Raw genomic sequence first — 144,179 nt, forward strand, 5'->3', positions numbered from 1 at the left:
GAGAAAACAGTATCAGAGAAATGTGACTTTACCAAGAGCACCCAGCTTCTGAGTGGGTTCAGCCTGGGGGTGTCTGGCTCTTCCTACATCTGGAATCTTCAGATTGAGAAGGTTCGTTGTCATTTACTCAGCCAATATTTGAGCACCTGCCCCTTGTCTTCTGTCTTGCAGTATGCCGAATTCTGGACTACGTGCTGGAGATGGAACAGGGAGCAAAACAGCGTCCTTTGTCCCCTGTCCCAGTTGGGAAGAAAGACCAAAGAAAAGACAAACAAAACAAGACGAAAACAGCACTTCACAGTATATATGATGTTAGAGAGGGACGGGGCAGCTAAGATTCTCAACAGTTCATTTCAGTACTAAACTGTTTTAGTTCTATTCTGTTTCTTTTCTTTTTTCTTTTTCTTTTTTTAATTTTTTTTTTGAGATGGAGTCTCGCTCTGTTGCTCAGGCTGGAGTGCAGTGTCACAATCTCAGCTCACTGCAACCTCCACCTCCCGGGTTCAGGCGATTTTCCCGCCTCAGCCTCCTGAGTAGCTGGGGTTAGAGGTGCCCGCCACCACACCTGGCTAATTTTTGTATTTTTAGTAAAGACGGGATTTCACCATGTTGGCCAGGCTGGTCTTGAACTCCCAACCTCAGGTGATCCTCCTGCCTCAGTCTCCCAAAGTGCTGGGATTACATGCATGACCCTCTGCACCCAGACTCTATTCCATTTCTGTCATCAGGCGGATTGACAGACACGAAAATGTAGTGTCTCTATTGCCCTAGATCTCTTTAGCCATGTCCCAGGACCAAGGGATGTAAAATTTGTCTGTTTGTTTGTTTTTGAGACAGGGTGTCACTCTGTTGCCTAGGCTAGACTGCAGTGGTACAATCATAGCTCACGGCAGCCTCAACCTCCCAGGCTCAAGGGATCCTCCCACCTCAGCCTCCCGAACAGTTGGAAGTACAAACGTAACACCATCATGCCCAGCTAATTTTATATATATTTTTTTTTTGTAGAGACAGGGCCTTGCCATGTTGCCCAGGTTGGTCTTGAACTCCTGGCTTCAAGCGATCCTCCCACCTCGGACTCTCAAAGTGCTGGGATTACAGGCGTGAGCCACCGCGCCGCCCAGCCCAGGGTTCTGTTGTACTGAGCACATCCTTCTTGTGGTGTGTCCTTTCTTCACTTGCACTCTTCACTCACAGCCCTGCCATTTCTTGTTCCTGTGTAATCTGTCACTTTGTGGCGCTTCCTTTTCCTCTGTGTTGACAGAGCCTGGCTTGTTTAGTCACTCTTGTGTCCTCGGGGGTTTTGATTTCCTTCCATGTTATTGCTATTATGTGTTACATAGCGATGAACTAGCCAGGACACATTGTTATTTTTCCCCTGGTTTGCCTCCCTGTTCGTAATCCTCCGTCACTGTTCACATTTCTATTGATTTTCAGCCAAACTCGGTGGTTGGCAAATTACGGCCACCTGCCTGTTTTTGTAAATAAAGTTTTATTGGAACGCAGTCAAGCCTGTTTGTTTATATATTGTCTGGGGCTGCTTGAGCTATGAGGGCAGAATTGAGAAGTTGAATAGCTGAGTGACAGAGACGGCATATGGCCCCTGTGAGGGTGGAAAAAACAACTGTTTTTCCTCTGCTCTCACACTACAGCAATCAACACTAAAGACTTTTTTTTTTTGAGACATAGTCTCACTCTGTCACCCAGGCTGGAGTGCAGTGGCACAATCTCAGCTCACTGCAACCTCCGCCTCCCGGGTTCAAGTGATTCTCCCACCTCAGCCACCAGAGTAGCTGCGATTACACGCATCCACCACCACGCCCGGCTAATTTTTGTATTTTCAGTCAATATGGGTTTTCACCATGTTGGCCAGGCTGGTCTCAAACTCCTGATCTCAGGTGATCTGCCCACCTCAGCTCCCAAAGTGCTGGGATTATAGGTGTGAGCCAATGCACCTGGCCACAGAACATCTCCATGACCAAATGTGTGTCTGTTTTTCCCCAAGCACCAAGCAGTGGACACCAGCGGGGCATCCCCCAATTCCATTCCGATGCTGTCTACCTAAAGATAGCCTCAGGTCACACAGGTTGAGGGCTCAGTCCCCAAGACTGTCCCCTCCTTCCCACCAGTCACAAGTCCAGGCTTCCAGAACTTCTGACCAATCAGCTCCAAACCCGCTCTTTGGGTTTAATTTATTTGCTAAAGCAGCTCACAGAACTCAGGCAAACTTACTTTCACGTCTACCGGTTTATGACAAAGGTTCTTTTAAAGGATGCAGATAAACAGCCAGATAAGACACACACAGTGAGGCCTGGAAGGGTCCTGAGCCTGTCCCCATAGGGTTGGAGCATGCCACCTTCCCAGCATGTGGATGACGAGTTCTTGTTCACCTTCTTACAAACCTCCGTGTGTTCAGCTATCTGGAAGCTCTCTGAGCCTCGTCCTCTTGGCCTTTTTTTTTTGAGACACGGTCTTGCTCTGTCACCCAGGCTGGAGTGCAGTGGTGCGATCTCAGCTCACTGCAACCTCTGCCTCAAGGGTTCAAGCGATTCTCCTGCCTCAGCCTCCTGAGTGAGCTGAGATTACAGGCGTGTGCCACCACGTACAGCTAATGTTTGTGTTTTTAGTAGAGAAGGGGTTTCCCCATGTTGGTCAGGCTGGTCTCGAACTCCTGACCTCAAATGATCCACCTGCTTCAGCCTCCCAAAGTGCTGTCTCTCCATCTGACTGCAAGGAAATGAAGTTGCAGGGAAGTGAAGTGACTTCCCCAGGCCATGGAGTTGTTGGCTGTAGAAGTGCAACCAGCAGAGCATCTCTCCTGGGCCCTGCTCTTCCTAGAATTCACAGTGGAAGATGTATACCCTACTCCCACCTATTCCTTACCTCCAAGCCTCCCTACATAGCAGAGACCTCTCTCGTACATGACTGCCACCCACCATTGTCCTAGAAAGAAGTCAAACAGTGGCATCTGTCAGTCCCACATCTAGTCGTAGCAGGGTGCTGAGTGGGGCGGGCGTGGTGGCAGAGAAAAGGTGTGTCTTGGAGCAGTGAGAAAAGGACTCAGGGCTGTGCTTCCTCAAGGAGTTTCATGGCATGTAGCCTGCCTGGAAGGTTTTCTGCCAGCATCTAGCAGGATGCATTTCACAAGCAGCATAAATCCTCCTTAACTGTTTTCCCTTACAGCTAGTTTGCATGTGATGGTAAATCTGAATTGTTACTCAGTTATTGTGTTTATTAAGAACAGCCCACCTGCAAGGTACTGTGACATTGAGGGTACCAGGTTAGGAAGAAACTAGCATTTTTTTTTTTTTTTTTAGATGGAGTCTCGCTCTTGTTGCCCAGGCTGGAGTGCAATGGCGCTATCTCAGCTCACTGCAACCTTCACCTCCCGGGTTCAAGTGATTCTCCTGCCTCAGCCTCCCAAGTAGCTGGGATTACAGGCACCTGCCACCATGCCTGGCAATTTTTTTGTGTATTTTTAGTAGAGACGTGGTTTGTCCATGTTGGCCAGGCTGGTCTCGAACTCCTGACCTCAGGTGATCCGTCCAAAGTGCTGGGATTACAGGCGTGAGCCACAGCGCCTGACCTCAGCAAAAGAATTTGGCAAGTCTAGAGGTAAAGCTTAATACTGTAAAGATGCTAAAGATGCTGTCTTCCCAGATCATTAATTTAGTGCAATGTCAGTCATGATCCTAAATAGATTTTAAAAAGCAATTTTTTAAAAATATAGAGACAGGGTCTCTTTGTTGCCCAGGCTGGTCTCAAACTCCTGGCTTCAAGTGATCCTCCTGCTTTGGCCTCCAAAGTACTGGGATTACAGGCATGAGCCACCATGCCTGGCCCTTAAATAGATTTTTAAATATAACTTGACAAAATAAATCTCACTGGATTGAGAAAATACATAAACATAGCCAAGAAAAACAATTTTTTTGAGTCAGAGTCTCATTCTGTGTCACCTAGGCTGGAGTGCAATGGTGCGATCATGGCTCACTCTAGCCTCACTCTCCTGGACTCAAGTGATCCTCCAGCCTCAGCCTCCCCAGTAGCTGGGACTACAGGCACACACCACTGCACCTGGCTAATTTTTTCTTAAATTTTTATAGAGACAGGGTTTCACTATGTTGCCCAGGCTGGTCTTGAACTCCTGGCCTCAAGTGACCCTCCTGCCTCAGCCTCCTAAAGTGCTGGGATTACAGCCATGAGCCACTATGCCTGGCTGAAAATTTTGATGAGAATTGGGTTGTGTAAGTATGTTCACCCTGACAAAAGAGCTGTTTGCTTCAGATTTATGGACTTTTCTGTATGTATATTACACTTCTATAAAAGTTTACAAAATTTGGGGGAGGATATAGAAAGTAGAGATAAACTTGTCTTATAAAAACATACTATAGGGCTATCATAATTAAAACTGTAAGGCATAATAAGACAAATAGCTCAATGAAATGGAAGAATCTTGCTACAGAATTTAATGTGTAAGACATGGGGAAATTATTGATTGTTCAATAAATACTGTTGAGACAATTAGCAATCCATTTGGAAAAAATCAATTATAGACCGCCCCTCCTGACCATATCATACACAAAATCCCCTTTAATTCCAGGGGATTAAAGACATAAATAGCATGATCATTCACTGATGGTAGAAGGCTTAATTCATACTGCCTTTTTGTAGGAAAATTTGGTAGGCTCCTTCAACATTTAAAATGTGCAGGTGGGGTGTGATGGCTGACGCCTGTAATCCCAACACTTTGGGAGGACGAGGCGGGTGGATCACTTGATCCCAGGAATTTGAGACCAGTGTGGGTAACATAGTAAGACCCTGTCTCTACAAAAAATTAATTAGCCAGGTGTGGTGTGTGTGCCTGTGGTCTCAGCTACTCAGGAAGCTGAGCTGGGAAGATAGCTTGAGCCCGGGAGGTCGAGGCTGCAGTGACCCATGATCGCACCACTGCACTCCAGCCTGGGGTGACAGAGTGAGACCTTATATCATAAACAAATAAATATATGTATGTATTTGTGTGTGCATATGTGCATATATATATATATATGTGTGTGTGTGTGTGTGTGTGTGTGGATCCCTTGCTCCAACAATTGCATTTCTTGGACTCTCTCAAGTTGGCCTACACATATATGTGCACATGGATTGATGTGCATCTGTGTTCACTGTGGTGCATATAACGTGATAGTGGAAAACTGGAAACTACCTCCATGTCCATTAGGAGGGGAATGGCTAAATTACATACATCCACACAAGAGATTACCATGTGCCACAATTCAAATAATAAGATAGGTTCAGTCATTCATGCAACAAATATTTATTGAGCAACTACTATGTGTTAAGATCAGTTCTTAGCACTGGGGATAGAGCAGAAAACAAAACAGTCTCTGCCTTCATGGGGATTATATTTTAGTGGGGTTGACAGCCAATGAACAAAGAACAATAAAAATATAGTACGATTCAGAGTGAGAATATTGTGAATCAATAAAACAGGGTAAGGGGGGACAGGGACAGGGGGGTGGCATTTCAGACTGGGTGCTCATCAAATCTTCTCCAAGGAGGTAACATCTGGGCTTTATTTGAGGGAGCTCTTCATTCACGGAAAAGAGGTCTCCAGAAACATTAAGAAAAAAAAACAGAAGTAATTATGGGACAACTTATGGTTTTTAAACTATGCCTTTGTTTTCCTAAGTATGCATATAGGTATACAGGTATAGATCTGGACATCAGTCAATGGCTGGACATGGTGGCTCACACCTGGAATCCCAGCACTTTGGGAGGCCAAGGCAAAAGGACAGCTGGAGCCCAGGAGTTCGAGACCAATCTGGGCAACATGGTGAAACCCCATCTCTACAAGAATTACAAAAATTATAAAAATTAGCTGAGCATGGTGGTGTGGGCTTGTAGTCCCAGCTACTTAGGAGGCTGAGGCGGGAGGATCACTTGAGCCCAGGAGGTTGAGGCTGTGGTGAGCTACAGTCGTGCCACTGTACTCCAGCCTGGGTGACAGAGACTCCGTCTCAAAAAACTAAAAAATGTAGACATCAGTCAAACTATTAAAGGAGTGGTTTAACACTTATTTTCCAGCAAGCACATATTCACATGTTACTTTTAGAATAGACTTTTCAACTCTGTGAACAAAAGCTATTTAGAGCACATATGCGAAGAGCTGGGTCAGCAGAAGCAGCTTAGGGGTTAAGAGCATCTTCCCTGGGGCAAAAATGTCCCCAGGGGCTCAGCTGCTAGCTTTGTGACCTCAGGCAAGCTGTGGCTTCAGTTTGTCTAGAGTAGCTGTTCCATTTGGGTTTGTACCTAGAGGGAGGAGGCCAGGGGTGCTGCTGAACACCCAACAATGAGCAGGACAGCTCCCCCATTTGTCAAGAGCAATGTGGAGAAGCCGTGCTCTAGAACAAGAGGCAGTGTCCGCCTCTCAAGAGTTGAGGACTCACGGTGTGCAATGCACTTAGCATGGGCCCTGACACATAGCAAGTACTTAATAAATAAGAACTATTTTTATTACTGGACTTCCCTGAAAACTAAAAAAAAAAAAATAATGTTGAGTGTGGAGGACGTGGTAGTGCCAGGAATCAGTTCTGCTGAATCCCAATTCCAGCAGCTGGCTGGAAAGGATCTCTGACCTCCACAGCAATAACGGTCTTCACAGGGTGTGTGTCTGCCAATGGGATGGCCTATACAGAGCTCCTCATTCCTCCTGTTTGGTTTTTCTGGTTTGAATCTCATCTCCCGCCAGTAGTTCAGGGACATTCCCACCAGATCACCTGGTCTCTTGTACATATTCAGCTGTCCTCTCTCAGACATTCCCTGTGGTTCAGAAGAAACACACTGAAGCTTCTCTTGTGGGAAAACCAAAACCCAAACCCACCTCACCCCCCACCCCCAGCTTCTCACGCTTCCTGTGGCCTTGACCTCCTCTTTCCACCCCTTCCCAGGAAATCCAAGAGACGCCCACTCTGCTGCTATCTCCTCCTTCCACCCCATCAGGTCAGCAAAACGGCTCCTGCCACATTTCCAACACCTGGCCACTGCCAAGTCACTGCTTCTCCCTCTTCCTCTTGTATCGCTTCTCTGCTGCCTTCAGCACTGCTGACCACTCTCCCTCTTGGCCTGCTCGTCCTCCCATCCCTCCTCCTGCTCACTCATCCTCATTTTCTCAACCAGGTTCTCAGAGGCTGGGCCAAGGCTGCTGCCTTCTCTCACTCTATGTTTCCTGTTCTCAATCCCCCAGCAATCTCACCCACTGCTGGGTCCTTACTAACCTCTTCCACCCAAAGACTCCCCAGTCCACCTGTAGCCCCCACCCTGCTGTCTCTGCCAGGTTGTCTCAAAACTCCCTGAACTCAGCAGTCACAACTGATCTCGTATCTATCCTGCCAATCTGGTCTGACTCTAGTGCCCCCATCTCAGGGAATGGCACTGTTACCTGTGCAAGTGGGAAGCCAGCAGCTTAGGTGGAGTCCTCCATCCCAATCACCCCTGGCAGGTCCTGGGAGTACGACCTCAGCATCTCCCAGTCTCCCCTCCTCCATCGTCCCTGCACCCATCTCACTCGCCCCTGCTTCTCTTCTGCTTCTGTACCATCGCCCATTCTCCCTGCAGCCAGAGCCGTCTCTCAAAGTTGCTATGGAATCCAAATCACACCACACAGCCCTGCTGCTGAAAACTCTTGAATCCATTCTCTAAGGATGAAATGCAAACTCCTCCCCCTGTGCGCCCCCCTGCCCCCTCTTACTCCAGCCACGCTGGCTTCCTCCCTGCCCTGCAGCTGTGTGCCCCACGCTCCTCGTCTCCCCCTAGCTCACTTGCTTCCACCATCCCTACATTCCAACCTGGAATGCCCACTCTACCATGCGCTCATCACCTGATCCTGTCTTATTTTCTCTATTATTATGTCCCCAGCATCTGACACTATTAATACTGTGAGTGGCAAACATTCAACACATAGAAGCCATGATGACAATCTCTGAGAAGAATCTGGCATATAAACCCTACAGTGATCCCAGAGAACCTTCTGGAATCAAACTCTATCAACACTCACCACCCCCTTCACCCCTAAGTCCCGTCACCCAAGTGTCTTATGCAACTTTCTTGGTACCACCTGGGTGATTCTTGAAAGAAAACTCAAGTGTGGGCATGCCTGGGCAGCACAGTGGCGGACTGCTTCTGTTACATTGTGTAGCTTTTTACTCAGCCCGTTCACTTGCAGCAGGGGTCGGGCAGTATTTACCCCAGCAAGACCCAGAGCTCAGCTGAGCTGCCTGAAGTTGAACTCTTGTAGGAAAGGAAAGGAAAAAGGAAAGACCCCCAAGAACCCAAACTGTCCTAGACAAAGAGAAACGACCACCAAGGTTTGGTTCTTGAATATGTATTTTTTACTGAAAAAATCATTCATAAATTAACATACAAAAATGTACAAACACATGAGTAAATAATGTAATGACAAAGGACTATTTTTGTGAAAAGTGTTTTTTAAAACATCTTTAGATTTCAGTGCAAAAATGTACCCCTGGCACCTCTTAAAACGTAAGAGCAAGCTCAAAAACACGTAGTGATGGAAATAAGCTAGCTACGCTCAATGCCATCGTCAATGGTGAGTGGATACAATCAATCCACGTGGCTCCTGCTCAGCTATTAATGTCTGTGGTAGAGCATCTCTGACAAGAGGACCTATTATGTCAAAATGAGTATTCTTGCAAATACCCCCCCACCCCCCAAAACAGCATGAACAAACGGGGACACCTTTCCCTGCACACAGCAATAAAAGACAAGATTAAGGGGCCACCCATCAGTAGCCTTGAAGATTTTCAGCTACCAATATATGCACAAGGTCACATTTGGTTCCTGCTGTTTTTTTTTTTTTTAACATGACAATTTCACGCTATTAACAGCACACGGGCCTGGCTGTACATTTTTAACTATGACATTTCCCATATGATATTCGAGGCCTGGTGGACGCATGACTGACAGTGCACATCCAGAGATTCCACACTCATCAGACACAGACATGACCGCAAGGGTATCAAAGTGACCCCACTTTAAGCAGTGAAAAGAGACCTTTCCTTTTGTTCTCAAATCAGCATTTTCTTGAGTCAGGTGTTAGCCTTTTGCCAACAGTGTGTACTTGATGGTAATTATGGTAACGTAGAGCTTCAAACAAGATTGCCTTACAACACTGCCGCATACACACACGGCACCCATGACTCAGAATCAGTCTGTCCTGGCAAATCCTTCCAAATGACATCAAAGTGTTGTCACATTGAAAGCAACTCACAGCCTTCAGTGAGGAAAGGGGAGAGGAGAATGAGAAGGGGAGGCAGGGACAAAGGCCCGGTAGGGGTAGGGGTTGCAGGGTGGAGGGGGGTCTTTATTGCTATATGCACCGTAAAACAAAGGAAAATCAAATGAACTTCTGTGTGTAATGTTCCCTTGTGAAGGTATTTTAAAGCATGAAATGCTTAAGTCTTAAAAAACATACGCTATAGCTTACCAGCATTTTCAAGGGCAGGAGCCTGCTCTCTCATGTGAGCCGATAAGAGCTTTGCAATGCAATTTATTTTCTAAATACCACTCTGTTCTTCAAAAGAACAAAAACACAAAAAAAAACAAGGCCTGGCCAATCACTCCCACAGTTTGTGGGGATCATATGTCCACAGAACCATCACATGCAACGAAAAAAGCCCTAACCCACACACATACACACACACACACACACACACCCCTACACACACCCATGTAAACCATGAAAATCAAGGAAGTTGAAGGCAAACAAGGCAATTAAAAAAAAATACGAAGTACTCTTCAGGAAGTACTCCTCATCACAATATATAAATATGTTTTATGGAAAACAAGGGCGGGGGGAGGAAAACTGGCATTTTCCAGAATTCTGCAGAAGCCGACAGAGACTACAATTTGAGGGCTTTGGTTTGGGGAAAAACAAAGAGGCACAAATTCAAATACAATTTAAAATATGACTTCAAGGCTGGGCGCAATGGCTCACACCCGCCCATAATCCCAGCACTTTGGAAAGTCAAGGTGGGCGGATTGCTTGAGTCCAGGAGTTCGAGACCAGCCTGGGCAACATGGGAGAAACCCCGTCTCTACTAAAAATACAAAAAATTAGCCAGATGTGGTGGTGTGCACCTCTAGTCCCAGCTACTCGGGAGGCTGAGGTGGGAAAATGGCTTGAGCCTGGGAGATGGAGGCTGCAGTGAGCTGTGATCGTGCCACTGCACTCCAGCTTAGGCGACAGAGCCAGACCCTGTCTTAAAAAACAAAACAAAAGAGAATATGACTTCAAAATGCAGGTGGGGGTGTAAGCAGTGCACCTGGACTCTTGCTTGTCTGGAGCTTTGTTAGTCTAATTTCAAAGCTTCAATTGGGTCTTACCTGGATCCCAGCTGCCCCACAGCATACAAGTGTCACCAGCTCCCTGGCTCCTGGCTCCCTATTCGAGTGCTCCTTGGTTCTATGTATCAGTTACTAATGTTGACAAAGAATCTTTCCAGAAACCAAAAAGGGACGCAGAGGAATCACTGAAGCCAGCTGGTAATGTAGGCACATTGTTCAGAAACTGTGGCCAAGTTCCACAAGAGAAAAAGTAAGAGGGGGAGGGATTCCCATACACACCCCCGCCCCCCACCCCCTGCCCCACCATGCTGATGAAAAGACAGAAAACGAAGCCTGGAGAGCCAGAGATGTGTGTGCAGCGAGCCCCGGAGGGCCTGCTTTGGGCAGGAAGCAGCCTGCTCTAACAGCAGCCTCCTGCTTAGCGGAGAGTGGGATGAGCACGTGCATGGCTGACAGGGAAGAGTGAATGCAGAGCAGAAGTCAAGGGCAAGACTCGTGGGGGAGGAAGAAAGGGGCAGAAGCCAGCTCCCAGCAATAAAGGTCGGGTTATTTTGTTCTTTTGTGACATGCCCTACATCCACTCCCTCCCCAAAGTGACAGCAATTCGGGAGATGACACTCTTCAACTGCATTTTAACTGAGTTTCTGCTCTTGCCAACCAAGTAAGTGGCCTAATATATAAATCCTCGATTTGAATTGGAGCCAGCTAGAAAATTAAATTTTAAAAAGGCATTTTACATGGCTTATTTACAATTATACTTCTTCAAGAAGTGATTGTTATATATTTATGTCTATTTATCTTTCCCAAACACCCTCCCCTCCACCCTCAATCCCCACCCAAAGAAGGTAATTTTTTTAAAAAATGAAACGAAAGAGAACACCAGAGATATAGAAGAATGGTGTGGAGTTTCATTTGCTCTTCCTAAAACGCAGCTGCCCTGTGGTGGGTTTGCCTCTGCTCTGAAGGCCAAGAGGCTCCAAGGTCATGTGTAGGGACAGGCTCCACGGCAGGACCACGGCAGATCACAGTTCATCACGGGTTCTGGAGACTGTGGCTAAGACAAGATGTGGGGTAGGAGACGGGGAGAGAGCAGCAGGACAGACGTCTGTCTTGTGAAAACAGAAAGCCAGTGCTGACGAAGGAAGTCCCCAAGCTCACTCCCTCAGTCCCAGCGGCTGATCCAGTGAAGGCGTTTGTGCGTGTGCTGTCACATTTTCCCCCTGAACCCTGTGATCCTTCATGAGACACGGTATTTCTGTTCTCTTGCTGTGTAGACCCTCCCCCCTCCAAAAAAAAATCTCATCGGACTGCTTTCTTGGTGGCGGTGGGTAAAGCAAACGTACATTCTCTCCTCTCAGTACTCGTTCACCTGAGCCAGCTCGGGTGTCAGGTTGACAGTTATGTTTTTATACAAGGCGTCGTATGTGATGTTTGCAAAGTAGTTCAGGTTGTTGAGGCCATCCAGCCCTTGCCGTTCTTTTGACTTCCTCAGCAGAGCATACCTGTTTAGGGAGGGAACAGAGAAGAGGTGGCTCTGAGTAAGGATCCACGCCTCTGCAGTCAGAGGATGGAGCAGGGTGTCCCATAGCAGAGGACGCAACCCATGGCAGCACTTCCGCAGCACAAGGCGGGCACATGGCCATTCTGCTATGCCAGGCTGAGTGCTGTGGTCAGAAACACCTCCTGTGTTTCATGCCAGGTGCTTCACTTAATTATTTCATTTAATGCTCACCCCAGCCCCTGCTAGCAAATGAGGAAACCAAAGCTTAGTAATGTGAGGTAACTTGCCCAAGGTCAGAGACTGGGGAAGTGGGAGGTGAAGTATTAAAAATACAACAGATGAGAAAGTTCATACTCTGTATTCAGTGCCATTTTACTCCCATGAAAACAGAATTTCAGCAATTAGAATCGGTTGTCTAGAGTACAGTCTTCTCCACAGTTTAGAAAAGACACACACACACACACACACACAAAGAAAGAAAAGATAACACAGCAACTGCAGCCACCCAGACAGAAGCTCAGGACACCATTCGGAACAGGAGCCTGCAGAAAGGGCGCCACTGCTCTGTCACCTCAGGGACCTTCATCCAAGCCGTTTCTTCCCAAATTCCCCAAAGGCTACTGGGGAGACCACAATGCTGAAGACATAGGACAAGTGAATTCCTTACTATTGAAATGTTCACCAACGGTCTGATCCCCACACCGGTCTGCCTCAGAGTTAGAATACATGCAACAGCTGTCAAACAGCTGTCAGAACAGGGCCTCGGGGTGGGGAGGAGAAGGGGTTGTAATATGCTCTAAGACATCCGGACATGAAAGTATAGGGGATACTTCCAAGAGACAGAGAGAAATTGCACCAACCTTCCAAGAAACTGGACTTCTCCTCGATGGTGATGAGGAATGGACTTGTACTTTCCTGTGTCACCCTCTGGCCGGCTCACAGAATAGCCTGCATTCTGTACTCTGTCCAAGACCAAGAGAACGGGCTTTTAGATACAACGGTAATAGCCCAGCAGTGACCAAAGCCTACAAGACATGTTACAAGCTTACCCTGGAAATCACACACAGCAAAAGCTCTCACCCGCTCAACTGACTCGCTGTGTCATTTCTTAAAAACTGAGTTAGAACTCAATTTTAACTGAATTAAACTTTTCATGTGAATGGAAAAAACAGGCTGGGCTCGGTGGCTCACGCCTGTAATCCCAGCACTTTGGGAGGCCAAGGTGGGAAGATCATTTGAGGTCAGGAGTTCGAGACCAGCCTGGCCAACATGGTGAAACCCCATGTCTACTTAAAAAAAAAAAAATTAGCCAGGCGTGGTGGCGCAGGTCTGTAATCCCAGCTACTCAGGAGGCTGAGACAGGAGAATCACTTGAACCCGGGAGGCAAAGGTTGCAGTGAGCCGAGATCACACCAGCCTGGGTGACAAAAAGAAAATCCGTCTCAAAAAAGAAAAGAAAAGTACAGAAAGAAATAGCTACTTCCAGGGAATAAAATAGAATCAAAATGGGGATTAACACTTAGATACTTGCATCATCTAATTTTTTTTTTTTTTTTTAAGACACAGGGTCCATTGTGTTGCCCAGGCTGGAGTGCAGTGAGGTGATCATGGTTCAGTGCAGCCTCAACCTCCCAGGCTCAAGTAGTCCTCCCATCTCAGCCTCCTGAGTAGCTGGGACTACAGGCGTGTGCCACCACAACCGGCTAACTTTTTAAATTTTTTGTAGAGACAAGGTCTCACTGTGCCCAGGCTGGTCTTGAACTCCTGGGCTCAAGTGATCCTCAAGCCTAGGCCTTGCAAAGAGCTGGGATTACAGGTGTGAGCCACGGTGCTCAGCCTATCATTTGAATTTTTATCAGCAAAATAGTACTTGTAATTAACAACACATACTTTTCAAAAGCCAAGCTACAAAGTAAACAGATACCAGGTAGTATTTTGCATTTGTTCCTTACGAGGTTACTATTTACTTACTCCATAAAAATATTACTTTATTCCACTCACACACAGGATTGTTCACCCAAGTTTGTACAGTACAAGCCTTATGTGATGGCGCAGCTAAATCTATGTAGACATATCACTAATATTCCACCCTTCAGTTTGGAGTGGTTCCAATGAAATGGACATTTAGTATGCAGAACGCTGGTGAAGTGAAAAGTTTTGTTAGAACCTTTAGCAGGAGGGGCACTTAGTTATAATATGCCTTAAAAACCCTATTTGCATCCATTAAAGGACAGAGCTTAAAAAAAAAAAGAGCCTTAAAATGACTACATTCGCTTATAGGAATTTTTCCTAAATAGGAATAATAGGCAAAAGAATTATCTACTATAACACACTCTAAATAGTGGAAAATGGAAAAGATTCTAAATATACAACAGGAAATAGTTACATAAATTACAGTACATCTATATAACCGAATTAAATGGAGCCACTTAAGATCCTGTTTAGAGTATTTAATGTTGATATAACAAAAACAGTAACACCTATTGAGAGTTTATCACATATCAGATATGCCAGAACTCCATACACATTACATCATTTAATCCTCACAATCCTGAGATTTGTGATTTTAAAAAATGATACACAGAGATTTTAAATTACTGTTCACTTGCACTTTTTAAACACAAAATAAACTCAATGAAATGGTAACATGTTACTTATTGTTGTGGGTAATTTATTTTTATACTCATTTGTATTTTATAATGAACATATTATTTATTAGAAGAAAAAATTGCTAAATTATAATTTGTTGATTTTTGCATGTCAAAGGAGAAAAATTAAAATAGCTGCTTTGTTGGCATATACAGTTTGTTTCTTAAGATATTAAGATATTTTTAAATTAAAATTTAAGATACTTTCTAAAAACTTGTACGTGTGTGTGGTGGGTGTGTGTGTGTGTGTGTATTTTTTAAGACAGGTCTCACTCTGTCACCCAAGCTAGAGTGCAGTGGCACAGCTCTCTGTGGCCTCGAACTCCCGGGCTCAAGTAATCCTCCCACCTCGGCCTCCCAAAGTGCTGGGATTACAGGTGTGAGCCATCACAGCTGGTCAATTTCATTTTTTTTCTTAACCTTTTAAACTGTAGCTACTAGAACATGTTAAATTACACACATGGCTTACATTATATTCCTATTGGATAGTATTGGTCTGCAGTCTAAGGTAGCATTTCTAGAAGACACCAAAAGAACGGCAGAGGTACCTGTTCCAGAGGTCGTCATCTTCTCCACCCCAACCCCAGAAAGCATTAGGAAAGCCATTGATTTTCCGAAATTGTTCCACTGTTAAGCCACTCACTCCGCCAAAGAACTCGGTATAAGGAAGCCTAGGAGGAGATGTGGGACATCAATCATCTGTGTGTTACAGGGTAATTGTTTTCCCTAGAAGGTTCTCATTTGAGGACTAAAAACAGTGCTCTCTGTGCTCCTGACCTGAACCATATGAACTTGCTTCCTCATGCTGACATGTATCAAATTAGCAAAATTAATTTTTGCAAACTGATTTTTAATAGCTTTAGTGAGATATAATTGACATACCCATACACAATTTGCCCATTTAGAGTATATCATTCAATGGTTTTAGTTTATTCACTGAATTATGCAACCATGACCACAATCTATATTAACATGTTTCATCACTGTCCCCCACAAAGCCCTGCACCCATTAGCAATCACCCCCTACTCCTCCTGTCCTCCTTAGCCCCTTATAACCATTTATCTACTTTCTGTCGCTATAGATTTGCTTATTCTGGACATTTCAGACACCTGGAATCATATGATACACGACCTTTGTGTCTGGCTTCTTTAACATAATGTTTTCGAAGTTCATCCATGTTTTGTCACGTATCAGTATTTCATTGCTTTCTCCTGCCAAACAGTACTCCAATTGTATGGATACACACATTTTGTTTATCCATCCATCAGCTGATGGGCATCTAGGTTGCAGCTAATTAGATTTCCTTTTCATATCACTCACCATCCTTTCAGATTTAACCTCTTTAATTAAGAGGAAATGATACTCACAGATACATATACTTATCCAATTTGGTTGCAAAATGCCTCGGCATCTGTCCACATCCATAATAGTTGCGATCACTTTCCGGTATGTGATCTACATCATGAAAAATCAAACAGTCCCAATCCAAGTCCTTCATTGCTTCTTGAAAGCCAACGTTGAAAAGCATGGCTCGATTAAAGGGTTGGGTACCAACCTAAAAGAAACAGAACTTTATTTTTAAAAGAATCTTGAAGCAAAATCTTTGCTGTCTTTCCTGTGCCTAAAGAAGAGTTTATTAGAACCAACTGGAAAAGATCACTGGGCTAGTGTAACCAGGTCCAGCACCACAAATCAACTCACAGTGTGGCCCAGAAGTCACTGGACCTCTGGCATGGGCACAGTGGCTCACGCCTGTAATCCCAGCATTTTGGGAGGCCAAGGTGGGCGGATCAGGAGTTCGAGACCAGCCTGGCCAACATGGTGAAACCCCATCTCTACTGAAAATACAAAAACATTAGCTAGGCATAGTGGTGCATGCCTGTAATCCCAGCTACTTGGGAGGCTGAGGCAGGAGAAATTGCTTGAACCCGGGAGGCGGAGGCCGCAGTGAGCCAAGATCGCACCATTGTACTCCAGTTTGGGCGACAGAGCAAGACTCCGTCTCCAAAAAAAAAGAAAAAGAAAAAGTCACTGGACTTCTGGCCCCAATTTCTTTAAAAATGTAAGTGGTAGCAAACCCAAGCTTCTCTTTCCCAAGGCTACTGAAGGCAGAAATTCAACCATATAACAGCATTTAGAAGAGTACCCCGCTCCACAAAGGTAAGAGACAACACTACCATTTCTACTCTATACCACTTGCTCTTCAGCATATCAACCAATCTCTAACTGTTCATAAACCAAATCTAGTACAAAGAGTGGTTTTTAGTTTTGTTTTGTTTTATTTTTAAGATCTAACTAAGAACAGTCACTGAGCATGCCAGGGACTCAAGCCTATGGGCAAGAATTCAGTGGCTCATGAAGAAACTAGTTCAAATCAGTTAACAGCGTAATTAGTGTTACAGCTACATTGACTCCCCCTTGCCACTATCAAACTTAGGACTGGCAGATAGACCGTTAGCATTTCCCAGATGCCCGGCCTTGCTGAACAGTGGTGCCCAATTTTCTTCTCACTCCAGTATAAGGCAAGCTCCAGGGTGACCACTTAACAGCAACTCAGACTATGAGACTCAAAAGTGTGCCCATAGGGAGAGGTGGGCATGCAACAGACCCTCAGGCTGACGATCAGTGTATTCAGGGAAATCTGTCAACCTTTTGTTTTATCTATGGATATAGCACCTCTAGTTCAAGGATCACATACTTCAAAATGCCTACAGAAGCCAAGTCAGTAATGTAAACATATAAAGTAGGCCCGGCAAGAGAAAACCACAGTAGGACAGTCATGTTCCATCTAAAGGCAAATAAAAAATATGCAGGACTAAAAAAAAAAGATTTACAGACCGAATTTGCCATGTGGTCTTCTTCAGTTTGTGACCTCTGGTTCACTACCAATATTTTTAAGATGAAAACAAAACCAAACCCTCAGGCTTAGAGAAGTTTGCAAATGTCCCAGGCCACTTGGTTGATTAACAGCAGACATGACAAGCACTGAGGTCTCTTGACTCCAAGGCCACATCCTCTGTGCTGTACCTTGCTGCAGCTCTTTATCTTAAGGGGAACTTCCTGGGTCTGGAGCCTGCAGGCACCAACAAAACCACCATATAAGAGGCCTTTGTTCATGAGCCAACAAAGCTCCCTCCTGGATTCAAGTGTGCCCAGTACTGGGCAACAAACACCTCAAACCAGGAGCACAGAATTGCTCTCTGCTCCCCCTTCAAACCTCAGGCAACTCAGTCCTAAGATTTCAGTTTTATTGGCTCTTCACACTAACAGTGGATTAACTTGCAGCAACCTAAACTGCTGTCTCAGAAGAGAAAGAAGAAAGGAAAAGAAAGGACTACTCACTTGTTCAACCACATAAAATGCAAACTGTAGGCGCTGGCGCTGGAGCATGGGAATCAGGTGTCTGAACAGGACTGGGAGGTGCTCGTGGCGGTTCCGGAAGGGGATAAGGATCGCCACCTGGAGTGGATTACAGCAAAAGAAGCACAGTTAGGACTCTCAGCTTTCACTCCTTAGCAGGACACCGCTGCTGAATTGCTGACCAACCCATGGGAGTTCTGGGAGGCTGGCTATCTTGTCCTCAGCTTTCTCTAAATAAAGATCTATGTTGGCAAGTCGGCCCTTGGACCTAGATGAATGTTATTCTTACATATACCATATCTTATAGTACACAGTAGGCCTACAATTTATTCTAGGCCATAACTCATAGGAAAACACACATTCTACACTGTGACAAAAATATATCTATAAACTTACAATTAAAACAAGCTTCACAAAGCAGTATTTCCCCTTACAATGTGCAATGTACAAATGCTGGTTATTCAATTGTTTTTATTTCCCAGCGATGGGTTAGATACAGATCTGTTCCAGATCTGCCGATCACTGCTGCATCACCAGCACCTAACAAGGCTGGCACAGAATACGCATTTTAATAGACACTTGTTGAAAGAATGGACTTAAGCTGGGGTCACAGCTTAACGAAAACTACTGATGTCTTCTGACTATGGTCAGGCAGAAAAAAACTAAATCTCAGTGTCAAGCCAGGTAACTTTGCTTTTTAATCCACTAATCTTGTAGTAACCAATGGAGAACACGAATGAAGCACTGACTCTGCAGATGACTTCTGCAAATGGGTCAGTAGAGACCACCAACGCCCTCATCCCCTTGCTTTGTTAATATTCCTGGTGGGAAGACCAAAGGGTCTTGCTCGGTCATTAGAATAATGCAAATTTCTGTATCTACAAAAGAGTCCTTGTGGAAACCCATTCCTCTAAAATGTTTCTACATTTGCATGGGGTGGTAGGATGAAAATGACAAAATGTCATGGTTAGCTAATCCCGTGGTGATTCGGACCAAAGGCAAACCCCAGGTGGGCTTCTCAGCATTTTGGCTGTGACTTCACACCCTACCTTCCACCGAGGCATGCAATCAGAAGGCTTCCAGTGACCTCCGAGCTTGATGGTTGGGTCTTTGGAGAAGAGTTCATGAATGTAATCCATTCCAATTTCACTCATGTTTATGTCTATTGGGCCCTCTGAACAGAGAGGGGGAAAAGGGATTAAGAGGTCAGAAAATGATAGGTTTCCCTAGGCCTGGGGTTTTAGTCTCTGGAGAGTGCAATGCTTTTTCAGCTGAATTTGTTTTTAGCAAGGATGGAAGTCCCTTCCTCTGCTTTCCATCTCACCGCATTTCAGTTCCTCACTATTTTCAAGGTGAAGAGGCCAATCAAGGAATTAAGACTCTAGAGTTCTGCTTCTATCAGGGGCCAGGAAGAAATGTAGACTTTAAGTAAAACAGCAGCTAAGCTTTTCTTTTCTTTTTTTTTTTTTGAGACAGTCTCGCTCTGTCATCCAGGCTGGAGTGCAGTGGTGTGATCTCAGCTCACTGCAACTTCTGCCTCTGGGTTCAAGCAATTCTCCTGCCTCAGCCTCCCGAGTAACTGGGGTTACAGGCATATGCCACCACACCCAGCTAATTTTGTATTTTCAGTAGAGATGGGGTTTCACCTTGTTGGCCAGGCTGGTCTCGAACTCCTGACCCCAAGGGATCCACCCACCTGGGCCACCCAAAATGTTAGGATTACAGTTATGGGCCACTGCGCCCAGCCTTCTTTTTTTTGTTTTGTTTATTAATATGTTTTAATAAATAGAGACAGGCTCTCACTATGTTGCCCAGGTTGGTCTTGAACTCCTGAGCTCCAGTGATTCTCCCACCTCGGCCTCCCAAAGTGCTGGGATTATAGCTATGAGCGCCTGCACCTGGCTGCAGCTGAGCTTTTCTGAGAAGAAGGAGAAAAGCAGCTGAGCTTTTAGAGTCATGTCAGGTTTGCTCCTGATGCAAGTGCGGACACACTACCTCTCTCAATCCATTCACCAGTGGGTCAGGACCCTGAGTGATTATGTCCTAACTCAGAATGCTGGTCATCTCTGACTTAAGTCAGGAAGTGGTACAGTAACAATCAATAAATGCTACCGAAACAATGAACTGATAACATTAGTTTTAGGCCTGTCAATGCCTATTTCTGATACACAAATCACAGCCTTCCCAAACTAAGCTTACATCTAGATGCAGACAAACGCAGGTTTTAAAGGGAAAACCTATATATGTGTGGTGAGACATGCAAATGAAACAGTAAGGCTTCCAACACAACTTACATACTTATAATTAATTATTCATATATGGATGAGAATATGGTCAAATACCATGCACGACTATTTCTAACATTTTCCCTATTTTCACTATGTTTGTGCATAAAAGTCAACTTTGCAAATGTAAGATTTTCCTTTTCTTGATCTCACTTCTTTAAAAAAAAACAATTTTAAAAAAAGAAGTGGGGAACTATATAAGAAGCCTAAAACTATAGGAAAGGTATAAGAGTTTACTGTCTTTGTTTTAGCTTACACAAGATTCAAAAAAAAGAACAAAAAGATCTAAGAATTGTTTTAACTAGCACTTTGTTAAGAAAATAACTTCCAAGCAAAACATGGTGGCTCATGCCTGTAGTCCCAGCTACTCAGGAGGCTGAGGCAGGAGGATTGCTTGAGCCCTGAAGTTGGAGACCAGCCTGGGCAACATAGTGAGACCCCCACCTCTAAGATCAAGCACTACAATCAGTGGGAGATTTATACTAAAAAGACAAAGCTGACTACCTATACAGTGATGTGCTTTGACATTTTCACCAGTGACGGATGGCATATACGGTGGTTGCATAAGATCACAATGGAGTTGAAAAATTCCTACTGCCTAGTGATGACATAGCTGCCATAGCACTGTTGTGTTACTCAAGTGTTTCTGGTGATGCTGGTATAAACAAATCTACTGCACTGCCAGTCGTATAAAAGTGTATCACAAGGCTGGGAGCAGTGGCTCACACCTGTAATCCTAGCACTTTGAGAGGCTGAGGTGGGCGGATCACCTGAGGTCAGGAGTTCGAGACCAGCCTGGCCAACATGGTGAATTCCCATCTCTACTAAAAATATAAAAATTAGCCAGGCGTGGTGGCAGGTGCCTATAATCCCAGCTACTCAGGAGGCTGAGGCAGGAGAATCACTTGAACCTGGGAGGCAGAGGTTGCAGCGAGCGGAGATGGCACCACTGCACTCCAGCCTGGGCAACAAGAGCGAAACTCCATCTCAAAAATAAAAAAGTATAGCACATACAATTATGTAGAGTACATTATACTAGATAATGATAATAAACTATGTTACTGGTTTATATATTTATTATACTATATTTTAAATCGTTATTTTACCCTTTTGAGACAGAGTCTTGCTTTGTTGCCCAGGCTGGAGTGTAGTGGCACATGAGATCATGGCACACTGGAGCCTGTTGCCCAGGCCTAGGTGGAGGGGTTGTTTGAGGCCAGGAGTTCAAGACCAGCCTGGACAACATAGTAACACCCCATTTCTTAAAATAAAAAAAATAATAATAATTTTAAAATTAGCCAGGCATTGGCAACAGGCACTTGTAGTCCTAGCTCCTCAGGAGGCTGAGGTGGGAGGGTTGCTTGAGCCTAGAAGTTCAAGGCTGCAGGTTTTTTTAATAAACTTTTTAAAAGTTCACAAGTTTAGAAAGTAAAAAGGTATAATAGTAAGGTTCACCTACCATTAAAGAAAGAAAAATATTTTCTGAATAAATGTGGTGCAGCCTAAGTGTTCAGTGTTCATAAAGTCTACAGTAGTGCAGAGTCATGTCCCAGGCCTTCACGTTCACATTCACTCCATGTTCACTCACTCACTGACTCACCAGAGCAACTTCCATTCCTGCAGGCTCCGTTCATGGTAAGTGCCCTACACAGCTGTACCATTTTTTATCTTTTATATCACATTTTTTACTGTACCTTTTCTATGTTTAGATACACAAATACTTACCACTGAGTTACAATTACTGTATAGTACCATGCTGCACAGGTTTGCAGCCCAGGAGCAATAGGCCATACCATATAGCCTAGAGGTGTAGCTACACCATCTAGATTTGTGGAATTTTACTCTAGGAGGTTCCCCCAACAATAAAATCACCTAATGATGTACTTCTCAGAAAGTACCCTCGTTGTTAAGCTATGAATGACTGTATTCATACTTTCTCTAGGAAGTTCAAACAGAACCCAAGTTACAAAGGACAGGCAAGTGCAAAGGAAAGAGTGAAAAAGTAGGAAAGGCAGAAAATGGCACCCAAGAACACAGGCAACCTTGCAGCAGGCTTTGAAGAGGAGCCAGGAGCACAACTTTCACAAACCCTGTTTCCAATGGCAGGGAGGTATTTATATTCTCTGGCAGACAGAAAGATCAAGAGTGCCCTCCCCTTTATCCATTTTAAAAGCAGAGGAAGACAGGCCAGAGCTGTACTCACTCATGGAAGGGAGCCTTTCAGGGCAGGTATGGTTTGCAAAGTAGGTGAAGTCTTCAGGAAGAAATGTTGTAGTTTGCAGGAAGGTTTCACTGTGGTTCAAGTCAAGAGGATAATCTAGGGAGATAAAGGAAAAAAGCCGATCAGACTGGTATGTGTAATCAACCATGCAATTATTAGATGCCTACCAAGTAAGTCTTTCTCTTAGCTATCATCTTGGGGGAAGGAGACAGGACTCTGGACTATCGCTTTGATGCAGCTAAAAATGTAAACCCATCAATAAAAATGTTAGCCAAATGACACATTTTAACCAGTGTTCCTATTCCTATTGATTTTATAGGTTTATATGCAGCACTCAGTTTACAGTCAACTGTAATTAAATGTAATTTAAAAAATAGCAGTTGCCCTCCTCTCATTTCTATTTTCTAAAGGAACCACTTGCCCTTCTTTTGGCCAAGTATTTCAGCATTTATATGCAGTATTCACCTCTCTGTCAGCCTCTACGGCTGGTCGTGATGTTTCTGTTTTCAGTCTTACCTACTGACCTCCGATTATGGGAGGTGAAGACATTATCCCCTTCCTTCTGCCACCCCTGCCACACGATCGCTTTCCCCAGTCTCCCATCCCATAGGTCACATATCATAGCTGTGGTTAGGACAATCTTCAGTCTTTGTATTATGATGCTGCTGTTAAGTACTAGTCCTTGCTGAGGAATGTGGGAAGTTATGCATCTTGTTGTTCTGTTTGCTCAGTTTTATATGCAATGATTCTAATTCAACACCACGCCTTTCACCAAGACATTTCCTCCTAAGACATGCATTAGGTATTCTCTCAACTTCATCCTCCCAGAGGAGGTGTGGCAGCTTCTGGCTTTCTTCCATGCCAAATGTTCTTGGGGGGAGGTATTCTCTCGGTGATGATTCCTCCCTTCTGTACTCTGGGCTGCCTTTCTGGAGAATACAGAACAGGAGTTGGATGTGGGACCTCCTGGTCCTCTAACTGTCTTATCTTTTCTATCCAGTTTTCCATCTTGCCATTTATCTGCCCTAATTTCCAAGAGATTTCCTCAACTTTACTCAACCTTCCTTTAATCATCATCTCTGCTATCATATTTTTAACTTTGAAGAGCTCTTGTTTCCTGAATATTCATTTCTTACAATATTCTTGTTTCATGTTTGCAGTCATTTTTCTCTTATTGATATCTCCGGTGTCAACATCTTTGGGTCTTTTCTCCTGGTCTAACCAGATTCTCCAGAGAAATCCACTCGAATCTCCTCCCAGAATGGTAGAGACCTGACTATAAACATCCTGAAACTAAGAAAGAAGAGAAAGAGGCTGGGGCATATGTAATCCCCATCTTTTCAAATACTGTGGTCATGCCAGCTATCCCCAGGTTGAGGAGCCTCTGTTTTGCCATCTCTGGGGTTATTAAGTCTCCAGCTCTTGCCAGGATGGGGAAATGGGTCTGGGTATCTGACTGCTTTTTAACAGCTTTCAATCTCCCTTTATTTTTGTTGCCACCTTTGCTCCTACTTCCCATATTGCTAGTTCCTGAGCTTCTGGGGGATCCTGGGGTGGTTGCTGGTTTTCCTGTTGCTGCTTTGAGCAGTCAGTTTTCTTGGGTTTGTTAAGTCTTTTATCAGTGGTTCTGCTTTCTACCTACCAAGATTTTTTGCTGTGGTCTCCTTTCCTGTTCTCATTCTCAAGGGTTTGTAATCTGAAAATCCTCACATATGTATGCCCCTTTAGAGTCACGTTAGTGGATATGAAGAGTGTGAAGGCAGATGTCTTTTTCCTAGGGGACTATAGTTGTAGAGTAGGAGGAGGGTCCTCCAACCTCATTTTCTACAGATGAATAACTGGAACAACATACACAGAACTCAGACCAGGAGCCCTGGCTAATGCATGACAGAGCTCCAACTAAACTCTGAATGAGAGATCTTTCCAGTATACGGTATTGTTTTTATTTTTTTCACAGAATATTAAATCCTTTTGGATCCATGCTGATTCTAGGAAAATTAAAACATCCTGTTCAAATTCACTTTGTACCCTAGAATTCTAGAATCTTCAACTAAGATATTTTTGAAAAAGCACTATGAGCAGGTTTCCAAGAATCAAATGGCTAACACATTGAATCCTTTTATATATGCACACGGCTGCCTACTCTGCGCTGCCTACTCTGCAAGTACTCTGGGGACAAAATTCAATGAGAGGCAACTTGAAAATTTTAACACTGTCTTAACAAGGGAAGGAACAGAATGCTTTCTGTCCTTTTTAGTAGTAGCTTTCCTGAAAAACACTAAGCCTGCATTTATAGAGAATAGTAGAGACTAATTTATATAAAGACATAAACCAGGCTGGGTGTGGTGGCTCATGCCTATAATCCCAGCACTTTGGGAGACTGAGGCAAGAGGATTGCCTGAGCCCAGGAGGCCAAGACCAGCCCGGGAAACATGCTGAGAACCTGTCTCTACAAATAATTTTAAAAATTAGCCAGGCCTGGTGGTGCGCGCCTGTGGTCCCAGCTACTCGGGAGGCTGAGGCAGGAGGATCACCTGAGCCTGGGAGGTCGAGGTTCCGGTGGGCAATGATCACACCACTATACTCCAGCCTGGGTGACAGAGTGAGATCCTATCTTAAAAAAAAAAAAAACAAAAACATGAACCAAGACAGAACCTTAAAGATAATATTTACACAGAAATTCTCTGAGCTCAGCTCATATATGCAAACCTGGCCTGGGTTGAATCTTCTTCTGAAGGTAGTAACTACTTCAAAAATCTATGTGAAGAACCCCTCATCCTAATTATTACTCTGGATGAATCTAATAGATGAAATTATTCTCCTTTAGAAAAAAATTAAAAGACCTCACAAGTACTAGAAAATGTGCCTGTGTTTGTGATACGCCCATGTGTGGCAAGAGACGCTGGCTGGAAACATGTATTGGCACAGTCAATACATTCACTAGAAGGCAATGAAATTCCCAAAAGTATTACACTAAGTATATTTTCATAAACAAATCAACAAAAACGAAGATAATAATCATTCTGGTCAATGACTGACCCAAGCCCTAGAGCTAGAACCTAATCAAGAAACTAGAATTTAAAAAACTTGAAGCAAGAGACAAACTATCTCTAACTCTAATGATTCTACTATTTGGAGTTTCTTTGAAGACAGATAAATTCCTTTCTACTTCCTTCAAACAATGATACAATAAGCCTGGTAGCAACTAGCATGAAACAAAAAAAGAAGCATTTATTTTTCTTCTGATCACTAAATTAATAATATGTCACTGTTTTAAGAATCCTCAAATATACAACAACTCCATTGTAAAAATCTTCCAGAACCTTACTCTACATGTTGGGAGGGGTGGCTTAATTTCCTGATTTCTTGTTTAAAAATTTTTAAATAAAACTTTAATTAAAATAAAGTCTACTTGGAAGGCCAAGGTGGGTGATCACCTGAGGTCAGGAGTTCAAGATCAGCCTGGCCAATATGGTGAAACCCCAACTCTGCTAAAAAAAAAAAAAAAAAAAAACACACACACAGAAATTAGCCGGGCATGGTGGCAGGTGCTTGTAATCCCAGCTACTCAGGAGGCTGAGGAAGGAGAATCGCTTGAACCCAGGAGGCAGAGGTTACAGTGAGCTGAGATCACAAGGTTGCACTCCAGCCTGGGCAACGAGAGCAAAACTCCATCATAAATAAACAAACAAACAAACAAAGTCTGCTTTTCAGTAGCAATAGAGGCCTTTTAAAATGAAAGAGACAGAGGAAATTAATTGCTCACGACCTGGTAAAACTATGTGCTGTTATCATGAGGAGCCCTTGTTTTTCTCCCCTGCTAGCTGTCCAGCAACGGGTGGGGTTATACCTTATTCCCTTGGAGTTCCAAATATAACTTCTTACTCTTCTAAAGCATGTACCTACTGAATGAGGAAAATGCTGAGAGAAAAACGAGCCTGTTGAATTTCTACAGTCACGGTTTTACTTTTTAATTTCAATCTAATCTATTTCAAACCCGGACATGTTCTTGAAGGGCAAAGAAGGCAGCCGCTTTTACATTTAGAAAATGGGAAAACAAGCCAGGTGCGGTGATCTCTGCATTTTGGGAGGCCAAGGTGGATGGATCACCTGAGGTCAGGAGTTCAAGACCAGCCTGACGAACATGGTGAAACCCTCTCTCTTATTAAAAATACAAAAAATTAGCCAGGCATGGTGGCACGCGCCTGTAGTTCCAGCTACTCAGGAGGCTGAGGCAGGAGAATTGCTTGAACCCAAAAGGTGGAGGTTGCAGTGAGCCGAGATCCCGTCACCGCACTCCAGCCCAGGCAACAGAGCGAGACTTTGTCTCAAAAAAGAAAATGGGAAAACAGGCCAGGCACAGTGGCTCACACCCGTAATACCAGCACTTTGAGAGGCCAAGGCAGGTGGATCACCTGAGGTCAGGAGTTTGAGACCAGCTTGGCCAACATAGTGAAACCCTATCTCTACTAAAAATACAAAAATTAGCCGGGCGTGGTCGTGGGTGCCTGTAATCCCAGCTACTTAGGAGGCTGAGGTAGGAGAATCGCTTGAACCTGGGAGGCAGAGGTTGCAGCAAGCCAAGATCGCGCCACTGCACTCCAGCCTGGGCAACAGATCAAGACTCCGTCTCAAAAAAAAAAAAAAAAAAAAAAAAAGATAGATAGATAGAAAATGGGAAAACAAAAGACTCCTACCTACAGGCTCAAAGGGCTGCTGATATCATGGGCTTGCAGACCAACACTGCTGTCCAACAGCAGCTGCTTCTTCAGCATTTCTGTCCAACAGCAGCTGCTTCTTCAGCACTGCTTCACACCGGGGCTCAGAAGCCTTGGCTGCACATTAGAATTATCTAAGAAGCTTTCAAAAACCCTAACACCAGGCTGGCTGTGGTGGCTCATGCCTGTAATCCCAGCACTTTGGGAGGCCGAGGTGAGCAGATCACTTGAAGCCAGGAGTTTGAGACCAGCCTGGGCAACGTGGTGAAACCTCATCTCTACTAAAAATGCAAAAATTAGCCGGGCGTGGTGGCACCCGCCTGGTGTCCCAGCTACTCAGGAGGTTCAGACAGGAGAATCACTTGAATCTAGGAGGCGGAGGCTGCAGTGAGCTGAGATGGTGCCACTGCACTCCAGCCTGGGTGACAGAGCAAGACTGTCTCAAAACAAAAACAAACAAAATTCTAACATTCAGGCTACACCTCAGACCAATTAAATAAGAATCTCTAGCAGTCAGGTGCAGACATCAGTACTTTGGAAAGCTCCTTAGGAATTCCAATGTATAGCTAAGCTTGGTATTGCTACCCTAATACCTGGAGGAGGTAAAAACCTGCCTTCTCCCTTGTGTTACCAAATCCAGTTGAGAAGGAATGGGAAGTGCTGACCAATGGACCCCAGCAAGAATCACCACTTTCCCCGCCCATTTGAGAAAAGACGAAACACTTGCCTCTCTGCTTGAAAAAAAATATGGAAATTTATATATACTAGAAAGATGCCATTGGGACAAATATCTGTGAAATATAAAGAATTAGCATTCTTCAAGAGTTAGTCCATTAAAGGATGACTACCTACTGGGAGGGTAGCCACACTGAAGACTACAGACTGGACATCTAAAACCACCGAGAAAGAGGTGAAGATGACCCACTCCACTAATAGATTACAAAGCACACCAGCACGACTTTACTCACTCTGCAGATTCACAATCTCACAAACCAATGGCTTTCAGTGACAACAGGAAGCTTCTCCTGGTCACTACTTCAGGCTTATTTCCAGGTTCACAGACCCCATCCCCAAAAGTCTGTTTTCATTCAATAATCACCACGTTGCTTTTAAACTTAAAGAAAACCAGCATTACTTAAATGTCACCCTGGGCTTTTGAGCTATGCTTGGCCTAATGCAGATGCCTGAATGTGGGTATGTGCCTCAGCATTATTTCAGCAGAGGATGGTGCACAGTCCAGGTTACCACCATTAAGCCAACAGTGCTCCAGGCAGAAGTGGTTGGGCCAGAGGTGTCAGTCATTTGGCTGTCTCAGCAGTGCTGGGCCCAGAATACCCTCTCTGACTGTGCTAGGTAGACAACTGCTTTGAAATGAAGAATGATGGGTTTTCATTAAATACACTTTCAGTGAAATGTTATTTTCTTTTCAGTACAGGTTGAGTATCCTTCATCTGAAATGCTTAGGACCAGAAGTGTTTCAGATTTCTGATTTTTTAGGATTTTGGAATATTTGCATTACACTTACCAGTTGATCAATCCCAATCTAAAAATCCGAAATCTGCAATGCTCCATTGAGTATTTTCTTCAAGTGTCGTGTTGGCACTCAAGGTTTAATCATGTGTGGATTCTGGAGCAGTCTGGAGTTGGTATTTTCTGATTGGGGATGCTCAACCTGTACTTACTCGCCAAAGATGTGCCAGTGACACAGCAGCTCATCAAGATGGTGACCTCCTTAGAAACATGCTACAACACTTAAAATGTGCTTTCTTGTTAAATTCATTCCTTCATGCATACAAAAATAATTTACCAAGTGCTTCCTATGTGCGAGGCAGTGTATAAGGTACTAAGGATACAAAGATGACAAAAGGAACGAAGCCATTACTGGGATTCAGGGCACAGGCCCTGGAGTCAGAGAATCAGCAAACCCTAACCCTGCTGCTGCATCAAGTTCCATGACTTCCATGTGCCTTGTTCCTTTTATCCCTACAATGGGGACATAGTAGCTACCTTCTGGGTTCTTGTGAGGGACTATATGAAATCATGTGAGTCAAGTATCTAATAAACAGTAAGAGAGTCCCTGATGGCACAGACTTCCAATCTATTAGAGAAATAAACAAGTTTAACAAAAAATAGATTGTTCTAACCAGAGAGATGCAAGGAAAAAGTATTTGGGTGTATGATAATTTGAGAATAAAAGCACACCAAGTTGAATAATAATGGGTCACTGGATACACCCTCCAAGGGTGAAACTCACCTCTGTACTCAGTTTTCAAAGACAGCAACTCAGGAAGCAGCGCAATCCTGTGTTGCCAGACCAGCAGTGGTGTGGAAATGGGGTCCTGCCGCATGCCTCTCTAATTTCTGAGAGAACTGCCAGTACTGCCAAATGCTCAGAGAGACAGATATTCTAGCCTCATCTAACGCTGCAGAAGTATGACATCTGGACTGGATAAATGTCATGAGGACACAAATGTTCCCTTACTCAGTGCTATACAGGGGAGAGCGCTCTGGAAGGGCAGTCAGTACTGCTTCGTTTCTTCACCTAACTAGAAGCAGGATTTTGGCAGGGTTTAGGGAAAGAGTCACATGATCAAGCTGTGCCATCTTCCCCAAGATTATATGTACTATGTGTGAAAAATGCAAACAGCATAAAATTCTGCCTTAACTGACAGAGCCACAAATGAGTCGAGTGAGAATGTGTGTGCGGATTGTGCGCAAAACCTACCAACACATGCAAGACGGAAACTGCAGGGTTTCCTCTCCCGGGTATGGTTCAGAGCTCAGGTAACTTGACCCAGTGTGACCACAATTTGTCTAAAAAGCTCTGAAATGTCATTCACTTGTTCTTTGCAAACAAGAAAGGAAGTATCAAAAGTTTATCAGTTTGCTAACTACAGTCCTCTGTTGCTAAAGTGGACAGCAGAGGAAACTGATAAATTAGGATGTGGTCAATTCTTTTAAGAGAGGCAATGCTTTCTCTTGATTTCCTAAGCACCACAGAATAATTCGCGTTTGCAACATTTGCAAAGCAATTTCACATTCGACAGTGATCTTCCAAAAATCTTGTAACTTATTAGAGAAGAGAGGACTGATTTATAGGGAGAATTTTTTTTTAAATGTAAATATTTTAAAATATTGGGCTTTGATGAAATCATTAAGAAGCCACAGGAGGCTGGGTATGGTGGCTCATGCCTATAATCTTAGCACTTTGGGAGGCCAAGGCAGGTGGATCGCTTGAGCTCAGGAGTACAAGACCAGACTGGGCAACGTGGTGAAAGCCTTGTCTACAAAAAATACAAAAACTAGCCATGTCTACAAACAATACAAAAAACGAGCCACGGTGGGTCACACCTTTAATCCTAGCACTTTGGGAGGACGAGGCAGGAGAATCACTTGAGCTTGGGAGGTCAAGGCTGCAGTGAGCCAAGATCATGCCATTGCACTCCAGCCTGGGAGACAAAGTGAGATGCCATCTCAAGAGAATAAAAAAAAAAAACTTGGGCACAGTGGTTCACGTCTGTAATCCCAACACTTTCGGAGGCCGAGGCAGGCGGATCACCTGAGGTCAGGAGTTTGAGACCAGCCTGGCCAACATGGCGAAACCCCGTCTCTACTAAAAATACAAAAGTTAGCCAGGTATGGTGGCACACATCTGTAACCCCAGCTACTCGGGAGGCTGAGGCAGGAGAATCAGTTGAACCCGGGAGGTGGAGGTTACAGTGAGCCGAGATAACACCACTGCACTCCAGCCTGCATGACAAGAGCAAAACTCCATCTCAAAAAAACCCAAACAAACCCAGAAAGCACATTAGTCCTCAGTTACAGAAATAAGAGGCAAATCATGAATCCTTAGTAAAATGAAATCTCAGAATCTATTTTTTAAATAAAAACCATCCTTGGCTGGACTAGAGAGGCCTCAAGAGAGTCCCATTTAATCATGTGGAAGTATTACTTCCTTCCTGTATTCAGTTTTTGAAAGAGTTAAAAAGAAAGAGCCCTGGCACAGTGGCTTATGCCTGTAGTCCCAGCACTTTGGGAGGCCGAGGCAGGCAGATCACTTCAGGTCAGGAGTTCAAGACCAACCTGGCCAACATGGTGAAACCCCATCTCTACTAAAAATACAAAAATTAGCCAGGCATGGTGGCGTGCTCCTGTAATCCCAGCTACTCAGGAGGCTGAGGCACGCGTATCTCTTGAACTGGGGAAGTGGAGGTTGCAGTGAGCCGAAATCACCCGTTGCATTCCAGCCTGGATGACAGGAGCAAAACTCCGTCTCAAAAAAAAAAAAAAAAGAAGTAGTCATCCAGTCACTCTTAATGTATTATGCTATAGTTTAAATGTCTGTCCCCTGCAAACCTCATGCTGAAATGTAATCCCCAATGATGGAGGTGGGGCCTACAGGAGGTGTTTCGGTCACAGGGGCAGATCCCTCATAAATGGCTTGCTGCTGTTGTGGTAGGTTCTCCTCTATTGGCTCCCACAAGAGCTGGTTGTTAAGAAGAGCCTGGCCCTGCCCTCCTCTCACCTGCCACACTGCTTCCTCTCACCATACACATGGGCTTCCCCTTCCCCTTCCATCAAGAGTGGAAGCAGCCTGAGGCCCTCGCCAGAAGCAGATGCTGGCGTCACACTTCTTGAATAATCTGCAGAACCATGAGCCAAATAAATCCTTTTCCTTTGTAAATTATCCAACCTCAAGTACTCTTTTATAGCAACACAAACAGACTGAGTCATATTGTTAACAAAAATGAACGAGGATTCATTTGGCAAGAGCTTTTTTAGCAGTAAAGTAAAACTCAGCCAAATCCCTCTTTTACAATGCACTTTTCCCATTGAAAATAATTATTGCAACTGAATTTACCTCTCTTGGGAGGAGACATTCTAATCAGACTACCTCTTTACTAAAAATATACCTGAGTCATTTACACTGCTGTTCCTCTTGGCATAAGCACTCCGAAGCACCTGCTCATAAACCTGAGCACCGATTGTTCTCACGTTGTCCCGGATCAGAATGCCTTGAGCTTGCATCATGAAGAGGTAGGTGTTCACTGCAGAAAGCAAAAAGGGGAAAAAGAGGTGGATTTAGAAGCAATCATTTAAAAAAACATACCACATAGCTATGTTTTTTTTTTCTTTTTGGAATTTTAAAGCCTCCTTTAGTTCTTTTAAAACCCTCCACGACCATAACTCTATTTTCCATACCTTTCAGGACACCAACATCCTTTGGGTAGCTAGTAGAGTTTAGAGGAATTTCTGTCAATATCCAGCAGTTCTAGAAAAACCATCAACTTAAAAAAAATATATTCCATCTCTTCTCCAAATACCCAATCTGTATTCTAGCACTCTGATCATCAGAAAGACCTTTATGAATTAGTTAAACCTTTTTTTTTTTTTAAAGGTTTCTGCTCTCTTTAAGTTCACCTTCTCAGAATTAGTTCATGGTTCTTCAAAGAGAAAGAAACCACTGACTCTCTGCCTGCTAGAAGCACTGAAGCCATGGTCTGAAGCCACGGTCTGGTCTTGGCAACCTTTTCAAAGGAGTAGACTGAGGCTCCAATCACTTACCCTTGGAAAGATTTGGAAAGAAAAAGGAGTAACAAAAGACTATTTGCAGTCCTCACTATCCACCCATCCCAGCCCAAAGTCCAAAGCAATAGGGAAAGAGCATAGTCCAAGGTCAATTAAAACATGCTCTTAACAAATCAGTGTTCAGATTAACCTGCCAATCTTGTCTTCTTTGGAAAGTGATCTCCACTTGGCATTTTCCTGAAGTCTCTCTATGATTCAAAACTAGAAGCTCACAAACACATCAAAATGTAATCCCTATATTCTACTTGCAAACTCCACTGCTATGCCATCTATTTTCAAGAAACAGTGAGATTGTAAAACATAGTTTCTTAACCAGTTACTCTAATTCCCTCAAATTGCCTTTGTCATTGTGAAAGGGGGATGTGTTACAGGGGTGGAACATTTACAAACTTTGAGGGTGGGTCTGGGGGTGGATTCATCTAACTGCTTGGCTAACCTCGGGACCAGGCCCCAGTGCCTCCTCCACACTCAATACATCTGGCCTTGGGATGTGGATTCTAGCTCTTTGACAAGACACTTGGCTGACATTATGTTTCATCACTATTAAAGCAGTATCCTGTACATAATGCGCAGCAAACAATGACTGAATGGAATAATGGACAAAGCTTAGAAGTCACTGTATTTCAAGTTAGTGCTTTTGGTGCTTTGTACTGGGAATGACAGAGGTGGGGTGGGTTAGCATAATGTCAAAAACCCCACGTGGCCAACATTAAATAGGGACATTGAAATCTTTCAAAAGATTTCAAATCATCTCTTAAGGTATATCCCAAGCCATAAAATAATAAGCAAAAAGGACCAGTGTTCAGAATGCTTTCCAAAATGAGGTAGCAGTTTCAAATGCGGCCTTGCATTGATTGGGAGACAGCCCTATGCTTAACTTCTGGCACCGTCGGAGAATAGATCAGATATTGTGTTTACTCTCTAGTAGCTAGGAAAGATTTTAAGGAAAAAAAGACAGCTTCCAATTATTAAAAAAAAGTGTAACTGTGTGAAGTCTCTGAAAGCAGGAGTAACACCGCATTCTCTATTTCCAGCAGATAGCACACTGCCAGTCGCAGTAGGGGGGCAGTCCACAAATACTTGTTAAACCTAAGACTTAAACTTCATCTAATATCACATTTCTAATTCAGTCCTGTGTTGTTGTTGTTTTTTTAATCACTTGGGCTGTACAGTATGTTCCCACTGACCTGAAATCTTCCTTTCATCCCAACACATTACTAAACCAGTTGTCTTATTGAAAATTTTGTGTAAAGCTTTTATTTATTGTATTTATTGTATTTATTGAAAATCTTGTGTAAAGCTTATAGTTAGGTGCCGCCAATAATTCACTACCGCCTTTCCTCTGCACTGCAAAGGACGCAGTTGCTTAGCTCCTCCTTTAAACACTCTCCCTTTCTTAGCTTTGCATCCCAAATGGAAGATTCCTCTAGGGCCGTCATTCTCTAATGTTTCCCACCCATCCCCCAGAGTGCTTTTAAGAAGCCTGTTTCCTAGGTCCCACTACCCAGACTGATGCAGCTGGTCTGAGTGGGGCCCGTGAATGTGCACTTGTAACAAGCTCACAGGTGATAAATGGTGCTGGACTAAGGACCACACTTCTATAACCACTGCTCTAGGGAACTCTGGCCACATAATAAATGTAAGCAACATTTATTGAGCACTTAATTACATAATTCCTTATCGCATTTAATCCTCATAATTATCCTAAGAGGCAAGTAATACTATCCAATTTACAAACAACTTCTAGGCTTCAGTTTCTCCAAGTATCTTCACAAAGGTCAACTGAGAGCACTAGGATTTGAACCAGGTGTGTCTGTGCTCTTAACCACTAAGCTTTATACCTCGCTCATCCATGTTCTAGCCACAACCTCTCTCTGAAAGATTTCAAGCACCCACATGGCTTAAATGCTTACTCTTAAGGAGATAGCTCTCACATCTTCATCTCCTGCACAAAGCTGCCAGATGGATCTTTCTTGACCTTTCTTAATTACAGATTTATCCACACTGTTCCTGCTCAAAAGTCTTTTACGTCTCTTGCCTTTATCCCTGAGCTGCTGCTACAGCAAGGGGTCTATTCTTTCTGCCCTGCAAATCCCATTAATCCTTCAAACCCCAGTTCACAGACCTCTTGAGGAAGCTTTCAGTACCGTGTCAGTCTCCCTCCTTCTCCAGTTTCTGTGATGGTCTATTACAGACTATCAAAACTTGGATTTGTTTCCATGTTGACTTAATTCACTAACAACTGTCTCGTGTTAGTCTCATCGTTCAACTAATAAATTAACGTAAACCACATAGTATTTTTTTTTCTAATTATCGAAAGGAACTAGCACAATGCTAAAAAAATAAAAACTGAGGGAGTAAAGATTGCCAAACAAAAGGAAATAATCACAAATCCACAACTTGGGATTGGACGGGATTTTAAGGAACACTCGACAATATCATCGAATGCTTCCCACTACTGGGGAACTATGACCTCCAAGAACACAGAGGCAACAGGGAAAATATAGCCATCAGCAAAGAAAACCTACTTTGGTTGGGTACAAAATGTTTCCCAGTCACTTGTTTTTTCTTTTTTCTTTCTTTTTTTTTTTTGAGACAGAGTCTCACTCTGTTGTCCAGGCTGGAGTGCAGCAGCGCAGTCTTGGCTCACTGCACCTCCACCTCCCAGGTTCAAGTGATTCTCATACTTCAGCCTCCCAAGTAGCTGGGACTACTACAGGTGCATGCCACCATGCCCGGCTAATTTTTGTATTTTTCATAGAGACGGGGTTTCAGCATGTTGGCCAGGCTGGCCCAGTCACTTTCGCCCATTGGTTCTCTCTCAACCTTCCCTAGACACCCTCTCCCACTCAGGCCCCTTTTATGTGTGCCCCTCCCATATCACAACTTCACACAACTTCACATCTTCATCATCACAACTTCATCATCACAACCTCACTCCCCATCCAGGCTGCGCTCTCTGCATACTGGCCCAGTTGTCTACACTTGACAAAGAGTTGTGACCACACTAACAGAGTTGTCCAGATGCAATAGGATGAGCCTAGAAACACACAAACCACCAGCAGCCCTATTTCATCTGTTACCAAAGATCTGTAAAAGCAAGCCCCTTTTTGGAGATTCACAATGCACAATAACTCAAGGCCCAGAAATTCCAAGAGAGACGTTTAGTTATTTAGCCTGCCATTACCCAAACCAGAACAACAAGTGAGTCTCTGCAGAACTTACTTTGGGAAATTCAGTTTTGGATATTTCTATGAATAGACTTTTTAAACGTCCATTACATGGTTAGGTAATCAATCAATCAATCAATCTTTGCTGAATGTTGTTGGTAAACAGCAGTCACATCCTATTACTAATTCATATCAAGCTTGCTAGAGGCAAAATCCCCTTAATCTTTTTAGAGATGCTAAATTGCCCTTCTCCTGTGCAATGCTCATGGAGTTGGTTATACAAATCAAACTGTAGGACCTTTCAGGTGTCTCTATTAAAAGTCTTGTTACTGGCTGGGTGCAGTGGCTCACACCTGTAATCCCAGCACTTTGGGAGGCGGAGTCAAGAGGATCACTTGAGGCCAGGAGTTCAAGACCAGCTGGACAATACAGCAAAATCCCGTTTCTACAAAAATAGATTTTAAAAATACTAGCCGAGTGTGGTAGTGTGCACCTGTAGTCCCAGCTACTCACTCAGGAGATCAAGGCTGCAGTGAATCATGATTGTGCCACTGCACTCCAGCCTGGGCGACAGTGAGATGCTGTCTGGTTAACAACAACAAAAAAAGCAGTCTTGTTAATAAACTTAGGCCATGGCTCTGGCCTAAACTAGGAAGTACATATGCATACACATGTTGCTTTCAATCTAAATTATCTCATTCAAAATTCACATCTCTGTGAAGTAGATATCATCTTGAGTGTTTATTTTAGATTAGGAAGTCAAGTCCTCCAGGGGGTAATTTGTCCAAGGTCATATGGTTAGTGAAATCAAAACCAGAGAGGTGAACTGAGTTGCTGCATACATTTTGATGAGCTTTACTTTGTTTTTTTCTTTTTGTTTTTTTGGAGATGGAGTCTCCCTCTGTCGCCCAGGCTGGAGTGCAGTGGCGCGTCTCGGCTCACTACCATCTCCGCTTCCCAGGTTTAAGCGATTCTTCTGCCTCAGCCTCCTGAGTAGCCGGGATTACAGGCACCCGCCATCATGCCCAGCTAATTTTTTGTATTTTGGTAGAGATGGGGTTTCACCATGTTGGCCAGACTGGTCTTGAACTCCTGACCTCAGGTGATCCGCCTGCCTTGGCCTCCCAAAGTGTTGAGATTACAGACATGAGCCACCGCACCCAGCTAACTTTGAAAATTCTGAAAGCAGTACTTTCTAATAATATGGTCCTGAGCAACAGTGGCTGAATCACAGTTTAAAAAAACAATTTTAAGTTGATGTGCAGTGGTTAAATCCTCCAGTTTCAACGAGTCTCTACTGAGCACCTCCTTTACTGTGTGCTTTTTAGGCACCGTACGAGGGCACTGGAGGCCAAGTATGCATAAGGCAACGCTGAATAGATGAGTAATGTATAGACAAAATTCAACAAATTACAATGCAGTGTGGTAAATGTGACGACAACATTTAACACAAATTCACACTTACTAATAATTTGTTTTACACTTTCATGAGACAATGTAATTATTATCCGGCCTCAGTATCTAAGAGGAGGGATCTCTTATATATAACCATAATTCAGTTGAGAAAAATAAGCCCCATTCAGGTCTACACAATTAGAAATTTCCATCCAGATGCCAGTGTTAGCAGCCTTGGGCCATGGCTTAACTGGACAGTTTCCGGCGGGGGGGGAAAGGACTGGGTTTCCTGCCCTTCAGCCACCTCTTGGCCACACAACGGTGCCTTTCTTCCTCTCTGCTTCTGATTCTAACAGGAAAACCTCCTCCTTTCTCACTGATCCTTAATGTTTGCTGCGGTTGGGTTGGTAAGCTAAAAGAGGGCTCAGAACCAGAAAAGAAACCATTCCCTTCCTGACCACTTTTTACAATCTGTGTCTCACCCCCGACATATGCAAACATACAACACACACACTCACACTCGAACACCAATCACCCTCCTCTGCTTTGGTTTTCTACTTAACGTACTACATATTTTAAAATTTATCTTGTCTCCCATAAGAATGTGAGCTCCATTAGGGCAAGGCTGTTGCCTACTTCCTTTAATGTTCTTCCAGTGGCTAGAACGGTGTATCGGGAACACAGGGGATGCATAATATCTGAATTTAAAAAATAATAATAATAAGTTGAGACAATATAGAGTTTTCTGAACTCAGCTGTGCTCCAGGAGGCATGGAGATGGATTTCAAGCCCTTCTCTTTATTTTGCATTAGCCCCCTCCTCCTTTCTGAGCGGAATCCAAAATACTGTAAGTTAACCAGTTTCACTGCACTAACCTGTTGCTAAGAAAAGCTCAGTAACTCCTTTCCACCAATTGAGCAGCACTGCCAAAAAGATTAGCTTTCCCCCCAAAATGCTCTGTTACTCTCATGCCTCATAAAGCTTTTAAAAACATGTTCCATACTATAATGCACAAGTTTATTCAAAATCTTGTGCAATAATATTTGTAGTAGAAAATCACTGGGGAAAAAAGCCTAAATGACCAACCAAAGGAGACTGGTTGAATACATTTTTATACTCACTCCCATAGATGAGTACCATGAGACCATAAAAAAGAATGAGAAAACATTTGTTATAGTCCAAAATTAAAAAGAACTCAGAAGAGATTAAATATTTGTAGCCTATTCCAATTTTGGAATACTATACAGCAACAGGAATAAATAAACTAGAACTGCATGCATCCATGTGAATGAATCTCTCACACTTTATGTGACACAAAGAAGCCAGACACAAAAGAACACATGTGGTATGATTCCATGTAGATAAAATACAAAAACAGGCACAGCTAATCTACAACATAAAAGTCAGGTGAATGGCTACCCTGGAGTGCAGGAGAGTTGAAGGTGGCTTCTGATCATCTTATTTCTTAACCTGGATGCTGGTTATTCAGATATATTCATTTTCTAAACATTCACCAAGCTTTTTGCTTACATGTACACATTTTAATGTTATATGTCAACAAAATTTAGCTCCCCCAAAAATAAGGTGAGCAAAACCCATGAACTGACTTCCAAGACATATTATGCTACTTAATAAAGGGAAATGGATATGCACTCACATATTTTTACAAAAAAAAACATAGGAAGAGTAAACCAGAAACTAATAAAAATGTAGGCGTAGGACTGAGGCCTGAGTACACCTTTTATATTTTGGACATTTACGTATTAAAAAAATTATCTAGCTGGGCATGGTGGCACACACCTATGGTCCCCGCTACTTGGGAGGCTGAAGTAGGAGGTTGGCTTGAGCCCAGGAGTTTAAGTCCAGCCAGAGCAACATAGTGAGAATTCATCTCAAGAAAAAAAAAATATATATATATATATATATACACACACACACACACATATATATGAAAAATGGGCAAACCCTAAAACTAAATACAAACACAAACAAATAATTCTAATAATACATCGTACTGAAAACACAACCAACAGAAAAGTAGTCCGATACATTCTTTGAGAGATATACTGTAAGGACAAAAAGAACCGTAAAGAATCTGGAACTCTGTTTAGCAGGTCTGTTGATTACAGTCATATTTGGGTCATAATCATGACACGGAAATCAACGGATGCTAAAACCCTCAGGTGAAAGGGTTGTTGAAGAGAATAGTCAAAACACATATTCAATGCACCACCCCAGAAATTACATGTTGATTACAACTGACATTTGCAATTTTGCTGCATAAGAGGAAGATCTAGCAGGTCATCCCTTTACTAAATGTCTCAACTCAGCAACCCCAATATTAGAACAACCTACAGTTCCAGGCTCCTAATGCAATGTAAGATATTTACTTCCTATATAATATTCTTGCTAATCTACTGAAGAGAAAACAAGAAGATAAATCTAGAATATGGGATATTCTTTTTTTTTTTTTTCTTAAGAGTTGGGATCTCACTCTGTCACCCAAGTTGGAGTACAGTGGCATAATCATGGCTCACTGAAGCCTCCAACTCCTGGGCTCAAGTGATCCTTCCAACTCAGCCTCAGGAGGAGCTGGGACCACAGTGGAATGCCCCCACACACATAGCTAACATTTATATTTTTTTAGAGATGAGGTCTCCAAATAAACACACACACACACACACACACACACACACACACACACACACACACACACACACTTTAGATTCTTCAGGCTGAAAGAACATAGGATATTCTACAAAATAACTGATCTGGACCAAAAAAAAGCAGGGGCTATTCTAGATTAGAGACATAACTAAACGCAATACATGAACTTTGACTAAATTCTGAATAGAAAAATCAGAGTGCTAAAATAGATATTTTTGAGACAAGTGAGAAAAATTAAACATGGAATGTATATCAGATATTACTAAATGTTAAGCTTAAGTGTAATCATAGTGCCGTGATTATGCAGAATGCGCTTATTCTCAGGAGATGTATATTGAAGTATTTAGAGGTTTAGCATCATGACGTCTACAACTTTACTTTCAAATGTTTCTGAAAAAAATGTGTGCATATGCACATATGCATGTATGAGCTTATGTATGCATATAAAAAGTTAAAGCAAATGTGACAAAATGCTACCAACTGGTGAACTCAGGTGTAGAGCATATATTTATTGTACTATTTTCTCAATGTCTCTACAGATTTGCAATTTTTTTCCAAAAGAAAAATAAAAAGGTGTTAATTAATGTGTTGCAATTGCCAGGTTAAGTGGGTTACTGTTCTGCTGGACTTCAAGCTTTCTCCAAAAGGGGAAAAGTAAAGTGGCCACTTACTCTCCAGGAGTGGCCAAGTTCCCAACTTTATTTAATGAAGAAACAGAGCTGGGCACAGTGGCTCATGCCTGTAATCCCAGCAGTTTGGGAGGCCTAAGCAGGAGGATCACTTGAGGCTAGGAGTTTGAGAACAGCCTGGGCTGTTCCTAGTGAGGCTCTGTCTCTACAAAAAAATTTAAAAATCAGCTGGGCATGATGGCGTACTCCCAAGCTACTTGGGAGGCTAAGGTAGAAGAATCCTTCGAGCTCAGGAGTTTGAGCTGCAGTGAGTTATGATCATGCCACTGCACTCCAGCCTGGGTAACAGAGCAAGACCCTGTCTCTCAAAAAGGGGGGGTGGGGGGTAGTAATAATAATAATAATAATAATGAAGAAACATCAAGTCCTAAGGACTTTTTACACTTCTATAAAACACCAGCCACAAAGAGATGATGAATTCTTTTATAAATGTTACAAACTGTAATTCAGACATACATTCATTCAACACTCATTATATACATACGATGTTCCAGGACTGCCCTATACTCTAGAGATAAAGGGATATAAATAAGACACAGTCCCTGCCATCACCTTGCAATGGAAGAATAGTCACGTTTGTTCAGGGGTACAGGAGAGTGGCTACTAGATCATACTGCGAGCAGGGGCCAGGAAAATACTCTCAGAAGAGGTAATTCTAGAATATGGTCCTGAAAGAAGAGCACTGAAGCAGGAGAGGGAGCAGCATGAATGAAAACAAAGAGCCATCCAGGGGGAAATACATCTGAGGCGTCAAAGAAGTTTCATATGGCTGGAGCGAAGGTTACATATGGCAAGAACATGAGAGGAGAGGCTAGAAAAATGGGGGGAGCAAGAGCGAAAGGGCTTCACGCACTATACTCGGGGTCTGAACTTGATTCTGGAAGCCACGACATTGCAGAAATGGTCCAGGATTGGATTTCCAGTGGGCCAATGAGTAGGTATCAATTGGAACAAGTAAATCTACCCTACTCAAAATTCCTGGCTCCAGATTAAGGACTGAACTTTTTAGTATCCACGTCTAAATTCTTAGATGAACTAAATAAGATTCTGTGTGTAGAATCCCCCAGGTGGTTAATAAAAGTTGGGAGCCTGAATCTTAGCAAAGACTGTACTTTCTACATGGAGCAATGCAGAGGAACACCACATCTCCATGGCATGTAGAGTGGAGGGAAAATGTCAAGATATAAAGCCAGACACAACTGACCAGAGCCAGAAAGAATGACACTCAGCAAAGGTGCTGCTTGGTGCTCAGGGGGGTCTGTTAGACTGGGTTTTCTTTCTCTGAATTTACTCACATCATCATCCCACTATAAAATGTGGGATTTATAACAGAGTCAAATAAATTCCAGAAAAACACTGGAGCCAATCTATGGATCAGAGGTTCTACCTCTTTAGCATGTCCATGCTTTTGACATAAAGAACAGGGAAAAGGGAAGAGAATCTAAAGAGAAGAGAAGCAGAAAATGAATAAATAGAACAGGAGGCTGCCTCTCACGCTCATGTTTGCTAGTGCTCTCTCCTTCCCCCATATACAAAATACACAGATAAGACACAATAAAAATTAAGGAAAAACAAAATGTGCCAAAGGAATGTTGAAGTTTGATTTCTGCCATGCTAGAGTATCTGCAAAACCTGCATTATCTTTTTAGACCAATATTTTGTGGAAAAAGCACAACCTGAAAAATAATTGAACCTCACCCCCAAACAAGCAGATGAACAGTGTTCACTGCTCTGCACAACAGGTAAAGAAAGAATCTGCTTATTCTGCTTATAAAGAGATGGATTTCTATACAACGAATAATGCATTTATTGAGTCCTTATGTGCCAGCACCTTTCCAAATGCCTGTGTTTTATCTCATTTCATCCTCACAATAACTGAGAGGCAGGTTGTTACCATCAATTTAGAGATGAAAAAACTCAGGTCTGAATACGCAATCTGACCATGTGGAGCCAAGATTTCACAGCAGGCTTTGTCTCCAGAGTCCAGATTTTTAACAAACATGCTCTACTGCCTCTCAGATGCTCAATCCCCTGAATCCACAGCTGCTATGCTGCCCACACTTTGTTTGATTCCTTTTACTTGGATCTTTTTGAAGTGTTTTTTTTTGGCTTGTGTTGTTGTTGTTTTTTTTGAGACGGAGTCTCACTGTCGCCCAGGCTGGAGTGCAGTGGTGCCATCTCGGCTCACTGCAGGCTCCGCCCCCCGGGGTTCACGCCATTCTCTTGCCTCAGCCTCCCGAGTAGCTGGGACTACAGGCGCCTGCCACCTCGCCCGGCTAATTTTTTTTGTATTTTTAGTAGAGACGGGGTTTCACCGTGTCAGCCAGGATGGTCTCGATCTCCTGACCTCATGATCCGCCCGCCTTGGCCTCCCAAAGTGCTGGGATTACAGGCGTGAGCCACCGCACCCGGCCTGTTGTTGCTGTTTTTGACAGGGTCTTGCTCTGTCACTCAGGCTGGAGTGCAGTGGCACGATCATGGCTCACTGCAGTCTTAACCTCCCTGGCTCAAGCAATCCTCACACTTTGGCCTCCCAAAGTGCTGGGATTATAGGTGTGAGCCACCCCGCATGGCCAATATTACCTGGATCTTTACTGTCAACATGTCATGTATTTCAGGCTTCCAATATTCCACTTCAGGAGTGGGTGTCAATACTCACACTATAATGCATCTCCCAAATTTTATAAATTTGAAGCTGTAATGTGAATCATGAATTTTTCCATTTTATATCTGCTTAAAATGCTGGATACTCATACTATGCATTGGAAGACATTAACATACATTTAAGAGAGAAATACAGCTTTTTTAAGATACAAGGAATTTTTGGCAGCAAAATTTACACCCATTGTCTTATCTATTTAAATATTTTGGAGCAACTGTGTGACAATTTTCATACAAAAAGTGTTTAAAGAGAACTGGGAGGAGGGGGGACACATACACACATTAACAAAGTAAATAATCCAAAAAAATATTTTGGGGGAAAAAATTGATTTGAGGAATCTTTTGCTTTCCTAATCCTTCTCATTTAAGGCGGAAAAATCATGAAGTCATTCATAGGTTTCATTTTTCACCCTAATTACTATTCCTAGCTATTAAAAAAATCCAAGTGGTAAAAATTAACAGCTATGAAGTACCCTATAAACATTTCCACTGACCTATTAGTCTACCATCTGTTAAATTATTAAACTGTACCTAACATTAGACATGAAAATGCTGTCTAAACAGATATTAGATAGCTGGGTAGCCTATGGTAAGTACTTTACTGATCTAAGCTTCAGCTTTGCTTCCCCCAAAATTCTTAATAGCATGACCAGTTATCAACCCTCAGAAGTACCAATATCCACATGCACAGCCACATAACCTCAGTATAAGCTTGGGTGGGAGAAAACTGTAAATTACCTTGCTGGTTCTATTGGCACTGAACACATACACTTATCAAAACAACCCTGCGGAGAATGGGTGGGGGTGGGGGGGGGCGTCAAGGTATGACAGATGTTGCTGATGGGAATGTGCTAGAGGCACAAGACCAGCACTGCCACACTCCTCTCTGGAACTGAAACCAGAACAAAGGCTCTGCTCCCCTCACGTCCGCACCTCCTCGTCCTGATCTCGGTCCGTCACCCCCCCACCCCCCAACTCCACCAACCAATCCCTGTCCCTGAATTGCCTTGTGGTTCCGGCCTCCCGCCCCCACTGACACCTCCTCTGTATGAACGTGCTTTTGTGACACCTGCTCATACTAAGCTTTTTTTTTTTTTTTTTTTATACAGCGTCTCTTCCTGTCACCCAGGCTGGATTGCAGTGGCACAAACATGGCTCACTGCAGCCTCAACTTCCTTGGCTCAAGCAATCCTCCTGCCTCAGCCTACTGTGTAGCTGGAACCACAGGCGTACACCACCACACCTGGTGAATTTTTTTATTTTTGTAGAGGTAGAATCTCACTTTGTTGCCCAGGCTGGTCTCAAACTCCTGGGCTCAAGCAATCCTCCTGCCTCAGCCTCCCAAACTGCTGGGATTACATGTTAGAGCCATCATGCCCAGCCAATACTAAGCTTTAGTGTCCCTTTCCTAGCTTTTCCTGGTATCATCCTGCCCCCAAGATTAGAACTGCCTACACCTATCTTTGGGCTCTTTCTCAACTGATACTCCAACTTCTATCCATGACCTCTACAAATTTGAGTATGTCTCTCTCTTCCAACAGGCTGTAAGCTCCTTAAGAGTACAGATAGACTGGATTAAGAAAATGTGGCACATATACACCATGGAATACTATGCAACCATAAAAAATGATGAGTTCATGTCCCTTGTAGGGACATGGATGAAATTGGAAATCATCATTCTCAGCAAGCTATCGCAAGGACAAAAAACCAAACACCGCATGTTCTCACTCATAGATGGGAATTGAACAATGAGAACACATGGACACAGGAAGGGGAACATCACACTCTGGGGACTGTTGTGGGGTGGGGGGAGGGGGGAGGGATAGCATTGGGAGATATACCTAATGCTAAATGACGAGTTAATGGGTACAGCACACCAGCATGGCACATGTATACATATGTAACTAAACTGCACATTATGCACATGTACCCTAAAACTTAAAGTATAATAATAATTTAAAAAAAAAAAAGAGTAAAGACAGTCTTATTCTTTTCTTCATCAACTTCTGATGAATAGTAGGCATTCAGCTATTTATTAAAGAATTACATAGGCCAGGTGTGATTGCTCACACCTGTAATCCCAGCACTTTGGGAGGCTGAGGCAGGTGGATCACCTGAGGTCAGGAGTTCGCAACCAACCTGACCAACATGGAGAAACCCCGTCTCTACTAAAAATACAAAATCAACTGAGCATGGTGGTGCATGCCTGTAATCCCAGTTACTCGGGAGGCTGAGGAAGGAGAATCACTTGAACCTGGGACGCGGACGTTGCAGTGAGCTGAGATCGCGCCATTGCACTCCAGCCTGGGCAACAAGAGCGAAACTCCATCTCAAAAAAAAAAAAGAATTATAGCTTGGCACACAGATGCCGTGATGGCCGGAGGAGTTGCCTTGCTTTTTTAAGGTAGAAGTATACTGGTTTTTCTGCAACCACAAAAGAAAAAGTCTGTAAGCCAGAAAAGGTCACGGTGAAACGGATACTTCACCAACTGTGCTGGTGTTCGTGCAGACTGGTATAACCCTTTGGGAAAACTATTTGCAAATTCAACAATAGCCATAAAAATGCTCATACCTTCTGAGCTAGCAAAGTATCCTAAATATGAGGCTATTCTATGCACAAAGTTTTTAATTACATTATTTCTAAAAGCAAAATCTTGGGAAACAACTCAAAATCAACAATAAAAGCCAACCAGCAGCTCTCAGTGCTGCTCTGCCTATGGAGTACCCACTGTTTCTTTTCTTCTCTAATAAACTTGCTTTCACTTACTAAAATAACAGCACATAAACTGTGACACAAAACTTGATGGAATCTTACACATCTTTAAAAGTGAAAACTATGCAACCTTATCACCATACACCTTATGTATAATATTTAGCATAGACTATCACATTTTTAACAACATGAAAAAAGTTCTGCTATATCATGACAACTATTGCTAAGGAATAAGAACATGTATCAGGCTAAAAAAGACTTGAGGCAAATTTACCAACCTGCTTTGCTGTTAGGGAGTTAACAGTGATGTGAGATGACTTTTTTTCCTTCTGTTTTACCAATGTTCTTTACAACAGTAATGATTTATTTTTTTGAGACAGGGTCTTACTATGTTGCCCAGGCTGGTCTCGAATTCCTGAGCTCAAGAGATCTTCATGCCTTAGCTCCCAAGCAGCTGGGACTACAGGCATGCATCATGGTGTCTGATTGAGTGAGGGTTTAAAAGAATGCAATTCTATAGCAAAAAGTTGAATTTCTTCAACACTGAACTGCTATCTGCCTACAACTAAGTTTCTTCTAACCCTTTGCAAACATGTAACGTAAAATTTTAAGTTGACACTACAAACTGCTTGTCTAAATGAGTTAAAAGACTGATACGTGTTCTACCAAAGCCTCACCAACATTCAGAGGCTTTGGTGGAACAGGTATCCCATACCTTGTTGATGGAAAAAAATTGATATAACCTCTAGAGAGGTTGGCAATACAGATCAAAGTGAAATGTTCATACTCTAACCCAGTAGTTCCTACTTTCAGGTATTCATCCTAAAGAAATAATTGGATAAATAACAAATGTGTTCAATACTGTTTATCTCAGTGCTACTTATAAAAGCAAAACTCCAACTATCTATGCACCAAAAGGGTCTGCAAAAAAAATTATGGCAAAATCAGACCATGACTAACTCAGCTATCACTGAAATAATGATTATTGTTTTAGAAGTACTCACTATTTAAAAATCATACCGTGCAGGCCAGGCACGGTGGCTCATGCCTATAATCCCAGCACTTTGGGAGGCCAAGGTGGGAGGATCACCTGAGGTCAGGAGTTCAAGACCAGCCTGGTCAACATGGCGAAACCTCATCTCTACAAAAAATACAAAAATTAACCGGGTGTGGTGGTGCGTGCCTGTAACCCCAGCTACTCAAGAGGCTGAGGTGGGAGGATCACTTGAACTTGGGAAGCAGAGGTTGTGGTGAGTTGAAATCATGCCACTACACTCCAGCCTGAGTGACAGAGTGAGACTCTGTCTCAAAAAATAATAATTGTCTGAGATTATGTCTGCATTTGTGCTAAATAATTTTATTTAATTACTGCTAGGAGCAGTAATAAAAGCAGAGATGAAGCTATTGATTGAAGACTGTATATACATTGTATATATACTACATATAGTATATCATATTTGTGTTAAAGACACAAAGGAAAATATAAGCCTAGAACAGTTTTAGAAATTACTTATCCAGGTGTTCAGTGTTTTATCTCTGTGTGGCAGAATTACAGGTCATCTGTGTTGTCTTTTCTTTGTTACAATGCAACATTTCCATGAACATCAGAACCCTGTAAGATAAGGAGGTTCTCTGTTCCACTAGTGAAAAACTGCAGTAACCAAATCTGTTTAAATCAACTGACCCAAAATTTCAAAGTTTCCAAAGTTACTGAGAACCCCTTTTCACACAGCATCTACTTTATGAGCACACTTTAGGAATGCTGTCTTTGGGCAGGGTCTTTTTCTTTTCATTTTTTTAAAAACAATAATCAATACATTTTTGTATGGGGTGGGGGGAAGCACAAAAACACAACCTTCTGCCTTAGTAAGAGTTTCCTCCCCTCTTCATTGCTCCAGACCCTAATAATTCCCCTAATCTCAAACTGTTATTCCACTCCCAAATTATCCTACCCCAAATGATTCATAATGATCCTAAAGCTCTTGGTGCTTCCAGCTTTAACTTCATCAAGCAAGTTTCCTCTATCTAGCCTACCATCCAAACATATTCTTCCACACACTGTTCTTTGGTCTCCCTCCTGATTCTTTTTGGAAAGATTATTCTTCATGTCCTATGGGGATAATATATTTTAATCACATTATTGTTAGCCTGGAAGTTTGTAACAGACTAATGGGTTATCTACTCGTTGGGAATTTAAGTGCTTCCAAGAAGGCAGCATTCCAACTGGTATTAACACCCAAACTGTCAAACATAGGAAATCAGAGCCATGCTTTCCATAAAAAGGCAAAAGATGCCAGAGAAAGCACTTGAAAAATTCTAGCCTCTAAGGCACACACACTTAGCAAAACAAAGTCTTTCCTTAACACCTTGCGGGTAATGAAACCCTTCCTCTCCTCCAGATGGCTTGTCTTTTACATATATCAACTGGGTTCTCTGGGCCATGCAGAATGCTGGATTATTTTTCTGTCATCTATTATGACAGACAGACTCTGTCACTTGATCAGACATAAACTTTTCTTTCTTTAGCTAAGTAATGTTCACATTTTAAAGCAATTCAAGACCCAAGTCCACAGAAACTGAAGGGCCAACCTACTCTACAAAGGCACGTTGGAAGAGCATGATTGATGGAAACTTGTAAGGAGTCAGGCAAGGTGGCTCACACCTATAATCCAAGCCCTTTGAGAAGCCAAGGTGGGTGGCTTGGCCTCGACCTCCCCAAGGGCTTGGATTTAAAAAAGAAAACAAACCAGAAAAAAACAAACAAAAAACAAATCTTGTAAGGCTACACTTTGGAAAGAAAATTAAAAACGAATTCTTCCCACAGATCGCATAACTGCAAAGGGGGAAACGTGCATTTACAACGAAGAGATCAGACAGGTACCACTTAACCAAGTGCCCAAACTGGGTATCACCAACTAGAACAAACTAAGATTACCTTCTGAGTATTCTTGCCAAAAACTTTTAATTTAAATCAAATCAAGCTCTTAGACTTATCTTCTGGTTTACAAAAATACAGCGGATTGGCCAGGTGCAGTGGCTCACACCTGTAATCCCAGCACTTTGGGAAGCTGAGGCAGGCGGATCACGAGGTCAGGAGTTCAAGACCAGCCTGGCCAACATGGTGAAACCCCATCTGTACTAAAAATACAAAAATTAGCTGGGTGGGGTGGTGGATGCCTGTAATCCCAGCTACTCAGGTGGCTGAGACAGGAGAATCGCTTGAACCCGGGAGGCAGAGATTGCAGCAAGCCGAGATCGTGCCACTGCACCCCACCCTGGGCGACACAGAGAGACTCCAACTCAAAAAAAAAAACACCCAGAAAACTAGGGAACACATCAAAGTGACACTAGGCAATTCCAGAATGTAGGACATGCAATAAAACTGGCCTGAACTCTTTCTCAAAGAGTTACTACAATGAGCAGTGGATGGGGTGAGAAAGCTACTAAAGACTAACAGACATAACCAAATGTAATATGTTATTTTGGGGATGGGGGCAGCTACAAATAACATTCTGAGCACCACTGGATGAGGACTAGATATCAGAAAGTATTATGATCACTTCTCAGCCTTTTGGCTAAGATCAAGTACTGAAAAGATTATGAAAGTACTGTTAATTTTCTTAGATGCAATAATAGTACTTTGATTAAACAGGAGAATATCATTTTTTAAAGAGATGTGTGCTGAAGTATTTAAAGGTTAACTGCCTGGATAATTATCAACAATTTAACACGGCTCAGCGGAGAAAGCAGAGCCACGGTTCAAACAAAAAAAGCAAAATAGTGGTAACTGTTGACTCCAGATGGAAGATAATGCTTTTATTGTGTTATTCTTGCAACTTTTCTGTAAGTTTGAATTTTTTCATAATAAAAAGTTGTGGGGGCCAGGCGTAGTGGTTCACGCCTGTAATCCCACCACTTTGGGAGGCCAAGGTGGGCGGATCATGAGGTCAGGAGATTGAGACCATCCTGGCTAACACAGTGAAACCCCATCTCTACTAAAAATACAAAAAAAATTAGCCAGGTGTGGTGGCAGGTGCCTGTAGTCCCAGCTACTTGGGAGGCTGAGGCAGAGCTTGCAGTGAGCCGAGATTGTGTCACTGCACTCCAGCCTGGGTGACAGAGCAAGACTCCATCTCAAAAAAAAAAAAAAAAAAAAAAAAAGATGTGGGAAAAGTTTGGTTTGGGATGTATCTAGATTGCCAACTAAACCTAAATCAAAGTATACTAACATTAAAAATCCTGTAAATGGGCCAGGAATTGTTACACAGGGAATAAAGACCCTAACAATGTTCACATAAGAAGTTAAAGCACTCCAGGGTTTTTCTATGCCCGTAAAGTATTCTTTAGTCTTTGGAATCAAGAACTGCGTTTAGGGTCGGGTGTGGTGGCTCATGCCTATAATCCCAACACTTTGGAATTACAAAATCCCAGGAATTAGTAACTTTTTTTTAGTGAGTCTGCAAATGTTACTGAATAAGCCAGCCACAGGACTGCTCATGGAAGGGGAAGGGAGGCACAGGAGACCAAGGTGGGAGGATCACTTGAGCCCAGTAGTTAGAGAGACCAGACCAGCCCAGCCTGGGAAACAGCGAGACCCCATCCCTATTAAAAAAAAAAAAAAAAAAAAAAAAAGGAAGAAGAATTGCATTTAGTCTTTACCTATAATGTCATAAGTGAACTAAAAGAAATGATAAATATATCCTCCTGTTGTCTCTCAATGGCTTTCCACCACTTTCAAGGTCCAAATTCCTCACGCTTAGTATGACTCAGAAAAGTCCATAAAACCTGGCTCCTGCCTCTGGAATTTCAGTTCTTGCCACTCCCAACTCTACCCACAATGGACAGTTCTCTGGAACCTGCTAAGATCTCAGACAATGCTGCTCCTACTGGCTAGGTGCAAAGACACAAAAACTAAGATTTCAAAAGCAAAACATCCCGGGAAAAATAATCTATCACAACAAAAGCATGAGCCCAGGAAGAAAAGGGAGTGGAGGGGATAAGAGCAGAGGATGGGGACCAAACCCAACTGTGCCTCCCTTCTCCTTCCATGAGCAGCCTGGTGGCTGGCTTGTTCCGTGTGTTCAGTAACATTTGCAGGGACCAAAAACATCACTAATTCCTAAGATTCCTGTTACTCTCAAACAAAAGTCAATTTCCAAGACCGCACACCCCACAGTCAAGCTGAGAGTTAAAACTCAGAAAACTCAAAGGCCTTAGGATACTGACCCTATGCTGGCAACCACATAGCTCAGAAATGCAACAAATATTAAATTATGGTGTCCTGTAATAGATTTATACTTTACTTTTAAATATTAACAAGACTGCCACAGGGAGTAAGTTTATCAAGGGATAAGAATCCTAACAGTACCTCCTAGTTCACTCAGAGGCCAATTAACATTTCCCACCACACCCAACAACAAGGCTCCTGGGGGTGTTCAAAGTTGCTTATGACCCTGTGGAGCTATGAGCAGGTACCTCTGCCCCAGAACCTATTATGAGCAATGCACTAGGGGCTCAGTGCACAGGGAAACATCTGAACTACAACTACCCAAGCAAATATCGTATCTTTGTAGGTTGTCAGGTTTCTTCGGCTGTCTGAAGATCCAAAACCTCATGTGACTGTTTGATTTTCAGTCTCTTCTCGCCTTTATTTTTAAATAAATTCTTTCTCACAGTTATTTTTAAAATCAGCAACTGGCTAATATTTGAAAACTGTCAGTAGCCAACCATCTATTTCACAATTAGATCACTGTTCAAAAGGAGCAGAATTTTCAACTCTAGACTTTAGTTCAACAAGCTAGCAAATCATTACAAGAATGAGTGACTTCATCTTTACAGCTGGGTCGCTGCACTATGAGGCTACACTAAAATATACCTAATTGTTGAATTCCAACATGTCTGTAGGCCCTCCCCGCATCTTCAAGGTTAGAGTTTTTATTACTGTATCCTCCCCCAACCCAACTCCCCCAGACAAAGCTTGGCATTTTCGGAATCTCTACTCATAAAGTGACTCAGTCCACTGACGGGCCAACTGACAAATCCTTAAGGGATTAAGATATTACCAGGTAAAAAGTGACTTTTAAAAATGTACATAAAACATATATATATAGAGAGAGAGAGAGAGAGAGTTACAGGAAAGCTATTAACTATACTATGAATAAAAGAAAATTTCACTGAAAATAAAAGTGATCAGGTAGCACTGACTACAATCTTCTAAATTCCCCCTAAATGAATCCACAGAAAGACTTTCTTGAAGGGTCTTTTGCTAATTTGCGGTTAGAACACAACACACTCAAGAAAATGATGCTCACAGCAGGACACTAATACTAAGTAATTTCTGAGATTATGTCTGCATTTGTGCTAAATAATTTATGCTAGGAGCAGTAATAAAAGCAGAGATGAAGTTAAGCTATTGATTGAAGACCGTGCTAACTCCATTAAAAATAGAGACATGAATGTGTGCCTTCACAACTCAGCTCAGGATATACTTGCCAACTGAGCCCTTCCTTCCTTAAGAAGGCCCATTGCTCTTGGCTACTGCGCAGGGGCTCTGAAGGCCCCACGGTTCTAGGACTAGAGCAGATGCGTACAAACTCCCTAAAGTCACAGGAAGCAAGGGGAGGCACAACTGGAGAGAAGTTGGTGAACTGCCTCTCTGGCCCATGGGGGCATGAGAACGGGGGGCACAGAATAAAACCATAAAGCAATAATTTTCACTATTTAAAAGAACAAGTCTAAATGGCACGCATCCTCTGTGTCTAAGATGACTAGCACTGCTGTTTTTTGGTGAGTCATCAAGGGCAGTCATGCTGAAAAGCAGGGATACTTCTGTATTCCACCTATGTAATCATTCCAAAATTATGGGATTGGGACATTACGATACCTATGATGCATGTGCTTATATTTGTATGTGTTTGTGTGCTTACCCTTAAGTGGTGTTTTTTGTTTTGTTTTGTTTTTGCTGACTTCTTTGTTCTCTGGGGTATTTCTGCAGCCTTCTCAGAAAAACCTCAGGGTATTAGAGAAGGTACAACTTGCTAATGGCATCTGGTGAGCATGGGCTGGAAGGCAAATCATAGGGAACCACAGTTGTCAATAACCACACCCCCTATGGTGCAAACATGACCCACATACAAACTGAAGTACAAGTACAACCCCTCCCAAAAGTCTAGCCCTAAGATAATAGCACAGAAACTAAGCCTAACACGGTGCTTGGAACCTCTTCCTACCTGCACCAACCACCCTCTGCACACCACCCCCAGCAAGACCCCCTGCCTCCAGCTCCCCTAAAGCAGCATTTCCAGGATAGCACTATTCTTTAATCCACTGACAACTTTGGCACTGGCTAAGGCTTACTATTTTTATCCCCTTTCACACCATTCTCTGAGCAGAAATGCTAGGTGCAAACATTTGTTGGTAATTATGTTAAAGTAAGTCTTCTTAAGAACAAATGGTAAAATGAATACATGAAAACTTTGCAATCTATTTTTGAAGAATTGTCTGCATAAAGAGTGGAAATTGAGTTTTTCTTATGCAGCTGAAAGAATAAAACAAAAATTACATATAATCAGAACACAATATAAAATAAGGATCGTACTCCCCCAAAATTACATCTGTATTTGGCTGTGAGAGGTGAAATATCTTTTATTGATTGATTGATTGATTTTTGGGATGGAGTCTCACTCTATCGCCCTGGCTGGAGTGGCAATGGTGCAATCTCGGCTCACTGCCATCTCTGCCTCCCAAGTTCATGCGATTCTCCTGCCTCAGCCTCTTGAGTAGCTGGGATTACAGGTGCGTGCCACCATGCCCAGCTAATTGTTGTATTTTTTAGTAGAGACAGGGGTTTCACCATGTTGGTCAGGCTGGTCTCGAACCCCTGACCTCAGGTGATCTGCCCGCCTCAGCCTCCCAAAGTGCTGGAATTATAGGAGTGAGTCATCGCGCCCAGCCTGAAATATCTTTTAAATCTTGTTAGCATGTGCTCTGAAAGACATGTTCCACCTGAGGACAAACAGCAAACAAACTTTATTTCTTCAGAACAGAGAGAATGGCAGGGTAGAGAATCAAATGACACTGCAAGTGGAGCCTTGATCTCACCCCTCCTGATATGGCGAGCACACAGGGCCTACAGTCCTGGGCTAAACTAAAAGATGAAGGTCAACTTGGTTACTAATTTCGCAGAGAAAGTCCAAGGCAATCAAAATAGAGAAGCAAAACCAACCCTGGAACTCACACAGGACTGGACACATGTCATGGAATTATTTATAGTCCAAGACAGGTGAACAATAATTTGGCTGGACAAGAATGCAGGCCCCTTTCTGAGTTCACTCTCACTGTTCCAAGAATGAAGATGTCTTGCTATTGTAGCTGCAAGACAGGCACCAGCCATGAGTCCCTACGTGGTGGTGTGCGTGCTGCCTCTGAAGGACAAGCCTCATAATTATCTGGCCAAGATATCTTGAAAGAAGCCTACTAATGCATAAAATACGTAATCACTGAGCCCTGGAAGCCATCCAGTACTCTCGGGCCTTTGGGAGTTGGACAGACATGTAGCAAGGACACATTCTCTCAAACTTCCTCCTAACACAAGCCTTAATCAATATTAAGAGTTAAAAGGTTTCATTTAACTTTGATAAAGTAGGTATTAGTACTCTCATTTTATAGAAAAACAAGCTGAGACTCAATCACTGCTTTCATTTAGCTTAACAGCTCACTACTAGGCTTGCTACTAAGACCTTGAAGATCCTTGGCTTCCATATCCACTTCAATATAAACATTGTTAGTGCTGTTACTGGTAATGGGGGCTGGGGGGAATCCCCAGGGTTCCTGGAGCACAAAGCAAAGTTCCCTCCATTCTCCTAAATACATTAATTTAATCCCTTGCCCACTACATGATTACATTAAAAGGGGCTGGGGGTGAGGAAGGTAACATAAAGCCAAGACCCAAAGTTCACCACAATACAAAAGGAGAGAAGAATGGATACTATGATCTTCCTTTTAAACTTTCATTATAGCTGACTGTTTGCAGAACTGCTGGGATGACTCAATAGATTATGGGAAATGGCCTAAAAGGTCTACTGGAAACCAGACTGAACTGTGGCCGCATCTTAAAAATAACCTCTTGCCTCTAATTTTCTTCTCCCCCAATTTTTTTGACTAAAAAGGGTTTTTTTGCTGTTTTGTCGTTGTTGTTTCGCAATCACCAGTCCTAAAATGAAGCTAAAAATTTATTTTCATTTTATCCTTGGTCATTCTCTAGCACCACAATCAAGAACATTAATGAGTCTTTCCTACAATACCGAAAGTTGGTTAAACAAATAACTTGTTTCCCAGCACTTTGGGAGGCCGAGACAGGCGGATCATGAGGTCAGAAGTTCGAGACCAGCCTGGCTAACAGGGTGAAACCCCGTCTCTACTAAAAAAATAAAAATACAAAAAATTAGCCAGGCATGGTGGCACGCACCTGTAGTCCCAGCTACTCAGGAGGCTGAGGCAGGAGAATCACTTGAACCCGGGAGGCGGAGATTGCAGTGAGCCGAGATCCCACCACTGCACTCCAGCCTGGGCGACAAAGTGAGACTACATCTTCAAAAAAAAACAAACAAACAAAAAACAACCTTGTTTCACATGTCAGCTGAACTTTCAGTGGACCTGACTAATGAACCCCAAAGGACAGCCAGGTTTTCCTTTAACACATATTGCTGCCATAAAAACTGCTGTTATCAGGCAAAGAATGAATAGGTTATTTAGGAAATATGGCAAATATTTAATAACTGATTTTTTTCAGTATACCTGCCTTGAAGCAACAGGGAACCATTACAGGACTTGGCCCCTAAGCTCAGCAATTTGTCAAATGAGTAAGCGGTAAAATCACGCTCTCCAAGATACCTCTCACTAAATACATTTATCGCATTCCAGAAGAAGAAAACTATTTGACTTGATTGCTACCTTTAAACTGTCCCTTTTTCAGGTTTTCTATCTATCTCAAATGAGATAAGCTTATCCTTTGATTAAAATGCCATATAATAAAATCCATCAAATCATATTAGCCAGAGGGTCAACAATCCAGCTATTCAATAGCATTATCATTATTTTACTAGTAGCACAAATAAGAGGGCTGCATGGGCTGAAGAGCCACTTCAACAAGCTCTTGGAGTCTTCTGGACACAGAGACCATGAGTGTTTTGGAACATAAGGCTGAGCTATGGAGACCCTTCTGCAGCAAAGAATTCCTGTCAGAAATAAGACTCGATATTAGAAGGTTGTTTTAAAAAATAATAATAATAAAAGCACTGATGTGCATCCTAGGATGTTTAGCAAAATTAAAACTTAAAAAATTTAAATTTAAAAAGCACTGAAACATGCTGTAACATAGATGAACCTTGAAAACATGCTAAGTGAACTACGCCAGAACACAAAAGTACAAGTATTATATGATTCCATTTATCTGAGGTACCCAGAATAGGTAAATTCACAGACATGGAAAGTAGAATGGTGATTATTAGAAGTTGGGGAGAAGGGGAGTAATAATAGGTGGACTAATAATAGAGGTTGAGAAGGGGATTAATTTTTAATAGGCGCAGAGTTTCTGTTTGGAATGAAGAAATCAAGTTCTGGAAATGAATAGTGGTAATGGTTGCATAATATTGAGAATGTACTTAATGCCACTAAACTGTATACTTCAAATGATTTAAATGGTACTTTTTTTTTTCCGTAAAGCGAAAGCAAGTTTATTAAGAAAGAAAAGAAATAGAAGAATGGCTACTCCATAGGCAGGACAGCCTAAAATGGCCTATTTCATGTTAATTTTACCATATATTTTACCACAATTAAAAAAAACTGTATGTAAAAACTAGAATTATAATTTAATAAGTTCCAGCACTTTGGGAGGCTGACGTGGGAGAATTGCCTGAGGCCAGGAGTTTGAGACCAGCCTGGGTACCTTATTTCTACCAAAAACAATTAGCCAGGTGTGGTAGCACACATCTGTTGTCCCAGCTACTCAGGAGGCTGAGGCTGGAGGTTTGTTTGAGCCCATGTGTTTTAGGTTATATTGAGCTATGATCACACCACTGGACTCCAGCCTGCGCAACAGAGCAAGACCCCATCTCTAAAAAAAAAATAAAAAAAAATGAAAATAGTAAGAAGAACATAGGTGGTAAATAATAAACCTAGCCGGAAGGACACTGAGGTTCTGTATTTAAAATTAAGAGTCAGAGTGCTACATGCATCCGTAATCAGAATCAAAGAATCCACACTCCCAAAGTGACAAAACAGTCCCAAACTAGTTTCTCTCATTTTAATGCTGCAGATCCCCAAGGCTCAGACCCTGGACTTCTCGATCTACACTCACTCCCTTGGTGATCTCATCCAGTCTCATGATTTCAAATACCACCTGTTTGCTGGACACTCCCAAATTCTTACACTGAGCCCTGACTTCTGCACTGAGCACCAGGATTGTAGACCAACAGCCTCCCTGCCATCTCCACTCAGAAGCCTAACAGTTACCTCAAATTTGTCCAAAACCAGATCACTGTCCTTCCCACCCACAAACCTGTTCTACTGCAGTCTTCCCATCCTGGTTAATGGTAACTCTACCCTTTTACCCTCATTCCTTGTCAGTTCATTCTCAAGTAGGCAACCAGTGGCATTCCTTACAACAGCAGTCAAATTTTCTAATTCCTCTATTTGAAAACCTCCAAGAAAGGCTGGGCGCGGTGGCTCACGCCTGTAATCCCAGCACTTTAGAAGGCTGAGGTGGGCGAAGGGCTCGAGCTCAAGAGTTTAAGACCAGTTTGGGCAACCTGGCAAGACCCCGTCTCTACAAAAAATACAAAAATTAGTCCGGCATGGTGGCTTGCGCCTGTAGTCCCAGGTCCTTGGGAGGCTAAAGTGAGAGGAGCATTTGAGCCTTTGATGTTGAGGTTGTAGTGAGCTTCCATTGCATCACTGCACTCCAGCCTGGACAAAGGAGCCAAATCCTGTCTCAAAAATAAATAAATAAATAAAAACCCTCCAATGAATTCTCATCTCATTCAGAGTACACATCAAACTCTGGATAATGGCTTACAAGGCTCTAAACCAGGAGTCAGAAGCTGTGGTGGGTGAATCCTGCCCAGTGCCTGCCAGTGTGAATAAAGCACTGCTGGACACCCTGTGCCCCTCTGTGCACTGCCTACTACTGCTTCAGCACTGCAGGCAGAGTTGAGTTGTTACTACGGACTGCAGAGTTGAAAACGTTTACATCTGGCCCTTCGCAGAGCAAGTCTGTCTATACCAGCTCTTAAATGATTTCCCTTATCCCTCTGACCTCATCTCTCTAGTTCTGCACCTTACTCACTCTGTTCCAGCCACACGGGCCTTCTCGCTGTCCTGTCCTGAAGATACCCATGCAAGCTCTCACCACAGGCCACTGACCCAGCCACTCTCTTGGCAGGGCTGCCCAGACAACCACATGGCTTGCTCGCACACCTCCTGAATACCTCACTTCAGTGAGACCTTCCCTCATCACAATATATTTAAAATTGCAAAATTTCCTCTCTCTACTCCCCGCAAAGCATCCACTTTCCTCTGCTTCTCCAAAGCACTAATTACCTAAAAGGACACACAAGTTTGTTTTTAGTTTGACCACGCCTGCACACTAGAATATAAGCACCATGCAAGCAGGGATTGTTATCTGTTTTGTTCATGTATCCTAGTGCCTAGCATATTAGTAGTAGCCCAATAAATATATGTTAAATGTAGTTGAAAAGTTGAATATTAGCTCCATGCCAGAAGGATTTTCATCTGTTTTGTTCAGGTATACCAGTGCCTACCATATAGCAGCAGCCCAATAAATATTTGTTAAATGTAGTTAAAAGAGTGAGCCTAAGGCAAAAATTCAAGATTCCAATTCTAGGCCGGCGCAGTGGCTCACATCTGCAATCCTAACACTTCAGGAGGTTAAGGAAGGAGGATCACTTGAGCCCAGGAGTTTAAGATCAGCCTGGGCAACATAGGAAGGCCCCTTCTCTACTGACATAAAAAAATATTAGCCAGGCATGGTGGTGTGCACCTGTAGTCCCAGCCAGTTGGGAGGCTGAGGTGGGAAGTCTGCTTGAGCCCAGGAGTTCAAGGCTGCAGTGAACTGTGATTGCACCACTGCACTCCAGCCTGGTTGACAGAGTGGGAGACCCTATTTCTGGGGAGAAAAAAAAAAAGTGACATAGAAGGACGACATATGCTTACATACAACAAATACAAATTCTCAACTAAAAGTTAAATAATAAAAGTTATCCCAGAAATAAATTGTTTTGATTTCACAAATAATGTTCTTCTTAGAAGTTGCAAACTATCTGCACATAAATGTGTTTTGTTTAGTCTAACAGGTATTTTCTAGTTTTCTTTTTATCTTTAAGCTGAATAAATTGTCAGGTAAATGGTTTAATGGTTGAAAGTATTAACTCTGGAGGAGGGCTAGGCAGGTTTAAATTCTTTTTTTTTTTTTGGAGATGGAGTCTCACTCTGTTGCCCAGGCTGGAGTGCATTGGTGCAATCTCGGCTCACTGCAACCTCCGCCTCCTGGGTTCAAGCGATTCTCATGTCTCAGCCTCCTGAGTAGCTGGGATTACAGGCACCCACCATCATGCCCGGCTAATTTTTGTATTTTTGTAGAGATGTGGTTTCACCATGTTGGCCAGCGTGGTCTTGAACTCTTGACCTCAGATGATCTGCCAACCTCAGATGATTTGCCCACCTCGGTCTCCCGAATGCTGGGATTACAGGCATGAGCCACTGCGCCTGACCTAGACAGGTTTAAATTCTAGTCAGCTGAATGACCTTTGGCAAATTATTCATTCTGTGTTTCCTCATCCATAAAACGGGGATAATAATATCCCTATCTCATTTGTATTGAATGAGTTAATATTGGTAAAACATTTAAGAATAAAGACTGCAGCCAGGCGCGGTGGCTCACACCTGTAATCCCAGAACTTTGGGAGGCCGAGGTGGGTGGATCACTTGAGGTCAGAAGTTTGAGACCAGCCTGGCCAACATAGTAAAACCCTGTCTCTACTAAAAATACAAAAATTAGCCAGGTGTAGTGGCACATGCTTGTAATCTCAGCTACTTGGAAGGCTGAGGAGGGAAGATCGCTTGAACCCAGGAGGTGGAGGCTGCAGTGAGCTGAGATCACACCACTGCTTTCCAGCCTGGGCAACAGAGCAAGATTCCATCTCAAAAAAAAAAAAAAAAAGAGCAAAGTACTAGTACCTGCCTCACTGGGTCAGGAAGAGAAACAACACATGCAGAGCTCTAAGGGAGTCTTGTATATGGTGAGCACTAATGTGTTCGTTCAGAATTTAATTAAAAAAAAAAAGTTGGCTGGGCGCGGTGGCTCATGCCTGTAATCCCAGCATTTTGGGAGGCCGAGGCGGGCGGATCACAAGGTCAGGAGATCGAGACCATCCTGGCTAACACGGTGAAACCCGGTCTCTACTAAAGACACAAAAAAATTAGCCGAGTGTGGCGGTGTGCGCCTGTAGTCCCAGCTATTGGGGAGGCTGAGACAGCAGAATGGTGTGAACCCAGGAGGCAGAGCTTGCAGTGAGCCAAGGTTGCGCCACTGCACTCCAGCCTGGGCGACAGAGCAAGACTCCTTCTCGAAAAAAAAAAAAAGTTGGTCCCTGAACTGAAAGAGGCCACATATCAAGGATATAAGCACGCAAAATCATCAAGTACCATACAGTAAGTACTACTGATCTACAACAGAAAGAAATTAAGGGATACCTGCAGACTTAAACGACATACTGAAGAACCACGTCCTTGTTCAAATAATTCCATTCCAATTCCCCAGAGAACAGAGGTGACATGGGGTAAGATTAGAGTTTCACTCAGCTAAGACAGAGGTTTGAGTCCCTGCTCGGCTTAGCTGTGTGATCTTGAGCTCGTGACCAAACTTCTTACAGTCTTAGGCGAGTTAGAAATAACAAATGTCGATTCCAGAGTAATTGAAACAGAGTAGGCCTTCAGGAAGTCATAGTTATTATTTGTATAAGCCTTTCAGTTTAGAGTAATTTTAGAATTATAGAAAAGTTGTGAACATAGTACACAGAGTTTCCATGCTGTTATTTTATTTTCACCAATATTGTTATTCTGATTGTGAAGAGAGGTAAACAATTTCTAAATTACACCTTAAAAATCCATGACAACAAAGAATACTGTCACTCTAGAAAACTCCTGATTTATGCACTTAAACACACCACTCCGCATCAGGTGAACTGATTTCCCAAGCTTGTTAAGATGTGTTACACAGTTTAAAGGCAGACATGACTAAGAGGCTAACGTGTATCACAGACCTAGGAACGCTTTCTCCATGTTACCGTCTCTAAAAGGAACTTCAGCAGGTGCAGTGGGTGCCTCCTCTCGACTCATACCGCAAACCCAGGGGCTTCAAAAATTACTTTCCCTCTACCAGGGCCCTTCACAACACAGTATTTCCTAACCAACAGAAAACGAAAAACTGTGACCCAGACAGCCCAGCCTTTGAAAGCAGTAGGGGTAGCAACTGCTGAGCCTCAAAGGTCAGCCTCTGAGTAGCCACCCAGAATGAATGCAATGGGCTGGCAAACAGTAGGGGAGAAAAACGCTGGATCCAAGCCTGGATCCCAGGGCTCACCGGACAATCATTTGTCCCATTTCTTTAATTATCTGTTTGTCTCCTATAGCTGACTATCATAAAGGCAATGTGAAAATATTATTTTAAATTTTACAGAATAGAAATTACAGACTCAGAAGAGGCATATCCAGACAATAGGTAGAAAAGTAGAAAAATAACAGCTATTGTCCTGGAAATCAAATACAATACACACTAACATTTAGATCTGCTTTTAAGAGCTTTCAAAAACCTCACGTTATTAGACATTTTTGGATGGTTTTAAAAGTCTTGTTCTTTAACAGTAAGAAAAATGCATCCCCTGAATTGAAGCTTTAGAGTATTTAAAGTGAAAAGCTTGCTACAAGATAAATGTGCAAAAAAAAAAAAAAAAAAAAAGTAGTATTTGAGCATTGCAGAGGGATTTCTCCTTTCTCCTGAGCTGCTGCTGTAACATCTTCTCTGACTCAGCACCTAAGAGGCATGATGGGAAGGGAGTATTATAAAAAAGCCATGCATTATTAACAAGGCATTTGGCATCAAAGCAGAATGATATGGAAAACCAGAAAATGTCTGCAGAATAAGAGAAAGGGCAGCTAACAGCTTAAATTATTTTTGGTAGTGTCATGCCATTCAAAATTGTCCACTCTAATCTTCTAAGCTGTCTTTTTCTCCCTTAGTTTTAGCTCTAATTCTGATCTCTTTATGTCCTTCCTACCTTACATTCCAAATAGTTACTACTTACATTCTGAGTGGACTTCTCTGTGTTGGTTTGCTCCTGTCAGTTTTAAAGAACTGCTGTACATGCATTAGATCCAATGAAGACAGACTGCAACAGAACTGCTCTGCAGAAGCCCAAGAGATGCCACACATAGGATTTTAACACTTACTACTGCCTAGAAATCACGAGTCTGTCTTCTCAACCCTAGAATAAGCAACGAAGTGACCTAAGTTCCCAATTCACAGATGGCAAGCCAATGGTTAAAAAAAAAAATACATTTACTCTTATAACCATTTTTAGGACCCTAGAATTTACCATCAAATTGTCAGTAAAAAATGAAGCTGGGCCAGGTGGAGTGGCTCATGCCTGTAACCCCAGCACTTTGGGAGACCGAGGCAAGAGGACCTCTTGAGGCCAAGGGTTCTTGCTATGTTGCATAGGCAACATAGCAAGACCTTGTCTCTGCCCAAAAAAAAAAAAAAAAAAAAAGCCAAGTGTGGTGGTGCACGCCTATGGCCCCACAGACCCACATGGCTGAGGTGGAAGGATCCCTTCAGCCCAGAAGTTCAAGGCTGCAATGAGCTATAATTATGCCACTATACTCCAGCCTGGGTGACACAGCAATACCCCGTCTCTACCAAAAAAAAAAAAAAAGAATGAAGCTGGCATATAGTCCAATGGTCAGAGACAACGACTTGAGTAACTCAAAATCCAATTCTGCTTTTCTGGCATTATATCAAATTAGGAAAACTAATCCCTTCCTTTAGGCCAGTAGTTCTCAATTAGGGGTGCTTTTGCTTCCCAGGGGACATTTGGCAGTATCTGGGGGCATTTTTCATGTCACCACTGCGGGAGAAAGGTGCTACTGGCATCTCTTGGGTAAAGGCCAGAGTGGCTGCAAAACATCCTATAAGGCACAGGACAGCCTCAACAACAAAGCAGCATGTCAACAGTGCCAAGGTTGAGAAACTCTGCCTTAGACAAATCACTTAACTTCTACTGACTTTTAAATTAACCATTGACATTGTTCGAAAGTACAGCAGTAATGCATAAATGTTAAGTTTATATTTGCTGGTTCACATTTATTGGATTAAACATCATGCTGGGCGCGGTGGCTCATGCCTGTAATCCCAGCACTTTGGGAGGCTGAGGTGGGTGGATCACAAGGTCAGTAGTTAGAGACCAGCCTGGCCAACATGGTGAAACCCTGTCTCTACTAAAAATACAAAAATTAGCTGGGTGTGGTGGCAGGCGCCTATAATCCCAGCTACTTGGGAGGCTAAGGCAGGAGAATCGTTTGAACTCGGGAGGCGGAGGTTGCAGTGAGCCAAGATCGCACCACTGCACTCCAGCCTGGGTAACAGAGCAAGACTCGTCCCGGGAAAAAATTAAAAATAAAATAAAATAAACAGATAATTTATTTTCGATTCCCTATAAACTGAATATTTCTTCCTTAGTAAATGGAGCACAGACGAGCATCACCTTTTCTGCAACATAAGTAACAATGCACATGTGCAAGATTTGCATAAAGTAGCCTCTGCTTCTGGCTATGACTGAGAGCCTGTGGCAGACCAGAGATCCCTCAGAGAAACAACTCCAACAGCCAGAGAAAATTAAAAAAAAAAAAAAAAAAAAAAATTTTTTTTTTAAAGTCTGAAGACTTTGAAGAACTGTTGAAGCTACTATGACCTGAAGAGACACAATCCGGAAGGGTAAACCCTTTAGGAGCAAGCCAATATACCACAACTGCTTTGCCCCTCAGGGCATTTGCCAATGCTAGGTGCCAGGAAGGAGGCTGAGGAAACAGAAAAGCAGCCTGGGAACATGACCAGAGCCACTATTCACAGGCAGAGAAACCAGCAGAGCTCATGGTAATGTCTCAGGCCCGAAGAAAGAAAAATAGAGACAAGGGCCCAGGATTCCTGTGAAAAGAACTGAGTGTTTTCCCCTGAAGACATTTTACAAAATCCCAAAGATGCACAGGTCAGAAGGCTGAAACCAAGCAGAAAGCCTCTGATTAGCACAACAGGTTTCTTCACCAATCCCATGTACTAAAAAGACAAAGATTAAAGTTCAGGACACACCGTGGGGGACAAAGATTAAAGTTCAGGACACACCATGGGGGAAGGGCCCCAGTTCTTAGCCAGAACTCCTGCAGGGTACTTCCAAAGAGTAGAGGCAAACCAAGAAGAGATGGAGCCAGACCAAAACCACGCCCTTGCTGTGGTCAGCTCAGACAAGATAAATGGAATCAGCCCCCATTCTATTTGCCTAGCAAATGGTGTGAGCCATCTAGATATTATAAAATCATCTAGGGTCGCTACAATTTTTTTATATACAATGCCCACTTTTCAATAAAAACTAACAGGCATGCCAAAAGATAGGACAAAATGGGTGTCAAGGCCGGGTGCAGTGGCTCACGCCTGTAATCCCAACACTTTGGGAGGCCAAGCCAGGCAGATCACCTAAGGTCAGGAGTTCGAGACCAGCCTGACCAACGTGGAGAAACCCCATCTCTACTAAAATTACAAAATTGCCGGGCTTGGTGGCGCGCGCCTGTAATCCCAGCTACTCAGGAGGCTGAGGCAGGAGAACTGCTTAAGTCCGGGAGGCGGAGGTGGCAGTGAGCCGAGATCGTGCCATTCCACTTCAGCCTGGGTAACAAGAGTGAAATATTGGGTAAGACAGAGCAAAAAAAGAGAATGATTGATCCAAAAGCTATGCCATCAGAAAACATCTAGACTGAAGGCTGGAGGAGAAGGAAGGAGAATAGAAAAATACAGATTTGTATTGAGTGCTAGTCTGAGAAAATGTCTCGGCAAAACAGTGTTTAGGTATTCATTGGATGATACATGCAGAAATAAACACAGATGTCACCTCTTTGACAATTATACAGGATTTATGTTACTTGATTTCCAAGTAACAAAGACAGCAAAATAATCAGAAAAAAAATATTTAGACTCAATGAGAAAGACAAGAGAGATCCTCTGAGGATGAAGAACCTGATAATTCTTAGCTCACTCTCTTATCAATCTCAAAGTTAAAATGATCACGGGAGTGGTCTGATTCAATGGATCCATTTCTGCCCTGTGGGAACTACAATTTCACAGATACAAATTTGTAACATCTTTTTGGATATCTAATCACCAATGTGAAAATTTTTAACATTTTTAAACCGTTTTATTATGAAAAATTTCAAATATACAGCAAAGTTGAAAGGACTTTACAGTGAACTCCCATATACTCACCATCTTGATTCCACTATTAACTTGCTTATCACAAATATATCCATTAATCCATCTTACTTTGTGATGTATTTTCAAGTAAACTGCAGAGATCAGTATACTTCCTGCTAAACGCTTCAACATGAATGTTAATTAATTAGATTTTTTTTTCCCTTCTTGGTGTAAAAGTTCATGCAATGAATAGGTGTGCATTTGCGGAGTTTGACAAATGCACATACCTGTGTAATCTAAATCCCTATGAAGATATGAAACATTACAATCACTCCTGAAAGGTTTCCCAAGCCCCTTTCCAGTCAATCCCTACCCTTATTTCCCTCTCTCAGAATAAATGTTTTTTTGTTTTTTTAGAGACGGGGTCTCACTATGTTGCCCAGGCTGTCCTGGAACTCCTGGCCTCAGGTTCTGAGGAGCTAGGTCTCTAGGCATACATAGCACAAGTGTTTTTGTTGTTGTTATTTGTTTGTTTTTGAGACAGTCTCACTCTGTCACCCAGGCTGGAGTACAGTGGCATGATCTCAGCTTTCTGCAACCTCTGCCTCCTGGCCTCAAGCAATTCTCCTGCCTCAATCTCCCAAGTAGCTGGGACTACAAGCACACACCACTACGCCTGGCTACTTTTTTTGTATTTTTAGTAGAGACAGGGTTTCGCCATGTTGGTCAGGCTGGTCTCAAACTCCTGACCTCAAGTGATCTACCTACCTCCGCCTCCCAAAGTGCGGGGATTACAAGCATGAGCCATCATGCCTGGCCACAAGTGTTATTTTTTAACCCACGGCACTTTGAACAATCTTCAAGTCTCTGGTGTGAAGAGACAGTCTTAGAAAAGTAATGTTTAAAACGGATAAATACAAAATTAGCCAGGCATGGTGGTGCATGCCTGTAATCCCAGCTACTCGGGAGGCTGAGGCAAGAGAATCACTTGAATCTGGGAGGCGGAGGTTGCAGTAAGCCGAGATTGAACCATTGCACTCCAGCCTGGGCAACAACAGTGAAACTGTAACTCAAAAAAAAAGGGGGGGGGGGGACAATTATATTTTAATTATAAAATAGTAAATGAAACCATATTCCTGAAGCTAAATTTAATACTTATAAAAAGTTGCAAAAAAGTTATATCTGTTACATCCTTAAATGCATATAAGCCATTTAAATGTATCAATCTAACAGCTAATTTTCAATGAAATATTTAGTCCCAAAGAAGGCATACCGATTGATATGTTCAACATAGGTATTCTTGTTTCCTAAAATTCTATTTTTATGAATTCATGGAGACACAAAATATTCTAGAGAAGAATCCTTACCCTGAAATTGCAATTTATCTATAATTTATATTCCTTGAATACCTGGGTTTCCCTTCTGCATATAACCAAACGGAATCCTTTCTTGGCAAGAATGGATTGCTGCCTCTACTGTGAACTGTAGTTACCTGGCTCTAACTGGCAGACAGATAATTTAACATAAATTAGCAGATTATGCCTGTGCTCTGGTCCTAGAATATTATTTAAGAGATAGCAGATACGAGTGGTAAATGATCAACTGGGTGTTTGCTGAAACTTCCCGGAGGGTTAAGTAATTTATTATTAATTTTTGAGACTAGCTATAGATGGGAAAAATGAGTCATTCTGATTAAAATGATGGTGCAGTGCAATCAGCCAGCTTTAGACGCTGCTCCTATATCAAGTACATGCCAGGCCAGGAGCAGGGGCTCACGCCTGTAATCCCAACACTTTGGGAGGCAGAGGTGGAAGGACTGCTTGAGCCCAGGAGTTTGAGACCAGCCTGGGCAACATAGTGAGGCCCTGTCTCTACAAAAAAAAAATTTAAATTAGCCAGGTTTGATGGTACTACGTAACTGTAGTCCCAGCTACTCAGGAGGTTAAGGTGGGAGGATCGCGTGATCCTGGGAGGTCAAGGCTGCAGTGAGCCATGATTGCCACACTGCACTCCAGCCTGAGTGACAGAGTCTCACAAAACAAACAAAAAAAAACCCACACGCCAAAACATGTTCTTCTGCGTATATGGTAGAGTCCACATTTTCTTACAGGACTGAAAACCTGACAGTCACTTTGCCTCTAGACTACACTTTTAACATTTTTAGTTAGTATATAAATCTGTTATACTCAATTATGTTTTTGAAAAATTACACATACTCCCCTAAAAAAAGAACCAGAAGAAAAAGCACCAAAATGTTAACAGTGTGTTATCTTTGGGTTATGAGGTTTTAGATTGTCTTTATTTTCCTTATGCTTCGCCGTATTTCCCAAATTTTATACACTGAATGTATTATTTTTAAAATCCAAAATAAATTAAAGATACTGGGGAAAAAACAAAACCCTAGGCAGTGACTGACCTGTAATGATCCCCAAATGACTGATTTTATCACACTGTGATTATGAAGCTACAATGAATGAATGCCCTTTGTCCTGATTTATCCTTGCTGCCACCCAAAGGTACATATAACCTGATTCTCCTGGCAACAACACACCTTGGCATCCCACTTACCCCATGTCTGTAAAGAGGCCTCAGACAGTAATTCAACCATTTAAAAACTATGTCCCCTACAATTATGCTTTCTCACTATCTTCAGAGTATTCTCACCTACTGTTTTTTTGCAAATGTGTTCACTGTAGTGGGCCTTATAAAAACAATAGGTATGTTGAGTGTGCTGTTTCTATTTATACATACGCCTTTCACTCCCATCCAAAAGAAAACATCCCAGCCTGGGCAACAAAGTGAGAGCCTGTCTCTACAAAAGAAAAAAAAAAAAAAGTAGCCAGGCATGGTGGCGCGTGCGTATAGTCCCAACTACTCAGGAGGCTGGGGCAGGAGGATCGCCTGAGCCCAGGAAGTCAAGGCTGCAGCGAGCTATGATCGCATCACTGCATTCCAGCCTGGGTGACAGAGCAAGACCCTGTCTCAAAAAACAAAACAAAACAAAAACAATAGAAAATATCTTGGTATCACCATATCATCATCCAATGCCAACTTTATGAAAATTCCTGATGTAAACTGGTGAAAATCCTTGGAATAACAACTAGACTGGGACTCAGTTGTAGTGCTGACATTGCCTAGGAGGCTGAGTATATCCTTTAAACCTTTCCATGATTCTGTTTTCCCACCTGTAAAATACAGGGGTAAGCCCAATAATTGAGTATCCTTTCCACTGAAAACCTGTTACATTGCCTCTAGACTACATTTAACATTTTTAGTTAGTATATAAAACTGTACATATAATGTAAGTTCAATTATGTTTTTGAAAAATTACACACATACCAAAAAAAATTATCCAAAATGTTGCAATTCTTCAGATCCTGTTGTATCTTACACAGTCATGCGCTGCATAATGACGTTTCAGTCAACGACTAGCTGTGTATCCAATGGTGATCCTCTAATATTATAATACTGTATTTTTACTATACCTTTTCTGTTTAGATATATTTAGCTACACATTTACTTACCTATAGTATTCAGTACAGTACCATGCTGTACAGATTTGTAGCCTACGAATAATAGGCTATACCATACAGCCAAGGGGTGTAATAGGCTATACAATCTAGGTTGGTGTAAGTACACTCCATGATGTTGCCACAATGACAAAATTGCTTAATAACGCATTTCTCAGGATGTATCCCCATCCTTATGCAACATATGACTGTGTTTGTGAATTCATCTTGAAAACACATCTGAGATTATAATCTCCCAATAGACAGAATATCAATCACGGTAGCAGTAACATTGACTGGATATGCTTGCCACCGCAGGGACTTTGCTAAGTTCTTCACTATCAGGTAGAAACTAGTATCAATTCCAATGAAGAAACTGAAGTTTGAACAGAATGGTCCAGTAACTGGCCCAAAGTCACCAAATCAGTAAGCTGCAGAGCGGGGACAAGAGCTAAGAATTATTAGGCTCCACAGCTCATTGCAGTTTCTCTCTCCAAGGTGCAGGCTAATTCTCCTTGTCCTAAACAACACAACACAGTATCCCTACCTTGCTGTTTCTAAAGGCCCTAAGCTAGATGACTAAGGAAGCTCTCTACATCTGATTTCTAGGAGTCTAGGAATTCTGAGTATAAACATCTTCACTATTCATGGTTACATATCATCAAGAAACAAGCTTACTTTCACCACCACTTTTTAAGACATTTTCCAAAAGCCTGCTGGCAGCAGTGTGCACTTATGCTCAGGTGACTAGCTGGGCCCCAGAAGTTTAGAGAGCAGTGCAAATGAGGTTAAGGTGCCAGTTTGACTCCAGGGCAGGTATGCAGCTTTGCATAAAGAACAACTCTTTGCATAAGGGGTAGCCTCAGGGGAGGTTCCCCAATCCCAGAAAGTGACCTCACAAATGCCTACCCACAAACAGTTAATGAAGGGAACAAAGGCATGACAAAATTAATCTCTGCACCTGGAAAATAACCCAAGTGATAGGATGGACACCTCTCTAATTAGCCACCTCATTAGATAACAGAAGTGAGATGACCTGATCAACTAAGCTAGCAGAAGTCTAAGCCACTCTTACTTGAAAAGCAGACAGCTTATGTATACGTACTTTTTATTAACACCCTAATTTTCACATTCATTTCCACAAAGAAGTTAGAAAAAGTATGTTCCTCATACTTCAAAGTGCCCTTTCTGTATAGAGAGGCAACGTGCCTAGATGGGAAAAGAATGGGTTTACCTAGGCTTCACACCTACCTATCACCTGTTTGCGCATCGATTTTTCTTTTTCCAACTATAACTTTCAAAAGTTATAGTTGGGAAAACTGTAACTTCCTCTTCCTAAATCAAAAGCAAATCAAAGTCTGGGCACGGTGGCTCACACATGTAACCCCAGCACTCTGGGAGGGCGAGGTGGGAAGGTCACTTGAGCCCAGGAATTTGAGACCAGCCTAAGCAACACAGGGAGACCTAGTCCCTACAAAACAATTTTTTTTAAAGTAGCTACTGGTCCTAGCTACTTGGGAGGTTGAGGTGGGAGGATCACTTGGGCCCAGGAGGTAAAGGCTGCAATGAGGTGTGATCACACCACTGCACTCCAGCCTCCGTGACAGAGCAAGGCCCTGCTGAGAAGGGAAAGGGAAAGGGAAAAGGAAAGAGAAAGGGAAAGGGAAAGGGAAGGCAAGTTTGCTCTAACACAACTGATACACCTGGAAACAATATGAGCATAACCTGAACTCTGCCTTTGCATATGCACAATTTCATCCACGAGGAAAACCCAGAAAACTACACCCAGCTGGACAGACACACACACACACACACACACACACACACACACACACACAACCTGAACTCTGCCTTTGCATATGCACAATTTCATCCACGAGGAAAACCCAGAAAACTACACCCAGCTGGACACACACACACACACACACACACACACACACCCCCACCCTGAAGCATCTACCAGCTACTCAGTACTCAGTTCACCAAGTGGGTGCCACACACATCTGATGTTAGAACTCTCAATGCCATTTCAGATAACCCTCCTTCTACCACTTCACAATAACTCAAGCTGCAACCCTGCTGATGCTCACTTCTATGAGCAAACCACAGATTGACATTTTCAAAGTTAAGTGCCATATTTACAGTATTCCTTAACTGCTTAACATGTGAACACCTGCGCCGTTTTCATCAGGTTCTTTTTTTTTTTTGGTGATGAGTAACTAATGCAGTTTTTGAATGTTGTACACCTAACTCCAATTTTTTCATAATCTCTATGGCTTTTATTGAACAATCTGGCATAGTGCGGTTAATTTTTTTTTTTTTTTACACAGACTTTTGCTCATGTTGCCCAGGCTGGAGTGGCACAACACAAAACCCCACACACAACCCCCAGCCCCTTTCAGAATGTCTTCCACGAAACCGGTCCCTGGTGCCAAAAAGGTTGGAGACCACTGCTTTATATGGATTAACTCAATAACCACAGGGTGAAGTGAACCTATCATGACAGTCTGTTGTGGTTTATTTTCTTTTCTTTTTTGAGGTGGAGTCTTGCTCTGTCGCCAAGCTGGAGTGCAACGGCGCGATCTCGGCTCACTGCAACCTCCACCTCCCGGATTCAAGCGATTCTCCCGCCTCAGCCTCCCGAGTAGCTGGGATTACAAGCATGTGCCGCCATGCCCTGCTAATTTTGTATCTTTAGTAGAGATGGGGTTTCACCACATTGGCCAGGCTGGTCTTGAACTCCTGACCTCAGGTGTTTGGCCTCCCAAAGTGCTAGGATTACAGGTGTGAGCCACCGGGCCCGGCCAGTGTGGTAACTGTTAAGAAATGCTTATGCCATGTTATAGCAGAACTATTTAATATAATCACCTTTGTAGAAAAGAATAAACTGCATGACATCAATGATATTCCCATTCTGTACATACAGATACCTTTCTAAAGGGTAGGGGTGGGAAAAGAAAACAACACATTGAGTTTCAATCTAATCATTTCCAACAACTCAGAAGCAAAGAAATATCCTGAGTTTTCATTATGTCTAATACTTCCATGTGGGATCTTCCAAAGGGCTAAGAAAGCCTGGCTCAGCCTAGAGAATGCCACACAAATTAACTACAGATTTAACTCCTTTACCGATGCAAAAGGCAAACTGTGTCACACAGCTGTGTACGAAGAAACAATGGAAATAATCGCAGTAAATGTATACAGTTAATGTGACCAGGGTAGCCCAACTCTTTGGTCCTGCCCAATTGATTTGACCTATGTCATAACAGACTCTCAATCATTCAAAGTTTACTCACTCTTGACAAACTAGAGAAAAAATAACAATCTAGAGAAAAATCATCACTACGTCCAAACAGGTTTCTGAGAAGAGCTTTATTCTACTTTGTGGAATCCAATCAAAGAAAGAAAAAAGCTAATTAGACATACTGTTGTAACATTAATGAAATTTGAAACTCTTCTATTTAAATTTGTTAATAGTAAAGGAAAGAGGTTAAATAGACTTGACATCAAAGGGGCTAGAATTTCCCATGAAGTTTTCCACATTATTGGTAAAGACAGCAGGTATGTTTTCTTTACAGCTTTCAAGAATCCCTTGCCAGAAATAATCTTATATTAAGACACGATGTTTCCTTATAGTGGGGGAAACAGAACTGGCCAGGAAAAGATCTTATAGCAAAGAGATTGTAAAAGATTATTCTAGCACAAATACAGAATTAAATTGCTGCCATCCTTTTTCTCCCAGCCCAGCAATTCCTGAGGAGCAAAATTTTCAAATATCTGTGTATACAATGACAAGGACGCAAGTGAAAACACTTGTGATGAAAGGGTTATGAATAAATTACTGTAATTTCCTTTTATCAACCAAGTTGATTTAATGGTTTAAAAATATTGTTCAACAGAACAAAGGTGGTAATATTTGTTAGATCCTAATTAAACATGATTCATTCTGGAATGTTTCTGATGACACAGCTTACATAAATAATCTACTGGGAAGTCTACTCAAAATTCACAATGAAGAGTCGGTTTTTCACACATACAATACAACCTGAAACTATAGCTTCAATCTATGCAGATGGTTTTTACTATTTTAATTATACAACTAATTAATACCAAAATTAGATTGATGTTGTTTAATTTGTGGCTACTGAGGAATGTTACTATTCACAAATCACAAAATCTGTGCCAAAATAAGTCTTCAAAGGGATATTGTTGCCTCCTTACCCTTCTAAGCTTTGCAATGGGCTTTGGTCAAAGCTGACATAAACAGCTAAAGAAATTAACAAGAGTCTCAGAAGACAAGGCCAGGGGAGCCAAAAGGACACAGGTGCTACACACCCAGGCAGTCGTTGTCTGCTCCCAGAGCACCTGACTTCAGCAGCCACAGCACCTGCTCCTCAAGCGCAGCGGCGCCTTTGAGGGAGCACAGCCTGGAAGGTTTACCCTTCGCAGAGACGCTTGCTCTTGGACTTCTGGCTGTACCTTCTAAGGGTTCAAATGAAGGATGGGACAATGGGACAGCTTAAATCCTCTGGAAATGTCACTGTGATCAATGGCTTCAACCCTTCTCTACCTCATACCAGTTCACTGGAGCTGCTAACACTAAGTTTCCTTCTTTATCCGCCCATCTCTATTCCAGTGGAGCCCCGTAATTAACGGATGGCAAAGAGGAAGGGGACATGTCCTTTTTTTTTTTTTTTTTTTTTTTTTAACAGAAAAACACTCATTTAGATACCTGGTTTAGTAAGACATCTGAACAAATATGAAACCCAACTATGTAAAAGCTTTAAAAATTCAGGTTATGAATTAGCCTAAACCTGTGCTTATGTTCCATTCTGTTTAGAGGAAGGGGGATGGAATCCCTTTCACCTTTATATTTTTCATGACAAGTCCATGGTCACATCAAAAATTACTTTTGTCTTTAACACAGTTGAAATTATTAAATGTTATCTAGACCTGACCAAATCCTATTTCCTTAATGTTATATTCAGGACAGTGAAAAAAATACTGTTTTCTTTTAGCAAAGTCTGACTTTTAAGGCTCAGTTTTTACCTGATTAAATAAACTGACCCTGCTTTTGAGGTTAGAAAAATTACTTTTGTTCATGGGGTCCCATTATACTGTACTATTAAGTTTACTTTTATATGTTTTGAAATTTCCGGCCGGGCGCGGTGGCTCATGCCTATAATCCCAGCTACTCGAGAGGCAGAGGCGGGCAGATTACCTGAAGTCAGGAGTTCAAGACCAGCCTGGCCAACATGGCGAAACCCCATCTCTAGTAAAAACTACAAAAATTAGCCGGGCATGGTGGCACGCACCTGTAATCCCAGATACTCGGGAGGCTGAGGCGGGAGAACTGCTTGAACCTGGGAAGTGTAGGTTGCAGTGAACCGAGATGGTGGCACCACACTCCAGCCTGGGGGACAGAGCAAAACTCCATCTCAAAAAAAGAAAAAAAAAAAAAAAAGAAAATTTCCATAATAAAATGAAACTCTTAAGGAAAAAACTGCTTTGAACATAAAGCCAACCCAAAAAGTAGCTCTTACCTAAAGTGAATTTTCCCTAGTGCCAAATGAAATTCAAATAAATCCCAATCTTCTAATTCACACAAATCTTAAGATTTCTAATACTTTAAACCAGAATGAAAAAATAAGGTATGCAAAATTAACAATGGAAGAGAAAATTAATCCCACACCAAAGCCAAAACATTGAACTTCCTCCCACTCTCGCATTCAGACACACACACAAGCATGAACCACACAATGAAGGATTCCAGTTGCCCTGTCCAGACAACTGGACACACATCACACCCCTCCTAGTCATCCAGGGACCATCTTGGCAGCCTGTTTCTCATCACTACCTGCCACCCTGTGCCTGTGTTGTGGACGAGGAAGGTACGGGAAGTAGCCTAGCTTTTTATTTTTTTAAATCTCAGCAACAGATGCAAGGTTATTTCTACCTTCCATCCAAGAGTATGGAGCACAAGACTAGCTGTTTATTAATAACATGCTTATTTTCCACACCAACCACATGGTTTTCCAATTTCACAAAGTAAATACTTCCTCATCCCTCTTTAGAAAAGATGAAACAATTTATCGTAGCCTAAGCAAAAACCACCTCTCAAAGCAAAGACTGGCAAGCAGATTCAAGACATAAAGGTATAGCTTTTATCATAAACTTGAAACCAATAAGAAAGCCATTAACCTAGATATTTTTCTAATCAAAAATCAGAAATGATGTTAATAGCAACATATAAGAATTACTATATCTACCCCACTTAGAATGTACTGGGGTAGATGACAATGACAATCAGTACTGATTGCCTTATGTTTATCAACTTTTTCATCTACATTTCAGGTTTCAGTACAAGACAAACCATTAATACATTCATGATTAGCCATTTCAAAGCATTATTGTATACATACTGTATGACACAAAGCGCTTAATTGTAACTTAAAAGGTTAAAACCCATCTCGAATCCTAAATGGGCAAAAAAAAAAAAACCCCACTAGTCATTTGCCCACAAACCAGGCCCCATATAACCATCAAGCATCTGACTGCATCGGACATGATTAATCTGAAACTGTGTATGAATCATACAGTAGCCCTCCCTTATCTTCAAGGGATACATTCTGAAATTCCCCAGTGGGTGCCCGAAACTGCAGGTAGTACCAAATCTAAATACACTGCTTTTTCCTATACACACATACCCATGGTAAAGTTTAACTTATAAATTAGGCACAGTAAAAGATGAATAACAATGTAAAAGGAAAATAAACTTGGGGACCCCAAACTCACTAAGTCAAAGAGAAAAGTCAAGGTAGGAACGGCATCATGCAAACCTACCTCCCTCACAATCTGCCCAATAGGAAATTCTTTGTGGACCCCAACATCCTTACCCTACAACCACTCTGCTGAATTTCACCCTGACAACGTAAATTGACAGCTTATCTTCACAGGTATGGGACAAAGGACAGAACTTAAAGTCGTTCCTCTGCTTACTTGAGATAAATGCATAATCTGATCACTTCCTCTGCCCTGTAAGTATATTTTGTCTTATGTAAAAATGTAGATTTACTGAGCTAGATGAATGCATAAGGGACTATTCCTCTGCCGCCCCCCATCCTCACCCGCCACATGTGAACAGCTGATCAAAGACTCAAAAGACTGCAACCATTTGCCTCCTATCTACCACGCCTTCTTAAAATTTCTTCCCCTTTAAATGCTGAAGCCCTCAAAATCATCTTTGGAGAAAGGCACAGACCTTGGGCCTGGGTGCATGCCCTTAACCTTGGTAAAATAAACTTCTAAATAAATTGAGACCTGTCTCAGATACTTTTTGGTTTGCAACAAATATAAAATGGTGTTACAATTTGGTTTACAACAACAACAACAATAAAATGGAACAATTATAACAATAATAAAGGTAATGAAGTAAAATTAATTTTTCTGAGAGAGTCTCACTCTGCTGCCCAGGTTGGAGTGATCATGGCTCACTGCTGCCTCAAACTCCCAGGCTCATGCGATCCCAAGTAGCTGAGGCTACAGGCATGTGCCACCACACCTGGCTAATTTTTATTTGTATTTTTGTAGAAACAAGTTTTCCCCCAGGTTGCCTAGGCTGGTCTCAAACTCCTGGGCTTAAGCGATCCTCCAGCCTCGGCCTCCCAAAATGCTGGGATTACAGGCATGAGCCACCACACCTGGCCATAAGATTAAAATTTAAAAGTATTACAAATAATAAAATTAAAATAAGGGTCACTTGAACACAAGCACTGTGACACCATGATGATGATGTGATAATCCAGACGACTACTAAATGTGTATACAGCGTGGGTATGCTGGACAAAGGAATGACTCACATCCCAGGCAAGACAAAGGGGGACAGAGCAGGATGGTGAAAGATTTCATCACACCACTCAGAATGATGCACAATTTAAAATTTGTGAATTGTTTATTTCTGGAATTTTCCATTTAATACTACTTTCAGACCTCAGTGAAACTGTAGAAAGTAAACCTCTGGATAAGGGAGTGACTACTGTATTCACTATTATTCCTGGCAATCAAGGAATGTTAACTCCAACTGAACACCAGATGAATTGGCCCTCAATTAAACACATCTGTCCAGAAATATAAAATCACCCAAAACTGAAAATTTACTAAAGTGAAGCCATGCTCCTTAGAAGACTTAAAAAATAACAGCGATACACTGTCTGCTTTGTTCATCACTGTACCCTTCAAGTCTAGCACACTGTAGGGGTGTTACACAGAGATTAATGAATTTAGCTATAAGAAAATAGCAAAATCAGGCAAATGCAAAGACGAGTTTGTAATTTTTTCTCATTTATCACAGGCACCAGAACATAAAAGTTTTCTAAGTACCCACCCCTGCCTTTAATCACCATTTTTATCACTCACATTTAGATAAATACATTTGCAGTTCAGCTGGTATCAGAAAAAAAAAATATGTATCAAATTGTCAAATTTTACTAAGTCAGAGCTGTGGGTATCCAGTAGCTTTTACATGTTAGATTTTTCTATTTCCTCATTCGTCAGCATTTGACATCATTTTCTGATGTTATAAAGGATAATAGAAAAAAAAAACCCTGTGCGCACATCACGCCCCTCCTAGTCATCTAGGGACCATCTTGGCAGTCTGTTTCTCATCACCACCTGCCACCCTGTGCCTGTGTTGTGGACGAGGAAGGCATGGGGAAACAGAATATTCTGGTGAATAAAGCATTACTAATTTTCAAAGAATTAGAAGGCAAAAACAAACAAAAAAAACACCCACAACACCAAACTCAAAGTCATGCCTCAGGGTCTTTATTGTAACTACTTAATACTAAACACCAAAACATAAATGATGCTGGTTAATGGAGATTTGGGGCTAAGAAAATCAAACAGGCTGGGCGTGGTGACTCCTGCCTGTAATCCCAGCACTTTGGGAAGCCAAGACAGGTGGATCAGGTGTTCAAGACCAGCCTGACCAAAATGGTGAAACCCCATCTCTACCAAAAATAAAAAACTTAGCTGGGCATGGTGGCATGTGCCTGTAACCCCAGCTACTCAGGAGGCGGAGACAGGAGAATCACTTGAACCTGGGAGGCAGAGGTTGCAGTGAGTTGAGATCATGCCATTGCACTACAGCCTGGGTGACAGTAAGATTCCGCCTCAAAAAACAACAAAAAAAAGGAAATACCAAACAAAATGTACTTTTCCCTATCTTCGAAATCATCATGTCCTTTCATTCCTGTATGGCAAAATATAAATCCCATGTCGCCTGCCGAATCTGAATCTAAATAAATAAATAAAGACAGAGAATAATAAAGAAAGAAAACAGCATCAAACTTAAACACATTAGAGCAAGAGAAACAAACAAACAAAAAAAACCATGACTCCTGCTTTCTCAAAAATCACATCAGTAGCTTATAAAGAACTTCATGGGCAGAAAAAAGAATGGGCACACTGTAGGGAGCAAAAGGTAAGTGATAATATTTACAAAGTAGTGTATTTTAAAAGCACAAACAAAAAATTAGGTAAATTGGGCCTCATTAAAAACTTTTTTGTGCATCAAAGGACACTATCAAAAGTGAAAAGACAACCCACAGAATAGAAAATATTTGTAAATCATGTATCTGCTAAAGGTTTAATATTATTCAGAATCCGTAAAGAACTCCTAACAGGCCGGGCATGGTGGCTCATGCCTGTAATCCCAGCACTCTGGGAGGCTGGGGTGGGAGGATGGCTTCAGTCCACGAGTTTGAGACCGGCCTGGGCAACATAGGGCAATCCCATCTCTACAAATAATGTAAAAATCAGCCGGGCTTGCTGGCACACACTGGTGGTCTCAGCTGCTTGGGAGGCTGAGGTGAGAGAACTACTTGAGCCTGGGAGGTTGAGGCTGCAGTGAGCCGTGATCGTGCCACTGCACTCCAGCATGGGTAACAGAGCGAGAGTCCATCTCAAAAAACAAAAAACGAAACAAACAAACAAAAAAACCCTAAAAAATAGTGATTACTGGCCAGGCGCGGTGGCTCACGCCTGTAATCTCAGCACTTTGGGAGGCTGAGGCAGGCGGATCATGAGGTCAGGAGATCGAGACCATCCTGGCTGACACGATGAAACCCCATCTCTAAAAATACAAAAAAATTAGCCGGGCGTGGTGGCGGGCGCCTATAGTCCCAGCTACTCGACAGGCTGAGGCGGGAGAATGGCGCGAACCTGGGAGGCAGAGCTTGCAGTGAGACGAGATCGTGCCACTGCACTCCAGCCTGGGCGAGACTCCGTCTCAAAAAAAAAAAAAGTGATTACTGCATAAAATTATGAATGTAATTTATGCTACTAAACTGTACACTTAATTACTTAAATTACCAAAATAGATACATGGCAAATTTCATATTTTACCACCAAAAGAAGAAAAAAGTACAAAGTAGATTTGGAAAAAATTAATTCAGTCACTTCAAAATCAGGATTAATTAATTCCTTTCCCCAAAGTAAACGCAGTCCAACGACCAAGAGGCTGGTCTGCCCAGACAATAGTTTCTTCTTTCATTTCATTAACTATTTAAGTACATACAACGTGCTGGGCACCATCCTAGGCACAAGAAAATTACAATCCAGAAAACTTCCCTCTCATGACTATATAGATTATGATATGGGTCAAATGAGCTTTTCTAAAAAAGTTAAAGGATTAAATGCTTTTATTTAAAACACACAGATTCAGCCGGGCATGGTGGCTCAAGCCTGTAATCCTAGCACTTTGAGAGGCCGAGGCGGGTGGATCACCTGAGGTCAGGAGTTCCAGACCAGCCTGGCCAACATGGCAAAGCCCCATCTCTACTAAAAAAAAAAAAAAAATTAAAAAAAAAAAAAAAAAGCCAGGTGTCGTGGCGCTCGCCTGTAATCCCAGCTACTCAGGAGGCTGAGGCAGCAGTATCACATGAACCCAGGAAGCAGGGGTTGCAGCGAGCCCTGATCGCGCCACTGCACTCTAGCCTGGGCAACTGAGTGAGAATCCATCTCAGGAAAAAAAAAAATTGCAGATTCAAAATAACTATATCATGAATCCTAAAGCCAGTATACTATCATTTTTGGTCTATCTGGTTTGACTTCCTTAGGCTGGCAATTCTGTCATTTTTCTGAACAGGAATAAAACATTTTTTTCCTTTTTCAATTACATAAGCAAGACACAACACAGTATTTAGGAAAACACTATTTTATGACCTTCACCAGCCAAGTCTACCAATCAGCAAATACATACATCCTGATCAGGAATACAATTTAGGCTTGGTTCCTGAAAGTAGAACTTAAAATGGGATAATGAGCAGCTCTGTGAGGAAAAAATAACCCTGTCTCTCCATCTTTCCAAGCTTAGGATTGTTCAACACAGTACAATTAAGAAGGTTTAAATGTCAATCATCCATACTTTTAGGACTACTTGGGAGGGGGTGGAAAAAGTTACCTCTTTACTGATGTTTAAATATCCTACAACTTTTTAATAAAAATAATACACAGTTGTGCTCACGAGCATACCCTGGATCCACTGACATGTAAAAACACAACATTGCTGTCTTACAACCTACTCTTTCCCGTACCCAATACGCCACAATATTTTTCATCTTTATAATTAGGCTACTAACCGCCTAAGAGAACTGTTCATAATTGATGACAGTAACGAAGGTGCCTCAGAAACAACGAACAGGTTCGCTTCTCGTTGCTGCAAAGTACCTGGGTAGCTCTGTCACCTGCAAAGGCAGAGGAACAATACCCAGGGTCTAATAATTGCTTACTCAAACTAACAAAAGGAGAAAAAAAAGGAGGAATTAGAGAAGGGGCAGCACTCTAAATTATTTAATGTGATTCCCATGCTTGGGAAAACACTGAATTCATGCAACCAGCAGGAGCCGGAATGCTCCTCAGTATAAAAGGCACCATATAAAAAGAATTACTGGATCCAAATGCAATATTCATTTTCATTTAACATCCAACTACCTAGAGGATTGAGGTAATGAGTCTGGGGCTCTATTTCACACTTAAAAGCTGAAGTGTGAAGCCAGAGGAAAGGACTGGCTTAGCAGATCAAAATGTAAAAGGATTAGCCCACAGGACAAAAAATGGTCCAATAAAAGGAAAAAATGGTCTTAACATCCCAAAGATATTTCCAAAAATTCTTTCTGATTTTCTTTCCTTTGACCAAGACAGCACAATTTTCCCTCCCTTCCTTAGTGACAATGATTTCAAAGATAGATTTCCATGTAGAGACACCAAGTCTGGAGTTCCCAGGCTAATGTCCGAAAGCAATGGCACTGCACAGTGGGGACCTTGCCATTCACCCCAAAGACTGAAACTATAAAGTCTGAAGATTACACACAAGCATGTCACCATTCTCACCGCAGCAGTCTGGGGAGGAGATGAAGTCAACGGGAAATCAGAACTTTAAAAGACAGTGTCTTTACTTGACAAAATTATTCCTCCTTCACTTCAAAGGTTCAATTCACACATGCTCAGAATCATGAAACTTCAGATCTGAAAGGGACCCTAGAATCTGCACAATAGTCCAGTCTCCTCAGTTCACAGAAAACAGGAAAAAAATTCATACCTAGTTATTGGTAAAGTCAGACAGGAGCCCAAACCTAATCTCAGTTGAATATGAGCATGAGACCAAGAGGGCACCTCCTATGGTTATCAATAAGAATCATATGGCCGGCTGCAGTGGCTCACACCTGTAATTCCAGCACTTTGGAAGGCCAAGGCGGATGGATCACCTGAGGTCTGGAGTTAGAGACCAGCCTGGCTAACATGGTGAAACCCCATCTCTACTAAAAATACAAAAAAAAAAAAAAAAAATTAGCTGGGCATGGTTGCAGGTGCCTGTAATCCCAGCTACTCGGGAGGGTGAAGCAGATTGAGAATCGCTCGAACCCAGGAGGCGGAGGTTGCAGTGAGCCAAGATCGCACCATAGAACTCTAGTCTGGGCAACAAGAGAGAGCGAAACTCCGTCTCAAAAAAAAAAAAAAAAAATCATAAACATAAGGACCTTTGTGTCAAGCTCTGTGCTAAGCCCTTTTACGTGCATATTCTACTTAATTCTGACAAGTAGCCTGAGAAAGGTAGTATCCTCTATTTGAAAACAAAATGAATCTGCCCACTCCAAGCTGATCTGAACCCCGATCTCTTTTCAACCATATTTTATGTGCTTCAGGAATATCTTAATAATTCTCAACTTTGGGCAAGTTAATGACTCAACTTGACTTACATGATCATCTATAAATTGAGAGATGTAGTCAAAAGTTTAGAATTCAAAGATCTCCCGTAACTGATAACATGACACTCAAATGCTGGGTACCTGGGTAGCTCCAGGATTCTAAGTGGATTTTAAAATCCCATTAATTTTTCCTCACAATTTTCTACAAAACATAGCTCGTGTGCAAAGGCAAGCATACCTTTATTGGCTACTAGAAAGTGAAGAACAACTGCCCTTTTCCCCACAGTGCACACAGACCTGCCTCTTCTCTTCAGCCCACACCCAACCTGCTTGCTTACGATTATCTGTTATCTTAGCCAGTGGTAACCTCCCTTTTTCTCTATTTCTCTGACAGGCCTCAGCAGCATTACATTGCTCACTTCTTACGTGCTAAGGTTTTTCTTTGCCTTATGTGATTAGATGTGCCTAACATACTTCCAAGATCTAAAAAGCAGCAAAATTTAGGGAAGCAAGAAGTCAGTTGTATTCTGGCCTTCTGCTGCTTTGGAATTTCTACTCTCTCAGAGAGCTCTAAAGAGGCATGGCAACACAGAGCCCCTCCTTCCTGGTGATTATTATACAAGGCTCCCACTGGCCTATTCAGCTGGGGTGGGGGGAGTCGATGCTGGAACAGAATCGTCTGCCGGCTAGGTATCCTGGAACAGTAATTAATACTGTTTGAATGGTTGAGACTATCCAAAACCAACCACTTTCTTTCTACTAAAGAAAATTTCAACTCCAAACCCAAGACCTAGCTTCCAATATAGCAAAAACTCCACAAAGAGAACATAAAACATTACCAAAGTCCTGGTCAAAAGTGGTGCTCTTTACTTTTGTAACATCAACCTGTTCTCCAAATATGGCTTCCTCCTAAGAAGGGACAACACTATACTCAAATATGCGCGCAAGAGTGCATGTGGATTTGGAGCAAAAAAAAAGGTGTCCTTCACAGGATAAGGCTCTTTAATTCTCTAAAGTGAAGTAACCCATATTTCTCCATATGTATTTCATTCTAGAAAGCTCAGAAACTCAGTGTGCTGAGGGATTCAGAGGGCTTTTTCATGTCAAGGAAAAAAAAAAGGCTATTTTCAGACTACACTTGAATGGGGAAAATCTGAAATTTTCATGTGGTTATTAGGAAAAGTTGTATTTGATTATATAAAACATGTATCTTCTCTAAAATCGTTGTTTGGAGACAGGGTCTCACTCTGGGTGCCCAGACTGAGTGCAGTGGTTCAATCATAGCTGATTGCAGCCTCAACCTCCCAGGCTCAGGTGATCTTCTGACCTCAGCCTCCCAAGTAGCTGGGATTACAGGCATGCACCACATCCAACTAATTCTTTTGTATTTTTAGTGGAGACAGGGTTTCACTGTGTTGCCCAGGATTGTCTTGAACTCCTGGACACAAGGAATCCGCCCATCTTGGCTTCCCAGAGTGCCAGGATTAAAGGCATGAGCCACCTTGCCCAGCCTTTTTTTTTTTTGTCTAAAATCTTAGGAATGGCAGGGCACGATGGCTCACACCTCTAATCCCAGCACTTTGGGAGGCTTTGGTGGGCGTATCATCTGAGGTCAGGAGTTTGAGACCAGCCTGCCTGGCCAACATGGTAAAACCCCATCTCTACTAAAAATACAAAAAAAATAGCTGGGCATGGTGGCGGGCACCTGTAATCCCAGCTACTTGGGAAGCTGAGGCAGGAGGATCACTTGAACCCAGGAGGCGGAGGTTGCAGTGAGCCAAGATCATGCCACTGCACTCCAGCCTGGGTGACAGAGCACGACTTCGTCTCAAAAAATAGTAAGATAAAAATAAATTAAAATCTTAGGACCAATGTTTATGTAGAATGTAAATGAATTATCAACTTTCTATATATGAAAGCATCTCACTAGCTTTATTGAGGTATGATTTCTTAAAAATTCTCTAAAAGATTGACTAAGATGCAGTTCTAGTTTTTCAAATGGCTTTGGGATTTTTTGAAAGTATCAGATCATTGAAATCAAGTCACTTGCTCAAGGTCATTCGGTCAAATCAGGTAAGATTAGAATTACTGGCTCCTGCCTTCCAAAAGCCAGCCATAAATCAAACTTCTCTTGGAACTAAGCAGGCCAAAAATGTCAAAATCATTCCCCATCTCTTTTCTTCAGTAATCAAGGAAAGAGAAAAATTAGTTTAAATGTAGAACAGAATTTCAATTAATAAAATGTCATCGGCCAGGCGCAATGGCTCACGTCGTAATCCCAGCACTATGGGAGGCCGAGGTGGGCAGACCACGAACGAGGTCAGGAGTTCAAGACCAGCCTGACCAACATGGTGAAACCCCATCAAAAATTAGCCGGGTGTGGTGGCAGGTATCTGTAATCCCAGCAATTCAGGAGGCTGAGGCAGGAGAATTGCTTGAACCCAGGAGGCGGAGGTTGCAGTGAGCTGAGATTGTGCCACTGCACTCTAGCCTGGGTAACAGAGCGAGACTCCATCTCAAAAAAAAAAAAAAAAAAAAGTCATCAATGCATAAACAATTACCCCTAACCATGCAGAGGCACCTCTCTTGAAACCAGTAACTGTTTCGACAATTTGCTAAGGTCAGTAACCTCTACACAACCTTGCCATATGATGGTACCATAAACTTATTAAGATTTTAAATCAGCACCTCATATGTACATTTATAAATAGCTCGCTCTGTTATCTTTTAAAAGACCTGATCAGACTGGAGTATGGAAGTACTCTGAGCTCTCGGATTTTTTTTTTAAGTTAACAGGTCATAAATAAGTTCAAAAGTTTTCTGCAGAACCCTGAAGGGAATAGGGATATCTCAACATTGCAAATGAAACAAGTGATTAAATAAATGAGAATCATAAAGGCCAGGGAGTAGAGGGTTGAAGAGAAGGGACATCATGTTTTTATGCAACATTATTACCTTGTTCCTTATCAAATCCACCACCTTCTCTCTTTCACTCTCTCTCTTTCTGTCCCAACCTTCTCCTTTTAAATTGCTGATATAAAACACTACTTCCAAAATTAACAATACAAACACAACTCCCGGCCAGGCACAGTGGCTCACGCCTGTAATCCTAACACTCTGGGAGACTGAGGTGGGTGGATCACCTGAGGTCAGGAGCTCCAGACAAACCTGGACAACATGGTAAAACCCCATCTCTACTAAAAATACAAAAATTAGCCAGTGGTGGCAAGCGCCTATAATCCCAGCTACTCGGGAGGCTGAAGCAGGAGAATCACTTGAACCTGGGGGACAGAGGGTGCAGTGAGCCGAGATCACACCATTTCACTCCAGCCTGGGCAAAAGAGCGAAACTCCGTCTCAAAAAAAAAAAAAAAAAAAAAAAAAAATCCCAACGAAGCCGTATTTTTAAAACATTAAATGGATCAAATGGTATTATTATAGTAGCTGAGGGCATTTTATATTTTTTGCAAACACACTATTAATAGTCTTATTTAGTAATTTTCCTCATATCCAATTTTCTATGTGAGATGGTACCCCATTTCACGGATGACTCTCAAGTCCAAGAAAAGTTTCCTTTGCTCTTAGAATATGGGTCACCCACATTAAGTGGCATTAGAGCTCAAAAATACTAAGTTAATGGTTAGGCTGAAATTTTGGCTGGGTTACAGTATACATGGACAATTCAAAACATTTATAGCTACATGATTTTTCTTATTTCAAATTCAAGTCTACTATTTCTGAATATAATTGTAATATACTCTTGGAGTGATGATATCTCTAGCCCTTGAGCACAACGTAGCCACAGGGTATACAAAGCAAATCAAAAGCAAGCACTGGAAAAAGTTAAACCTAGAAGGAAATCTAAGTCCAACACTTTCCACTGTGCCAGAAAACAGAATTGTCATTGGGAAATTTATCAAAGTGAACTACATGAAACTGCTGATATACAACTGTTTCTGACCTGCAAAAACAGAAATTTCATATAGCTCAACCTAATGTTATTTTCTGTTATTTTCTCTTTTTTGTGTGTGTGTGTGTGTGTGTGTGTGTGTGTGAGACGGAGTCTCGCTCTATCACCCAGGCTGGAGTGCAATGGCGCAATCTCGGCTCACAGCAACCTCTGCCTCCTGGGTTCAAGCGATTCTCCTGCCTCAGCCTCCTGAGTAGCTGGGATTACAGGCACCTGCCACCATGCCCGGCTAATTTTTGTATTTTTAGTAGTGACAGGGTTTCACCATCTTGGATAGGCTGGACTTGAACTCCTGACCTCACGATCCACCCACCTTAGCCTCCCAAAGTGCTGGGATTACAGGTGTGAGCCACCGCGCCCAGCCAACCTAGTATTATTTTCTAAGCTCATTTTAATAACTGTTCAAATAAGGTCTTCATAACCCAAGGAACACAAAACAACCTTTTATTTCTCCAGATTGCCTTAACCTCGAAAAAATTTGTCACCCCACTGTCCAAAGCTAGACATTCGAAAAATTTAAGTTCAACAGAGCTTGTGCATCGTAGTGAGATCCTGTCTCTACAAAAAACTGTTTTAAAAGTTAGCCAGGCAGGGTGGCATGTACCTGCAGTCCCAGCTACTCAGGAGGCTGAGGGAGGAGGATCCCTTGTGCCCAGGAGATCAAGGCTGCAGTAAGCTACCAGCATCACTGCACTACAGCCTGGGCAACAGAGTGAGACTCTGTATCAAAAAAAAAAAAAAAAAAAAATCATTAGTAGGAAGGGCAAACAGCTAAATGTAACTACTTCACAACCTTTTTTTTATTGTTCCCCTTTCTCACGAACCAAATTTCCATCCTAAGTAGAATTCTCCTTCAGAAGGCTTACATTCAAGGAGATACAGTACTAATGAAAATGTAAGTGCTCTGCCTCTTTTTCAGCTATCAGTGATATAGGATTCTAGGCATGGCAGTAGCACATCGCTTTACACAGGGGTTCCCCTGACCTAAAAAATCTACTGTTGAGGAATCTTAATTAAATTGATAAGTTCCATTTCTGTTGAAGAATCTGGCTTCTAACCTTTCTATCAAAAGGGTGATTACCATCCCAGTGGGATATAGTTTTCCATTTAGATATAGCTGATTTATGGACTCAGACCAGAAGTACCTGTCACTTTCACAAAAGGAGAAAAAAAGGATTATGGTTCTAAGACTGCCTCTAGGCCCAAATCCCATCTTTTCACACCCATTTTTATTAGAGTCTAATAGCCAACATGCTAATGAACTCTTTTCTCAGTTAATTCCACTAATTAGTTATCTCTTCTTGTTCTGCCAGAATCCCAACCCTTTTACAATCTACTCACCAAATCCATCAGGCCACGTATTATGCCTTCCTAGAGGGACACTTTTCCTGATTACACTTTGTAAACAAGGCAATCTGATGCTGCCTGTTCTATCTTCCCAGATCCAGTTGATAGTTCAAAACATCAACATTAACCACAAGTAAAATATGCTTTAAAAAATAATCAGGAGACGATCTCCTGCTCTATCTGGAAATTTCTCTATTCAGCTAGTTCTGTGTTGACAGGTCAACAGAGAATGGCACTAGTTATTGCTACAATCCTAAAAGGCATTTCCCTACAGCTAAACCATCAACCCTTTCCTAAAATCCATATAATCCAAAATTTCTCTAGCAGAATTTACTCTCCCCAGCAGCATCTTCTGATCATTTTTCACCACAAACTGAGGTTTCCTCATAGTGATAACAAGTCAGGCAAACACATTCCTTAAGCCTTCCACCTAACTCCCTTCTTCCTGGAAGTTACATGTAATAGCTGCCTTTATTTACTTATTTTTAAAACTCTTCAAGCATCAGGTACAGTGGTAAGTGCTTTTAAAGAACATGTATCTACTTCCATCCTTAACACCGTATGGAGATTGGGACTCACATTCCCATTTTACAGAGGAGAAAAGCGAAGGCTTAGTAACCTGCCCAAGGTCACACAGGGCAGAGACTGGAATCCAAGTCTGACCTCTGTGTCCTCCGCTCTTAACCCTCATGCTGTCTTTCCTTCTGATCTCTTCCTGTCCTAACTGGTGCCCTGTGGTCTTATAAAAGACTATGCTTGGGGCAGGCGGGGGAGGGGTGGGAGGGTCAGTTTCTCCAGAGACTGCCTTTCCTTTAAAGGATAAGACTTTGAAAAGTAGGAGTACCCATTACATCTTTCCTCCGTGCTCCCCTTCTCACCTGGTACCATTTCCCAAAGGCCCCAATCATATCCCCTTCTCTAGGGCCAATTTAAACTTCTCCTTTGTCCCCAGAGCAGGCACTATCCAATACTGAAAAACCACCATCTACCCTCAAGGCTAGGAGAGGGCAGAAGTGGAAGAAAGGAGAACACAGACAGCACCCCTTCCCCAGGTCTTCAGTTGAGAAAGAAGCTGTGGCTGAAAGTCTGGGGGGCTGGGGGCAAAGGTGACAAGGATGTGCCCTTGTGGGTACCCGAGGTGGGGAGGGGAGATGGGGAAGAGGCATGGGACGCTCAGGGGGTTAGCAAGAGATTGAATGGGGGTGGACCTCTGTAAGGGGAAGGGGGGTGCCACCGGCAGGCAGAGAGATCAGGCCACTGAAGAGGTGAACGTGAGTTAGGGAGGAGGACCTGGAAGTGGATGTAATGGGGGAAGTGGAGGAAGAAAGGGGAAGGAGGGGGCTCACGGGAGCAGGAAACGATGGAGTCACGGGGAGTGGGGGAGGATGGATGGGAGCCAGAAGGTGGGGCAGCCTGGGACCCGGGCACATGGGCTCGGCGAAGAGCGGGCGCGCCGCGGGGGACTGGGGTGCGGGGAATGCCGGGAATGGGGGTTCGAGGAGACCCCGGGGAAGGGAAGGGGAAGCGGCAGTTCTCGAGTAGAGGAGCGGGAAGTGGGAGTTCCAGCGAGGCAAGAGCGGGAAGGGGGTCCCGGAGCAAGGGGCGGGCATGAAGGCACAGTCGGGTTCGCGAGGGTGGCGTTAGGAGGGGCGGGGTGGGCCGGAGGCTGGCGCGGGAGAGGGATCCTGGGAGCCTGTTGGGGTGCGGCGGGCAGGAATGTTCTGGCGTCCCCGAGAGCCGGGCCAGGACTCCGGAGTCTTCAGAGGACGAGGCTCGAGGCCGCCTCCCGGCCGGGGCCCCTCAGGGAGGGGCGGGGATTCCCCAGGTCCCTCAAGGCCAGAGCGGCAGCCGCCGCGGTCCCAAGCCCCCTTCCTACCTATGCCGGGCGCCACATAGACGAAGTAGAGCAGCGAGGACGAGAGAGAAAAGAAGAAGAGCGCGGCGAGCAGCGAGCGGCGCGGCAGCCGCAGCAGCCCCCGGCGGGCGCGCATGCTGCAGCCGGGCGGCCGCTCGAGAGCCGGGCCGGGCCTGCTCCCGCAGCTCCCCGTCCGCCGCCTCCTGGGCCGCCGCCGCCACCGCCTGGGCCTCGGCCACCGCCTCCCGGGCCTCGCGGGCCGCCACTCGCCGCCGCCGCCGCCTCGCCGCTCCCAGCCGCCGGCGGTCGCGGGCCGGGCCACATGAAGCGGGCGGGGGCCAGAGCGGCCCCGAGCGGGCGCAGCGGCGGGGGCGGAGGCGGGGCGCACGCGCGGGAGGCGGGGCCAGCGCCGCCGGGCACCGTCGCAAAAGACCCGCGTTCTTGCGCTCGCCGCCGACCCTCGCTTGGCGCCCACAGCAGCCCGTATGGAATATCGCCAAATGGCGACAGACCCTCTCGCAGTGCGGCCACCGCCCAGGCTTGCGGGGAACGTCTCCCAAGTGCTCCGCGCTCGCTCGCCCCCCATCTCGGGGGCCAAGGGGCCATCTACAAAGTCTGACTCATCTCGTTGCCCACTGCAGCGGAAGAGTGGGGACTGCAAGGCTTGGGGGTTCGGCCTGGTATACACCCTCGTTCATTCATTCATTCATTCAATTCACCATTTATTTATTGAATGCCAGATATAGTTGTTGGCGCTGGGCATGCTACAGAGGAAAAAACGATAAAAATCTCTGTCTACTTGAAACTTAAATTATGTGAGAGGTAAAAGAAACAAATCAGCTAGTAATATCAGGTACTGGTAACACATATGAATACGATAAAACAGGAGGATGTATTGCAGGCAGGCTGGAGTGGTCAAGGAAGGCCTCACTGAGCAGTGACACGAACTGAGATATAAAAGGGTGAGAAAGCGCCAGCTTTTTTGAATAAGCTGGGGAAAAAGCAGTCATACCAGGGGGAGCAGCAGGTGTAAAGGCCCTGAGGTAGGAAAAGGGCTGATCTGCCCCCGAGTTGAATCCAAGGCGAACATGGATAAAATCCAGTCAAGTAGGGGGGGAAATAGGGATGAGCTTGGAGCTGTAGTCAGGGATCCTACTGTATCAGAAATAGCATAATGAATAACAATTGTCAATGTCTCTAGACTTCTGCTGAGAAACATGGACTTTACTCATGCCATGAAATTCCCCCACCAGTCTTGAGATGTGTGCTGTTATTATTACTATAGTACAAGTGAGGAAACTGAGGTTTCTAGATGGAAAGGCAATTCACCTAAGCCTTGCAGTAAGGGCTCAAATCAAAACTGGCCTGTCTCCCATGTCACGCCCTTGACCTCTAGGTTGTAACTGTCTCAGCAGTCTGTGTGGCCTCTAATTCTCATCCTGCAGGAAATCGGTATCCTATCCCCATCACCTGGGTATGGGACCATATCCAAAAAAATGCTTTCAGATCAGCATCAGCTCAAAGGACCTCAGAAGGCAATGAACAGTCCTAGAAATTCATGGCAAGAAGCAGTAGCCTCAAGGAGCTGGACTGGGGAGGCCAGTGTCCCTCTGTAGACATATCTGAAACTAGGGTACTGTCTTGGAATGCCAGAAGCAGTGGGGAGGGGAGAGGACTTTGCAGGGATTCTGTGAGAATCAACAATAATCCTGATTTATATTCCTAAAGTGATTTCTACTTTTTACAGTGTTTCTTTGATCCTTTAAGTGGGGAGTCTAGAGCCACACTGCCCAGGTTCTCTGACTCCCTGCTTTTCCATTGTTAGCTGTGTGACCTCACGCAAGTTAAACTCTCTGTGCCTCGGTAAAATGGAGGAGGTTATTAGCAACCTCATCAGGTTGTTGCGAGGATTTAAGTAATACATGCAAAGTGCACGTAGTAAGTGCGCTTAGCTGTCACCTAATTCAATACCCCTGGGGAATGGTATGGTGGAAGAAAAGAGGCTTAAACGACCAAAAAGGAAAGCAGAGAATTTTGACTCAGATAGATGTGAGTTCAAATCTTGGCTTGGCCTCTCCTGGCTGTGTGACTCTGGGAAAGTCACTTACCTCTCTGAGCTTCTGTATTCATCACCTGTGAATCGGACCCAGTGCTGCCCACCCCACAGGGATGTGATGTGGATTAGGTGAAATCGTGCAGGTAAGGCCCTGGACCAGAAATCCCAGACTAGCCGGAACCATCTAACTTGCAAATACTTTTTGTTGGCCCACACAATGGCCCCTCCCAACCCTCGTATCTATGAAACATTTTCAAACACACAGAAAAGTTGAAAGAATAGTACAAGAAACATCTGTACACTCCCCACCTGGATTTGATTATTGTTATCATTTTTCCACATGTATGTATCTATATTCATATGTTGAAAATTTTTATTTTTTGCTAAATATTTAAAGGTAGGCCGGGCGATTACACCTGTAATCCCAGCACTTTGGGAAGCAAAGGTGGACGGATCGCTTGAGCTCAGGAGTTTGAGACCAGCCTGGCCAACATGGCAAAACTCCATTTCCACAAAAAATACAAAAGAATTAGCTGGGCGTGATGACGTGTGCCTATAGTCCCAGCTACTTGGGAGGCTGAGGTGGGAGGATCTCTTAAGCCCAGGAGGTGGAGGTTGCAGTGAGCCAAGATAGCGCCACTGCACTCCAGCCTGGGAGACAGAGTGAGACCCTGACTCAAAAAAACAACAAAAAAAGTAAGTTGCTGCCTTATTAGTACTTCATGCCTTAATACTTCAGTAGCAAATCCTAAGGAAAATTACATTATCCTTCAGAACCACAGTAATATTAAGAGAATTAACAATTATACCATAACATTCTGTAATATCCAGTCTGTTCTGGATAGACAGAGAAAGAGAAACCTTCCTACATCTAAACTATGTACCAATGATCAGTCTCTATTTCTGACCTATCTGAAATAACAAGGCATCAAAATAAATTGGTTATGTTTTAGGCCGGGTACAGTGGCTCACGCCTGTAATCCCACCACTTTGGGAGGCCGAAGCAGGCAGATCACTTGAGGTCAAGAGTTTGAGACCAGCCTGGCCAACAACATGAAACCCCATCTCTACTAAAAAATACAAAAATTAGCTGGGCGTGGTGGCACGTGCCTGTAATCCCAGCTACTCGGGAGGCTGAGGCAGGAGGATTGCTTGAACCTGGGAGGCAGAGGCAGAGGTTGCAGTGAGCCAAAATCGTGCCATTGCACTCCAGCCTGGACAACAGAGTGAGACTCTACCTCAAAAAAAAAATGCAAAATACAAAAATTAGCCAGGCATGGTATCAGGCATCCTGCAATCCCAGCTATTCGGGAGGCTGAGGCACAAGAATCACTTGAACCCTGGAGGTGGAGGTTGTAATGAGCTGAGATCATACCACTGCACTCCAGCCTGGGCGACAGAGCAAGACTCCGTCTCAAAAATAAATAAATAAATAAATATACTGGTTATGGTTTTTGTTTGTTTGTTTGTTTCAGATGGAGTTTTGCTCTTGTTGCCCAGGCTGCAGTGCAATGGCACATTGTCTGCTCACCGCAACCTTCACCTCCCAGGTTCAAGCAATTCTCCTGCCTCAGCCTCCCAAGTAGCTGGTATTACAGGCATACGCCACCATACCCGGCTAATTTTGCATTTTTAGTAGAGACAGGGTTTCACCATGTTGGTCAGGCTGGTCTCAAACTCCTGACCTCAGGTAATCTGCCTGCCTCGAACTCCCAAAGTGTTGGGATTACAGGCGTGAGCCACCGCCTCCGGCAGTTTATGTTTTTAAATGGAAGAAAAAGAAGTATGTCAGGGGGATCCAGGGATCCCTACCTCAAACTCCTTCCTCCACACTACTTTCTCATCTCTGGGTTAGGTTTCCAACTCACTAAAGCATGCATTCATTATATATTCATTTGACTATTCAGTTCCTCAGACAAACTCACTGTATTCTAATCTCTGCTCAAATGTTACCGTCTCAAAAAGAGCTTTCCTCTAAAGTAGCTTTCCTCTCCCCATCCCAGCACTCTATCCATAGCCTTCCTCAGCTTGATTTTTCTCCATAGCACTTTTTATCCCCTGACATTCTACTATACATGTACGGGTTTACTTGTTCATTTTCGTCTCCCAGATCAGAATGTAAACTTCACGAGAGCAGGGATTTGGTTTCACTCTCTGCTGTATCCTTGCACCTAGCACAGTGCTCAGCAGCCAGTAGGCGCTGAATAATTGTTGAAGGACGACAGGTGTGCAGTGACTGTGTGCTGGGCATGGCAGATGCAAAGATGACTAAGACATTCTTGAAGCCTAGTGACATATGAGCTACAGGAAAGTGACTAACTGAGGGACACTGTCATAAGGGCAGGACTCAGCATGGCTGGCTGTAGGGAAAGGTGTCCTGTGAGATTCTAGATGGTCTTTGAAGGGACATTGAGACAGGTTTGCTCAAGGGGCAGTGAGAAGAGGCCTGCCTGGTTGGAGCAGCTAGTCCTGCCAAGGAAAAGAAAGTGAGGGGTGAGGCTGGAGGAGTGAGGCCTGACCCTGTGGCTCAGCATGGGCCCTGGAATCAGACGGATCTGGCCGCCAGTCTTCCTTCCTCCCTGCCCTCACTCTGTCATCTTGGCAAGTCACTTCACCTCTCGGAACCTCCATTTCCGTATCTGTAAAATGGAGATCAGACAGTTCCTTCTTTCTAGGATTGTGCAGATTACAAATAGTATCTCTATAAAGGGCCTGATATGTAGGAAGTGCTCAATCCACGGGAGCCAACACTATTCTTAACTTTTTCCTCTGAGCCATAGAGAGCCCTTGAAGATTTTAGCGCAGGGGAGTGGCCTAAAGAAAGGGAGGTCCTTGGTGAAATCTCAGGAGAGCATAAATTGGGCCTCTTGTGCTTGTCAACACCCAATTGCAGGCTGGCTGAAATCAAACACATAAAGAAAACAATCCGGCAGGGCATGGTGGCTCACGCCTGTAATCCCAGCACTTTGGAAGGCTGAGATGGGCAGATCACCTGAGGTCAAGAGTTCGAGACCAGCCTGGCCAACATGGTGAAACCCCGTCTCTACTAAAAATACAAAAATTAGCCAGGTGTGGTGGCGGGCACCTGTAATCCCAGCTACCTGGGAGACTGAGACAGGAGAATCGCTTGAACCCAGGAGGCGGAGGTTGTAGTGAGCTGAGATTGTGCCACTGGACTCCAGCCTGGGCAATAAAGAGCGAAACTCCATCTCGAGAAAAAAAATAAAAATCAAAATAAAAAAAGCCGGTGCATCCTTCCCCCTACTTTTCCTTCTATCAAGTAACCATCAATGTTCTTCAGAGCAGCCGCCCACCAGCTAAGTTCCAGAATGAGGAGGAGATGCTCCCAACTCCATTTTGCCAATAATGACACATAACATGAGCAATAAATAAAGCCTCTGAGATATAGGGGCTTTTTTTTTTTTTTTTTTTTTTGAGACAAGTCTTGCTCTGTTGCCCAGGCTGGAGTGCAGTGTCATGATCTCGATTCATTGCAACCTCTGCCTCTTGGGTTCAAGTGATTCTCCTGCCTCAGCCTCCCAAGTAGCTGGGACTACAGGCGTGCACCACCATGCTCAGCTAATTATTGTATTTTTAGTAGAGACAGGGTTTCACCATCTTGGCCATGCTGGTCTCCAACTCCTGACCTCAAGTGATCCGCCCGCCTCGGCCGCCCAAAGTGCTGGAATTATAGGCATGAGCCACCGCGCCAGGCCAAGGGCTATTTTTAATACAGAAAACTTGGCCTATCCTTACTTATCATAAATACACTATTCTGCAACTTGCTTTCTCCTGACATTATTTTTATAAGATATTTCCATAATGATACATGTGGCTCAAGTTTATTCATTTTCACTGCTGTGTAATATTTTATCATATAACTTGGCCTCACCTTTTAAAATCCTTTTTCCTAATGACGTCTAGTTAAGTTTGTTCCAATTTTTTCCTCATACTGGTCCATAAATCCTTAGCCACAATTCAAATTCTAGGAAACCTAAAAATGGAAAGCTTTTTATAATTTATTTAGCAGCAAGATCTGACCTGATTTGAACTTCTTTAGTGGCAAAACCTGACCTGAATAGACAGAAAGCTATTTATAATCATTATGCCACTTAATGTGAATATTCATATGTTCCACTGAGGAAATATTTAGTTTAGTTTTTTGTTTTTTGTTTTTTTTTTTTTGAGACAGGGTCTCCCTCTGTCGCCCAGGCTGGAGTGCAGTGGCGCAATCACAGCTCACTGCAGCATCAACCTCCTGGGCTCAATCAATCCTCCTGCTTCAGCCTCCTGAACAGCTGGGACTACAGGCATGGGCCACCATACCGAGTTTAGATTTTTGCTTACAGGATGAACCAGTCCTCTCAAGGGGTATGATAGGAGATTTCATGAATGCACCATATTGTCTTTCAAAATTCTAAGAATTTCTTTTTTTTTTTTCTTTTTTGAGACGGAGTTTCGCTCTTTTTTCCCAGGCTGGAGTGCAATGGCATGATCTCGGCTCACTGCAACCTCCGCCTCCCGGATTCAAGCGATTCTCCTGCCTCAGCCTCCCAAGTAGCTGGGATTACAGGCATGCACCACCATGCCCGGCTAATTTTGCATTTTTAGTAGAGACAGGGTTTCACCATGTTGGTCAGGCTGGTCTCGAACTCCTGACCTCAGGTGATCCACCCACCTCGGCCTCCCAAAGTGCTGGGATTACAGGCATGAGCCACCGCGCCCGGCCTCAAAATTCAAAGAATTTCTAAAATTCAAAACACTTTTAGCCCCAAGGGCTTTGGATAAGGGATGGTGGACGGGCACAAACATGACTGCGATGTATGTGTGTGGCAGAATGTATTTTCCAAAGATGCCCTCAACAATATTTCCTGTCCTCATGCTCTTCTAGAACTTTCCGTAATTCCTCTTCCTGTGAATCTGGGTGGGATTGTGAATCATCTATAACCAATAAAAAGATGAAAATGGCCAGGTATGGTGGCTCATGTCTGTCATCCCAGCACTTTGGGAGGCTGAGGCAGATGGATCATCTGAGGTCAGGAGTTCAAGACCAACCTGGCCGGCATGGTGAAACCCCATCTCTACTAAAAATACAAAAATTATCCCAAGCGTGGTGGTGCATGCCTGTAATCCCAGCTACTTGGGAGGCTGAGGTGAGAGAATAGCTTGAACCTGGCAGGTGGAGGTTGCAGTGAGCCGAGATTCTGAGATTAACCTACTGCACTCCAGCCTGGGCGACAGAGTGAATGAGACTCTGTCTCAAAAAAAAAAAAAAAAAAAAAAAAAAAGATGGAAATGATGCTGCACAATTTGTGAGGCAATGCAGCTTCTGACTTGATCACTGGGACACTCACCCTTGGAGCCTGGAACCCCTATGCTGTGAAGAAGCCCAGGCCAAGTGGAGAGGCCACATACAGATGCTCTGGTCAGCAGCCCCGGCAGAGGTTCCAGATGACAGCCAGCATCAGCCACCAAGCATGTCAGAGAACAAGGCTTTAAATGTCCCAGCTGTCAAGTCATCCTTACCCTTTAAATCTTCCCGTCCAAAGCCCCAGACAAGCTGTCCCACTGTGCCCTTTCCAAAATGATAAAGTGGTTATTGTTTTACACCACTAAATTTGGCATAATTTGTTACGCTGCAGCAGTAGTAACTGGAGCAACACACTTTTTTTTTTTTTTTTTTCTGAGAGGGAGTCTTGCTTTGTTACCCAGGCGGAAGTGCAGTGGTGCAATCTCAGCTCACTGAAACCTTTGCCTTCTGGGTTCAAGCGATTCTCCTGCCTCAGCCTCCCAAGTAGCTGAGATTACAGGTGCATGCCACCACGCCCAGCTAATTTTCGTATTTTTAATAGAGATAGGGTTTCGTCATGTCGTCCAGGCTGGTCTCGAACTCCTGACCTCAAGTGATTCCCCTCACCCCCCTGCCTCGGCCTCCCAAAGTGTTGGAATTACAGGCGTGAGCCACTGCAACCGGCTCAACACGCGTCTATATGTAATTTGTGCATGGGGCAAAAATGTCTCCAGGTCACATGGTTTACAAGAGAGGATTTGGTGAACAGGTGAGGTATGCAAATCTTCTGCTTTACTATTTTCCAAATTGTTCTCAAAAATGGTTGTAGCAATTTATACTCCCAGCAGCAGTGAAGGAGGGCTTCCTTTATTTCCTGCTTCACCCACCGTTACTGTAATCAGAATTTTCCAGGGTTTGGTCCTTCTGCCAGCAATCCCCTCTGAAGAGAGAGAGTAAGGTAAGAGTTAGCAAAGGCCTCCAAAAGCTTTGATTCTGTACAGGACTATGTCTTTGCTGTCAAAAAAAACTGACTTACAGCCAGGCGGGGTAGCATGAGCCTGTAGTCCCACCTACTCGGGGGGCTGAGACAGGAGGATCACTTGAGTCCAAGAGTTCTGTGTTGTAGTGCACTATGTCAATTGGGTGTCTGCACTAAGTTCGGCATCAATACGGCAACCTCCCAGGATGGGGGGACCACCAGGTTGTCTAAGGAGGGATGAACCAGCCCAGGTTGGAAATGGAGCAGGTCAAAACTCCAGTGTTGATTAGTAGTGGGATCGTGCCTGTGAATAGCCACCGCACTCCAGCCTAGGCAACATAATGAGACCCTGCCTCTAAAATAATTAAAAAATTAAAAATAAAATAAAATAGCCCGGGCATGGTGGCTCACGCCTGTAATCCCAGCACTTTGGGAGGCCAAGGCGGGCAGATCACCTGAGGCCAGGAGTTCAAGACCAGCTTGGCCAACGTGGTGAAACCCTGTCTTTACTAAAAATACAAAAATTAGCCGGGCCTGGTGGCCGGCACCTGTAATTCCAGCTACTCAGGAGGCTGAGGCAGAGGTTGCAATGAGCTGAGATCACACCATCACACTCTAGCCTCAGCGACAACAGTGAAACTCTGTCTCAAAAAATAATAATAATAATAAAAATAAAAAATAAAAACTGACTTATATCCCTTTTCTAAACTCTCCTCAGTCTTTCCTATCCTGTAGAGGAAGGCCTAAGGCATGACAAGATTGCTCCTAGTATTGCCTGATATAACTCATTCTCTCATTCAACAGATATTACTATTTATCAAGTACTGGCCGGGCGCAGTGGCTCACACCTGTAATCCCAGCACTTCGGGAGGCCGAGACAGGCAGATCACTTGAGGTCAGGAGTTTGAGACCAGCCTGGCCTACATGGTGAAATCCCATCTCCACTAAAAATACAAAATATATATATATATAATTAGCCAGGTGTAGCGGCAGGTGCCGGTAATCCCAGGTACTCGGGAGGCTGAGGCACAGGAATCGCTTGAACCCGGAAGGCAGAGGTTGCAGTGAGCCAAGACCACCCCACTGCACTCCAGCCTGGGCGATAGAGTAAGACTGTGTCTCAAAAAAAGAAAAAATAATAATATTTATCAAGTACCAAACTAGATGCCAGACATTTTTCTAGATGCTAAGAGAAAATTATGATGATGATGATGATGATGCCACTGCCATCTAGGGACCAGGTATTTATTCAATTTTTTAGTCACCCAGCATCCATTCACTTGACTTCTGAAACAGCCAGATTTCTTTCTCTCCTTGTTTTCAGTCTATGTGGTTCTCTGAGGTTGTTAACTCCATTTCCATCTCCAGACATGATATGAACTAGCCTGGCCAGTCAGAATATTATATTCCTTTTGCAACAGTGATTGGTTCAGGGCTGAGCAGACCAGCCAGAGCCAATGATACTAAATGGCCAGCTTTCTTTGTGCCTTTGGAGAGGCTAACTTTCTCTTTCATGCTAGACATAAACATGACAGGCTGTGAGGCCACAGCAATGGCAATTGTTTTATTAACATGTGGAACCTGAGAATGAAATGAGCATATGAACAGACTGATACAAACAGCAAAGAGAAATTGAGTCCTAATGATATAGTTTGACTCTTGAATTCACCTAGTCCTAACCTGCCTTTTTTCCTTCCCCAGTTTTGCATCTGCTGAGGTTTTTACAAGTGTGTTTTTTTTTATTTTAATTGAATCATAGCACACATACAGAAAAATACATATTGTAACAAAAGTATAGTTTGCTAAATTTTTACAAATGGAATATACCCATTTAACCAACACTCACATCAAGAAATAAGGACATGATATGATGTATACATGTACATCATATATGTATAGGTATGTATATGTATATGATATGTGTATGTATATGATGTACATGGTCTCCAATTTATGATAGTTTGACGTACCGCTTTTTGATTTCATGATGGTGAGAAAGTGATACATGTTCAGTAGAAACTGGACTTCAAGAAGGCCAGGCGCAGTGGCTCATGCCTGTAATCCCAGCACTTTTACAGGCCGAGGCGGGTGGATCACTTGAGGTCAGGAGTTCAAGACCAGCCTGGTCAACATGGTGAAACCCCATCTCTACTGAAAATACAAAAAATTAGCCAGGCATGGTGGTGCACCCCTGTAATCCTAGCTACTTGGGAGGCTGAGGCAGGAGATTAGCTTGAACCCAGGAGGCGGAGGTAGCTGTGAGCCGAGATTGCCCCACTGCACTCCAGCCTGGGTGAGAGAACAAGACCCTATCTCACAAAAAAAAAAAAAAAAAAAGAAAGAAACTGGACTTCAAGTACCTATACAACCATTCTGTTTTTCAGTTTCAATACAGTATTCAATAAATGATATGAGATATTCAACACTTGATTATAAAATAGGCATTGTGTTAATTTTACCCAACTTTAGGCTAATATAAGTGTTCCGAGCACATTTAAGGTGGACTAGGCTAAACTAAGATGTTTGGTAGGTTAGGCGGATTAACGCATTTTCAATTTACGTATTTTCAGCTCACAGTGGGTTTAGCAAGATGTAGCCCCTCTGTATGTTGAGGAGCATCTGTGCTGTTATGTCTGGCTCCGTTTGCTCACCATGTTTGTGAGATTCATGCATATTGATGAGTGAGATTGTAAAACCATTCATTTTAATTGCTGAATAGTATCCCGTTGTGTGAATACACCATAGTTTGCTTTCCAGTCAACTGCTGTCATCTGGCATTTGGATCGTTTCTAATTAGAGGATACTAGGTATAAAGCTGCTATAAGCTCCCTGGGACAGTGGCTCTCAGGCTTGTGAAATACTCTCTTGATGTAGTGTATTAGTCAGGCATAGCTGGGGGCTCACATGGTATCAGCAGCCTTAGTTTCTCTCAATATCTTAGTTCTGCTTCCCTCTGAGTTGGTTTCATCAGATTCATGTGTTCCTCCTGACCAGCTTATTCCCAGCTGCTCCAGGCTTCCATTCCCCAGCCCAGTCACTTAGCCAAAAAAAGAAATTTTATAATAAAGTCTCATTGGTCTGGCTTCATTCATATGTTCCTCCCCGAACCGATCCCTGTGACTAAAGGGATGGAGTGTGCTGATTGGACAGAAGTGGTCACATGCCCACTCCCCAACCCGCCCCCACCCTGGAGCCAGGAAGCAAGATCAGCTTCCTGTGAACCACATGGTTGATGTAGGGAGGGGTGGCTCCCCGAGGGGAAATCAAAGTGCAATTATTCAAGTGGAATTGTTGCTGGGCAGGCAAAAACAACAGATATTTGTGGACCACACCAACTTTTTTTCAATGCCTTCATGCCTTTAGGTGCTCTGTTTCTGCTACCAGGAAATAGTGTTCTCTTTCTCCTCATCCTCTAAGATCCAGCTTAAATATTTTTCCCATCCTGAAACCTCCCAGAATTTTTGGACTTGATTCTGGATGGATGTTCTTTTTTTTTTTTTTTTTCTTTTAAGACGGAGTCTCGCTCTGTTGCCCAAGCTGGAGTGCAGTGGCGCTATCTCGGCTCACTGCAACCTCCGCTTCCCAGGTTCAAGCAATTCTCCTGCCTCAGCCTCCCGAGTAGCTGGGATTACAGGCGCCCACCACCATGCCTGGCTAATTTTTTGTATTTTTACTAGATACAGGATTTTGCCATGTCGGCCAGGCTCGTCTCGAATTTCTGACCTCAGGTGATCCGCCCACCTTGGCCTCCCAAAGTGCTGGGATTAGAAAGGCCTGAGCCACCACGCCCAGCCTGTATGGATGTTCTTAACCTCCATTTACTCTCCTTCTGTTGGAAGAGGCTCAAAAGCTTAAAACAGCATTCCACAGGCTCTCTTGCAGCTAGGACAGTGGGAAGTTAAATTCTGTCAGATTCATTTGCATGAGATCTGGAGGATGGGAGAGAGGGAGAGGTCGTCTTCCTGGAGCTGTGTCAGCTGAGGGAGCAGTTCTGGCAGGTGGGAGGAGCATGTACAGTGGAGTCCACTGTGCAGTCCCCACTTAGGAGGGTGTGAGGATGGAGGCCATGGCGGTGGCAGGGAAGCAGCAGTTTGGTAACCTTGGGATCAAGGCCTTGCTGGAGGAACCTTGAAATCAAAAGCCTGAAATGGCCCCTGACTTCTGCTCTTCCAGACCTCCTAATGATTTTGTAAGCACCTATATCCCTGTATTAAATCTTTTTTATTTGTTATTATTATTATTTTTTAATTATAGACAAAGAGTCTTATACTGTTGCCCAGGCTGGTCTCAAACTCCTGGCCTCAAGCAATCTTCCCACCTGGGCCTCCCAAAACACTGGGATCACAGGTGTGAACAACTGTCCAGCCTCAAAATTCTTTTTTGGGCCAGGCACGGTTGCTTCCACCTGTAATCCCAGCACTTTGGGAGGCCAAGGTGGGTAGATCACTTGAGGCCAGGAGTTCGAGACCAGCCTGGCCAACATTGTAAGACCCCATCTCTACTAAAAATACAAAAATTAGCCAGGCGTGGTGGCCCATGCCTGTAATCCCAGCTACTCGGGAGGCTGAAGAAGGAGAATCGCTTGAAATTGGGAGGCAGAGGTGCAGTGAGTCAAGATCACACTGCTGCACTCCAGCCTGGGTGACAGAGAGAAACTGTGTCTCAAAAAAAGTACAATAAAATAAAAGATTTTTTTAAAAAGCACTTGAATAGCACTTACTCTGTGTCAGGCACTAGTCTAAGCACTTTATTAAAAATTTACGGACCAGACATGGTGGCTCATGCTGTAATCCCAACTCTTCGGGAGGGCAAAGCAGGCAGATCACTTGAGGTCAGGAGTTCAAGACCAGCTCGAACAACATGGTGAAACCCCATCTCTACTAAAAATCCAAAATTAGCTGAGCATGGTGGTGTGCATCTGAAATCCCAGCTACTCGGGAGGCTGAGGAAGGAGAATAGCTTGAACCTGGGAGGTGGAGGTTGCAGTGAGCTGAGATCGCACCACTGCACTCTAGCCTGGGCAACAGGAGTGAAACTCCATCTCAAAAAAAAAAAAAAAAAATTTACAACCAGGCATGGTGGTTCACACCTGTAATCCCAGCACTTTGGCAGGCCGAGGCAGGTGGATCTCCTGAGATCTGGAGTTCAAGACCAGCTTGGCCTACATGGTGAAACCTCGCCTCTACTAAAAATAAAAAATTAGTCGGGTGTGGTGGCACACACCTGTAGTCCCAGCTACTCCGGAGGCTGAGGCAGGAGAATTGCTTGAATCCAGGAGCTAGATGTTGCAGTGAGCCAAGATCCCGCCACTGCACTCTAGCCTGGGCAACAGAGTGAGACTTCGTCTCAAAAAAAAAAAGAAAAAAAAAATTTACTTAATGGGCTGGGTGTGGTTGCTCCTGCCTGTAATCCTAGCACTTTGGGAGGTCAAAGGGGACAGATCACTTGAATCCAGGAGTTCAAGACCAGCCTGGCCAACATAGCCAAATTTCATCTCTGCTAAAAAATACAAAAAATTAGCTGGGCCATGGTGGCATGCATCTGTAGTCCCAGCTACTCGGGAGGCTGAGGCAGGAGAATGGCTTGAACCTGGGAGGCAGAGGTTGCAGTGAGCCCAGATCGCTCCATTGCACTCCATCCTGAGTGACACAGCGAGACCCTGTCTCAAAACAAAACAAAACAAAACAATACAAACCACTGAACAAACAAAACCCTTAATCTTTACAACAACATATTGAGGTAAGTACTACTGCCACCCTCATTTGCAGATGAGGAAATCAAAATCTAGAAGGATTAAGAAATTTGCCCAAGGTCACACAACTGGTTTCTTATAAATTATGTAAGGTTATGGGTAGATTTCATAATGCCATGGGGAATGCTCTTGATGGGAAGGACTGTCCTTGAAGGCAAGCACTGTCTTTTTTTCATATTTGTACCCCAGTGCCTAAATCAGCACCCTAAGCACTTGATAGGTGTTTGGTAAATATTGATTGAATGAATGAATGAAACTATTTATGAATTCAACTGAGTCTGCTGCGAAAAGAAAAAAAAACTAAATATTAAAAAGAAATTCAGAGTATATTTTCCCACTAGAGCACAGGTGAGCAAAGTTCTTTTATAAAGAGGCAGATAGTAATTTTTTTGTTTGTTTTTTTGAGACAGAGTCTCACTCTGTCACCCAGGCTGGAGTGCAGTCACATGACCACTGCAGCCTGGACCTCTTGGGCTCAAGTGATCCTCCCACCTTAGCCTCCCAAGTAACTGGGACACAGACTTACAACACTATGCCTGGCAAAGATTTTTTATTTTTTTCTATAGAAACAAGGTGTCACTATATTACCCAGGCTGGTCTCAAACTCCTGGCCTCAAGTGATCCTCCCACCTTAGCCTCCCAGAGGGCTAGGATTAGAGATAGTAAACTTTTTTTTTTCAAGATGGAGTCTTGCTCTGTTGCCCAGGCTGCAGTGCAGTGGGTTGATCTCAACTCACTGTAGTCTCCGCCCCCAGGATTCAAGCAATTCTCCTGCCTCAGCCTCCTGAGTAGCTGGGACCACAGGCATGTGCCACCACACCCAGCTAATTTTTGTATTTTTGGTAGAGATGGGGTTTCACCATTTTGGCTAGGGTAGTCTCCAACTCCTAGCCTCAAATAATCTGCCTGTCTCAGCCTCCCAAAGTGCTGAGATTATAGGCGTGAGCCACTGCGCCCAGCCAAGATAGTAAATATTTTTTATTTTACTGGCTATATACAATCTTTGGCACAGCCAATTAATTCTGTTATTCTATCACAAAGGCAGCCATAGCCACTATGTAAACAAAGGAGTGTGTTTCTGTTCCAATAAAACTTTATTTACAAAGACAAGCAGCAGACTAGATTTGGCTCATGGATTGTACTTTGCTGACCTTGCCCTACAGGATGAGTTTTAATATATCAAAAGATTTACTGTAGATTACTGTACTTAGTAAAATCATTTTTTTGCTTTGTTTTGAAAAAATTATTTTATTTTATTACATTTTTTTGAGACGGAGTCTCATTCTGTCTCCCAGGTTGGAGTGCAGTGGCTTGATCTTGGCTCACTGCAATCTCGGCCTGCCAGGTTCAAGCGATTCTCCTACCTCAGCCTCCTGAGTAACTGTGATTACAGGTGTGTGCCACCACACCCAGCTGATTTTTGTATCTTTAGGAGAGACAAGGTTTCGCCATGTTGGCCAGGCTGATCTCGAACTCCCGACCTCAGGCGATCTGCCTGTCTCAGCTTCCTAAAGTGCTGGAATTACGGGTGTGAGCCACCATCCCTGGCCCTCTCCAACATGTAAGTAGGGAATATAGAGCTAACGTTTCAATATTCTATTTCATTTATTTTTATTTTTTTGAAAAACAAATCTTTATTGTCTAGAAATATATATTTTAAAAATCCCCCACAAAAGATGCTATTCTCTAATTTCCCCATCTTCTTTTTCTTTTTTTTTAAAGACAGAGTCTTCCTCTGTCACCTAGGCTGGAGTGCAGTAGTGTGACCTCCACTGCAAACTCTGCCTCCTGAGTTCAAGCGATTCTCCTGCCTTAGCCTCTTGAGTAGCTGGAATTACAGGTCTGTGCCACCACACCTGGCTAATTTTTGTATTTTTGTAGAGATGGGGTTTCACCTTGTTGGCCAAGCTGGTCTTGAACTCCTGACCTCAAGTGATTCACCCACCTCAGCCTCCCAGTCATTTCTCCATCTTCTTCCTCTTCTTCCACACCTCTGATATAAAGGACATTATTACACCTTATTAAAACTTCACTCAGATGTCCAGAAAATGCTCCATCTATGTATTCTTCTGTATTTGCAAGCTGCATGTTCATATAGCCATCTACAGATACCAGGTAGCCCTAGTACTCCATTCCCCGCTTAAGTTTAACCATTCTTGGCTTTCCTATTACTCCACTGAGGAAAGATTTGGGATTGAAAGGTAAACTCATCATCGTAACCACAGGCAAATGCTATGAGTGAATGCTGCAGGCCGCTGACCAGGCTGACCAGGCTCCTGACTACAGCAGCTACCACAGGTCCTGAGCCACTGAGCATCAAGAGAAAACTATGTTCAAGATTTTATAGTAAGAAATGTATTTGGTAACATTCCATGATTTTATACTGTAGAAGGCTCAGCCGACATTCCATGATTCCATGTAGAACAGGGTTTAGCTAACATTCCTTGAGTCTGTACAGATGAGGATGCTCTGTAGACATTCCATAACGATAAGCAAAAAGGTTCTGCAAACATTCAATGATTTTATACATGGACAGATGTTCTGCAAACGGTTCAAAATTCGTGCCACAAGAAAGGATTCTAGCCAGGCGCGGTGGCTCACACCCGTATTCCCAGCACTTTGGGAGGCTGAGGCGGGCAGATCACCAGAGGTCAGGAGTTTGAGACCAGTCTGGCCAACATGGTGAAACCCTGTCTTCACTAAAAATACAAAAAATAGCTGGCCATGGTGATGGGCACCTGTAATCCCAGTGACTTGGGAGGCTGAGGCATGAGAATCACTTGAACCCGGGAGGTGGAGATTGCAGTGAACCAAGATCGTGCCACTGTACTCCAGTGAGGGTGACAGAGCGAGACTCCATCTCAAGAAAAGAAAAGAAAGGACTCTGTAAACATTCCATGATTCTGTATACATGTGGGTGTTCCTCAAAAACAATTCATAATTTGATTTTCTTATTTTCTTATTTTTATTTATTTTTTTGAGATGGAGTCTCACTCTGCCACCCCCGCTGGTGTGCAGTGGCACGACCTTGGCTCGCTGCAACCTCTGCCTCTCGGGTTCAAGCGATTCTCCTGCCTCAACCTCCCAAGTAGCTGGGATTACAGGCATGGGCCACCACGCCTGGCTAATTTTTGTATTTTTTGTAGAGAAGAGGTTTCACCATGTTGGCCAGGCTGGTCTCAAACTCCTGACCTCACATGATCCGCCCGCCTCGGCCTCCCAAAGTGCTGGGATTACAGGCGTGAGCCACTGCGCCCGGCCAACAGTTCACAATTCTATATACAAGAAGGAAAACTTATTTGTTTTGACACCCTGAAATTCTATACACAGGAAGTGCTCTGTAAACATTTATGATTTCATTGCTATGAATAGGCTTTATAAATATTACATAATTCTAATAGATAGAAATGGGCTATATAGAACTTCTTGATTTTATGCTTTTGTACACAGGTGGTGATTCTATAGCCGAAGAGCACTCTTCAAACAATTAATGATTCTACCTAAAGGAGGGTACAGGTTTCCGTGAACCTACCTAGAACAAAGGGTGCTCTGTAAAGATTCCATAATAGTAAACATAGGGAACTCTGCCTGCTGTTAATGACATTACAGATAGAAGGGTATTCTGTAAATATTTCTAGATTTCATGGCCCAGTGAGGTGGTTTATACCTGTAATCCCAGCCCTTTGGGAGGCCGAGGTGGGTGGATCACCTGAGCTCAGGAGTTTGAGACCAGCCTGGGCAGTATGGCGAAACCCCATCTCTACTAAAAATACAAAAATTAGCCAGGTGTGGTGGTGGGCACCTGTAATCCCAGCTACCTGGGATGCTGAGACAGTAGAATCGTTTGAACCTGAGAGGCAAAGGTTGCAGTGAGCCGAGACTGCTCCATTGCACTCCAGCCTGGGAGACAAGAGCGAAACTCCGTCTCAAAAATAAATAAATAAATAAAAATACAAAAATTAGCTGGGCGGGATGGCACACACCTGTAATCCCAGCTTCAAAGGAGGCTGAGGCAAGAGAATTGCTGGAACCCGGGAGGCAGAGATTGCAGTGAGCTGAGATTGAGCCACTGCACTCCAGCCTGGTCGACAGAGTGAGACTCTGTCTCAAAAAAAAAAAAAAAAAAAAAAAGGATGATGAAGCTGTCTACATAAGGATGTAGAAAAGTCTCTAAGATATAGTGTTAGGTTAAAAAGTAATTGTGGGACCGGTCGCGGTGGCTCACACCTGTAATCCCAGCACTTTGGGAAGCCAAGGCAGGCGGATCACAAGGTCAGGAGTTTGAGACCATCCTGCCGAATACAGTGAAACCCCATCTCTACTAAAAATACAAAAAAATTAGCTGGGCTTGGTGGCGGGCGCCTGTAGTTCCAGCTACTCGGGAGGCTGAGGCAGGAGAATGGTGTGAACCCAGGAGGCAGAGCTTGCAGTGAGCTGAGATCGCGCCACTGCACTGCAGCCTGGGTGACAGAGTGAGACTCCATCTCAAAAAAAAAAAAAAAAAAAAAGTAATTGTGTATCTATGTAAAATTGAATATATATATACATATACATGTGGAGTTGGATCATGAGGTCAGGAGATTGAGACCATCCTGCCCAACATGGTGAAATTCTGTCTCTACTAAAAATACAAAAATTACCCGGACGTGGTGGTGCACGCCCATAGTCTTAGCTACTTGGGAGACTGAGGCAGGAGAATCGCTTGAACCTGGGAGGCGGAGGCTGCAGTGAGCCAAGATTGCACCACTGCACTCCAGCCTGGTGACAGAGCAAGACTCCGTCTCAAAAAAAGAAAATAAATAAAAACAAATAAATTAATTAACTAAATTAAATAAATGCAGTGTCAGGGTCTATATAATTTTTTTTATTTTTATTATTTATTTATTTTTGAGACAGAGTCTTGCTCTGTCGTCAGGCTGGAGTGCAGTCACGGGATCTTGGCTCACTGCAACTTCTGCCTCCTGGGTTCAAGCGATTCTCCCGCCTCAGCCTCCCGAGAAGCTGAGACTACAGGCGTGCACCACCATGCTCAGCTAATTTTTGTATTTTTAGTAGAGACGGGGTTTTACCATGTTGACCAGGCTGGTCTCGAACTTCTAGCCTCAAGCGATCCACCTGCTTCAGCTTCCCAAAATGCTGGGATTACAGGCATGAGCCACCCTGCCAGGACTTTTTTTTTTTTGGCTTTTAAATAAAAAAAGACAGGATCCCAATATGTCACCCAGGCAGGAGTGCAGTGGAGAATCCAGTTTTAAAGAGAGTATTCAAGCAAGAAGCTGTGAATGGCCACTCGGAGACACAGACTCCAGAGAAATGGGGTGAGTACTCAAAAGTGAAAAGTTAGGGTCTTGCTTAGATAGGCAGAAAACAAAGAAATTTAACAGGATTATGACTTTTTTTTTTTTTAAAGAGATGGGGTCTCACTCTGTTGCCCAGGCTGGAATGTAGTGGTGTGATCAGGGCTCACTGCAGCTTCAAACTCCTGGGCTCAAGCCATCCTCCCATCTCAGCCTCCTAAGTGACTGGGATTACAGGCGTGAACCACTGCACCTGCCTTCATTACAACATTTTCTATACAAGGCTGGTTTATGAGTTACAACAATTTAATTAGTTATGGTTTGTTTTATCTTCCATATGGTTTGTTTTTATTTCCTTTCTAGTTTTAAAGAGTGTATTTAACATTCCATCTCAAGACAGTATGATGATAGTCTGAAGTCTTTATGTGAGAAAGGTAAGAGGGAAGTTATTATACAATGAAGATGAACAGTGAAGAGGAAAGGGGTCTTCCCTGGTGCCCTTTAGTCATTTACAATATTTTCTTTCTTTCTTTATTTTTTTTTGAAACGGAGTCTCACTGTGTCGCCAGGCTGGAGTCAGTGGTACGATCTCAGCTCACTGCAACCTCCACCTCCCAGGTTCAAGAGATTCTCCTGCCTCAGCCTCCCGAGTAGCTGGGACTACAGGCGCACGCTACCACACCCAGCTAAATTTGTATTTTTAGTAGAGACAGGGTTTCACCATGTTGGCCAGGATGGTCTCATCTCTTGACCTCGTGATCCGCCCGCCTCAGCCTCCCAGAGTGCTGGGATTACAGGCTTAAGCCATTGTGCCCCGCCGTTTACAATACTTTCTAAAACAATGTAGGTAGAGAAGAGGGCTAATTATAATCAGACAAACAAAGGTAATGCCTGCCTAGGTTACAGCTGCGTAGGTTCAGAGGACTTGTGTCCCACAATCACATTCCCTTAAGGCATGAAATATTTTAAAGTCTCAACAGCTTAGATTTTGAAATACTTATTTTCACACTTCCCTGCTTAAAAGTTTCTCAAGGGCCACTGCGCCTGGCCCAAATGGTTGTATTCTTTTGAGTTTCTGATTGGCCTCTTCAAAGGAGCCAAAGAGATATGCATTTATCTCAGTGAGCAGAGGGGTGACTTTGAATAGAATGGGAGGCAGGTTGGCCCTAAGCAGTTCCCAGCTTCACTTTTCCCTTTAGCTTAGGGATCTGGGGGCCCTAAGATTTATTTTCCTTTCACAGCATCATAGCCAAAAGTGGAAAAAAGTTACTGGGTGCAGTGGCTCATGCCTGTAATTCCAGCACTTTGGGAGGCCGAGGTGGGTGGATCACTTGAGGTCAGGAGATAGAGACCAGCCTGGCCAACATGGTGAAACCCCGTCTCTACTAAAAATACAAAAAAATTAGCCAGGCGTGGTGGCAGGCGCCTGTAATCCCAGCTACTCGGGGAGGCTGAGGCACAAGAATCGCTTGAATCCGGGAGGCGGAGGTTGCAGTGAGCTGAGCTGAGATCCTGTCACTGCACTTCAGCCTGGATGACAGCGAGACTCCGTGTCAAAAAAAAAAAAAAAGAAAAAGCTGGTGGCGGGGAGTGGGGAGAGGAAGGTGAGAACAATCAAAATACCATCAACTGATGAATGGATAAACAAAATACGGTATAGGCATACAATGGAAAATTAGCCAAAAATAAAATAAAATAAAATAAAAGATGAGGCGGGGCTTGGTGGCTCATGCCTGTAATTCTAGCACTTTGGGAAGCTGAGACAGGAGGATCACTTAGCCCAGGAGTGTGAGACCAGCCAGGGCAACATAGTGAGATAGCATCTCTACAAAAAAATTTTTTTTTAATTAGCCAGGTGTAGTGGTGTGCACCTATGGTCTCAGCTACTCAGGAGGCTGATGTGGGAGGATCATTTGAGCGGGGGAGGTTGAGACTGCAGTGAGCCTCGATTGCACCATTGCACTCCAGCCTGGGTGACAGAGTGAGTCCTTGTCTCAAAAGAGGAAAATGAAGAATGATGTACTGAAAGAAGTATGCTGCATGCTACAATGTGCGTGAAACTTTTTTTTTTTTGAGACAGGGTCTTGCTCTTAGGCTCAAGTGATCCTCCTCCCTCAGCCTTCTGAGCAGCTGGGGTTACAGGCTTGCACCTCTGCATAAGCGGGCATTAATCTTTTTACCTTATTTTTATTTTTGAGACAGGGTCTCACTCTGTCACCCATGCTGGAGTGAAGTGGCACAATCATGGCTCACTGCAGCCTCCAACTGTTAGCCCCAAGACATCTTCCTGCTTCTGTCCCCCATGTACCTGGGGCCACAGGAGCATGCCACTATGCCCAGCTATTTAAAAAATTTTTTTGTAGAGATGAGGTCTTACTATGTTGCCCAGGCTGGTCTTGAACTCCTGGGCTCAAGCGAACCTCCTTGTTTGGCCTCCCAAAGTGCTGGGATTACAGGCATGAGCCACTGTGACTGGCCAGGCATTAATCTTGAAAACATTATGCTAAATAAGAGAAGCCAGACACAAAAGGCCACATATTGTATGATTCTATTTCTAGGAAATGTACAGAATAGGCAAATCTATTATAGATGATTAGTTGTCTAAGCGGGGAGTGACTGCTAAATGGTATGGAGCTTCTTAAGGGGGTGATGAAAATGTTCTAAAATTGATTGTGGTGTGGTTGCACAACTCTGTGAATATACTAAAAACCATTAGATTGAATATTTATTTATTTATTTATTTATTTAGAGACAGAGTCTCGCTCTGTTGCCAGACTGGAGTGCAGTGGCGCAATCTCAGCTCACTGTCACCTCTGCCTCCCAGGTTCAAGCGATTCTCCTGCCTCAGCCTCCTGAGTAGCTGGGATTACAGGTGTGCACCACCATGCCTGGCTAATTTTTGTATTTTTAGTAGAGATGGAGTTTCACCGTGTTGGCCAGGCTGGTCTTGAACTCCTGACCTCCGGTGATCTGCCCACCTCAGTCTCCCAAAGTGCTGGGGTTACAGGATGAGCCACCGCATCCGGCAGACTGAATACTTTCAACGGAAAAATTGTATCACATGTAAATTATATTTCAATAAAGCTGTTATATAGACGTATATTTTTTAATCCAATAAAAATCTCCCTCCCACTTTTATTCTCCATTGAACCAGTTCCCATCACTACCTGCTCCTTGCCATGCACACACACACACACACACACAGAGCTAACTACTATTGTTAGCTTCTTGTGTTTCTCCAGTTTTTATGTGCATAAAATATAAATATAGATTCTTTTCCCCCATGCTCTTACACAAGAATAGGATAATACTGTTCTGCCCTTTCTTTTTTCAGTTAATATTTCAGTGCGTTACACTTGCCTTATTCTTTTTATTTAATTAATTAATTTATTTTCTGTAAGGACAGGGAGTCTTGCTATGTTGCCCAGGCTGGTCTCCAACTCTTGGTCTCAAGCGATTCTCCCGCCTTGGCCTCCCAAAGTGCTGAGATTATAGGTGTGTACCACTGTACCCAGCCTGATTCTCTTTTTTTTTTTTTTTTTCTGTTCTTTTCTTTTGAGAGGGGGCAGGGTCTCACTTTGTTACCCAGGCTGAAGTGCAGTGGCATGATCTCAGCTCACTGCAACCTTTGCCTCTCAGATTCAAGTGATTCTCCTGCCTCACCTACCCTAGTAGCTGAGATTACAGGCGTGGGCCACCACCCCTGGCTAATTTTTGTTTTTTTGGTCGAGAAGCAGTTTTGCCATGTTGACCAGCCTCATCTCGAAATCCTAGCCTCAAGTGATCCACCTGCCTCGGCCTCTCAAAATGCTGGGATTACAGGTGTGAGCCACCGTGCCCACTGATTCTTTTTAATAGCCACATAATATTCAGTTTTATGAATAAACTACAATTATTCTTCTAATAGAAATTTGGTTGTTTCTAATCTTTCTACCTTAACACAGTGTTGCAATATATATACATTATTTTGCACATGGGCAGGTGTGTCTGTAGGATTAATGACTAGAAATGGACTTTCTGGGTCAAAAGGTATGTCTTTGTAATGATGATAGAGACCTTGCTCTCAAGGGTGCTGTACCAGTTTACATGCTCACCAGCAACACGGAAGGGTGCTTGATCTTTGCCAGCACAACACAGTGAGCGTCACATAGTTCCACTTGCATTTCTTCTTCTGTGATAATTCAAGCATCTTTTAATATGTGTAAGAGCCATTTGTATTTTTCTGGTAATTTCCTTTGCCATTTTCCACTGGGTGTGTACTTTTCTATTTCTAGAAAGAATATGCTTTATGTACTAGGAAGATACAGCCCTTTCTATATGAGTTGACATTTTTCCTGGTTTGTCATTTGTGTTTTGACTTTGTTTATGGTACTTTTTGTCCCTGGACTTTATTATTATTTTAAAATTTTTTCTTATTTATGCAATTTATTTGAGACAGGATCTCATTCTGTCATCCAGGCTGGAGTAGAGTGGTACCATCATAGCTTGCTGCTGCCTCAAACTCCTGGGCTCAAGTGATCCTCCTGTCTCAGCCTCTGGAGTAGCTGGGACCACAGGTGCATCCCACCATACCCGGCTATGTCCCTGGACTAGAAGCTTCTTGGCTGTCTACGCTCCATCTTATCTGCTCCCTGGAACTCCCCCTGTCTCCATTTCATCTGCTCACTCATTGTCTTCATCTTTTCAGGCTGCTATATCAAAATACCATAAGCTGGGTGGATTTTAAACAACAGAGGTTTATTTTTCACAGTTCCGAAGACAGGGAAGTCCAAGATCAAAGTATTGGCAGATTCAGTGTCTGGTGACAGCTTGATTTCTGGTTCATGGATGATATCTTCTCGCTGTGTCCTCCCATGGTTGAGGAGGGGAAGGCAGCTCTCTGGGGCCTCTTTTTTTTTTTTTTTTTGAGACGGAGTCTCGCTGTCGCCCAGGCTGGAGTGCAGTGGCACGATCTCGGCTCACTGCAGGCTCCACCCCCCGGGGTTCACGCCATTCTCCTGCCTCAGCCTCCCGAGTAGCTGGGACTACAGGCGCCTGCCACCTCGCCCAGCTAATTTTTTTTGTATTTTTAGTAGAGACAGGGTTTCACCGTGTTAGCCAGGATGGTCTCGATCTCCTGACCTCGTGATCCGTCCGCCTCGGCCTCCCAAAGTGCTGGGATTACAGGCGTGAGCCACCGCGCCCGGCCATCTGGGGCCTCTTTTATATGTGGCAATAATCCCATCATGACCTAAATCCTTTCCAAGGCCCCACCTCCTAATACCACCCCATTGGTGATTAAGTTTCAATATATGAATTTGGTGGGGGAGATATAAACATTCAGATTTTAGCATTTCTCCCCTGGCTCCCCAAAATTCATGTCCTTCTTGCATGCAAAATATATTCATTCCATCCCAATAGCCCCCAAAGTCTTAAACCATAATATCAGCCCACGCTTGTAATCCCAGCAGTTTGGAAGGCAAAGGTGGATGAATCATTTGAGGTCAGGAGTTCAAGGCCAGCCTGACCAACATGGTCAAACCCCGTCTCTATAAAAATACAAAAAAAATTAGCTGGGCATGGTGGCATAGGCCTGTAATCTCAGCTACTCGAGAGGCTGAGGTGAAAGGATCGCTTGAACCCGGGAGGTAGAGGTTGCAGTGAGCCGGGATCACGCCACTCCACTGCAGCCTGGGCTACAGAGCGAGACTTCATCTCAAAAAATAAAATAAAATAAAGATAAGATAAAGGTGAGACTCAAGATACGATTCATCCTGAAGCAAACTGCTCTCTAGCCGTGAACCTGTGAACTCAGACCAAAATACATCGATGGGACGGGCATAGGACAGACATTCCCATTCCGAAAAGGAGAAGTAGGAAGGAGGAAAGGGGTGACAGATCTGAAGCAAGTCCAAAACCTTACGTCTCAGGAATGATCTTTGACTCAAGGCTCTGCCCTCCAGGCCCACTGGGGGCTGTGCCCTGACTTCTGGACCCACTGGGATGGAGGTCCTTCCTCCACAGTTTGGCTGGGCAGCGGTTTGACCCCCAAGGCTCTGAGCATTCTGTTCCCACGGCTTTGCTGAGTGCAGCCTATGCCACAGTTCTCATGGATTGGAGTCAAGTGCCTGTGGCTGTCCCAGCCTGGCATCACACTCTGGTGGTGCAACCAGTCTGGAGTCTCAGGGTGGCCCCACCTCTGCAGGCACCCCACCCCCATGGCTCCACTGGGCACTGCCTTTGTGGGGGCTCTCTACAGAGGCCCTGCTGCTGCCTTGCTTTTCTGTCTAGGCCCTGAGGCCTTCTGGGGGCATCCTTTGAAACCTAGGTGGAGGCAGCCACATCCCCACAGCTTTGCTGGGCACAGTACACCCCAAACCAGGGCCCACTGGAGCAACATCTGGGATGGCCGAGGAGGTAGAAATGGAGTGTGGGGAGCAGAGTCGAGAGGCAGTGGCAGCCAAAGTCCCACGGGCCCCGGTGGCCCCTCCTTTGAAATTGCTCTGTCCTCTGGGCCCTGGCACAATGGGCCTATCACGGGAGGAGCAGTTCCAGTCATCTCTGAAATGTCTTTGGGGTCCTTCTTTTTTTTTTTTTTTTCGAGATGGAGTCTCATTCTATTGCCCAGGCTGGAGTGCAGTGGCACAATTGTGGCTCACTGCAACCTCCACCTCCCAGGTTCAAGAGATTCTCCTGCCTCAGCCTCCGGAGTAGCTGGGATTACAGGCATGCACCACCACGCCCGGCTAATTTTTGTATTTTTAGTAGAGACAGGGTTTCACCATGATGGTCAGGCTGGTTTCAAACTCCTGACCTCAAGTGATCTGCCCACCTTGGCCTCCTAAAGTGCTAGGATTATGGGTGTGAGCCACAGCACCCGGCCTTGGGGTCCTTCTTTCGTTCTCTTGGACAATAGATCCTGGTTTCTGTTGAGATGGCTGATCCATACTAATCTCCTTATCAAATGTTTCCTTGGCCACAACTTTGTTCTCTTACTCTCTCTCTCTTTTTTTTTTTTTTTTTTTTTTTTTGAGACAGGGTCTTGCTCTGTTATCCAGACTGGAGTGCAGTGGTGTGATTATGGCTTTCTACAGCCTTGATTTCCCAAGCTCAAGTGATCCTCCCACCTCAGCCCCTCAAGTAGCTAGGAATATAGTCACATGCCAGCCCGCTATTTTTTTTATTTGTTTTAGAAACAGGTTCTTGCTATATTGCCCAGACTTGCCTCAAACTCCCTGCCTCAAGCTATCCTCCTTCCTCAGCCTCCCAAAGTGTGGGATTATAGGCCTGAGCTGCCACACCCAGCTGTTCTGTCTTATATAGGCTTTCTATTTTTTCCAATGTGGGTAGGCTTTGAGTTCTACCTTTTTGATTAACAGTTCTTTTTTTTTCTTTTTTTTTTTTTTGGTGAGATAGAATCTTGCTCTGTTGCCCAGGCTGGAGCACAGTGGCGTAATCATGGCTCACTACAACCTCCGCCTCCCAGGTTCAAGCAATTCTCCTGCCTCAGTCTCCCAAGTAGCTGAGATTACAGGTGTCTGCCACCATGCCCAGCTAATGTTTTGTATTTTTAGTACAGACAGGGTTTTGCAATATTGGCCAGGCTGGTTTCAAACTCCTGACCTCAGGTGATCCACCTGGCTCGGCCTCCCAAAGTGCTTGGATTACAGGTGTGAGCCACCAGTGCCTGGCCAACAATTCCATCTTTAAGTCATTTCTCTCTCACCTCATTTTACTATAAGTAGTCAAGAGAACCCAGGCTGTACCCTCAACTCTTTACTTAGAAATAGCTTCAGGCCAGGCATGGTGGCTCACGCCTATAGTCACTTGAGGTCAGGAGTTTGAGACCAGCCTGGCCAACATGGCAAAAATTCATCTCTACTAGAAATACAAAACTTAGCTGGAAACAATGGCACACGCCTGTAATCCCACCTACAAGGGAGGCTGAGGCATGAGAATAGCTTGAACCCAGGAGGCAGGGGTTGCAGTGAGCAAAGATTGTGCCACTGCACTCCAGCTTGGGTGACAGAGCCAGACTCCAGCTTGAAAAATAAAATAAAAAGAAATAGCTTAAGCTACATGTCTACTTTTGTTGCTCACAAGTTCTTCCACAAAATAGTAGGTCATAAACACAATTCAGGCAAGTTCTTTGCCACTTTATAACAAGAATTGCCTTTCCTCCCGTTTCGAGTAATATATTCCTCATTTCTCTCTGAGACCTTATCAAAATGACCTTTCTTATCCATATTTTCACCAACATTCTATTTATGACCACTTAGGTCTTCTTTGAGAAGATCGGGGTTCTCGTTACAGCTCTTTCCTCCCTCCCTCCCTCCCTTCCTCCCTTCCTTCCTTCCTTCCCTCCCTCCCTCTCCCCCTGTCTTTCTCTCTGTCTCTCTTTCTCTCTTTCTTTCTTCAGAGTTTCGCTCTATCGCCCAGGCTGGAGTGCAGTGGCATGATCTTAGCTCACTGCAAACTCTGCCTCCCACGCTCAAACTATCCTCTCGCCTCAGCCTCCTGAGTATCTGGAACTATGGGTGCACACCAACACGCCTGGCTAATTTTTGTATTTTTTGTAGTAACAGAGTTTCACCATGTTGCCCAGGCTGGTCCTAAACTCCTGGGCTCAAGTGATCTGCCTGCCTTGGCCTCCCAAGGTGCTGGGATTACAGGCATGAGCCACCACTCCCAGCCCCATGTATGTTCTTTCTTTGTTCAAAATCCTTCCAGTCAGATGTGGTGGCGCACACCTATAATCCCAGCTCTTTGAGAGGCTGAGGCTGGAGGATCACTTGAGGCTAGGAGTTCGAGACCAGCGCGGGTAACGTAGCAAGACCCTGTCTCTACAAAAAATTTAAAAAATTAAAATTAAAACACATAAGAAGCAAATAAACTCTTCCATAGCTCCCCATTGCCCTCAGGAAAAAATCCAAACAGCCTGACACGCCTCCCAGCCCCTGCATAAAGCAGGTCTGCCCACCTCTCCCACTCTTCCTCTGCCATTTTCCACTCAGTTTCTTTCTTAGGAACACCACCACACTGGTTTCCTTTGAGTCCCTGAATGAGCCGTGCTTGCTCACGCTGTGTGTTACATCTTTCCCTCCCCTCACCTTCCCACTCTCTTAGACTAACTATACCTACACACGCTGTTGGGCTCAGCTCAGACCTCACCTCCAGGGAGCTTCCCTGGAGGAGGCCGCAGCTCCGGCAAGGGAGCAGAGGAGCAGGGAGGAGGCCAGCTTGGCAGGAGTGGGATGAGACAGTGGAAGGATGAGATCGGAGGGCACGGCAGAGCAAGCGATCATGGAAGGCCTTGTCAATGGATCACAGTGAGACTTCGGCTTTTCATGCTGAGTGAGGTGGAAGCCGTAGGAAGATTTTCAGCAGAGAAACAGGGTCTGATTGAGGATTCTTCTGGCATCTGAGAAGCGGCTGGCAAGAAGAAGGAAGACCCCAACACTCTCAATCAGAATTAATCTCCACTTAGTCTGTGTACCCAGGGCACATGAATATACTGCTTTAAACAAGCAAACGCCTTGGTTTCTTCTGTCTAATGTTTTAGTTTCGTGTACGCAGCAGGTGCTGAAGCACAGTCATTAAGACTGAGTGCTATGCAGCCCAGCCTTTCCAAACTCCCTCCACAGGGTTGTCGCAAGGATTAAATGAATTAATCTGCATAAAGTGTACCCAGAGCATTGTCAGTGCTCAAGGAATATTAGCCATTATTAGGAAGTGTCTGTCTGCACTGCTATAACATGACTTTTTTTTTTTTTTTTTTTTTTTTGTTGATATGGAGTTTCACTCTCGTTGCCCAGGCCGGAGTGCAACGGCACGATCTCGGCTCACTGCAACCTCCACCTCCCAGGTTCAAGCGATTCTTCTGTCTCAGCCTGCCGAGTAGGTGGGATTACAGGCATGTACCACCATGCCCAGCTAATTTTGCATTTTTAGTAGAGATGGCGTTTCTCCATGTTGGTTAGGCTGGTCTCGAACTCCCGACCTCAGGTGATCCACCCACCTCGGTCTCCCAAAGTGCTGGGATTACAGTTGTGAGCCACCACACCCCATGACTTTCTAAGGAATGCTATATTGCTTTAAGCCAGGTTCACGGAAGCAGCCCTCAGGCAGTTTGCTGGAGATCGAAGCCTCTGCTGGCTGCCTAGGTCTCTTCCTCCTGCTCCTCCTTCTCCTCTTTCTCTCTGGATTGTTGTGATCCTTGCAACAGGTTCCTGCAGAATCTTGCCATTTTAACACTTCCAAAGAACGCCAATGATCTGTGGGTTTCCTGGACAGGTAGAGAAACTCACGGAAGCATCCAGCCACAGGAGAGCAGGGCTGGTGGCCTTGGAGCCTTTGTCTAATGCATATTGCAGATAAAGAAACGGAGGCCCAGAAAGGTTAAGCTACTTGGCATCAGGCACACAAGGTAAGAGCAGCACTGGGCAGGAATTCAGGATTCCTCTCTCCAGTCCTGGGGTATGTTTGTTTCCTTTTATGTACTTTTTTTTTTCTCTTTTTTCTTTTTTTAAAGACAGTCTTACTCTGTTGCCCAGGCTGGAGTGAGGTGGGTCCATCTCAGCTCACTGCAAACTTCGCCTCCAGGGTTCAAATGATTCTCCTGCCTCAGCCTCCCGAGTAGCTGGGAATACAGGCATGTGCCACCACACCTGGCTAATTTTTTTATTTTTAGTAGAGACAGTTTTGCCATGTTGGCCAGGCTGGTCTCAAACTCCTGACCTCAAGTGATCCTTCTGCCTCAGCCTCCCAAAGTGCTGGGATTACCGGCATGAGCCACTGCACCTGGCACTCCTTTTATATAGTTTTAAAAGTACATAAGGAGTAAAAGTATGTAAGGTAAGGAGGGCCGGGTGCAGTGGCTCATGCCTGTAATCCCAGCACTTTGGGAGGCCAAGGCGGGTAGATCACGAGATCAGGAGTTCGAGACCAGCCTGGCTAATATGGTGAAACCTCGTCTCTACTAAAAATAAAATTAAAAAAATTAGCTGGATGTGGTGGTGTGCACCTGTATTCCCGGCTATTCAGGCGGCTGAGGCAGAAGAATCACTTGAACCTGGGAGGCGGAGGTTGCAGTGAGCCGAGATCGCGCCACTGCATTCTAGCCTGGGCAACAGAGCAAGACTCCGTCTCAAAAAAAAAAAAAAAAAAAAAAGTAAGGAGGTCTCGTCTTTAAAAAAATGCAAGTAAGTGAAAAAAAATTGTCTTTAGTGATCACCCTGTGCCATCTGCCAACATTCTCTATCCATATCTGCTGCTCTGTTTTTTTTTTTTTTTTTTGCCAAAGCACTTATTTCCACTTGATATATCAGCCACTGGAATGAGAAAACCCAGAAGGCATGGATATATGCAGAGTGTGGTCTCAGTGCTAAGGACAGTGCCTGGCACAGAGTAAATGCTCAATAAATATGTGTTTAAAAGAATAAATAATACAGCTAGTCATGGTGGCTCATGCCTGTAATCCCAGCACTTTGGGAGGCTGACGTGGGAGGATTGCTTGAGCTGAAGAGTTTGAGAACAGCCTGGGTAACATAGCAAGACCCTGTCTCTATCACAAAAATAAATAAATAAATAAAGCCCTGCAATCCTTGTTCCTCCCCTATGCCAACATAATTGCTGTTATCAATTTGGCTTTGCTATTCTTCTAGACCAGTACCATCCGATAGAAGGCTCTGCAGCGATGCATAGATCCTATATCTGTACTGTCTAATCCACTGGCCACTAGCTGCGCTGGAAATGGGCCTGATGCCATTGAGGAACTGAACTTTACATTTTATTTAGTTGTAATTAATTTGCATTTAAATGTAAACAGCCACATGTGGCTGGTGACAAGCATATCAACTATTCTAGACTTTTTTTCTGGGCATTTGCGTATGTATATGTCATCAGGGGCTACTTTGCGTTTTTGTTTTACATACATTTTCATGCTCCATGTAGCCTTCTGCTACTTAGTTTTTTGCATTGAGCAACACTACATTTTGGAAGGCTTTTCATATCAGGCCGTATAGATCTGCCTCATTCTTTTGACTTGCTGCACAGAAGTGCATAGTATAGATGTGCCATAATTTGTTTAGCCATTCTCTATCAGGAGACATTTACTTATTTACTTACTTACTTTTCTCTTTTTTCAAAAAATAGAGATTGGTGGTGGGGGGTGGGGTGGGGTTTTGCTATTTTTGCCCAGGCTGGTCTCGAACTCTTGGCCTCAAGTAATTCTCTTGCCTTGGCTTCCCAAAGTGGTGGGATTACAGATGTGAGCCACTACACCTGGCCAATATTATTATTATTATTGATTTTTTTTTTTTTTTTTTTAGAGATAGGGTCTCGTGGCCGGGCATGGTAGCTCATGCCTGTAATCCCAGCACTTTGGGAGGCCAAGGTGGGCAGATCACTTGAGGTCAGGAGTTTGAGACCAACCTGGCCAACATGGCAAAACCCCGTCTCTACTAAAAATACAAAAATTAGCCAGGTGTGGTGGCGCCTGTAATCTCAGCTACTCGGGAGGCTGAGGCAGGAGAATCGCTTGAATCTGGGAGGCAGAGGTTGCAGTGAGCTGAGATCGTGCCATTGCACTCTAGCCTAGGCAACAGAATGAGACTCCATGTCAAAAAAAGAAAAAAAAAGGCTGGGCGCGGTGGCTAACTCCTGTAATCCCAGCACTTTCAGAGGCCGAGGTGGGCGGATCACCTGAGGTCAGGAGTTTGAGACCAGCCTGGCTAACATGGTGAAACCCTGTTTCTACTAAAAATACAAAAAATTAGCTGGGCGTGGTGACGCATGCCTGTAATCCCAGCTACTCGGGAGGCTGAGGCAGGAGAATCGCTTGAACCCTGGAGGCGGAGGTTGCAGTGAGCCGAGATCACGCCATTGCACTCCAGCCTGGGCAACAAGAGCGAAATTCCATCTCAAAAACAAAAAACAAAAACAAGAGACATAGGGTCTCACTTTGTCACAGGCTGGAGTACAGTGGCTTGAAAATAGCTCACTTTAATCTTGAATTCCTGGGCTCAAGGGATCCTCCCACCTCAGCCTCCTGAGTAACTAGGACTACAGGTACACAACACCGTGCTGGTTGATTTTTAAATTTTTTGTAGAGATGGAGTCTCACTATGTTGCCCAAGCTCATCGTGAACACCTGGCCTCAAGGGTCATTTAGATGGTTTTCAATTTGTCTCTATTAAAAATAGACCTGCAACAAATGTTACTGTTCATACTTTCTTGGGTACATGCATGACCTTTTCTCTCTGATGAATACAAATAACAATAGTTCTTTCTTTCTTTCTTTCTCTTTCTCTCTCTCTCTCCCTCTTTTATTTTTTTTAGACAGAGTCTCATTCTGACACCCAGACTGGAGTGCAATGGCGCGATCTCGGCTCACTGCAACCTCCACTTCCCAAGTTCAAGCAATTCTCCTGCCTCAGCCTCCCAAGTAGCTGGGATTTCAGGCGCCTGCCACCACACCCAGCTAATTTTTTGTATTTTTAGTAGAGACAGGGTTTCGCCATGTTGGCCAAGCTGGTTTCAAACTCTTGACCTTAGGTAATCCACCTGCCTCAGCCTCCCAAAGTGCTGGGATTACAGGCATGAGCCACCGCGCCCAACTTTTTTTTTTTTTCAGCATCTTGCTCTGTCGCCCAGATGGGAGTTCAGTGGCGCGATCTCTGCCCACTGCAACCTCCTTCTCCTAGGTTCAAGCGATTATCCTGCCTCAGGCTCCCAAGTAGTTGAGATTACAAGCATGCGCCACCACACTCGGCTAATATTTGTATTTTTAGTAGTGACGGGGTTTCACCATGTTTGTGAACAGGCTGGTCTCAAATTCCTGACCTCAAGTGATCTGCCTGCCTTGGCCTCCCAAAGTGCTGGGATTACAGGTGTGAGCCACCACTCCTGGCCCAATAACAATAGTTCTTATTTTAGTAATAATAATAATGCTTATACTTACTGAGCCCTTATTACCTGAGCCGAAGCATTGCTCTAAGCCCTTTACTTGTATTAAATGATGTAATTATTTTTATGAGCTGGGCACAGTGGCTCATGCCTGTGGTCCCAGCTACCAGGGAGGCTGAGGTGGGAAGATTTCTTGAGCCCAGAACTTGGAGGCTGCAGTGAGCTATAAGCTATGATCATGCCACCATACTCTAGCCTGGGCAACAGAAAAAGACCTTCTCTCTCTTTTTTTTTTTCTTTTTTGAGACACGGTCTCACTCTGTCACTCAAACTGGAGTGCAGTGGGGCGATCTTGGCTCACTGCAACCTCTGCCTCCTGGGCTTGAGGGATCCTCCCACCTCAGCCTTCCAAGTAGCTGGGACCACAGGCGCACACCATCATGCCCAGCTAATTTTTGTATTTAGCCATGAGCCTCCGTGCCTGGCAAGACCTCGTCTCTTAAAAAAAATTTATTATGTTGAATAAGAGAGGTTTTATTATTATTTCCATAGTACAGATGCAGAATCTGAGCCTCAGTTTTAGAAATTTGTCCCAAATTACATAGCCAGTAAATGACAGAGCTGAGATGTGAACCCAAACATCCACTTCTTGAGTCTGAATATCCATTTTCTGTTTTCCTAGCTCTTACCAAGCTAGCCCACAGAGGGACTATGCTAGTGTCCACACAGGCATGGGTCCTTCACCCACAGAGCCGCACTGCCACCCCAGGGATCTCTTTCCAGGTTTGAGGCCCTGGGCCCCTGGGTCTAGGGTAAGACATGCATCCCTGGAGCCTTGGAACTGGGCAGAGCTGAAGTTTCGGTCCATCTTGGAAGCACTAAACTACAGACATGCCCTGTGTCTTATCCCATCCCCCTATTATTAAGTCCTGAGTCTTCCTCCCTGGTTGGTGATGTGCTCAGAGTGATAAGGAGATAACAGCAAGACAGACAGAGTGAGAGCAACAGGCTGACTTACGTAACCTGGTGGAAAGTGATACAGGCAGATTCGCTGATGGGAAACAAACAGAAAGGGAGTCAGGCAGAGCTTCCTGGAATCCAGGTCTAGGAGCTGCCAAAAACAGGCCTCCTCTCTTAGGAACAATTGAATGTCACTGCAGTAACCGAACACTGCTGGCCAGGGAGGCCTCCTGCCCACAGCCTCACAGAGCGGCCTGTGTGAGCCAGGACAGGCTCCAGAGGAAAAAAGGGCCTGGCAAGGTGCCCTGTGAGGCTATCTGAGGAGACACTGCAGTTCCTCACCCTGGATGGGCCTCCACCAGCACAGGGCTGTGAGTTGAAGGCCGGGGGATTCCCAGGGCGAGTCCCAGGCACAGAGGCTGTGAGCTAGGAGGGCTCTAACCTGGGGTTAAGCCCTGAACTCAGAAGCCAGGCTCCTAGGCTCTAATCCTAGCTTTTTTCTGCCGTGTGACCCTGGGCATGGCATAACCTCTCTGAGACCCCTCTCTCTCAGTCTTCTCATTGGTAGAAAGGGAATAAATATGTGATAGTAGATAAAAATAGGACTCGTAGAAAGGGGATAAAAATGTTATAAGAATCAAATAAGCCAGGGCTTGACAAACCTTTTAGGTAAAGAGCCGTATAATATAGATTTTAGGCTTTGTCGGCAGTACAGGCTCTGCCACAACTATTCAATTCTGCTGTTGTACAGCACACAACAACAACAACAACAACAACAACAAACCAAATGAGTATGCCCACGTGCCAATAAAACTTTATTTCTGGATACTGAAACTTGAATTTTACATAATTTTCATGTGTCACAAAATATTCTTTTTAAAAAAAATTTGTATTTATTTACTTGTTTTTATTTATTTGTTTATTTGAGATAGAGTCTCACTCTGTTGCCCAGGCTGGAGTGCAGTGGCACATTCTTGGTTCACTGCAACCTCTGCTTCCCGGGTTCAAGTGATTCTTCTGCCTCAGCCTCCCCAGTAGCTGGGATTACAGGTGTGCACCGCCATGCCCAGCTAATTTTTATATTTTTAGTAGAGACAGGGTCTCGCTATGTTAGCCAGACGGGTCTCGAACTCCTGGTCTCAAGTGATCTGCTCACCTCAGCCTCCCAGAGTGTTGGGATTACAGGTGTGAGCCACTGCGCCTGGCCTCCGGCCATCATATTTTATCTAATGTTCCATTCAGGGACATTTAGATTGTCTCTAGTTTTTCTTTCTTTCTTTTTTTTCTTCTTCTTTTTTTTTTTTTTTTTTTTTGAGACGGAATCTCCCTCTATCGCCCAGGCTGGAGTGCAGTGGCGCCATCTCGGCTCACTGCAAGCTCCACCTCCCGGGTTCACGCCATTCTCCTGCCTCAGCCTCCCGAGTAGCTGGGACTACAGGCGCCCGTCACCATGCCTGGCTAATTTTTTTTGTATTTTTAGTAGAGACGGGGTTTCACCATGTTAGCTAGGATGGTCTCAATCTCCTGACCTCGTGATCCGCCTGCCTCGGCCTCCCAAAGTGCTGGGATTACAGGCGTGAGCCACCGCGCCCGGCCCTAGTTTTTCATGCTCAGTGTTGTGAAACACATCCTCAGCTATTCTTGTCTGCTTGTTTCTTAAACACCTAGACCTGAATTTGCAGGGGGAAAAGCATAAACCTGGGGCCTCCAATGCATGTTACTTAGGCAGGTGGTTGTGCATTGGATTGCTCTTGTTGCTGGGCGGGACAGATAGTGGCTAAAAGCCAGGCTTTGAAGTCCTGTAGAGCAGAGTTCAAATGCCAGCTCAGTATTTACTGGCTGGGTAATCTTTGGCAGGTCACTTCACCAGTTTGAGCCTCCATTTCCTCATTTGTAAAATCCTGCCTTTATTGGTCCTCATCTCACTTCTGAGTCTAAACCACCGTATCCCAAGATGGGGCTGATTAGAATGCCTTCCTCATGGAAGTTACAATTATTGAAATTGTAATCACTTGTTGAATGGAAGTTCCCACTTCTCTTTATCCCAGGCAGTTTCTCAAAAGCAAAAGGAAAAGGAACTAAGGCCAAAATATGGGAACCTACAAAATCACTGGGAATGAAACAGAAGTGTGGGCATTAGAATGGAGGCTCAATATCCCAGTCCAAGATCTATGGATCTGGTGGAAAATAACCCACTAAAACTGGCTCCAACTATAATAAGAGGGGGAGGCTGGGCTCGGTGGTTCAGCCTGTAATCCTAGCACTTTGGGAGGCCAAGGCGGGCAGGTTGCTTGAGCCCAGGAGTTTGACACCAGTCTGGGCAACATGGTGAAACCCTGTCTCTGCAAAAAATACAAAAAATTAGCTGGGTGTGGTGGTGAGTGCCTGTAGTCCTAGCTACTGGGAGGCTGAGGCGGGAGGATCACCTGAGCCCAGGGAGTTTGAGGCTGCAGTGAGCCATGATTGTGCCACTGTTCTCTGTTCTCCAGCCTGGGTAACAGAATGAGACCCTGTCTCAAAAGAAAAAAAAAAAAAAAAAGGAAAAAAGAAAGAAAAAAAAGGGGAAATTCACCATAAGAAGTATCAGTCAGGAGTTTTTCTGCTGTTACAGAAACCCAACTAAATTTGGTTGAAGCGTGAGGAGAATCAACTTTTATTTTTGGTCACTTAATTGAAAACATCAGGACAAGTGCCAGCTTCTAGCACAGCTGGACCCAAGAGCCAACATGTGGCTCTAGGGACACTCCCTCCATTTCCAGTGCTGCGCTCCAGCCTTTGCTGTGTCTCCACTCCTGGATCAAGATGGCCTCTCAGCAACCGCAGAGCCAGGCGGTTCTGTCTTTTCACGATGAGAACAAAGAGTCCCAGAAGGAAGTCTCACTGGGTCTAGCCTGGTCACATGCCCATTTCTAAACCAATCGCTGTGACCGGACCAGCCTAGAGCTAGGCAGAGCTGCCCCCCACAGACAGAAAGGAGGAGACCCGTAGCTCCCGGGAGAATGCAGGTGCTGTTTCCAGAAGAAGCATCAAGGCCAGAAAGGCAAAGACAACAGGTGTCTACTACTATGCCACCTGGCTGTACTTTTTGTGAGAACCGCTGTTATCACATGAAACACAAGGGCAGGAAGAGCAGTGGCCTCACACATTTCTTAAATGAGCACCCGAAAGGCCACCAGGAATTGTGGCAGCCAAATCCTGGTCCCTCTATGACTCTGCCCACAGGTTTCCTCATCTCTGCTTCTCTCTTTTCCCTCTCCCTGTCTTCTTCCCTGAGCCCATGAGCAAACCCGACCGCCCCATAGCACCTGACAGCACAACCCCTTCCTTTAAGCAACAGCCCACAAGACTCACCAAATTCTCAAGACAGAGGATCTGATCACCTCAATCAGTCAGGTGCCCATCTTTGTCCAGTCAATTCTGGCTGGAGGGCAGGGTTGAGTAGCTTGTACGCATGGTTTCCTGGGGTAGTTGTACCTGTTTCAAAGAGAGGTGGGTCACCACGAACTGGGCAGAAACCGCACAATGTGTCCATGATGCTCTGCAGCTGAATGAAGTTATCTACAAAGAAACTGAAGCCAAGGCCAGGCAGAAGTCAGGCCTGAAGCTAAGAATTTGTTTCCCCAAGACAGGAACATTCCTGCATCTGGAGGCTGAGGCTGCTTGGACAGAGAAGTGCATCCAGCTGCCAAGGTGAATCTCTGAAGGGGCCTGCCCATGAGAGCAGGGCCAAGAATGCCTAAGCCCACCAGTAAGATGCAAGAACACCTGTGCGAAATAATAATAATGATCATAGCTGGGTGTGGTGCCTGACACTTGTAATCCCAGCACTCAGGGAGGCAGAGGCAGGAGGATCACTTGAGCCCAGGAGTTTGAGACCAGCCTGTGCAACCTGGCAACCCCTTCCCCACACCCCTTGTCTCCACAAAAAGGACAAAAATTTTTTTAAATGATAATAATATAAAATAGCACTAATAATAAACCTTATTCAGTGCTACTGACCAGGTATCACTCTAGACACTTAAATGAACAGCATTTTTGCTTTTTTGTTTGTTTGTTTTTGAGACAGAGCCTCACTCTGTCCTCCAGGCTGGAGTGCAGTGGCACCATCTTGGCTCATTGCAAACTCTGCCTCCTGGGTTCAAGCGATTTTCATGTCTCAGCCTCCGGAGCAGTTGGGATTACAAGCGTGTGCCACCACGCCCAGCTAATTTTTTGTATTTTTAGTGGAGACGGGGGTTTCACCATGTTGGTCAGGCTGGTCTCGAACTTCTGGCCCCAGTGATCCACCCATCTCAGCCTCCCAAAGTGCTGGGATTACAGGCGTGAGCCACTGCGCCTGACCTAAATGCACAGCATTTTTAAGCCTAATGATACAGTCAGGTGGGTATTTATTATCCTCATTTACAGAACATTTATTGAATGAGTGAGCATTAACTGATCTTTCACCTTATTAATTCACTTAGTCATTCACTCAGTGGATAAACAATTAATGAATGCCAACTATATGCCAAATACCACGTGTTTTGGGTGTTGGGACACAAGCAGTCCTGTCTTTGTGAATGTTACAGTAAAATGTTGGAGGATCTGAAGGGTGAGTGGTCATTAATTAGATGATTAGACTAATAAGAGGGGAAGGGAAATGCATTCCAGGTAGAAGGAACTGCATGTGCTAAGGCACTGTGGGGGTACGGCATAAGTGGAGTGGGAGCAATGCTGGTTGACTGATGGTGTGCCAGGGAGGCAGAGAGCCACGCAGTTTACACCTGCTGGCTCACTGACCCTTACCACAGTCCTGTGAGATAGCTACTGCTATTAATATCATTTTGCAGATGAGGAAATCGAGGCACAGAGAAGGTAAGTAACTTTCCCAAGGACACACAGCACCATTAGCAGTGAAAGAGCAGCAGTTATAACCCAGGCCTGTGACCAGAATTCTAAACATCTCTAATCCTTAAGTAAAGGAAGGCAGGAGAAATTGGTCCATTTGGGGCAGGTGTGTTGTCTGGGAACCTTCCAGGACTATTTTCACTTGCAGCTGTAGCCACAGGCTACATAGATGATTTCCATAATGGAGGGGAAGAAGAGTGCACCCAGCCTTTCCTGGCCACAAGCAGGAATCCTTTTAGCCAGTTATTAATGCTCAGCCACAGGAGATGCCGCAGTGAGACACACAGAGGAGCCAGACCAGGGAGAGGCAGCAAGAAAGACAGCATTGATCCTGGAGGTACACATTTAGGAGAGAGAACCTGTCAGAACAGAAAGAGCTTGGACTTGGGGTCAGGCCAACCTCAGTCCAAATGGCAGCCCTGCTACCCACCAGCTCTGTGACCTTAGGTAAGTTTCCTCCTAGTCTCCAGTTCTTTATTCAAGCAGAGTAAAAGTATGCTTCCCGTCTCCCTCTCACCTCCATCCTGTAGCCCACAGTCCCCTCTCCCCAGAGGCATGCACTATGACTAGTTTCATGCATCATCTTCCGGGTAAATTGTAGAGAGACGGATGGATGAATAGAAGTATATATGTGTGTGTATAATATAGTACGCACATATATGCAAATATTGTAACTATTGGGATGCTTTGACTAAGTACAAAAAAACCTACAGATGCAAGGTTTACTTATTAAGAACTGTGGAGATAATAAATGCCTGATCTCTGTGTCCAACTGCTCATTAATCTCTAGTAAGAATCTCAAATTTAACATGGTTAAGATTCAACTTTTATTGTTATTATTATTATTTTGAGACGGAGCCTCACTCTGCTGCCCTGGAGTGCAGTGGTGCAATCTTGGCTTACTGCAGCATCAACTTCCCAGGCTCAAGCAATCCTCCCACCTCAGCCTCCTGGGACTACAGGTGCACATCACCACGCCTGTCTAATAAAATTAAACTTTTTGATTCCTCACCCTCCATACCCGTTTCTCCCTTACTAAATACCTGGTTACTCAAGCCAAAAATACACTGAAATAATTTTGGATTTTTCTTTCACTCACTTTTTTTGGGGGGGTGCTGGAGTGCAGTGGCGCCACCTCAGCTCACTGAAACCTCCACCTCCTGGGTTCAAGGAGATTCTTGTGCATCAGCCACTGGAGTAGCTGATTACAAGTGTGTGCCACCATGCCCAGCTTTTTTTTTTTTTTTTTTTTTGGTATTTTTAGAAGAGACAGGGTTTCACCATGTTGGCCAGGCTAGTCTTGAACTCCTCACCTGAAGTGATCCACTTGCTTTGGCCTACCAAAGTTCTGGGATTACAGGCATAAGCCACCGCGCCTGGCCTTTCACTCACTTTTTACATCTGATTCATCACCTAGTCCTGTCCAGCTTTTCTGAAAATCTAGAGATAGATCCACCATTAAGTGAATGAAGCAAAGCTGAGTTCAGGGCTCTTCAATTGCACAGCCCCTTCCAAATCTAGCAATGTGTTCACACAGTCATGTGTTTCTGCAACATCTGCAAAGGTAAGTATTTTAGCTGCAACTGGTTAGACACGGTCCCTCCAACTCCCCAACGTTCCCTACCTGGGAATGTGCATCGGGTGGCATTGGGGGAGCTATGGGCAGGGATCAGCTAAGGGGAAGATGAGTTAGGGAATCCATTAAATTTGGGTTTAGTGTATGTAATCTTTTTTTTTTTTTTTAAATAGAGTTGGCGGTCTCATTATGTTGCCCAGGTTAGACTTGGGCTCCTGGGCTCAAGTGATCCTCCCACCTCAGGTTCCTGAGTAGCTGGGACTCCAGGTATGTACCACTGCACCCAGCTTTAGCAGGATGTAGTCTTGTAGCTCACAATCTTTTCGGTGAATAAGGAAAGTATTGCTTGTTGTCCTGGCAGAGAAATGGCTTCCAGGATACTCCTTCTGCTCATGCTACCGACTTACCCAGTATCAAGACACAAAAGTCTGGCATGGTGGCTCATACCTGTAATTTCAGCACTTTGGGAGGCCAAGGCAGGAAGACTGATTGAGCCTAGGCGTTTCAGACCAGTCTGGGCAACACAGTGAAACCCTATCTCTTCAAAAAAAGTTGTTTTAGTTAGCCTGGAGTGGTGGTGGTGTGTTCCTGTAGTCCCAGCTATTAGGGAGGCTGAGATGGGAGGATCACTTGAGCCCAGGAGGTCAAGACTACAGTGAGCCATGATTGCACCACTGCACTCCATCCTGGGCAACAGAGAAGCCCTGTCTCAAATTAAAAAATAAAAAAAAAAAACCAGGCACAGAAGTGACTGGGCATGGTGGCTCACGCCTGTAATCCCAGCACTTTGGGAGGCCGAGGTGGGCAGATCATGAGGTCAGGAGATCGAGACCATCCTGGCTAACATGGTGAAACCCTGTCTCTACTAAAAATACAAAAAAATTATCTGGGTGTGGTGGCAGGCGCCTGTAGTCCCAGCTACTCGGGAGGCTGAGGCAGGAGAATGGCGTGAACCCGGGAGGCGGAGCTTGCAGTGAGCCGAGATCGTGCCACTGCACTCCAGCCTGGGCAGCACAACAAGACTCCATCTCAAAAAAAAAAAAAAAAAAAAAAAGACACAAAGTTATAGTACTAAGGATGCCAGAGCAGGAAGAGAGAAAGAATCTGGATCCTTGGTGATAGCATTGCTTCCGTAAATGAACCAACTTTGAAAATGTTCTACATCCAGACTCCTCATAGGTAAATTATACATTTGTGGGTTGGGTATTGTTTTGTATTTGCAGCCAAAAGCGTCCCAACAGATACAACAATATATGCTTCCATACATCTAAAGTTAACCTGGAAGGAGCTATACAAGACTAGTAATGCTGAATGCCTCTGTGGAGGGGGACAGGTAGCAGACGGGAATGGGAGGGAGACCTATTTAATTCAGATTTTTTTGTGTGTGCTTGAATTTTGTTTCTCTGGGGCCAACTTTCACCATTTCAAAAAGTAGATAGTAAAACTTCAAAGTATGTGGAACACTTGGGGACTTTTTTTTTTTCTTTGGGACAGAATCTTGCTCTGTTGCCCAGGCTAGAGTACAGTGGCACAGTCTCGGCTCACTGAAATTTTCTTGTCCCAAGTTCAAGCGATTCCTGTGCCTCAGCCTTCCAAATAGCTGAGATTACAGGCATGCACCACCATGACTGACTAATTTTTTGTATTTTTAGTAGAGATGTGATTTCGCCATGTTGCCAGGCTGGTCTTGAACTCCAAAGCTCTGGTGATCCATCCGCCTCGGCCTTCCAAAGTGCTGGGATTACAGGCGTAAGCCACCGTGCCCAGCCAGATTTTTCATTTCTTTTAGGCGCATGAAAGAAATACATTTAATATGGCAAGGCTGGCTCTTGCTGAAGTGGTCTCGGAGAGGCCATTGGAACAACAAAGAAAGAAATGTCATTGGCAAGTTCAGATACTAAAGGGTTGGAAAGTGATCTGGCACTCAGCATCCTGGAGCTTGAGGGACATTTGGAGTTCTTCCTGCCTGCTTCCCACTGCTGAGCAATTCCCAGCCCAGCCTGATATTTCAAATGATTTCCAGGAAGGGGAACCTGGCACCAGCTGTACCCCCTTGAAGTTCTTGTGACTGTCTTCTTCAAATGCATCCACCTGCTTCCTCTTCAAAAGACAGAAGAGAAAATGCTGCTGGCGAGCTAACAGACTTCAAAGATGGTTTTGTCATGTGTTTTATGAGTCAAGAGGCTAAGCTTCTGAGAGGAGGAGAGATTTTTTTCAAGGACACATACAGTTAATTGGTGACAGGACTCCAGTGTCCACTTAGCTAGGCTCCTTCTTGCTCCTGTTCTGCCCAGGGTCCTTAGTTCTTCCAGGCTGTTCCACCCAGTAGGCCTCCCAGGTTCTCAAAGTGATAGCACAGGGAGATCTCCTGGGGAAAAAAATGACCTTGACATCCATGATCTGTGAGTCTGGGGAAGGCTGCATTCTATAGCAGCCTCCTGGAGATTTACAGAGCATGTTGGCAGATTAAAGGTTCTGGATAGTCCTGCAGTAAAGAAAACTACTTTAAAAAAAATTCCTGGCCAGGCACGGTGGCTCACGCCTGTAATCCCAGCACGTTGGGAGGCTGAGGTGGGTGGATCACTTGAGGTCAGGAGTTCAAGACCAGGCTGGCCAACATGGTGAAACCCCATCTCTACTAAAAGTACAAAAAATTAGCCGGGCATGGTGATGTGCGCCTGTAATCCCAGTGACTTGGGAGGCTGAGGCAGGAGAATCACTTGAACCCAGGAGGCAGAGGTGGCAGTGAGCCGAGATCACACAACTGCACTCCAGCCTGGTCTTGCTCTGTCACAAAAACAAAAACAAAAACAAAAACAAATTCCCTCCAGGTTAGGATATTGATAGTACTCACCTCACAGTGTTGTCGAAGATTAGTATCACGAGGCTACAACCATTTATCGGATATCAGGTTTCCAAAATTTACACTAAATGGGTTCAATAAGATTATGTATAACCTCAGGACAGATCAGAATTTCCTTCCAAATGAGTGTTGGCACCAGACTTTTGAGAAACAGTTCATTTCATAGCCTTTTTTGTTTTGTTTTGTTTTTCAGAGACGTTTCTAGTTGTCATTATAGGCTTTTTTTTTTTTTCTGATGCCTATCTTCCTCCTGCAGTATGATAGCCTTTTTTGATTTTAGGATTGTGGATAAAGGAATGAGGACTTGTAATGAAGATAATAGCTAATATTTATTGAGCATTTTTGTGAAATGCGACAATGTTCCAAGTGCCTCACATCAATTAACTTATTGAATCCACAGAGCAACCGCTCGTGACAGATAGTATGGTAAACCCTATCGGGCAAATGAGCAAACTGAGGCATAGGGGGACTAAGTAACTCACTCAAGCAGCAGAGCTGGGAGTAAATGAGACAGTGTATATGAATTGTTTATCACAATGCCTAGCACATAATCAACAATCCATATAAACATTAGCTATTATCCTCATTAATGATGGGAGAATCATGACTAATCTTTTTTATTTTTTGTTTTTCAGACAGGATCTTGCTCTGTCACCAGGCTGGAGTACAGTGGTGCAATCATGGCTCACTGCAGCCTCAATCTCTTGGGCTCAAGCAATCCTCCTAGCTCAGTCCCCAAGCAGCTAGGACTACAGGTGTGTGCCACCACACTCAGCTAATTTTAAAAATCTTTGTAGAGATGAGGTTTTGCCATGTTGCCCAGGCTGGTCTTGAACTCCCAGGCTCAAGCAATCCTCCCGCCTCGGCCTCCCAAAGTATTGGGATTACAGGCGTGAGCCACCACGTCTGGCCTTGACTAACTTTTATCTTCTTTGCACCCATGTACAATTTCTAATTTTACTATAATAAAAATATTCTAGGCTGTGCATGGTAACTCATGCCTGTAATCCCGACACTTTGGAAGGCTGAGGTGGGCGGATCACTTGAGGTCAGGAGTTCAAGACCAGGCTGGCCAACATAGCAAAACCCCATCTCTACTAAAAATACAAAAATTAGCCAGGCATGGTGGCATGTGTCTGTAGTCCTAGCTACTTGGGAGGCTGAGGCATGGGGAGGCAGAGGTTGCAATGAGCTGAGATCATGCCACTGCACTCCTGTGATGGAGTGAGACTCTGTCTTAAAAAAAAAAAAATTCTATGTGGGGGAAAATGTTTTTCAAAAGATGAGACAATTTCTGAATTGAGCCTGATATCTCAATCTCTCTCAGTCTCTCTTCTCACTCCATCAGGTCTGATGCTGGTCTGGGCAGAAATGGATTTGTCACCTCAAAGATGACTTCCTTGGGCACAACTAGGCCAGACACTGGGTACCTTGTGGTGGCCCTGGAGGGGTACAGCTTCAAGAAAGAACTTGCCGATCCCCTGCAGAGAATGCAGTTAGCCAACAGCCTTCAGCCTCAGCACATTTGAGATCTGCCTTAACTTTCAAGCCAAGGCTAGCTCTTCCTGAGCAGGCTCCAGCCAAGAACCTGCATGGAGGGACTAGGACCTGACCAGTTCTGCCCACATGGGGCTCCCCTAACAAATAGTCTTTGTTCTGGAGCTCCCAAACTGAGTTGACAGAGCCTTTGTCAGCCCTGCATTGCCATCTGAGGCTCCCCTGCTCAGTGCTGCTTTCACCCCCTTTTGCCTTTCACAGGCATGACACTCCTCCCTCTTGTCCTCCTAGCTCCACTTTACCATCTGCTTCCCAGAGGACTGGAACTGACATGCTGCCTTTACTACCCCGCAACCATTCTCACCCCACCTCCACATATGCCTGCCCAAATAATCTTGATTTTGGGCTCAGCTACTAGATCGAAATCCCTTCATCTTTGGAGAGTGGGTTGCTCCCCAGCCCCAGCAGATAAATCATGATCTGTCTTAAGTAGACCCAGTAAGTCCATTCTGTTCTACAGGGATTGGTCCAGGATGGGTGCCTGGTCCGCCTTTTAGCCAATGAGAGGTCAGGGGAAATCTGGGGCTTCACTTTATTAATAACATAGACCTTCACGTAGTTAAAGCCTTCTGCCCTGCCCCTTCCCTCCCATTTTGATCAGTGTCCTGTGATCAAACGATGTGAGGCACTGCAGCAGCTGTTTTGGGCAATGAGTTTGAGGACAAAAGCCAACTGCTGAAGATGACAGAGCAGAAAGATGAGAAGATCCTGAGTCCTGAAGAACACCCCCGAGCCACTGCAATGACTCTGGAGCTGCTGACCTCCACATGTTTTGCTATTAAAAAAAATGATTGCCTTTCTTCTTTGCTCAAGCCACCATGAATCAGGCATGCTGTGACTGGCAGCTGAAAATATGGTAACGCATGCAATCACATTCCCCATGTTCTATTCTCCAGATTACCTTCAAACACCTGAAGGTACAGGACTTAGAGTTTCCGTTGAGGTATTTGGACTATTTCCCTGGAAGGGAAATATTCAAAAAGTCCTCTCAGCCCTGGGCACAGTGGCTCACACTGTGGATTACAAAAGGACTTTTAAGGACTCATAGGATTACAAAGTCCTGTAATCCCAGCACTTTGGTGGGCAAGTCACCTGAGATCAGGAGTTCAAGACCAGCCTAGCCAAAATGGTGAAATCTTGTCTGTACTAAAATTATAAAAATTACCGAGTGTGGAGGTGCATGCCTGTAATTCCAGCTACTGGGGAGGCTGAGGCAGGAGAATCACTTGAACCCAGGAGGCAGAGGTTGCAGTGAGCTGAGATCACACCACTGCACTCTAGCCTGGGCGACAGAGTGAGACTGCATCTAAAAAAAACCAAAAAAATTATCTCATTTCCAACTTGCCAACACCTATGATAACGTAAACCAAAAATGAAATTATAAGCCCCTCAACTGACTGAATGAATCCCCATCTTCACCAAGGCGATCTCAAAGAAAACCTGAAAAACTAGTTCAGGCCATGATGGGAAGGAAGGTCGGATATGCCTCTTCGCCTCTTCATACTTTCCTCCCTTTGGAGTTTAGGCACAACTGGCCAGCATTCACATTAAAATACAGATCATCATTGGGCGGGCATGGTGGCTCACGCCTGTAATCCCAGCACTTTGGGAGGCCAAGGCAGGCAGATCACTTGAAGTCAGGAGTTTGAGACCAGCCTGGCCAACATGGTGAAACCCCATGTTGGTAGAGACCAACATGGTGAAACCTCTACCAAAAATACAAAAATTAGCCAGGCATGGTGGCAGGCACCTGTAATCCCAGCTACTTGGGAGGCTGAGGCAGGAGAATTGCTTGAACCTGGGAGGTGGAGGTTGCAGTGAGCTGAGATCGCTCCACTGCAATCCAGCCTGGGTGACAGAGCGAGACTCCGTCTCAAAAAACAAAACAAAACACAAAAAACCAGATCATCAGATGGACAAAACAGACTCTTTGTGCAATAAGATACCAAATTCCAACCTGACCCTGTATGTGATGTAGAGCATCACAGTGACAGATAACAGGCCCTAAAGGAAGTCAAAATATTTTACCCCAAGATACATTTATTTGACATATTTTGGAGTGACCCTGCAAAGCCCACTCTTTGCCTTCTGTAGCAAATCCCCTTCTTGTTCCAGGTCTTTTCCTGATCCAGGAGAGAATTAAACTAAGAGTCTCACACCTTTTAAGGTCCGATAAGAGAAATCTACCATCTATCCTGTCTGAAGCCGGGTGCTTAAAGGCTTAATCTACATAAGCAAGAACCTTGGCTTCCACAACTCTCTTATCTTAACTCAAGCGTTTCTTTTTCTTTTTTTTGAGTTGGGTTCTCACCCTGTCACCTAGGCTGGAGTGCAGTGGTGTAATCTCGGCTCACTGCAACCTCTGCCTCCCAGGCTCAAGCCATCCTCCTGACTCCACCTCCTGACAGCTGGGAGCACAGGTGCGTACCACCACGCTAGGCTAATTTTTGGTAGAGTCAGGGGTCTCTCCATGTTGCCCAGTCTGGCCTGGGACTCCTAGGCTCAAGCGATCCACCCGCCTTGGCCTCCTAAAGTGCTGGGATTACAGGTGTGAGTCACCGCACCTGACCTCAAACATGTCTTTATGCTGACTTCAACTCCTCAGGCAATGCTTCACTTTTTCAATCAATTGCCAATAAGGAAATCTTCGAATCCACTTATGCCCTGGAAGTCCCCCTGCTTCCATCTTTGAGATATCCTGCCTTTTGAGGCTGAACCAATGTATACATTTCATGTATTGCTTTATGTCTTTGTTTGTGACTTCCGTCTCTCTAACATGTATAAAACCAAACTATAACCTGACCACCTTGTGCATATGTCCTCAGGACCCCCTGAGGCTGTGTCACGGGCCATGATCACTCATATTTGGGTCAGAATAAACTTCTTCAAATATTTTATGGAGTTTGGCTTTTTTCATCAACAATACTTACCTCTCCCTTGCTTCAAACCCTCCCATGGCTCCCCAGTACTTTTTTAGTTTTTTTTTTTGAGACGGAGTTTTGCTCTTTTTGTCCAGGCTGGAGTGTAGTGGTGCGATCTCCGCTCACTGCAACCCCTGCCTCCTGGGTTCAAGCGATTCTCCTACCTCAGCCTCCCGAGTAGCTGGGATTACAGGCACTCGCCACCACGCCCAGCTAATTTTTGTATTTTTAGTAGAGACGGAGTTTCACCATGTTGGCCAGGCTGGTCTTGAACTCCTGACCCCAGGTGATCCACCCGCCTTGGCCTCCCAAAGTGCTGGGATTACAGGCGTGAGTCACCGTGCCGGGCCAGCCCCCCAGTACTCTTAAGACAGAGTTTGAACTCCTCACTGATAAAGACCTGCAAGAACTGGCACCTCCTGGTCCCCTGCCATCACCCATGACCCTTCCTACTTCATACTTGTTCCCCAGCCAGACTGAACTACTTTTAGTTGCCTAGTATTATTACTAGAAAGGGGTCCTGATCCAGACCACAAGAAAGAATTCTCTCACAAGAAAGAATTCGAGATGAGTCCACAGAGCAAAGCAAAAAGCAAGTTTACTAAGAAAGTAAAGGAATAAAGGCTGGGCATGGTGGCTCACGCCTGTAATCCCAGCAGTCTGGGAGGTCGAGGCAGGGGGATCACCTGAAGTTAGGAGTTCAAGACCAGCCTGGCTAAAATGGCGAAACCCCATCTCTACTAAAAATACAAAAAATTAGCTGGGCCTGGTGGTGCGCCCCTGTAATCCCAGCTACTCAGGAGGCTGAGGTATCGGAATTGCCTGAACCCAGGAGGCCGAGGTTGCAGTGAGCCAAGATCGCACCACTGCACTCCAGCCTGGGCGACAGAGTGAGACTCCATCTCAAAAAAAAAAAAAAAGTAAGTAAAAGAATAAAATAATGGCTATTCTGTAGGCAGAGCAGCAGCATGGGCTGCTTGACTGAGTATATTTATGGATACTTCCTAATTATGTGCTAAACAAGGGGTGAATTTTTCATGAGTTTTCCAGGGTAGGGTTGGGCAGCTCCTGGAAGTGAGGGTTTCTCTTCTTTTTAGATCATATAGGGTAGCTTCTGGACATTGTCATGACTCTGGTGGGAGTGTCTTTTCGCATGCTAATTAGTGTATAATGAGCAGTGAGGACAACCAGAGGTCGCTTTTGTTATCATCTTGGTTTGGATGGCTTTTGACCTGCTTCTTTACTACCTCTTGTTTTGTCAGCAGGGTCTTGATGACCTGTATTGTGTGATACCAATCCTGCTGGCCTCTTATCTCAACCTGTGACTAAGAATGCCTAACCTCCTGGGAATGCAGCCGGGTGGGTCTCGTCCACATTTTACCCAGCCCCTATTCCAGACGGAGTTGCTCTGGTTCTAACACCTCTGACAATATCCTATATTACCTCCAGACACTTGCGTATGCTAATTTCTCTCCCTCCTCCCCCATTTCATGTGGCTGTCTCCTCCTTCGTCAGGTCTCAGCTCAAATGTTTTCTCCCCCAAGAGGCCTTCCTTGATTTCTTTTCTTTTTGTTTTTTTGAGATGGAGTCTCGCTCTATCACCCAGGCTGGAGTGTAGTGGCGTGATCTCGGCTCACTGCAACCTCCGTCTCCTGGGTTCAAATGATTCAGCCTCTTGAGTAGCTGAGATTACAGGCGCCCACATACATGCCCAGATAATTTTTGTATTTTTAGTTGAGACGGGGTTTCACCATGTTGTCCAGGCTGGTCTCAAACTCCTGAGCTCAAGTGATCCGCCCGCTTCAGCCTCCCATAGTGCTGGGATTACAGGCATGAGTCACCGCACCCAACCACCTTCCTTGATTTCTAGACTGGATTCTGTAACCCCTTAGGGCTCCCATTGCACCTTGTGTTTACCCTGTTGAAACACCTATCAAACTGGATTATGGTTGTCTGTTTTCAGGACTGCTCTCTGCTCTCTCCTATACTAGCTTTTTTTTTTTTTTTTTTTTTTTGAGATATAGTTTCGCTCTGTCACCCAGGCTGGAGCGCAGTGGCACTATCTCAGCTCACTGCAACCTCCGCCTCCCAGGTTCAAGCAATTCTCTTGCCTCAGCCGCCCAAGTAGCTGGGACTACAGGCACACACCACTATGCTGGCTAATTTTTGTATTTTTAGTAGAGACGGGGTTTCAACATATTGGCCAGGCTGGTCTCAAACTCTTGACCTCAGGTGACCCACCCGCCTCAGCCTCCCAAAGTGCTGGGATTATAGGCATGAGCCACTGCACCTGGCCTCTAGCTCTTTTTTCTAACTGTTGGCCTGCTTGCCAAAAGTTGGCTTAGGCCCATGACCAGGTTCTTGGCTGTAGACTCACAAAGAACTGCTTCCCAGAGACCTCTCCACCACCTCCCTTTTGCAGTTTTACTCCAGCAGTTGGATGTGCTTGGTTTCTCAATCTGACTGGTGACTCTTCTCTGATCCTCTAAGTCCTTTTTTGAGACAGAGTCTTGCTCTTTCCCCTGCAGATTCCAGGTCTAGGCATTTTTCTTTTTCTTTCTTTCTTTTTTTTTTGTTGAGATGGAGTCTTGCTCTGTCGCCCAGGCTGGAGTGCAGTGGTGCGGTCTGACTCACTGCACACTCCACCTCCTGGGTTCAAGTGATTCTCCTGCCTCAGCCTCCTGAGTAGCTGGGATTACAGGCATGTGCCACCATACCCAGCTAATTTTGTATTTTTAGTCAAGACAGGGTTTCTCCATGTTGGTCAGGCTGGTCTCGAACTCCCAACCTCAGGTGATCCGCTCGCCTCGGCCTCCCAAAGTGCTGGGATTACAGGCGTGATCTACCGTGCCTGGCGGCCTTTTGTTCCTTTTAGAAGAAAATAAAAAAAGAATCTAGAGGATTGGTGACAAACAAAAAATGACAGTAGAAATCTAGGAAGGGTTTTTTTTTTTTTTTTTTGAGACAGAGTCTCGCTCTGTCTCCCAGGCTGGAGTGCAGTGGCGCAATCTCGGCTCACTGCAAGCTCCGACTCCCAGGTTTTACGCCATTCTCCTGCCTCAGCCTCCCAAGTAGCTGGGACTACAGGCTAATTTTTTTGTATTTTTAGTAGAGATGGGGTTTCACCATATTAGCCAGGATGGTCTCGAACTCCTGACCTTGTGATCCGCCCGCCTCGGCCTCCCAAACTGCTGGGATTACGGGCGTGAGCCACCGCGCCCGGCAGAAAGGAGTTTTAATCCTTACTTAATCCAACCCTTTTTTGTTCTTGTTGCAGAGGGAAAACTGAAACTCAAACAGGGGAATGTAATTTGCTCAGGATCACATGGCCAAGTTGTAGAATCAGGCTGCACTCTAGCCTGGGTGACAGAGGGGGACTCCATCTAAAAAAAAAAAAAGAAAAGAAAAGAAAGAAAAAGAAATTATTAACAATGACAATTAAAACAAATAAAAATGTTAGAGGCTAGACTCCACAATAGTGGGAGTGTCCTAATGAATGATGAACCAGAATATGCATAATCTGAATCTGATCACAAGAAAACATCAGACAAACTCAAAAGAAGCATTATTCTTTTTAAAAAAAAGACGTTGAGTGGAGGAAGAGCATTCTTCAAAAATGTCATAAAAGACAAAGAAACGCTATGAAATGTTCCAGATCAAAGGACACTAAAGAGACATGACAACTGAATGCAATACTTGACACTAAACTGGATTCTGTACTGAAGGAGAAAAAATCCCTTATGACATTATAGACTCAATTAACAAAATTCGGGCCGGGCGTGGTGGCTCACACTTGTAATCTGAGCACTTTGGGAGGCTGAGGCAGGCAGATCGCCTGAGCTCAGGAGTTCGAGACCAGCCTGGCCAACATGGCAAAACCCCATCTCTACTAAAAATACAAAAATTAGCTGGGCATGGTGGCAGGTGCCTGTAATCCCAGCTACTCAGGAGGTTGAGGCACAAGAATTGCTTGAACCTGGGAGATTCTGTCTGGGAGGTGGAGGGTGCAGTGAGCTGAGATTGCACCACTGCACTCCAGCATGGGCAACAGAGTGAGACTCTGTCTCAAAAAAAAAAAAAAAAAAAAAAAAAAAAATTGGAATACAAGTGTTAGATTAAATAAATGAATTATAGTAATGTTGAAGATACTGGCCAGGTGTGGTGGCTCACACCTGTAATCCCAGCACTTTGGGAGGCTGAGATGTGAGGATCACCTGAACCCAGGAGTTCGAGACCAGCCTGGGTAACATAGCGATAGCTCATCTTTACAAAAAATAGAAAAAAAAATTAACCAGGTTTGTTGGTGCACACCTGTGGTTCCAGCTACTCAGAGGGCTGAGATAGGAGGATCACTTGAGTCCAGGAGGTCCAAGCTGCAGTGAGCCGTGATTGTGCCACTGCACTCTAGCCTGACAGAGTGAGACCCTGTCTCAAAAAAAAAAAAAAAAAAAAGACACTGTTGATAACTGTACTCGGGTTGTATAAGATAATATTCCTATTTTTAGCAAATACACACAGAAGCATATAGTGGTAAGGGGTCATGATATATATAATTTACCTTCAAATGGTTCAAAAAATTATGTACACACACATATACATATTGCAGGGGGTAGCAGAAAATGATAAAGAACATGGAGTACAGTATTTGCAATAGGTGAGTTTGAATAAAGGGCATATAGATATTCTTTATCCCGTTTTTATTTGTACAACTTTTCCATAAGTTTGAAATTATTGGCTGGGCATAGTGGCTCATGCCTGTAATCCCAGCACTTTGGGAGGCCAAGGCGGGAGGATCACTTGAGGTCACAAGTTTGAGACCAGCCTGGCCAACATGGTGAAACTCTGTCTCTACTAAAAATACAAAAATTAGCCGGATGTGGTGGCACATGCCTGTAATCCCAGCTACTCAGGAGGCTGAGGCACGGGAGGATCACTTGAGGTCACAAGTTTGAGACCAGCCTGGGCAACATGGTGAAACTTTGTCTCTACTAAAAATACACAAATTAGCCGGATGTGGTGGCACACGCCTGTAATCCCAGCTACTCAGGAGGCTGAGGCACAAGCATTGCTTGAACCCAGGAGGCGGAGGCAGTGAGCCAAGATCATGCCACTGCACTCCAGCCTGGGCAACAGAGGGAGACTCCATCTCAAAAAAAAAACAAAACAAAACAAAACAAAAAAAACGGTAATTATTAACAAATGAAAATTTTAAAAAAAAGTTAGAGGCTAGACTCCACAGCCAGCTCACTCTCACCCTCTGTGTTGTAAATGCTTGCATGAGGCTTCAGGCAACTTTCAGACTGCCAAGGAAGTTTACAGCACCCAGCCCATAGTGGGAGTGTGCTAATAAATGATGAATGCTTATTGTGTGCAACAGCTCTTTCTTCTTCTTCTTTTAAATGACCTGGTCAGCAGGAAGTAGCAAGAGCTTCTTAATAGAACATTGAGGGAGCCAAGTGGGAGAGGCTCAACCAGCTTTTGAACCAGAATAATCTCCGAGAAGTCACAGCCTTTTTTGTTCGGCCCTCTTTACCTGCAGGTGGATTCATTAGGGTACTTTGAGTCGCATGTAATGAGACTGGGTCAAGAGGGCCTTAAGTGACTGGAGTACTTAGTATTATCTCAGGTAACAATACACCAATAGGTGGGCTGTTTCAGGGTTGGCTATTTCAGCGTCTCGGTTCTGGGGTATTAAATTAGCTTGTTACTGGACAGAGGTCCCAATCCAGACCCCAAGAGAGGGTTCTTGGATCTCGCGCAAGAATAAATTCAGGGTGAGTCTGCATAGTAAAGTGAAAGCAAATTTATTAGGAAAATAAAGGAATAAAGAATGGCTACTCCATAGACAGAGCAGTCCTGAGAGTGGCTGGTTGCCCATTTTTATGGTTATTTCTTGATCATATGCTAAACAAGGGGTGGATTGTTCATGCCTCTCCTTTTAGACCATATAGGGTAACTTCCTGAGGTTGCCATGGCTTTTGTCAACTGTCAGGGCGCTGGTGGGAATATAGCAGTGAGGATGACCAGAGGTCACTCTCATCGCCATCTTGGTTTTGATGGGTTTTGGCTGGCTTCTTTACTGCAACCTGTTTTATTGGCAAGGTCTTTATGACCTGTATCTTGTGCTGACCTCCTGTCTCATCCTATGACTTAGAATGCCTAATTGCCTGAGAACGTAGCCCAGTAGGTCTCAGCCTTATTTCATACAGCCCTTACTCAAGATGGAGTTGCTCTGGTTCAAATGCCTCTAAGCTTCTCAAGGATTCCTCGTGGTCTCAAAATGGCTGCTGCAACTTCAAATGTCACATTCTAGCACAGCAATGTCCAAAGGCTGGAAGAATATGTGTGAGAGAGAAAAGAAGTTGGGAGGCGGGAAAGTTTCTCTCTTTTAATAGAAAGGAACTTCCTTCCCAGAAACCCTCAGCAGACCTTCACCAATGCCTCAGCTGCCAGGACTGCTTCCAATGCTTACTCCAAGACTGTCAACAGGATTTCCATGGCTGGCTCAGACCAATCAGAATTAATTTCCTGCACCTGACATATTGTGTTTCATTCCAACAAAATTAGGTTCTGTTGGCAGGGGAGAAGCGGAATGAAGTAATTAACAGAATCTCTTTTAGGGCTTTATTTATAGGTCGGTGCAAAAGTAGTTGTGGTTTTTACCACTTCTTTTAAAAAACGGCAAAAAACACAGTTACTTTTGTACTAACCTACTATTTATTTATTTATTTTCGGAGACAGGGTCTCATTCTATCACCCAGGCT

The 144,179-nt window shown here is 44.0% G+C and overlaps 1 protein-coding gene and 1 pseudogene across 1 annotated transcript; both read right to left on the reverse strand.

Annotated features, from left to right (window-relative positions):
* Nucleotides 1-8,361: 8,361 nt before the first annotated feature.
* On the reverse strand, nucleotides 8,362-89,760 carry B4GALT5 (beta-1,4-galactosyltransferase 5). The gene is made up of 9 exons (XM_024238908.3): nucleotides 89,415-89,760; nucleotides 32,007-32,141; nucleotides 22,358-22,471; nucleotides 18,919-19,043; nucleotides 17,852-17,968; nucleotides 15,877-16,064; nucleotides 15,057-15,179; nucleotides 12,721-12,822; nucleotides 8,362-11,861 (listed from the first exon to the last, which is right to left on the reverse strand). Exons 1-9 carry the CDS (start codon nucleotides 89,527-89,529, stop codon nucleotides 11,714-11,716), a joined length of 1,167 nt encoding a protein of 388 aa, XP_024094676.1. The 5' UTR covers nucleotides 89,530-89,760; the 3' UTR covers nucleotides 8,362-11,713.
* A 13,716-nt stretch (nucleotides 89,761-103,476) lies between these two features.
* On the reverse strand, nucleotides 103,477-105,774 carry LOC112130323 (small nuclear ribonucleoprotein F-like; annotated as a pseudogene).
* Nucleotides 105,775-144,179: the final 38,405 nt, after the last annotated feature.

Source organism: Pongo abelii, chromosome 21 (genome assembly GCF_028885655.2).
Source record: "Pongo abelii isolate AG06213 chromosome 21, NHGRI_mPonAbe1-v2.0_pri, whole genome shotgun sequence".
In the NCBI taxonomy this organism is placed as follows: domain Eukaryota; kingdom Metazoa; phylum Chordata; class Mammalia; order Primates; family Hominidae; genus Pongo; species Pongo abelii.

Bases quoted from the DNA above. Each gene is read 5' to 3' on its own strand.
- B4GALT5 (XM_024238908.3), bottom strand. From the start codon at position 89,529: ATGCGCGCCCGCCGGGGGCTGCTGCGGCTGCCGCGCCGCTCGCTGCTC. The intron at 32,142-89,414 runs GTAGGAAGGGGG...TGCTTTCTGCAG, and splicing joins CTATGTGGCGCCCGGCATAG to TGAACACCTACCTCTTCATG. The intron at 19,044-22,357 runs GTGAGTACAGCT...CTCTCTGTTCAG, and splicing joins TGAAAGGCTCCCTTCCATGA to AGGGCCCAATAGACATAAAC.